General features: G+C 35.3%; 7 protein-coding genes, 1 pseudogene and 8 gene segments (V, D, J or C); 6 read left to right on the forward strand and 10 right to left on the reverse strand.

The window, feature by feature from the left end:
* Positions 1-12,882: 12,882 nt before the first annotated feature.
* On the reverse strand, positions 12,883-13,991 carry LOC122148803. The segment is given in 2 exon segments: positions 12,883-13,459; positions 13,578-13,991. Coding segments are annotated over 2 exon segments (357 nt in total).
* Positions 13,992-16,461: 2,470 nt separating this feature from the next.
* LOC122148802 lies at positions 16,462-18,283 on the reverse strand. The segment is given in 2 exon segments: positions 16,462-17,973; positions 18,078-18,283. Coding segments are annotated over 2 exon segments (462 nt in total).
* Positions 18,284-26,562: 8,279 nt separating this feature from the next.
* LOC122148804 lies at positions 26,563-27,144 on the reverse strand. The segment is given in 2 exon segments: positions 26,563-26,904; positions 27,105-27,144. Coding segments are annotated over 2 exon segments (351 nt in total).
* A 939-nt stretch (positions 27,145-28,083) lies between these two features.
* LOC109077369 lies at positions 28,084-29,338 on the reverse strand. The segment is given in 2 exon segments: positions 28,084-29,123; positions 29,211-29,338. Coding segments are annotated over 2 exon segments (393 nt in total).
* Positions 29,339-31,851: 2,513 nt separating this feature from the next.
* On the reverse strand, positions 31,852-32,468 carry LOC109100742. The segment is given in 2 exon segments: positions 31,852-32,252; positions 32,341-32,468. Coding segments are annotated over 2 exon segments (390 nt in total).
* An 8,379-nt stretch (positions 32,469-40,847) lies between these two features.
* On the reverse strand, positions 40,848-41,614 carry LOC122148807. The segment is given in 2 exon segments: positions 40,848-41,236; positions 41,320-41,614. Coding segments are annotated over 2 exon segments (357 nt in total).
* A 5,711-nt stretch (positions 41,615-47,325) lies between these two features.
* LOC122147046 lies at positions 47,326-48,048 on the reverse strand (annotated as a pseudogene).
* A 2,854-nt stretch (positions 48,049-50,902) lies between these two features.
* LOC109078893 lies at positions 50,903-51,467 on the reverse strand. The segment is given in 2 exon segments: positions 50,903-51,255; positions 51,354-51,467. Coding segments are annotated over 2 exon segments (444 nt in total).
* A 3,876-nt stretch (positions 51,468-55,343) lies between these two features.
* On the reverse strand, positions 55,344-56,057 carry LOC122147005. The segment is given in 2 exon segments: positions 55,344-55,691; positions 55,865-56,057. Coding segments are annotated over 2 exon segments (357 nt in total).
* A 3,747-nt stretch (positions 56,058-59,804) lies between these two features.
* On the forward strand, positions 59,805-61,938 carry LOC109105278 (inhibitor of growth protein 5-like). 2 transcript variants are annotated; one of them, XM_042776493.1, is made up of 8 exons: positions 59,805-60,017; positions 60,345-60,416; positions 60,493-60,683; positions 60,765-60,876; positions 60,973-61,066; positions 61,196-61,331; positions 61,586-61,647; positions 61,744-61,938. In XM_042776493.1, exons 1-8 carry the CDS (start codon positions 59,981-59,983, stop codon positions 61,781-61,783), a joined length of 744 nt encoding a protein of 247 aa, XP_042632427.1. In that variant the 5' UTR covers positions 59,805-59,980; the 3' UTR covers positions 61,784-61,938. The 2 variants fall into 2 exon arrangements, with proteins under 2 accessions (XP_042632427.1, XP_042632435.1); XM_042776501.1 differs by having other exon boundaries at positions 59,809-60,017; positions 60,517-60,683.
* A 284-nt stretch (positions 61,939-62,222) lies between these two features.
* LOC109105131 (serine/threonine-protein kinase PAK 2-like) lies at positions 62,223-75,291 on the forward strand. Of its 2 annotated transcripts, XM_019118478.2 has the most exons (15): positions 62,223-62,694; positions 63,180-63,198; positions 69,314-69,546; positions 70,039-70,142; positions 70,338-70,482; positions 70,566-70,690; positions 70,809-70,941; positions 71,063-71,126; positions 71,273-71,321; positions 72,435-72,547; positions 72,673-72,790; positions 72,877-72,976; positions 73,059-73,255; positions 73,400-73,537; positions 74,243-75,291. In XM_019118478.2, the coding sequence occupies exons 3-15, from the start codon at positions 69,360-69,362 to the stop codon at positions 74,327-74,329; spliced, it is 1,560 nt and encodes a 519-aa protein (XP_018974023.1). In that variant the 5' UTR covers positions 62,223-62,694; positions 63,180-63,198; positions 69,314-69,359; the 3' UTR covers positions 74,330-75,291. The 2 variants fall into 2 exon arrangements, with proteins under 2 accessions (XP_018974023.1, XP_018974054.1); XM_019118509.2 differs by lacking the exons at positions 62,223-62,694; positions 63,180-63,198 and adding an exon at positions 63,247-66,611.
* A 301-nt stretch (positions 75,292-75,592) lies between these two features.
* LOC109105120 (kelch-like protein 6) lies at positions 75,593-81,841 on the forward strand. Its single transcript, XM_019118467.2, has 7 exons — positions 75,593-76,127; positions 76,263-76,428; positions 77,471-77,920; positions 78,416-78,653; positions 79,283-79,485; positions 80,878-81,091; positions 81,197-81,841. Exons 1-7 carry the CDS (start codon positions 75,856-75,858, stop codon positions 81,496-81,498), a joined length of 1,845 nt encoding a protein of 614 aa, XP_018974012.1. The 5' UTR covers positions 75,593-75,855; the 3' UTR covers positions 81,499-81,841.
* A 572-nt stretch (positions 81,842-82,413) lies between these two features.
* On the reverse strand, positions 82,414-87,145 carry LOC109105267 (cyclin-L1-like). Of its 2 annotated transcripts, none has more exons than XM_042776484.1 (11): positions 86,810-87,145; positions 86,418-86,492; positions 86,218-86,327; positions 85,777-85,894; positions 85,616-85,680; positions 84,560-84,659; positions 84,373-84,477; positions 84,122-84,263; positions 83,933-84,032; positions 83,244-83,339; positions 82,414-83,129 (listed from the first exon to the last, which is right to left on the reverse strand). In XM_042776484.1, the coding sequence occupies exons 1-11, from the start codon at positions 87,047-87,049 to the stop codon at positions 82,796-82,798; spliced, it is 1,485 nt and encodes a 494-aa protein (XP_042632418.1). In that variant the 5' UTR covers positions 87,050-87,145; the 3' UTR covers positions 82,414-82,795. The 2 variants fall into 2 exon arrangements, with proteins under 2 accessions (XP_042632418.1, XP_042632411.1); XM_042776477.1 differs by having other exon boundaries at positions 83,244-83,342; positions 86,810-87,144.
* A 5,667-nt stretch (positions 87,146-92,812) lies between these two features.
* Positions 92,813-96,841, forward strand: LOC109105203 (pentraxin-related protein PTX3-like). Of its 2 annotated transcripts, none has more exons than XM_019118563.2 (3): positions 92,813-93,163; positions 94,186-94,698; positions 95,251-96,841. In XM_019118563.2, the coding sequence occupies exons 1-3, from the start codon at positions 92,989-92,991 to the stop codon at positions 95,865-95,867; spliced, it is 1,305 nt and encodes a 434-aa protein (XP_018974108.1). In that variant the 5' UTR covers positions 92,813-92,988; the 3' UTR covers positions 95,868-96,841. The 2 variants fall into 2 exon arrangements, with proteins under 2 accessions (XP_018974108.1, XP_018974103.1); XM_019118558.2 differs by having other exon boundaries at positions 92,815-93,163; positions 94,183-94,698.
* Positions 96,842-99,949: 3,108 nt separating this feature from the next.
* golim4b (golgi integral membrane protein 4b) lies at positions 99,950-107,720 on the forward strand. The gene is made up of 13 exons (XM_042776530.1): positions 99,950-100,426; positions 101,559-101,639; positions 101,814-101,863; positions 101,973-102,026; positions 102,146-102,296; positions 102,436-102,518; positions 102,700-102,783; positions 104,275-104,608; positions 104,864-104,934; positions 105,391-105,528; positions 106,569-106,637; positions 106,742-106,831; positions 107,033-107,720. Exons 1-13 carry the CDS (start codon positions 100,246-100,248, stop codon positions 107,042-107,044), a joined length of 1,398 nt encoding a protein of 465 aa, XP_042632464.1. The 5' UTR covers positions 99,950-100,245; the 3' UTR covers positions 107,045-107,720.
* Positions 107,721-108,496: 776 nt separating this feature from the next.
* On the forward strand, positions 108,497-114,254 carry LOC109105290 (programmed cell death protein 10-B). Its single transcript, XM_042776543.1, has 8 exons — positions 108,497-108,667; positions 109,489-109,650; positions 110,356-110,409; positions 110,608-110,725; positions 110,899-111,025; positions 111,516-111,594; positions 113,541-113,623; positions 113,778-114,254. Exons 2-8 carry the CDS (start codon positions 109,561-109,563, stop codon positions 113,857-113,859), a joined length of 633 nt encoding a protein of 210 aa, XP_042632477.1. The 5' UTR covers positions 108,497-108,667; positions 109,489-109,560; the 3' UTR covers positions 113,860-114,254.
* The last annotated feature ends 29,925 nt before the right edge of the window (positions 114,255-144,179 follow it).

Here is a 144,179-nt window from a genome sequence, read left to right on the forward strand (position 1 = left end):
AAAAATGTAAAAAAAAAGAATTAATTTTCACATATATTCTTATGTTAGGATAATATAAATTTGTTACATTTAACAGTTCAGTTACTTACCAAGAACTGCAGCCATTAGAATGAATTCCTCAACCAGATCAACATAGTTTGTGCACAGCAGGCAATATTACTCTGAGTTTTACAAACACACAATTGTTTGTAGATGTTACACACATACAGCAGGAAATTAAAGGGGTCATATGATGTTGCTAAAAAGAATATTATTTAGTGTATTTGGTGTAATTAAATGTGTTTATGTGGTTCAAAGGGATACTCCATCCCAAAATGAAAATTTTGTCATTAATCACTTAAGGCTGGTTCACACGGCAGGATAATTAGGCCGATTTTAGCCCCGATTCACCCCTTCCGACAATCTTAGGATGCTCCGATTATCGTAAAATAATCTGATCAAATATTCCTGCCATGTGTGGTGTGTGTTAAGACTGCTCTCCTCTGCTCGGAAGACGCCAGGACCGCTCCGATCTCAAATCGGGGATATCCAACATGTTGGATTTATTTGGCCCGATTTCTTCTCGTGTGTACTGTCCCCCAAGCCAATCAGAAAGCGAGGTGACGAGGCAGTGATAGTACCGGGAAACAAAATCAAAACAGCCGGCGTATATAATATAACAAATACAAATAAAGTCGATGGGCAGCATGGCACACCAGAAAGTCCGGGTAACGATACTTATTGTATGGTTGACGGACTGTTTATCAGTTTGGACCAGTGCAGCGCGAACCGATCGTGATCATGCGACGCTGTTACTACACAGCGCTAATGAGATCCAGTAAAGAAAGCATTTGAATTCGCCACAGAAGTAATAACATCACTGCGAGATCTAGAGAGAAACATTCACATTTCTCCATTATTCACGGATCAAACAGCGCGTGGAAACCAGGAATGAATGAACTAAACTTATCCAGTGTCTACAGATCAGCAACATTCGTCCGCCATGATTGTTTACTCTGAAGTCACGTTTGATCTCGAGGGATTTTGCGAGATTTCCCGTCTGACATGGGAATGCTCGGGAGTCAAATCGGTTTGTGTGTGATGTGTTGATTTTGCCGTGTGGCTGCACACCACACACTGTACGACCAAAACTGTTAGACCCGTGATTTTTTATCGCCGTGTGTGGGGTCTCTCAGGTTTGGAAAATCGGCCGACAATTTTAAAATCGTCCCGTGTGAACCAGGCCTATGTCGTTCCAAATCCGTAAAAGCTTCGTTCGTCTTCTAATTTGACTAGTACGCAAGCGGCTTACGCTCTTCTGTGTCAGCCGCACAACAAAGATAAATTTTTGTGTATTTATGCTTTGGTTTGAAAGCAAACAGCGCATCGGCGCAGCACGGCTGACACAGAAGCGCATAAGCCTCTTCCATACTGTTTAGAATTGCAAAAATGGTGCCACGCTTATTTGGAGAGACACAGAGAAGAGGAATTGATGAATAAAGTCATTATTTTTGTTTTCTTTGTGTACAAAAAGTATTCTCATCGCTTCATAATGCTATGGTTGAATCACTGATGGCAGATGGACTTTTCTGACTATGTTTTTCATACTTTTTTGGACCTTGACACTGTTATTTATTTGGCAGTCTATGGGACAGTCTCAAGCCTCCCGATTTTCATCCAAAATATCTTAAATTGTGTTCCGAGGATGAACAAAGCTTTTACGGGTTTGGAACAAATTGGGGGTAAGTGATTAAATGAGTAGGTTCCACCAACATCTTAGATTATGCCACACAGTGGCCAACTTTTGAAATTACATATAGTTTTAAATAATACTATATGTAAAAAAAAAAAAAAAAAAAAAAAGCTGAGATAATTTTAAAAGTCCCTGACTTTTATTTTGATATTTTTTATTTATTACTATCATGAACACAAATATGTTTTTAAATGTTGTCATTTTTTATGGACTTATCTTTGTGCAAAGGGTTGTTGTCATGCTGAATTAGTAAAGAACTTCCCAAACTGCTGCAGTGAGGCTAAAATTTTCACAGTTCCCTAGAATGTTATTGTATGACAGAAATTATAAAGATATTTTGTGTAAAAACATCTGCTAAATGAATAAATGTAAAATTACTGAAATAGCAAAGCCTGTGACTTTAAAGGGATTTTCACATGCTTTTCGCCATATATAATGTATGTGACTTTGATTTGCTGAGGACTAGATTTGAGCATGACAATAGTCTGTTTGTCAGTGGGAGAACAAGCTCTGAAGTCACTGCCAACGCCATGAAAATAAAAACCCACAAGACTGAGCAATAATATCAAATAGGCTGGATGCTGTTGGAGAGTCAACAGAGCCATGAACTCATATGGTGCTGGAAGACAGTCATTTGAAGAACTACAAAAAGTCTTAATATTAAATGAGAGTGAGATCTCAGCACCTGTTCAACAAATTATACTTAACTGACCTCACTCTACTGGCTCCCTGTCTTTACTGCAAGATAAGCAATTAAGAAATTATATTAAGAATGTATTTGTGCATAAAAGAACCACATTGCGATATCTAAACACATTGTCAATACTTCTTGGAATTTTTTTAGCATGCCTGATTCAACCTCAACGTTGATAAATTTATATTGCAAACACATTTCTAGCCATGTTTTACAAAATACGAATGACTAAAAAAAATACCAGTAGCCTTTGTAGTTTGAGATTTTAAAACATTATAAATATTTATGTATAGAATTAATCATTAATTAATTAATAATGTACCTGTTCCCACAATAAGAATCAGTATGAAGCATCTGTCCATGTTCAATCAGATCAGTTCAGTTCTCTGTTGAGGCTCTCAGTGCTCTGAGCTGTAAGTCACTGCAGATCAGTCACAAACACACACAGGAACTTCCTCCTCTCTGAACGTCCTGCTGAGGTCCCTTACCAAAATGTAGTATACTTCAGGTTTATTTTATTATGTATACTTAAGTAAAGTTCAAGTATATTTTTAAGTATACTTTATGTAGCAAGTATACAAATATCAGTGTTCTAGTAGTATACTTGTAAGTGTACCGTTTCAATACTTCTTGGGACTAAATTGGCCCACTTTCTAGTATATAAAAGTATACTTTTAAGTATACTTTAAGTATAACAGTAGCAAACTTTGAGTACAGAGCTAGTTTACCTCTATGTTTGTAGTTTGTACTGCAATTATACTAAAAGTGAACTTATAGGTATACTTATAAGTGCACATTTGCCTCTTGCACATTCCTGTTTATCTTAATATTTAAGACTACAGTATAATGCACATATGCACATTGCCTCTTGTACTTCCCTGGGTATCTTAATATTTAAGACTACAGTGTACTTTCATGCACATTATTTTCCATTCTATATTTAATTCTACAGTTTACATCTTTATATATATATATATTTTATTCTTATATTTTTACTGTTTACTTTTATTTCATTCTTTCACAGCTATATTTATGTATATTTTCATCTGAGTTGTATTCTTTAATAATTGCACTGTCCATGGAGCGGACCTGACTCACATTTCACTGCTGGTTATATATGCTCTTTATAATTGTGTATGTGACAAATAAAAATATTGAATCTTGAATCTTGAATCTACTGATAGTTTACTAAATAAATACTTTGTTCACTTTGAAGTATACTCTCAGTAAACTACTAGTTTAGTAGTTTTATACTGCAAGTATACTCATAAGTTTTCTTCAAATGAACTTTACATCATACTTCAAGTATACTACTATGTCCCTATTTAGGTTTGAATTTGTATATATTTTATTATATGAATATCTGAACATACACCCCAAAGCTTGACTGTAATTATTACCTCTTCATCGGTCGACATTTTATTCCATAACATTACAGTTTTGATGCTGTTTCATGTCAGATGATCGTGTAAGATTGCATGTGTTAGTATCTGTTGTTTCTTTTTCTTCTTCACTTGTGTTTTTTTGGAAATTCTGTCTTTTTGTAAGTATGCCAAGTATACTTAAATATCATTTTAGGTATATTTATGAGGAGTACATAAAAAGTAAACTAAAAGCATACTTTCCTATTTTTTTGTTTAAAAGAATCAAAATAATAACACAACTGAATAAAATAACACTACTTACTTTTAGATACGCTGTTATTTGTGAATGCTACTACTTCTGGTAGCTTTTAATATACAGTTTTATCCTGATTAAAGCTTTAATACAGTACGGCAACTGCATGTGCATCCATGTATAACACTTCTTATAGCTATGTGAAAATAAGTGTATAAATGGAACAGAGCTGAACTGATGATCTGAATGAGAGAGAGAGAGAGAGAGAGAGAGAGAGAGAGAGAGAGAGAGAGAGAGAGATGCAGAGCATGTGCAGAGCAGTGGACGCGAGGAACAGTATTAAGAACCCTGCTTTAGAACATTGATTTTGAAACTTGTGAATACATTAGAATCGTTAGAAGACAGAATCGTGATTCATATATGAATAGATTTTTACGTGCACCCTTAGTTTTCTCTTCCTCTTCTCTAAAGCAGCGCAGCATGGCCTCGCCCCCTTCGTTGCGTGTTCCTGGGGGGAGGGTTTATCAGGGTTTGTGACATCACAAACACGGGAGGTAACTCGTTGTAGTACCTACGAGTCGTTTTTGTAGGCATTAAACTGCCATAATTTTAAAAGACATCTCAATTTCCATTGAACTACACCTACACCTACTGTAAACCTACACTAAGCAAATGTGTTTTGACTTGAAATGTTTGATTTGATTTGAAAGAGGAAAGTGATGACACCATTCGGATTGATACCGGTAGGCTATTCCAGAGTTTGGGGCCTACTGTCACAAAAGCTCGGTCTCCACGATGTTTTAACCTTGATCTACACACAGAGAGCAATCCAAGGCTGCCTGATCTAAGTGACCTAGAAGAATTGTGATAATGTAAATGTCAGAAAGATACTTTGATTCAGAACAAATAACAAACAAACAAACAAAATTTGATCTGTCATCCTTATTTAAGAATGGGAATGGGATTATTATAATGATATGTTCCTGCATTTGAGGGGGTGTAACATCATTAATTGAAAAGATTTTGTCAAAACATGAATGTTGTTTTAAATAAGGTAGAGTATTTAGTGTTTTTCTTCCATCATATTTTGAATGTTATTTTGGGCTTTACTCACAACAGCATACTATCACTTGAAACTATTTATCTGCCTCAGTGTTAAGCATAAATGATATGTTATACAGTTGTCCATTTTGGAAGACAATTCTACTTCCCACAGCCTTAAATCAAGAAAACACTATTACAAAATTATATTGAAATCATTCATTTGCATGAAATCTTGAAAGCAATATAATAATGATTGCATGATCACTACTGTTCATTTTAGTTTATTGACTCTGTCATAGTTTTTAAATATCAAAAAGTATTTTAAATAAACAGTCACATACATGATATCTGGACATAATGTTAATCATTCTTTTTATGAAGATTCTCTTTTACATGTATGCCTTATAACAAAAGCCTAAATCAGTCTTACACAGGTGTGACCACATATTTTATTACATTGAGGGCTTGATAGATTTTGGTTTTGATCGTGGTTTTCACTAGATATTTTCAAAGTGAAAAGAGCTTCAGGTTTTTGTATGACATGTCTCATGTTTTATATCACTGGGCTCCTACTCTAAGAGCACAATAATAGAGAGCTGAACATAACAGACTAAAATCAGAAAAAGCAATTTCATTTAATAAATACTCAGCATCCCACTGAAACCGATTATCAGAGGTGTGTTTATCAGAGCTCCTTGATCGTGCACCTTTGAGCAATAAATATTGTGGTTCTCCATTGGGATATTGTCTGTACCAGTAAAGCCAAACATATTCACTACTTGTAGTATATGAGCAGCTCAGCTTGACAGTTTCTCTTTCTTGAAAGTTTTTTTCTCTCCCTTTATCTGGCTCAATGCTGTCTCCAGTCACCAAACCTGTTAACAATAAGAACAAATAATCTGATTTTTGATTTGTGAAAGCAATGTTGACAAAAATACTACTGCAAACACATTTTACAGCACTTTTACAAAAAAAAAAAAAAAAAAAAAAACGTTTTAAAACAAACTGAAATTATTTATTTACAGATTTTCATTAATTATTCAATAAATTATGTACCTGTTCCCACAATGAGAATCAGTATGAAGCATCTGTCCATGTTCAATCAGATCAGTTCTGTTCTCTGTTGAGGCTCTCAGTGCTCTGAGCTGTAAGTCACTGCAGATCAGTCACAAACACACACAGGAACTTCATCCTCTCTGAACTTCCTGCATCTGTTCACTTTCATCCATAGGTTGTGGTATACTGTATAATACATTTATTTGTATTTAATTGTTAATTTTTTATAATAGAATTTTGTGTATAAAATGAGTATTCAAAAGCAAAGGCAACATTTCATATTCTGAACAAGAGAAACGCATTCTAATTTCTTGACTGCGATTCAGTTCATGTGTTTTTGTATGTGGTTTGCCTTGAGTTTTCTCACTGTGGGCCTCAGAGCACAGTAGTACACAGCAGAGTCAGACACACGCAGATTCTTGATTGTCAGTGGAACTGAATTTGATGACACTTCAGAGTGAAATCTCTCATGAAACTCAGTGCCATTTTCTCCAATTCCAAACTTTTCTCTCCTCAGGATGTATCTAGGAAGGTCATTTGCTCTCTGGATGTACCAGAAGAGGTATGGTTGTGCTGAAGTTGTCGTATATATACAATTTAATGTCACTGATTTTCCTCCAGCTGTAGTCACATGTTTGTCTGGCTGATCAACTTTGTCTTCTGATCTGCACTCTATAAGGATTATTTGAATAAGAATATTTGATGTAGATATGATTTTTTGTGTATAAAATCCATATCAACAAACAATCTATACAAATATTTATCTAACTGCTTAAAATGTGTAGAAATACATACCAAGACTGAATAGTGCAAATAGAAATATAATCCTCAGCCACCTCATTATCTGTTTCAAATTGACAATGAAGTCAAAAGAAATTATTTATTAAGGCAGATTTGCTTTCATAATAGGAGGAGGAGCTTGTGAAAACTTAAAGGAAACCTCTCTGTTAGTGTGATACTGAGAGATATTGCCCTCTTTTGGATTCTTGCAAGCATTACACACCTGAAATAAAGTCACATAATGCTAAACGTGTTAGCCATAAGGCAAGTGAAAGTACATTTATTACTTTTTATTTTAGGTGTTGTACTGTTCTTTGAAATTGCACCTTACTGAAAAGCTTTGTTTTCTTTTTTATTCTTTTTATAAAACATTTCTTTCCTCAACCCCATGCAGGTGTTTGCAGTTATTATCTCACATTGAGGTTTTGATTTGGTTTTCATAATAACAGCTTCAAAGTGAAAATGGCTTGTAGTTTTTGTACGACTTGTTTCATGTTTTATGTCACTGGGCTTGAACTCTTAAAGCGCAGTAATAGAGAGCTGTATCTGACACAGTCACACTGGTAATAATGAGTTCAGTGAAAATGCGAGAAGTGCTTGACTGGAATCTAGGATCAGAGATGTGCCTTGTTATGCTTGATCGAGCACCTTGATTTAATAAATATTGAGGTTCTATGCTGTGATATTGTCTGTACCAGTACAGATGTACATTTTCACTGTCTGACTCATATGAGCAGCTCAGCATTACAAACTCTCCTTCTGTTTTGATCATATTGGTCCTTCTGTTTGGCTCAATTTTGTACGCTGCTGTCACATCTGCAAACATTAAGCACAATATTAACTCATTGTTTCTCATTTTAAACATTCTAACAATAAAGTTATTCTGCAATTGTTTTGAAAAAGGAAACCAGTAAAATACCATCCAGTGTTTTATATGGGATTTAAAGTTGTTGCTAAAAGATCTGAAGTAATCATAAATGCCACACCTGATGCCATAATGAAAAGCAGCAGCAGCAGGTATTTGTTCATGGTGAATATGATCAGATCAGTTGTGTGTTGATTCTCTCAGTGCTCTGACTGTGTGTTACTGAAGCTTTCTGCTGTTCAGTTATCAAGACATTCAGGAACTTCCTGATCTCTGTGTGAAACCAGTGGAGGACCATTGTTATTTGTTTAGAAAAATTACCAAAAAATAATGGTGTAATGTGTGATAAATGTTTCAGATTATAGCAAGATTTATATTTATATATTTTATTATTAGAAGGGTGACCCAAAAATAACTTTCATGTAAATTTTATCATGTGAAGCATTTATCACAATTAAAATTATAATAATTATTACTAAAACTACTACTACTATTATAAAAATAACTACCACTACTACTATTTTATAAATAAAAGTGTTCATCTCTGTCCTCATGAGCATGAAAATATAAAAATGTTGTAGAAGTATTAAAAATGTCATCCGTAACTTCAGTTCCTAATGAGGGTTTGAGAACATTGCCGCCTTGTGGCGCTTTGTGATTGAAACGTAAACCATTTATATGACTCTAATGTAATTAACTGTATTATGATGCTACTTTCACTTTTCAAGTTTTATTGATTTTTACTTTTTTTTTTTTTTACCTATTGATTCTCTTTACATATTAAGATTTCACAGCTTGAGTTTACTGTTTCTCTGTCAGTCTTTGTTTTTGTGTCTCTTTCCATTTTGTCTCTCACTGTGCAAGTGGAGAATGTTTTCTGTACAGTATCATTAGTAGTACAGAGCACAGTAGTACAGAGCAGAGTCTGATACAGCAGCAGAGGAGATCTTCAAAATCACATGGTTTTGTTCACTGACTGTTGGAGATTTCGATAGAGAGTTTTGAATCTACATTAGACTTCTGTGTCTCTTTTGTGCCATAATAGGTGAATACAAGAAGTTCAGGTTTTGATGTTCCATTCTGACTAAACTAGTAGACATAATATAATACCACAGTCTCTGTCAAACACATAAGATCATGTCAGATCCTTCATGTCACTCCCTCCATTTTATTCACACCTGTGTAAAAGAGCCAATTACACGTATTAATGTAACTAAAAAAAAAATCCCTGCTGTTAGATACATCTCATTTTTACATCTCATCTCATTACATCTTACATACATCTAATTTTTCTCATATTTTTTGCATTTGATAAATCATTTGTTATTTAAAAAAAATACACATTTGTTCTGAATAGCTTTAGTTGTATTAAATTAAATGTTAGTTTTCCAAACAGGTAATAAATTTTTTTGTCCCCATTATGATATCTAACCCATATCATAGTGTTATTTTTAAATAATAAATCATGGTACAGCCTTGATGAAGAATCAGAATTTAAAGAATGGCTCCATTTCATGAGTTTGAATTTTAACCACAGAATTTTGAATTTGAAATTGATTGAAAATCTATAAAATTCAAGGTAATTTATTATTTTTCTTAGAAATTGAAAATCTATTTTCATGTATGAGTGACAAAGAAAAAACAGTTTAACACACACCTTTGCTTACCTGAGAATGCTTTTTAAGTCACAAACACATTTGCAGCATTAAGACTTTTTGCAGAGTGCATGGAAAGAAAGTTAGGGACAAAGCTGATATTGACTGAGCTGGATGTGCATAATCAAACCAAAGCTCGAAATGTTAGTTTTGATCATTCTGTCATGTCAATCATCACACAAGTCTGTTTACCATTGAATGCCATTTACTGTGTATCATGAATGAATGACTAAAAGTGGGTAGTGATTCTAGCATTTTCATTTTAGGGGGGCTTAGCCCCCAGTGAGGGTATAATAATAACATAAATAAATATATTAAAAAAAATTAAAAATGTTTGACTAATATGGGTGGTATACTAAACTTATTGCAGTATTCTACAGTATTGAATAGATAGGTATAACATTTGAGTAGCGAATAAGCCAAAGTCTTCCTGATCTCTCACACACATACACATACCACATACCCCCATGTGGTTCCAAACCCGTAAAAGTTTCGTTCGTTTTCGGAACACAATTAAAAATATTTTGAATTTGAAACCGAGAGGCTTTTGACTGTCCCATTGACTGCAAAGTAAGTTACACTGTCAAGGTCCAGAAAAGTATGAAAGACATTTTCAGAATAGTCCATCTGCCATCAGTGTTTCAACTGTAACGTTATGAAGTGACGAGAATACTTTTTGTACGCAAAGAAAACAAAAATAACAACTTTATTCAACAATTCGTCTCCTCTATGTCTCTCCACATCAGCAGAGCGCCATTTTGGAGAATATATGCTTAACGCAATCTGTGTATGCTATTCTGTGTCAGCCGCGCTGCACGGATGTGCTGTTTTCGCTCAAATCAAAGAATAAATACACATAGAAAACGTATCCTTGTGGCACGGCTGAGGCAAAGTTGTTAGGAATGGTGAGGTCTATCCTACGATACAACTATTGTCTATCTGTGTGAAGAACCACGCAATATACAACGATTTACATCCTTGAAAAATGTGATTTTCATTCCGATCTACCTCCGATAAGCTAATTCCGTCTAATAGGTGCTCAAAATTCATTGGCCAATGGCAGCCATGTTTTTTTAGATATGCAAATGTCCATATAGATGCTTTTGGCACACTGGACCTAGTTATAGGTGTTATATGTTTTTTCCATCTTATAGCGCCACCAAGAGGCCAAGCTCCACAACTTTTTTTGACCAAAGATTGAGCTCTTACAAAAGTGTAGCGAGTGTGGTGAAGATATCTCATTCTGTTCAAGCGTTATAGCCATTTAAGTGAAACTGAACCTGTGCCTTTCAAACATTTTGGCATCCCTTTACGACGGTGAGATGAAATCTCACATTTTTTTGATAATTATTGATATTTACTCTCTACTGAATATTTCTGCACTGGTTTGGTTCCGATCGGGCGAAAAACCTATTAATATTATTCAAAATGTCCATGTGAACCAAGGATTCCAACGACATAAATCAGTGAATCATTGTGTACGAACCAAGGATTCCAACAACATAAGACACTTGAGCCTGCGACCAACAGTTTAGGAGTTATGTGTGAATTTGTACTTTTGATCGCTGTAGCGCCCCCATCAGGCCAATTGGGGCAAGCCTTAGTGACTTTGTAGATGGTTTGAGTACTACCATCCCTCCAAGTTTCAAGTCTCTATGGCTTAAAGAGTTAGTTCACCCAAAAATGAAAATTCGTCCATGTTTTACTAACCCTCGAAGAATCCTAGGTGTATGTAGTCTCAGACGTCACACCTAAGTACCGTTGGCTAAACGTCTGATGCATATGGGACACAAAAGTGGAAACACTTCAGGAGTGTTGAAGTCGTCATCGGATTGGTTGAATTCTACAGGATTTCTGGGAGACGTGCGTGTCACGTTCTTTAACATTCTGCCTGGAAACAAAGATGCAGTGACGCCAAACTTCCTCATTAAGAAGAAAGCCGTAGTGTTTACAACTGTGACGATGAGTGCTTACCTATATCAACTAAACATATTTAAAGTTCGCAGCATAGAATCATTCAAATACGTCCGAGAGGTTTACACACCGGTCTGTTATTGTGGTGACATTTCCATGCCCCAAAACAAACTAGGATGGGATGTTTGATGTCAGTCAAACGGCCTCATGGGCGGGCTTTGACCAATGAAAGCTATCATGAATTCCAGACCTTCAGCCGTCCGTCTGAAGGTCTGGCTACACGAGACTAAGGTGTATGTGACTTTCTTCTTTCATACGAATCCAGTCAGAGTTATATTACATTTATGCATTTAGCAGACGCTTTTATCCAAAGTGCAGTTACAGTGCATTCATACATTTTATTATTATTATTATGTGTGTTCCCTGGGAATTTAACCCACAACCTTTTGTGCTGTTAACGCAATGCTCTACCACTGAGCCACAGGAACACAATATTAAATAATAGTATTAAAAATTGTTCTTGCTCTTCCAAGCCTTTCAATGGGGTAAGTAGATGTTTGTTGTCAACAGTTCAGAAGACGTGAAATAAAGTGTGTGCATCTGTAATAAAACATCCCTCACACGGCTCCAGGGGGTGAATAAAGGCCCATTGTAGTGAATCCATGAATTTTGGAAGATAAATATCCAGATTTCAAATGTAATAAACACTTTTTTCTCACATCTGCTGATTGTGGGACACGGAAGACGTGCATACACCTAGGAGTAAAACATAGATGAATTTTCATTTTTGGGTGAACTAACCCTTTAAGGTTTGGTCTGCCTGATCAGTTTTATGTGGAGATTGCTTATCCTTGGCCATTCTAACATTTACAATAAAACCCCTTGAACCCCTAATAAAGTATTCTTCTCAGAGACAAAAATTATTTCAAAAGTCCCTGTCATTCTGTACTATCATGAAAACAAATGTTTTTAAATGTTGTCATTCCTTATGGACTCGCATGGGCTTTGTGCATAGGGTTGTTGTCATGCTGAATTAGTAAACAACTTCTCAAACTGCTGCAGCGAGGCTAAAAAGTACACAGTTCCTGAGAATGTTATTGTATGTCAGAATTTATAAAGACACTTTGGGTGAAAGCATCTGCTAAATGAATAAATGTTAAATTACTGAAATAACAAAGCCTGTGACTTTAAAGGGCACATTTTTCACATGCTTTTAGCCATATATAATGTATGTGACTTTAATTTTTGGAGGACTAGATTCGAGTATGACAGTATTCTGTGTGTCAGTGGGAGAACAAGCTCCAAAGTCACTGGCAAAGCCATAAAAATAAAAACCCACAAGACTGAGCGATAATATCAAATAGGCTGGATGCTGTTGGAGTGTCAACAGAGCCATGAACTCAACAGGTATGGTAATGAAAGACACAGTCATTTGAAAGAAGTACAAAGAAAGTCTTAATATTAAAACAGAGTGATATCTCAACAGCCATTAAACAAATCAGCCTCCATCTACTTGCTCCCTGTTTTTACTACATGACAAGCAATTAAGATGTTATATTAAGAATGTATTTGTGCATAAAAGGAACCACATAGGTTGTGATATCTTAACATATTGTCAATACTTGGAATTTTTTTAGCAGGCCTGATTCAACCTCTCACAGGTGTGACCACATATTTTATTACATTCAGAGCTGGATAGATTGTGGTTTTGATTGTGGATTTCACTAGATATTTTCAAAGTGAAAAGAGCTTCAGGTTTTTGTACGGCATGTTTAATATTTTGTTTCACTGGGCTCCTACTCTTAGAGCACAATAATAGAGAGCTGAATCTGACAGACGTACATCAGTAATAGTGAGTTCAGTGGATGTGTATAATGCAGTCAGCTGAAACCGATCATCAGAGGTGTGTTCATAAGCACTTGCTGATCGTGCATTTTTGAGTAATAAATACTCAGGTTCTCTGTTTGGATTTTGTCTGTACCAGTAAATCCGAACATATTGGCTATTTGTACTATATGAGCAGCTCAGCTTGACAGTTTCTCTTTCTTCAGTGTTTTTGTCTGTCCCTTTATCTGGCTCAATGTTGTCTCCAGCCACCAAACCTGTCAACAATAAGCACATACGAACAGATTTTTGATTTGTGAAAGTTGATAATATTGCTAACACATTTTACAGCATATTTTACAAAAATACAAATGACAAAAATAATACCAATAATACCTGTTCCCACAATGAGAATCAGTATGAAGCATCTGTCCATGTTCAGTCAGATCAGTTCAGTTCTCTGTTGAGGCTCTCAGTGCTCTGAGCTGTAAGTCACTGCAGAACAGTCACAAACACACACAGGAACTTCCTCCTCTCTGAACTTCCTGCAGCTGTTTATGATTATGTTTGAATAACTACACACTTTTATTAGAAAATTTTATAAAAATGTTTACATGAGGTTATACATCCAAAGTAATATGAGATGTTTGTTAATTAAACTGTTTTGTTGTTGAAGTTCAGCTTTATCACTGTGTGCAAACACTGATAGATATAATAGTGGGGCAAAAAGTGTATGCAATGGAGTATTTCTACAAAAAATAAATAAATAAATAAGTGCCAGTATAAAGCCAAGTATCGGTCAGTCAAATACTGTACTCTTTACATCAGTATTTACACCCAAGTTGTTTATTTATTAAAGCTTATAATGGTTTGAATATTTGATGCCTGTGTTTTTCACTTTGCCAGTTTCATATTTATCATGAGCATGGAAATATTAACTAATAAAACAAGAAGAATGTGTAATTTTTATGTATAGGTTTATGTGTCTATTATGCATACAGTATTTCCAATATAATTTGGGTTTGAATACTGCCTTCCTGTGGCATGGACCTGCACTATTTATTGCACATGAAAATGATTTAAAAAATTTTTTTGTTTCTTACAATTGACAGTTTCCTGAATTAGTGCAATTAAAGGGCAGATTCATTATGATTTAATGTAACTCTAATTTAATGTAATCTGAATCTTTCACATATTTACCATACCTTTTGACACATTGATTTCACACATAATTAAAAGAAAATAAATCTATAGCTATACCTTTTGAATTGTAGACATTGAGAACAGAAGATCTAATCACATGAACGACTGTAACAACTCAAAATTAAAAAAAAAAATATTTAAAATATTATCATGTCCTTTCATGAAACAATTCTAATAAATTTAGAGAAACAAACATAACATGAAATGCTTAAGCAAAAAAAAAAAGTTACAGAGAATATTTTGATGGATGGGTGGATCATGTAAAATTGATTTCTGAATGAGGTTTTCACAGATTTAATTCAAATTATTTTGTCAGTAATGATTATGCTATTTAGATAATTAAAAACAAAAACAAATGAAACACATACTTACGTTTCCATCATGCATAAATAGGATTGCAATTGTGGTTTTATTCAGATTTAATTAGATTCAGAAATGCTTATCTGATAATCATCGTTTTGGGGTTTGACTGGCTCACAACAGTAGTACACAGCATGACACACGCAGATTCTTGAAACACCGAATTCTGTCCTCTTGGAACTCAGTGTTAATTTGCTTCTCTCGTTACAAATAACATTCTAATTTAATAATACTTTAAAACAAAAAAATTAACGCAATTAACGGGGTTGCAAATGTGTGTTCAACGTGCAAAGAAATATACTTAAGTTTCAGTATAAAAAAACTCCATCATAAAACAAAGTAATCATCAAAGCCGAATAATTACCAAAGTTGTCTTTGGCATGTTTTGTAAATTGCAGGAGGTGCAAATGACAATTCTAAGTATGTACAGCTTTGGTTAGATAGCTAAGAAACACTATGACATAATCATAAAAGACGCCTTACATCGAAATCCATGCAATTGATTCACATTAAAAGCGACACACATCGCAGTATGACAGTTTATAGCGCATTTGACATTTCTTTGACCTTACAGAGGAAAATAAGCATTTAGAGGAACATGTAAAATTGATTTACCATGTAAAATTTAATTCCAGAACATTATACTATTTCACCTTAATTATGACTTTAAATAAACACACACACACACAATGCTTTTACAGGACAAGTTAAGCACTTGCAATGACAGTGCTCGTACTATGGTTGCTGTCCGCGAGACTACTTCCATTGAAACCTGCCTGCAGCATGTGCTTTTTGTTGGGCACTTTAACGCATAGTCCATCCAACGCTCACGAAATAAGGGAACACATAATTAAATTAAGCGGATTCAGCGAAACAAATCCCACTGACACATACCCCTGGCTCAGTTGAAATCATGCCCGCTGCCATGCTGCGTAAATAAAATTTATTATCAATAAGAATATTGGTGTTGACATTGCTGTGTGTGTGCTACAGAGGAGAGAGCAGCTTGTGAGAATGTAAGTGTACATAGACAAAATTAAATTTGATTGCATGATTGTTATTGTATGTTGACTGTTACATTCAGTATGACTTTACTTATAACTAGTAAATTTCAAAAATTTTACTTCAGCTTAAAAGGAAGGACAGCACTAATGTGAAGAAATAATCATGTCTTCCCAAAGTTGATGTGTGGGGCTTTACTGTTAATGGCACAGAGTTTAAAGAGACAACAGACCAAACAGCCACCAAAGAAGAGAAGGATCTCCGTATGTGGTTTGACTTGAGTTTTCTCACTGTGCAGGCCTCAGGAGCACAGTAAAAAGTACACAGCAGAGTCAGACACAACGCAGAGAATTTCTCTTGATTGTCAGTGGAACTGAATTTGATGAAAGCTTAGAGTGAAATAGGTTTCTCTCTTGGAACTCAGTGCCATTATCTCCTCCATATTTGCTTCTCAGTCTCAGGATGTATTTTAAGGAATGGATTGTAAATTTGGCACTCATGCCGGTGTTTTTATTTGCAAGCCTTCAAAAGCCACAGGTTAATTTGGAGGATCTGATGGTCTGGTATTTTGGTTTTTACATTGATAAACCAGAATAATGATCTTCTTGTGTATTTGAATCTTGTGTTTGTCTTTTTAATTGCGATTAATCGCGATTAATTTCAAAAGATTGTGCGATATTAGTACATTGACAGCTTTAATTTTACACTTTACTGATCTTCCTTCAACTTCAGTCACATGTTTGTCTGGCTGATCAACTGTGTCCTCTGATCTGCACTCTGTGAAGGTTTAAGAAAATGTAATGTACAATACAATACAAAATATAAACAACTTACTTGAATATGCAGCTGTATTAAATGAAAATCCATACCATGAATGAATAGTGCGAAGAGAAATATATTCATCAACCTGTGTGACATGACTGTGTCTATGCCGAAGTCCAGATAAATCACTGAATATGACAGTTGTGTTTTTGTTATTATAATGATAATGCAAGGAGGAGCTTGTGAAGACAAATGAAAGCTGCCATATCATCAAATGTAATATTGAGCACCTACTGCCCTCTTCTGGTTCACTGCAAGTATTTTGCATAAGTGGCATCTTAAGTATAAGTTGTCACCTTTTTGTAATAAATACTGGGGTTCTCTCTTCAGATAATGTCCATAACAGAAAAGCCATTGCTACTTGTGCTATATGAGCAGCTCAACTTGACAATTTCCCTTTCTTTAGTGATTATTTCTGTCAATGTTTCTGTCAATGTCTCAACGTTGTCTCCAGCCACCAAACCTGTTAACAATAAACACATTTGAACAATTTTGAAATGTGAAAGGTTGACAAAATAATATCTCAAAAACCTTTCACAACATTTTTAGAAAATAAGTAAATAAATAAAACATTTAGAGTTTGAAGTTTTAAAACATGTAAATATCACGTTAATACACTTTCATTTGTTTCCACTTCCACAAATAATGTACCTAATGTACCACAATGAGAATCAGTATGAAGCATCTGTCCATGTTCAATCAGATCAGTTCAGTTCTCTGTTGAGGCTCTCAGTGCTCTGAGCTGTAAGTCACTGCAGATCAGTCACAAACACACAGGAACTTTCTGCTTTATAAAGGCATGGCTTAAATGCTTGATGTCGTCGCATTTATCATTAAAATTTTTGACTGATGAAAATATAAAGAATAATAAGTATTTATAGTCTAGCTATTTTATTTGTTTAAAATGTAATCAGATTTTGGAACAAGCAGGAACTCCATGTGAATGTACAGTATGCACTATACAGTATACTACATTACACATGTGAATCATTTGAGATAATTTAACATTCATTTACGTTATTTCTTGCTGTCTTTTTTTCTCCTGTCTCTCATTGTAGCAGGTTTTTGTAGAGAGCTGATGTGTTTCCTGTCACTGTGGGCCTCAGAGCACAGTAGTACAGAGCAGAGTCTGATACAGCAGCAGAGGAGATCTTCAGATCCGCATGGATTTGTTCCTTTGTTTCAGGTTTAACAGAGAATCTTGGATCTACATCAGACACCGCAGGTTCTTTTGAACTACCGTAGGTGAGTACAAGAAATTCAGGTCTTGATCTTTCATACTGACGGTACCAGTAGATATTATCTGAAGCTACAGGTGACTGACTACAGGACAATACAATAACTGAACCCTCTTCATAAAAAACATCAGTTTTGTTTGTTTTGATGACATTTCCAAAGACAGCAGCTGAAAAAGAAAACATTTGAATAAGTAAATTTGTAACTTTTTTTTTTTAGATTTTTAAAGAAAACATTTTTTAAAAAATAACAATTAACCAAATAAATACACACCTGCTGAAGCACTGAACAGTATAATTGAATAAAGATCCATTGTACCCGTGTTCACTCTGAGAAGAGTCAAGACTGAATAGTTTCTACCACAGTCTCTGTCAGACATAATTAGATCATGTCTGATCTGTGAACACTGAGTCCCTCCTCTCTGAGCCACATTCTGTAAGTTCAATTCTGTTCTTCATTGCTGTAGTTCCTAGTGAATGTCTGAGAACACTGCCATCTTGTGGCACAAAGTAATATGAGATGTTTGTTTATTAAACTGTCTTGTTGTTGGAGTTCAGCTTTATCAATGTGTGCAAACCCTGATAGATATAATAGTGGGGCGAAAGTGTATTTTCTACAAAAAAATGAAATAAATAAATAAATCAGTAAGTGCCAGTATAAAGCCAAGTATCGGTCAGTCAAATACTGTACTCTTTACATCAGTATTTACACCCAAGTTCTTTATTTATTAAAGCTTATAATGGTTTGAATATTTGATGCCTGTGTTTTTCACTCTGCCAGTTTCCTATTTATCATGAACATGGAAATATTAACTAATAAAACAAGAAGAATATGTAATTTTTTATGTATTGGTTTATGTGTCTATTATGCATACAGTATTTTCAATATAATTTGGGTTTGAATACTGCCTTCCTGTGGCATGGACCTGCGCTATTTATTGCACATGAAAATGATTTAAGATGTTTATTGTTTCTTACAATTGACAGTTTCCTGAATTAGTGCAATTAAAGGGCAGATTCATTATGATTTAATGTAACTCTAATTTAATGTAATCTGAATCTTTCACATTACCACACAAATTTCGCACATAATTAAAAGAAAAAATCTATAGCTACCTTTTGAATTGTAGACATTGAGAACAGAAGATCTAATCACATGAACGACTGTAACAACTATATATTTCAAAATTAAAACATATATTTAAAATATTATTGTCCTTATGAGAATAAAATGAGAAACAAAATAACATGATGCTTAAGCAAAAAAAAAGTGTTATTATAGTGATTTATCACTATTTGATGAGGTTTTACAGATTTAATTCAAATTAATTTGTCAGTAATGAATGCTATTTTAAATAGGGAAGTGGTTTTATTCAGATTTAATTAGATTCAGAAACATCTATAATCTCGTTTTGGGCCTGGCTCACAACAGTGCAGCATGCATCATGTGAAACACATTCTGTCCATCAGTGTTAAGTTACAAATAAATTCTAATTTAATAATACTTTAAAACAAAAACAAATGAAACACATACTTAAGTTTCCATCATGCATCATAATCCAATTGTTCATGTTTTTGCAAAACAATTCTAATATGTACAGCCTTTAGATCAAGAAACACTATGACATAATTAAAATTACATCGAAATCATGCAATTGATTCAATTAAAATCAGTATAGTTATATTTAATTTCTTTGACCTTACAGAGAATAAGCATTTTGAGGAATGGATGGGTGGATCATGTAAAATTGATTTCCTGAATTTTATTGTAGTTCATTTGACTGTGTTACCTTCAGTATGACTTTAAATAAACACACACACACAAAATGCTTTTACATAATTAAAATTAAGTTGAAATAATGCAATTAAATAAAATTATTATCAATATAATATTACATTGCTGTGATGCTACAGAAGATAAGCAGCTTGTAGAATGGATAGACAATATTAATTTGATTGCATGATTGTTATTGTTGTTCATTTGACTTTTACATTCAGTATGACTTTATTATAACTAGTAAATTTCAAAAATGCTTATTGTGAAGAAATAATCATGTGTGTTTATGTCTCTGTGTTTTTGTATGTGGTTTGACTTGAGTTTTCTCACTGTGGGCCTCAGAGCACAGTAGTACACAGCAGAGTCAGACACACGCAGATTCTTGATTGTCAGTGGAACCGAATTTGATGAAAGCTTAGAGTGAAATCTCTCTTGGAACTCAGTGCCATTATCTCCTCCATATTTGCTTCTCCTCAGGATATATTTAGGAAAGTCATTTGCTCTCTGGATGTACCAGAATAAATCTTCTTGTATTGAATCTGTTTTATATTTACACTTTAATTCTGCTGATCTTCCTTCAACTTCAGTCACATGTTTGTCTGGCTGATCAACTGTGTCCTCTGATCTGCACTCTGTGAAGGTTTAAGAAAATGTAATGTACAATACAATACAAAATATAAAACAACTTACTTGAATATGCAGCTGTATTAAATGAAAATCCATACCATGAATGAATAGTGCGAAGAGAAATATATTCATCAACCTACATGTGACATGACTGTGTCTATGCCGAAGTCCAGATAAATCACTGAATATGACAGTTGTGTTTTTGTTATTATAATGATAATGCAAGGAGGAGCTTGTGAAGACAAATGAAAGCTGCCATATCATCAAATGTAATATTGAGCACCTACTGCCCTCTTCTGGTTCACTGCAAGTATTTTGCATAAGTAGCATCTTAAGTTTAAGTTGTCTCCTTTTTGTAATAAATACTGGGGTTCTCTCTTCATATAATGTCCATAACAGAAAAAAAACATTGCTACTTGTGCTATATGAGCAGCTCAACTTGACAATTTCCCTTTCTTTAGTGATTATTTCTGTTGTAAGGACACACCAAAAACCCAAAAACACCAAACCCATCAAACTTTTAAAATGTATAATGCCTATTCATTCTCCTGAATTTATCAGGATTTAGTTTGAATTTTAGTCTAGCTCCATGTTTAATCTGACTCCAATTTTACGTGATCATTAAATTTGGGCAATATTTCTATCAAAAGAAGCTGATCACAGATATCGATTGTTTATTAATTTAGATATTTGAGTATTCTGAAAATCCCATACTTTCAATTATTCATTCACTGCAGACCCGGTATTGCTTTAGAAGTAACATTTCGGCCGATTGAATGCTCTTCCCGGACACAAACTCGTCAGTCTGATCTTAAACATTGGATGCAGGGTAAATATCTACCTTTAAGTCGGTCGCGCCCTGCTTACTCATACAAAAAGCATAGTTTTTATATATTTACGAAAACTGCAACTTATTTAAGACAGTGATAGTCAGAAATCGAAATGGACTCAATTGATGTGCCCCATGCTCCATCTATTAAACCTTTCGTATGAACAATCCTTAACACAGATTTGAGGTAATACCTTCGCTTTAATCTACTAGTAATAATGAATTAAGAATAATGCAGAATAAATCAAATATAACAATTTATTATCAGTCAGGTAAAATTGTATCATGCCAATTACATAATGAAAATAATTAGAAGCCAATTTAGAAAGGATAATGTAATTGTAAATCACATTGTAGTTGTGTTGCAACTTTGCTTCTGCACAAAGACACTGTAGCCATATTGGGAACGGCCAAGTGATCCATGCAGGAGGCACACAAATTTAACATAGTCACACATGTAACAGTTATCCTAATTTAAGACACATGGTCTAAAATGCATAGCAAAGCACTCAGGTGTTTTAGAGAATAAACTTAAATAGCCAATGTGCACATGTAGTAGCACAAACAACTATACAGTGTGCTCTGTAGGCACAATGTGTTTAACACAATTACATAATAGTATACCTGACTTCAGGAAGATACATAGTATGGAGCATATGAAAAACACTCCACACTACGGGCTTTCTGGCTACAGAATCGCGCAGTAGTGTTTTGTCACTTCCCTTAAATACTCAGACCAGAGAACAAAGAAATCTTCAAATCAGTTGTAAAAACATAAAAGACCTTTTGGTTTTTTAGGTTCCCGTGATCACATCAGGGTCACACCTGGCTGGAGATAAACATTCTCAAAGACCCCTAAAGGGGAACACACCCACTTCACAGCAGAACACAATTCTACAAAAGTTTTCAATCTCTCTTATAATACAAGTGACTACTGTGAAATTGAGACCAATTTACCAATCGCACAAAGACCTTTAAAATGATACCAAACATGAAAAGTTTACAATCATGAATCCTGAAGATATAGTAAATGTTTTATGTGAGCGTAACAACTTTTAGTTGCTTGGACCATGTGCCCTGGGGGGAAGGATGGGTGAAGGTACCAAAGAGCAAATGGTCTTTCTTCAAGATCTTCCTATCTGTTTGTTTGGCTCCACGAGGAGATAAAAGCCCATTGTTTTGGTGCATCTGCATCTGCATTGCGAGAGTTCCATAAAAACAATCTTCAAAAATAAAACATTTCATAAGGAAATAATTTCACTCCTTACATTGTCAATGTTTCTGTCAATGTCTCAACGTTGTCTCCAGCCACCAAACCTGTTAACAATAAACACATTTGAACAATTTTGAAATGTGAAAGGTTGACAAAATAATATCTCAAAAACTTTTCACAGCATTTTTACAAAATAAGTAAATAAATAAAACATTTAGAGTTTGAAGCTTTAAAACATCATGTAAATATCACGTTAATACACTTTCATTTGTTTCCACTTCCACAAATAATGTACCTAATGTACCACAATGAGAATCAGTATGAAGCATCTGTCCATGTTCAATCAGATCAGTTCAGTTCTCTGTTGAGGCTCTCAGTGCTCTGAGCTGTAAGTCACTGCAGATCAGTCACAAACACACACAGGAACTTTCTGCTTTATAAAGGCATGGGTTAAATACTTGATGTCGTCGCATTTATCATTAAAATTTTTGACTGATGAAAATATAAAGAATATTAAGTATTTATAGTCTAGCTATTTTTTTTGTTTAAAATGTAATCAGATTTTGGAACAAACAGGAACTCCATGTGAATGTACAGTATGCACTATATACTACATTACACACGTGAATCATTTGAGATAATTTAACAGTCATTTACATTATTTCTTGCTGTCTTTTTTTCTCCTGTCTCTCATTGTAGCAGGTTTTTGTAGAGAGTTGATGTGTTTCCTGACACTGTGGGCTCCAGAGCACAGTAATACAGAGCAGAGTCTGATACAGCAGCAGAGGAGATCTTCAGATCCACATGGATTTGTTCCTTTTTTTCAGGTTTAACAGAGAATCTTGGATCTACATCAGACACCGCAGGTTCTTTTGAACTACCGTAGGTGAGTACAAGAAATTCAGGTTTTGATCTTTCATACTGACGGTACCAGTAGATATTATCTGAAGCTCCAGGTGACTGACTACAGGACAATACAATAACTGAACCCTCTTCATAAAAAAACATCAGTTTTGTTTGTTTTGATGACATTTCCAAAGACAGCAGCTGAAAAAGAAAACATTTGAATAAATAAATTTGTAACTTTTTTTTTTTTTTAGATTTTTAAAGAAAACATTTTTAAAAAAATAACAATTAACCAAATAAATACACACCTGCTGAGGCACTGAACAGTATAATTGAATAAAGATCCATTGTACCTGTGTTCACTCTGAGAAGAGTCAAGACTGAATAGATTCTACCAAAGTCTCTGTCAGACATAATTAGATCATGTCAGATCTGTGAACTCTGAGTCCCTCCTCTCTGAGCAGAGCCACATTATACTCAAGTTCAATTGAAAGTTCAATTCTGTTCTTCATCGCTGTAGTTCCTAGTGAATGTCTGAAAACACTGCCATATTGTGGCATAATATACCTGCATAACGTGTTACTCATGATAATGCATTAGAAATTAAAACTATAGAATTCTTTGTCAAGTCAAGTCATCTTTATTTATATAGCGCTTTAAACAAAAAAGATTGCGTCAAAGCAACTGAACAACAATAATTAGGAAAACAGTGTCAATAATGCAAAATGACAGTTAAAGGCAGTTCATCATTGAATTCAGTGATGTCATTATGCAGCTCAGTTCAGTTTAAATAGTATCTGTGCAATAATTTGCAATCAAGTCAACGATATCGCTGTAAATGAAGTGTCCCCAACTAAGCAAGCCAGAGGCAACAGCGGCAAGGAACCAAAACTCCATCAGTGACAGAATGGAGAAAAAAAACCTTGGGAGAAACCAGGCTCAGTTGGGGGGCCAGTTCTCCTTTGACCAGATGAAACCAGCAGTTCAATTCCAGGCTGCAGCAAAGTCAGATTGTGCAGAAGAATCATCTGATTCCTGTGGTCTTGTCCTGGTGGTCGTCTAAGACAAGGTCTTTACAGGGCATCTGTATCTGGGGCTCTAGTCCTGGTCTCCGCTGTCTTTCAGGGCTGTAGAGGTAATTTTTAGGTGCTGATCCACCATCTGGGCTGGATACATACTGGATCCGGGTGACTGCAGTGACCCTCTGACTTGGAAACAGACTGGATCTGGTGGCTACGGTGACCTCGGAATAAGAGAAAAACAGACTAATATGAGCGTAGATGCCATTCTTCTAACGATATAGCAAGTACATTGGGTGTTATGGGAAGTGGTTCCGGTTTACCTAATTAATGCAGCCTAAAAATCCTTTAACGGATTTGGATATTAGAAGTGTATTAGTATGTTATGTGTTAGCCAGGTTAAAGAGATGGGTCTTTAATCTAGATTTAAACTGCAAGAGTTTGTCTGCCTCCCGAACAATGTTAGGTAGGTTATTCCAGAGTTTGGGCGCTAAATAGGAGGAGGATCTGCCACACGCAGTTGACTTTGATATTCTAGGTATTATCAAATTGCCAGAGTTTTGAGAACGGAGCGGACGTGGAGGACTATAATGTAACAAGAGCTCGTTCAAATACTGAGATGCTAAACCATTCAGGGCTTTATAAGTAATAAGCAAGATTTTAAAATCTATACAATGTTTAATAGGGAGCCAATGCAGTGTTGACAGGACCGGGCTAATATGATCATACTTCCTGGTTCTAGTAAGAACTCTAGCTGCTGCATTTTGGACTAACTGGAGTTTGTTTACTAAGCGTGCAGAACAACCACCCAATAGAGCATTACAACAGTCTAACCTTGAGGTCATAAACGCATGGATTAACATTTCTGCATTTGACATTGAGAGCATAGGCCGTAATTTAGATATATTTTTGAGATGGAAAAATGCAGTTTTACAAATGCTAGAAACGTGGCTTTCTAAGGAAAGGTTGCTATCAAATAGCACACCTAGGTTCCTAACTGATGACGAAGAATTGACAGAGCAGCCATCAAGGCTTAGACAGCGTTCTAGGTCATTACATGCAGAGCTTTTAGGCCCTATAATTAACACCTTAGAATTTAGCAGTAAGAAATTACTTGTCATCAAGTTTTTTATATCGACTATGCATTCCGTTAGTTTTTCAAATTGGTATGTTTCGCCGGGCCACGAAGAAATATAGAGCTGAGTATCATCAGCATAACAGTGAAAGCTAACACAGTGTTTCCTGATGATATCTCCCAAGGGTAACATGTAAAGCGTGAAGAGTAACCGCCCCTAGTACTGAGCCTTGCGGTACTCCATACTGCACTTGTGATCGATATGATACCTCTTCATTCACTGCTACGAATTGATGGCGGTCATATAAGTACGATTTAAACCATGCTAATGCACTTCCATTAATGCCAACAAAGTGTTTCTAGTCTATGCAAAAGAATGGTGTGGTCAATAGTGTCGAACGCAGCACTAAGATCCAATAGCACTAATAGAGAGATACACAACCACGATCAGATGATAAGAGCAGGTCATTTGTCACTCTAAGGAGAGCAGTCTAGCAGTACTATGATACGGTCTAAGTCCTGACTGGAAATCCTCACAGATGCCATTTTTCTCTAAGAAGGAATATAATTGTGAGGATACTACCTTTTCTAGTATCTTGGAAAGAAAAGGGAGATTCGAGATCGGTCTATAATTAACTAGTTCTTTGGGGTCAAGTTGTGGTTTTTGGATGAGAGGCTTAATAACAGCCAGTTTGAAGGTTTTGGGGACATACCCTAATAACAATGATGAATTAATAATGGTCAGAAGAGGATCTATGACTTCTGGAAGCACCTCTTTTAGGAGCTTAGATGGAATAGGGTCTAACATACATGTTGTTGGTTTAGATGATTTAACAAGTTTATACAGTTCTTCCTCTCCTATAGTAGAGAATGAGTGGAACTGTTCCTCAGGGGATCTATAGTGCACTGTCTGATGTGATACTGTAGCTGATGGCTGCATGGTTACAATTTTATCTCTAATAGTATCGACTTTAGAAGTAAAGTAGTTCATAAAGTCATTACTGCTTTGTATGTATTTGATGTAATTAACAATATTGCATTTCTTAATACACTTTTGAATTTCATTTTATTTAAATTACTTTTAATTTGCAATTGTGCACATGTAGACTTGGATTCAGAAGCTTTTTATCAGATTATTTACCTATTACATCTACTATAAATATTAATCACAGCTACAGTTTACAGTTGCTGTCTTAGTCTTTGACTCTGTGTGTCATTTTTTTTTCAAGGACTTGATTTGAGATGTAAAAAGAAGCTCAAAAGAAGCTCTTGGAATTTTTTAAAAAGGCCTGATTCAACCTCACACAGGTGTGACCACATTTTATTATAGATTGTGGTTTTCACTAAGTAGGTTCAAAGTGAATAGAGCTTCAGGTTTTTGTACGGCATGTTTCTTATTTTGTTTCACTGGGCTCCTGCTCTTAGAGCACAATAATAGAGAGCTGAATCTGACAGACGTACATCAGTAATAGTGAGTTCAGTCGATGTACGTGTTGTAGCCGAATGAAATCGATCATCAGAGGTGTATTCATAATCTGTTCTTTCATTTTTGTATAATAAGAACTGCGGTTTTCTGTTGGGATACTGTCTGTACCAGTAAAGCCGAACATATTCACTACTTGTACTACATGAGCAGCTCAACTTGACAGTTTCTTTTTCTTGAGAGTTTTTTTCTGTCCCTTTATCTGGCTCAATGCTGTCTCCAGTCACCAAACCTGTCAACAATAAGAACATATGGACTGATTTTTAATTTGGTGGAAGCAAAGTTGATAAAATAATATTGCAAACACATTTCTGGCAATGTTTTACAAAAATTCAAATTACCAAAGCCATCTTTAATAGCCTTTGTGTTTTGAGATTTTAAAACATCATAAAAATTAATGTACAGAATTTCATTAATTAATAAATAATGTACCTGTTCCCACAATGAGAATCAGTATGAAGCATCTGTCCATGTACACACATAACATCACATCTCTCTTTAGACTCTCACAGCTCTCAGATCTACACTGTAATAAACCACATAACACACAAAAACACACACAAAAACCCCCCCCCCCAAAACTGCTCTGTAAAAACACAAACTACTATAATATAAAAATTAGCACAAATAAATACATCAAAAACAACACAAATAAAAAGCAACAAAACTTACCTCTATAACACAATTTCTGAGAAAAAAAAAAAAAAAGGAGCATTTGGAACATGATATCTGAACTTAATGTTTATTTGATGTTTTATGACAGGCTTCAATGCAGGTGTTACCATGTTTTTTTATTACATTGGGGGCATTATAGATTTTGGTTTTGATTGTGGTTTTTACTCGATAAGTTCAAAGAGAAAAGAGCTTCAGGTTTTTGTATGACATGTCTCATGTTTTGTATCACTGGGCTGCTACTAACAGAGCACAATAATAGAGAGCTGAATCTGACAGACGTACATCAGTAATAGTGAGTTCAGTGGATGTACGTGATGCAATCGACTGAAACCGAGGATCAGAGGTGTGTGCATCATTCTCTGACCGTACATTTTTGTTTAATAGATATTGGGGTTCTCCATTAGGATACTGTCTGAACCAGTAAAGATAAGTATAATCGCTACTTGTGCTACATGAGCAGCTCAGCTTTACAGTTTCTGTTTCTTGAGAGTTTTTTTCTGTCCCTTTATCTGGCTCAATGCTGTCTCCAGTCACCAAACCTGTCAACAATAAGCACAAATAAACTTATTTTTGAATTATGAAAGCAAGGTTGACAAAATACTATTGTAGTTATCTAAAAAAAATTGACCTGTTCCCACAATGAGAATCAGTATGAAGCATCTGTCCATGTTCAATCAGATCAGTTCAGTTCTCTGTTGAGGCTCTCAGTGCTCTGAGCTGTAAGTCACTGCAGATCAGTCACAAACACACACACAGGAACTTCATCCTCTCTGAACTTCCTGCTGCTGTTCACTTTCATTCATATGGTGTAATGTATTTTGTATATTATTTGATTGTGTGTGATCAATCTTTTCCAACCATTTTTATGATTGTTCAAAACAGGAAAAAAAAAAATCTCATATTGAATCTGTGTCATATATCATTGATCTTCTTTCAACTTCAGTCAGATGTTTGTCTGGTTGATCAACCATATCCTCTGATCTGCACTTTGAAAAGGTTTAAGAATATTAAATGGAAAACAATTAAAAGTGCAGTTATATAAAATGCATACCAAGAAATAGTGTGAAAAGAAGTATATTCCTCAACCTGTGTGACATGACTGTCTATGTTGAATACACTTTAAATATAAATCAGTGAATGCAAATGTTTTGCTTTTGATATGATGAGGATGATTCAAAAAAAAAAAAAAGCTGTATTCTCAAAGGTAATATTGAGTGCTTACTGCCATCCTATGGTTACCTGCAAGTATTGCATAATATTGGCATTTCACTTATTAACAAATTAAACATAATTTTTGACTCACTTTAGAATGTTGATTTTTGCTTTATGTTTTGGTCCCTTTTGCATTAGATTATTTAAATATTTGTATACTAGCTTCTTTGTCACAAATGTTCTGTTTGTCTCTGTGTTTCTTTCCTGTCTCTCATTGTAGCAGGTTTTTGTAGAGAGCTGATGTGTTTCCTGTCACTGTGGGCCTCAGAGCACAGTAGTACAGAGCAGAGTCTGATACAGCAGCAGAGGAGATCTCCAGATCCACATGATCTTTTTTTGTATTGTTAACAGTGAATCTTGGATCTACATCAGACACTTCAGCTTTTTTTGCACTGCTGTAGGTGAGTACAAGAAATTCAGGTTTTGATCTTCCATACTGACGGTACCAGTAGAGATAATCACTACCTCCAGATGCAGAATAACTACATGACAATGGAACACTTGAACCCTTCTCAGCAAAAACATCTGGTTGGTTTGGTTTAATGACATTCCCAAAGACAGCAGCTGAAAAAGAAGAGGTATTTGTTTACATTTTTATTTTATTTTATTTTTAATAATCAACCAAATAATCAAACAAATGAATACACATACCGGTTGAGGCACAGAACAGAATAACTAAATGAAGATCCATTGTACAAGTGTTCACTCTGAGAAGAGTCAGACTCCATAATTTCAACCACAGTCTCTGTCAGACATAACTAGTCCAAGTCAGATCTTAATCCCTCCTCCTTTGATACATCAGTACAATCTAGAAATTTTATTTTGAAGGTATAGTTTTTCTTGGTGGCCTGGCTCGTTACTGCTTCCTGTAACAGTTATGGACTTCTGGTGTTTTCTTATGTTTCTTGATCTCCTTCCTTGTTAATCTCTTGTCTCCCTAGGTTCTGATCTGGGGTGCGTTTCCAAAAGCATCATTAGCTAACTATGGTCAGTAGTTCCATTGAGCTCTATTGGTAACAATGGAACTTGCAACCATAGTAGCTTTTGGGAAACGCACCCCTGGTCATTAGTTTTCTTTTCAGGGTTTCTTATTAGTTCCTCACTGTATATATTCTCCCTGCCCTATTCTGTGCCCTGCCATTGATTTACTCATGTGTTTGTGCTACGTATTCTCCTGTGACTCTCCTTAGATAATTCTTTGAGGATTTTTAATAAAAGTGTGTTTGGGAGGATTCTCCTTCATTGTGGGCTTATTATAGCACATTCTGTAACACTACCATTATGTAAAACAAATTTTCTGTCCATTATTGTTAAAATATGAATAAATTCTACGTTGGTGCATAGTAAATTTTGTTACAAGTTGAAATTTACTTTAGTCGATAGCAGTAATCTTTGAAAAAACATGAAACACTTATTTATGTGTATGGGAAGCTTTTTTGCCCTTTTATAAAAAACAAATTCTTCCCTCAACCTCACACAGGTGTTTACAGTTATTATCTCACATTGAGGTTTGGATTTGGTTTTCATAAAAGCTTCAAAGTGAAAATGTCTTGTAATTTTTGTACAAATTGTTTCAATTTTGTATCACTGGACTCCAACTCTTAAAGTTAGAACTGTTTGATCATGTTCCATGATGTAATAAATATTGAGGATCTCCATTCGGATATTGTCTGTACCAGTACAGACGTACATATTCACTGTCTGAATCATATGAGCAGCTCAGCGTTACAGACTCTCCTTCTGTTTTGATGATATTAATCCTTCTGTTTTTATCCAGAGTGATTGTCTGAGAACACTGCCATCTTGTGGAACGTTATACCTACACAATCTGTTATACATGATAATGGATCAACTAAACAGTATGCCGTTTTTATAGGGGTATAATGTAATTAACAATATTTGGATGCTTAGTTCTATTTTTAATGCCACATTTCATGTGATTTTAAATGTCATCTTTTTATCTGCTATATGTGTAGACTCGGATTCATCAGCTTTTTATCAGTTTATTTCTTTTCATTCACGTATTACTTACATGTTTAGTCTACAGATTTTCTTTTAATCTTTGACTCGCTATATATTTTGTTCTAATTGGATTAAAGAAGGAAAGGTTTTTGTACAGTGTTCTTGTGTTTCCTGTGAATGTGGGCCGCAGAGCACAGTAGTACAGAGCAGAGTCTGATACAGCAGCAGAGAGGATCTCCAGAATCACATGGATTTGTTCCTTTTTTGTTACTTTAACAGAAAATCTTGAATCTACACCAGATACCTCACTCTCTTTTGTAGTACTGAATGTAGCTACAAGAAATTCAGGTTTTGATCTTCCATAATGACGATACCAGAAGAGACTTTCTGTAACCCCAGAGGAGGAATAACTGCAGGACAGAGTAGCTTTTTGACCTTCAACAGCACCAATGTCTGTTGTATCTGGACTGATGTTGTTTCCAAAGACAACAGCTGAAACAGAAGAGAAATGGATAAGATTTTTTGAGAGATTTCATCTAGTCAGTCAAATAAATAAATCAATCAGTCAGTCACAGAAATACACACCTGCTGAGACACAGAACAGAATAACTGAATGAAGATTCATTGTACAAGTGTTCACTCTGAGAAGAGTCAAACAATTGTTCCGACCAAAGTCTCTGTCAGACACACCAACCTCTGATCATGTCAGATTGGAGAACACCTCTCTGAACATCATGGCTACATTTTACACCTGGGTACCAAACGAAAGGGCTTATTAATATCTCCTTTTGTTTTCTCTGTGCTATTAATGTGTTTTATGTGTGATTTTAAAACATATTTTGCTTAGGAAATACTGTATATCCTGAAAAAGATATTTACCTTTTTGCCAGAAAAATATTTTTTGAAAATTGCCTTTCAGTTTCTGCTACATTTAATAAAATAAATACTACATTTGAAAAGTTAAAGAAATGTTAATTCCACACTGATTATTTAATACACATTGAAGATAAAGCAGTGAATGGGAACTTGCTGTATTCTCACAGGTAATCATGAGTACCTAGTGCCCTCTTATGGTTAACGGCAAATATTGCATAAACAAAACAGTGCCGCTTCACTGTTTGATAGATTAAAAAGAATTTGACTCACTTTAGAATGTTGCATTGTTTTGAAAGGTTTTTTTTTTTTTTTTTTTTTTTTTTGTACTTTAGATTAGGAAACATTTGTACAAAAACCTCAAAAAAACCCCAAAAATCAAAAAAAAAATCCTCCACCATCAAAAAAAAAAAACAAAAAAAAGTACTGAATCTCAAGTGTGAATCATAGCTGAATATACCAGCTTCGACCTAATAATTTTACACTCTGTCTCTGTGTTTCTTTTCTGTCATTGCAGGTTTTTGTAGAGAGCTGATGTGTTTCCTGTCAGTGTGGGCGCCAGAGCACAGTAGTACAGAGCAGAGTCTGATACAGCAGCAGAGGAGATCTTCAGATCCACATGATCTTTTTTTGTATTGTTAACAGTGAATCTTGGATCTACATCAGACACTTCAGCTTGTTTTGCACTGCTATAGATGAGTACAAGAAATTCAGGTTTTGATCTTCCATACTGACGGTACCAGTGGAGATAATCTGTACCTCCAGATGCAGAATAACTACAAGACAATGTAACACTTGAACCTTCCTCAGCAAAAACATCTGTTTTGTTTGGTTTAATGACATTCCCAAAGACAGCAGCTGAAAAAGAAGAGGCACATTTTTAGATTTGTAGTGCTTTTTATTTAGTTTTTAATAAATAACTGAATAATCAAGCAAATAAACATACCGGTTGAGACAAAGAACAGAATAACTGAATGAAGATCCATTGTACAAGTGTTCACTCTTAGAAGAGTCAGACTGAATCATTTCAACAACAGTCTCTGTCAGACATAATTAGATCATGTCAGATGTAAGTCCCTCCTCTTTTGACACTTCAAGACAAAAGAGAACCTTTATTTTGAGGGAATGGTATTTCTTGGAGCCTGGCTCATTATTGCTACCATTATGTAAAAATAATTTTCTGTCCATTATTGTTAAGATTAATTCTAAGTAGTAATAATTCTAAGTAGTGGATTTTGTTATAATAGGTTATAAAGCAAAACTACATGAAACATATATATTTATGTGTAATATGGGGAAGCTTTAGGTTTTCTTTTGTTGTTGTTAACACAATTGAAGTGTTACATACTTGTAGTACATTTTTGTAAAACACAGTTGCAACCCTAAACCCTTTTACGTTTTTGAAAAGCTTCTGGGGTCTTTTTTTGTTTTTTTTTGCCCTTTAATTCATATTATAAAACTTTTCTTTCCTCAACCCCATGCAGGTGTTTGTAGTTATTATCTCACATTGAGGTTTTCATTTGGTTTTCATAATAAGAGCTTCAAAGTGAAAATGGCTTGTAGTTTTTGTACAACTTGTTTCATGTTTTGTATCACTGGGGTTCAACTCTTAAAGCGCAGTAATAGAGAGCTGTATCTGACACAGACACACTACTAATAATGAGTTCGGTCAATATGCGAGAAGTGCTTGACTGGAATCGAGGATCAGAGCTGTGCTTAGCACTGTTTGATCGTGCTCCTTCACGCAATAAATATTGAGGATCTCCATTAGGATATTGTCTGTACCAGTACAGACGTACATTTTCACTCTTTGAATCATATGAGCAGCTCAGCGTTACAGACTCTCCTTCTGTTTTGTTGATGCTCGTCCCTTTATTTGGCTCAATTTTGTCCACAGCTGTAACATCTGCAAAAATTAAGCACAATATTAACTAATTTTGTCTTACTTTAAACACTTTATATCACTAAAGATATAAATTACAATTGTTTTGAAAGAAAATCAATAAAATACCATTCAGTGTTTTAGAGGTTTCTTAAAGTTGTTGCTAAAAGATCTTAAAGTAATCATAAATGCCACACCTGATGCCATAATGAAAAGCAGTAGCAGCATGTATTTGTTCATGATGAATTTGATCAGATCAGTTGTGTGTTGATTCTCTCAGTGCTCTGTGCTCTGACTGTGTGTTACCGAAGCTTTCTGCTGTTCAGTTATCAAGACATTCAGCAACTTCCTGATCTCTGTGTGCTTTGTACCTTTATTAATAGCGTTCACTGGTGTGCTATATGTATATATATATTTTTTTTTTATCGGTATGGGACCAGTACTGGAAAAAGTGGTATCGGTGCATCCCTAATCAGAACCTATTAAAAGGTTTTCATACTGCGCTTAACTCTCGGTTATCATCATTCAATACACCGCTTTTAACCCTGGGTAAAGGAATGTTTCACATATGTAATTTATAGAAGCAGGGTTAGCACTGCTTTTTACCCAAGGTTATGAAACCTGTTATGAAACGGAGCAGTGTTAGAATGTTACTGCTGGATGCTTAGCAACAGACAACAAATCGGAAATTGAACAGTATGGCTTATGTCACATCTGTAACAGGACAGAAAAAGTGTTAATGTCCATTTTCGTCTCAGGAGGCTTAAAACATTATTTAGCAGACAGGATCGCTAATGCGAGAAAAGCCATGTAAGCAGGTTCATGCAATCAGTGACACTGACAAGCAAATATGGAAATAAGGACTCAGGAATGTGCACTGTGAAAAGGCAGCTTATAAATACCCAGAATTTACCCTGAGTAAACTATAAGCAGTGTGAAACATAAATCAAGTTAACCCTGGTTTCTGTTTACCTGGGGTTTAGACCCAGGGTTCACTATTTCAAGTGTGAAAAGCCCAAAAGAGTATCTGGTCTCACATTAAACTCCAACTAACAGGGAGACTTTTTTCAGCTACTCATGTTTGAACCCATCCATATTGAGTTGAATAACAGTAATTCTTTTCCATGTGAAAACCTGTCTGCAAGTTTACCCACACATCTTAAACAATTGACAAGCTATCCTGTATTAAGTTTCTTTATCTACACTATTTGTGCAGTTCTTGCTAATTTCATGACCATGCAGTGATTTGTGGTTAAAATGGTAAAATGTGGTTTAAGCACATGTTAAACTGTATTGACTGCTATTCAGCTTATGTGTTTTTGTATGTGGTTTGACGTGGGTTTTCTCACTGTGGGCCTCAGAGCACAGTAGTACACAGCAGAGTCAGACACACGCAGGTTCTTGATTGTCAGTGGAACTGAATTTGATGACACTTCAGAGTGAAATCTCTCCTGGAACTGAACATCATTTTCTCCTCCATATTTGTTTCTCCTCAGGATGTATTTAGGAAAGTCATTTGCTTTCTGGATGTACCAGAATAGTTCTTCTTGTACTGAGACTGTTTTATATTTACACTTTAATTCTACTGATCTTCCTTCAACTTCACTCACATGTTTGTCTGGCTGATCAACTGTGTCCTCTGATCTGCACTCTGTAAATGTTTAAGGATATTTAATATACAATATAATACAACATCAATACACAGTTGTATTAAATTAAACCTCATACCTAAAAAAATGAATAGTGTGAAGAGAAAAATATTCCTCAACTTGTGTGACATTACTGCATCTATGCTGAATACACCTTGAAGTCTAGAAAAAAATCTGTGAATAGTTTTCTTTTGGTATTATAATAATGATCCAAGGAGGAGCTTGTGGAGACCTATTAAAGCTGCTGAATTATCAAATGTAATATTGAGCACCTACTGCCCTCTTCTGGTTAACTAGAAGTATATTACATAAGTGGCATCTCAAGTATAAGTCAAATTTATTGTCATTCTGCTATATGTTTTACAAAGGAACGAAATGTTGTGCCTCACAGGACCAAGGTGCTAGATATATAACCATATATAAACCAACACATAGTTAACTACTGAAAGAAGTAATCTAACTATACATACACTTAACATACTTTAAATGCATACAATATATACAGAACAACACTGTGCAATTGAATAAAAGGACAGTAAAAAAACATTTAGGGCAAACAGTGTAAATGGAAAATGTTCAAGACATAATAGACAGACTGTAGTGTATGCACGTAAACGTGTTTCAGGTGAGACTTAGTTGCAGCAGGTATGCTACTCATATCTTTTAATGTAATAAAAGATCTGCACTATTTAATTTTAGGTTCGTCTATTAGTTTATGTATGAGCCAAATTTGTCTATGAAGTGACTCATCATTCCTTAGTGCATTGATCTTTAAAAAGTTTTACCATAAGCATAAAAATATAATGCAAATGTGAAGAATATTTTGGGCCAGATATTAAAAAAACAGGGCAATCCCATAAAAGCACAGATTTGTGTGGAAAGTTCAGTGAGTGGTCTACTGACAGTGTGCAAATTGAAGAACACAGACACAGACAGTGCATTTCCACAATGACCAGTGCAACAAAGAGCAGCGCAAATTAGCAGCTATTGCAGCCATGTCAAGCGCAAAATGTGTTAAGGTGTGCATTTTGTCAATCGCAAACTTTAGTAAATCACACTGCAATCACTTTTATGCACATTCATAGTACACATTCACAAAGGATTTTAATAGCAGTAGCCATATTTATGCTGATTATATTATCTTAACTGCATGAACAATAGCAAATCATCTGAAACCTGTCACGATGATTAGCTGGAGTGCCCATAAACGCCAAAAAAGGGCACTCCACTCAGGACTCTAGCATTTTTGTTTCCATCCCCCTTTTTCGAAACTCCTTTTCCCATCCTGCCTCATTCCTGGGACTGATTGCACACACACACACACACACACACACACACACCTGCATCTAATTACACACACCTGCAGCTAATACACACACACGCATATAAGCAGCACAATCACTCTCAGTCTGGATGAAGTATTATTTAGTTCTGTCTAGTGTTTCCGATCGGTTTCCCGTGTTTGTTCCTTCCGTGTCTTATCTTGGATTGTTTATGCTGACTCTGATTCTCTGCTGCCTGCCCCGACCTCTGCTTGTTACTGTTACTGATTCTGGATATCCCTGACATACCTGACGCCGTTCCTGATTACTGCCTGTCTGACCATTCTCTTAATAAAGTTCTGCATATGGATCCGAACGTCTCTGACTCCTCGTTACAAAACCAACAGTAGGGGAATATTTATACAAAATGAAATGCAACTAAACTGTAAAATTTGATAATGTAAACAATGTAAACTTTTTAAGTGAAATAAACCTACTAAAATAGAGTACATTTATGGATGAAAGGGGTTTTATAAATGAAATCATAGACTAAGCAAAAAAAAAAATTGCATGTAATATATGCTGTTGCATTGTTGGAGTTCTTGTATAAGTGTTGAGTGTGTTTCAGTCACTGTGGGCTGCAGAGCACAGTAGTACACAGCAGAGTCAGACACACGCACATCCTGGATTGTCAGTGGAACTGAAGTTTTGCTAAGATTCGCATGGAATCTCTCTTTGAATTCCTCCTCACTGTTTCCAGATTTAGAAAATTTATTTAGCATGTATTTGGGGTTTCCACTGACTTTCTGCTGGTACCAGAAGAGAGTTGGGGTGTTATAAGCAGTATGATATGTACAGTTGATCGTTACACTATCACCTTCAAAAGCAGTTTGAATCCTTGTATGCTGATCAACTTTCTCTTGGGAATTACATCCTAAAATTGAATAAAAACATTATGAATGAAAAAGAAAGCAAAAAATATGCACATACACAGATAATTTTAAATATATTTGAAAATAATCATTATTTGAAAATGCTACTCACCCCAGATATACAAAACTAAGATCACAATGGCACTTTTCCACAGTGCCATTATATACAAATGAAATCACCAACTCTTGAAAAATGTGCAGAGATGTTGTGATCCTCTTCCTCCTTCTGCATCTGTTAAAGCAGCAGTAAATTCAAATCACTTGGTCTGACTGCTGGGAGGAGCCTGTGCTACAGTGAGTGTCAGTGAAGACTAATATTGTTTATATGTAAAACCATATCACTTAATTATGTCTATGGATACAGTTATTAATCTTATAATATACATGCAGTATGCATCCACTCATTTGATTAGCTTATATTACTTAATTCACTGAAGCACACTGTACAGTTTCTTGTTACACTTCTCTGAATTATTTAAATGATTGGTCAAACGTTGCATTCAGCACCAGTATTATATTTCCTAATATTTACTATCATCCATAGCAATGCTGTATAGTCCGATACAGACTCTCTTGTTCGAAACAAAGGCAACTGGCACTATCATGCGTCTCAGTTATCAATGGTCTTGAAAATTATCTTAGATGACTTCAGTATTAAGATTACTATTAAATTGTTGCAGTGTTCATCTTGTTCTGTATGTTGTCATGGATATTCATAGTTACTGGTAAAATTATAAAATAAACTCTACTCAAACTTTAACTTTAACAATACATATTTGTTACATTTAACAGTTATTTACCAAGGACTGCAGCCATTAAAAGTAAATTTCTTATTCGAATTAACATAATTTATGTACAGCAGGCAATGTTAGTCTAATATTTTTTCTAATAAACAGTTGTTTGCAGAAGTTACTTTGAAGTTGGCTATGAACACAATGCGCAAACAATTCTGTTGTTCATTGCTGCAGTTCCCAGTGAATCTCTGAGAACACTGCCATCTAATGGCAAATTATACCAGCACAGTGTATTACACATGATAATCCACTAAACATAAACTTTAGGCTACTTTTGTGTAGATTTCATGTTAAGAATATTAGCTTTGAATGTTGCATTTGAGTTACGTTTTTTGTTTATCTGCAGTTTTACATCCGTAGTTTTTATTTATTTATTTATTTTATTTACCTATTAATTATACTCTGCATATTAATAGAGTTGTTCTTAGTCTTTTTCTAAGTGTATCTTTCTTTTTTCACTAGACACTTTTTTTTTTTTTTTTTTTACAAAAATTATTGAGTTTCCTGTGACTGTGGGCTGCAGGGCACTGTAGTACAGAGCAGAATCTGATACAGCAGCCAAGAAGATGATTAGACCCACATGTTTGATTTCTTAGCTTCTGAATATAGACATATAGTTTGGGCTCAGATTTTCTGGAATATTCAGTGATAAGAAATAAAAACTCTGCTTGTGCTTGAGGATACTGGTGATACCACTGGATAATAACACTAGTGCCACTAGTGAGACTGTAAAGAAAGTTTTTTACAGAAAGTTTTTCTGGAAACCAAGGTTGTATTGTGTCACCAAACTAATTTCCTGTGAAAAAGAAAAGGACCCTAATTAATCAAACAATAAAACATATATGTATACACTTTATAAAGCTAAATTAATTTTTTCCATAATAACCAGATTTTTTCCATAATAACCATATTGACTGAATGAATATTTCTTACCCATAAAATTATTATACAGGTGAAGAGAACCATGATGTCCTTACAGAAATAGTGATGACAACAATAGTATCTGAATAACTGTAACTGTATCACTCTGTCTCACATGCTCAACCATAAGCTCCACCCACTGCTGCTGGAGTGTGTTTATTCTAGTGAAAACATAATGATGTCAAAAACTGCACATTTCAGAGCTCTTTCAGAGCTGTGTATTTCTTGTCAGGATGTTTATGTGTTTCAGTCACTGTGGGCTGCAGAGCACAGTAGTAAACAGCAGAGTCAGACACACGCAGATCCTGGATTGACAGAGAAACTGAGCTTGAGGATTTGTTGAGATCAGCATGAAATCTTTCTTCAAATTCTTTTTCACTGCTGCTTGATCCAGTCGTGAGTTTACGGAGCATGTAAACTGGGAATCCATTGGTTTTATGTTGGTACCAGTAAAGATAAGGGTATTGGTCACTGGTACTGTAAGTGCAGTGAAGTTTAACCATCTCATGTTCAGAAGCCGTTTGGACTCTTTTTGGCTGATTAACAGAATCTTGTGTATTGCACTCTGTCAGGAAATATAAAAATGTAACAAATTCATTTTCATATATATTCTTATGTTAGGATAATATAAATTTGTTACATTTAACAGTTAAATTACTTACCAAGAACTGCAGCCATTAGAAGTAAATTCCTCACCCAGATCAACATAGTTTGTGCACAGCAGGCAATATTACTCTGAACTTTACAAGCACACAGTTGTTTGTAGACGTTACACATACAGCAGGAACTTAAATGAGTAGGTTACACCAGCATCTTAGATTATGCCACACAGTGGCCAACTTTTGAAATGACATATAATTTGAAATAATACTATATGTAAAAAAAGTGGTGTTGCTTTTCGCCATATATAATGTATGTGACTTTGATTTGCTGAGGACTATATTTGAGACAATACTCTGCGTGTCAGAGGGAGAACAAGCTCTGAAGTCACTGCCAAAGCCATGAAAATAAAAACCCACAAGACTAAGCGATAATATAAAATAACCTGGATGCTGCTGGAGAGTCAACAGAGTATTTAGTGTATTTAGTGTTTTTCTTCAATCACAGTTTGAATGTTATTTTGAGCTTTACTCACAACAGCATACCATCACTTGAAACAATTTATCTGCCTCAGTGTTAACCATAAATGATATGTTATACAATTGTTCATTTTGGAAGACAGTTCTGCTTCACACAGCCTTAAATCAAGAAAACACTATTATTAAATTGTATTGAAATCATTCAATGGAATGAAATCATACAAGCAATATAATAATGATTGCATGAGCACTACTGTTCATTTTAGTTTGTTGACTCTGTCAATATGATTTTATTACAGGTTTTTAAATATCAAACAATATTTTAAATAAACAGTCACATAAATTATATCTGGACATAATGTTAAAGGGTTACTCCACTCCAAAATGAAAATTTTGTCATTAATCACTTACCCCCATGTCGTTCTAAACCTGTATAAGCTCCATTCGTCTTCGGACCACAATTTAAGATATTTTGGATGAAAACCTGGAGAATTGAGACTGTCCCATAGACTGCCAAATAAATAACAGTGTCAAGGTCCAGAAAAGTATGAAAGTTGTTGTCAGAATACTCCATCTGCCATCAGACGTGCAATCTGGGTTATATGAAGCGACGGGAACACTTTTGTAAGCAAAGAAAATAAAATAACAAATTTCCTTTACAAATAAAATATTAATATTAAAACAGAGTGATATCTCAGCACCCATTAAACAAATCAGCCTCCCTCTAATTGCTCCCTGTTTTTTTACTTACATGACAAGCAATTAAGATGTTATATTAAGAATGTATTTGTGCATTAATGGAACCACATAGGTTGTGATATCTTAACATACTGTCAATACTTCATGTACATTTTTTAACAGGCCTGATTCAACCTCTTACAGGTGTGACCACATATTTTATTACATTCAGAGCTGGATAGATTGTGGTTTTGATTGTGGTTTTTCAGTAGAATTTTCAAAGTGAAAAGAGCTTCAGGTTTTTGTACAACATTCTTCATATTTTGTATCACTGGGCTACTACTCTTAGAGCACAATAATAGAGAGCTGAATCTGACAGACGTACATCAGTAATACTAAGTTCAGTGGATGTACGTGTTGCAGTCAGTTGAAACCGATCATCAGAGGTGTCTTCGTAATCATCTGCTGACCTTGCGTTTTTGAGTAATAAATACTCAGGTTCTCTGTTGGGATACTGTCTGTACCAGTAAAGCCAAATATATTCACTACTTGTACTATAAGAGCAAGTTAGCTTGACAGTTTCTCTTTCTTCAGTGTTTTTGTCTGTTCCTTTATCTGGATCAATGTTGTCTCCAGCCACCAAACCTGTCAACAAAAAGCACAAATGAACTGATTTTTGATTTGTGAAAGTTGATTTATATTTTAATTATAATTTATATTGCTAATACCTGTTCCCACAATGAGAATCAGTATTAAGCATTTGTCCATGTTCAATCAGATCAGCTCAGTTCTCTGTTGAGGCTCTCAGTGCTCTGAGCTGTAAGTCACTGCAGATCAGTCACAAACACACACAGGAACTTCCTCCTCCTTAACTGTGCTAGGTAACTTGACTACTTTATTAGAGAATGTAGTACATAAAAATGAGTGTTTCCATCAAAAGCAACACGAGGAGCATGATATTTAAATCATTTTGATGAAGTTTTGATTCAACACTGTGCACAAAACATTACAGTGTAGTATTTCTAAAAAAAAAAAAAAAAGAAAGAAATCAACTCAATAAGCGCCAGTATACAGCCAACTATGGCCAATGAAATATACTGCACACCTTACACTGACCTTTACCCCCAAGGCTTTTAAGGCTATAATGGCTTTGCCAGTTTCCTCATATTTATTATGAGCATGGGAATATTAAGTAATGAAAACCTAAATAATATATAATTTTTATTTACAGGTTTATGTTTTCTGTTACATAATTTTGAATACTGTATATAAGTTTAAATTTTCAGTATAATTTGCACAATATAAATTTGTAACATAATGTTATAGTGTGATCTGTTCTCTTATTATATAGTATTTTGATGCATAGCCTTATCTCCATGTGAAAGTGTACACTGCCGTCCTGTGGCAGACATGAACCTGCACTATTTATTGCACATTTGAGATATTTTGTTGTTTGATGGTTTTCTGAATTACAGGTATTAAAAAGAAGCTTCATCTGGATTTAATGTAAGATGTGAGATCTGAGTCCCTTCTCTTTTTTTACTTCAAGAAAAAAAAGAATCTTTATTTTGAAGGAATAATTTTTCTTGGGGGGCTGGCTCATTAATGCTAACAATTATGTGAAACACATTTTCTGTCTGTAATATTGTTGATATGAATTCTAAATACACATATTTATATGTACTGTAAATGAGGAAGCTTTGGGTTTTTTGGAAGGGTTACACAATTAAAGAGCTTAACAATACTTTTTTGCAGAAAACACATTTACAACCCCAAACACTTTTGAGTGTTTTTTCCTTTCTGAAAATTTTTTTTGCTACTCTGTTCCTTTTATATATATGTCTCACTGGTTTTGATTTGGTTTTCATAATAAGAGCTTCAAAGTGAAAATGCCTTGTAGTTTTTGTACGACTTGTTTCTTGTTTCAAAACTACAGGATAATGTAGTATTGGAACCCTCCTCAGCAAAAACATCTGTTTTGTTTGGTTTAATGACATTCCCAAAGACAGCAGCTGAAAAAGAAGAGGTATATTCATATTTGTGTACATTTTTATTTTATTTTTAATAATCAAACAAATAAACAAACAAATGAATACACATACCGGTTGAGGCACACAACAGAATAATTGAATGAAGATCCATTATACAATTGTTCACTCTGAGAAGAGTCTGAATCATTTCAACAATAGTCTCTGTGTGAGACATAATTAAATCATGTCAGATCCATGAACACTGAGTTCCTCCTCTCTGAGCCATTTTATTCACACCTAGGTAAAAAAAAAAAAAGAGCCAGTTACACCCCTGCAATGCATTTGATGAATCTAAATGCTACATTAAAAAAAAAAAAACTTTGCTAGTATTTCAAACAGGTAATTCAGTTTTACATTCCCAATATGATATCTAACCCATACCACAGTGCTATTTTTAAATAATAAAACATGGTACAGCTGTGGTCAAAAAACACAATTTAAAGACTGGCTTCATTTCACGAGTTTGAATTTTAATCACAACATTATTAATTTGAATGAAAATCCATAAAATTCAAAGTAACTGAACAATTTTATTTTTTACATTTTGAAATCTATTTTCATGTGCCAGAGATAAAGAGAAATAGTTTAACACCCATCTATACTTACCCAAAAATGCATAACTAAGATAAAAACTAAGAATTTTAGAATGATCATTCTGAAAGAAAAGTAGAGACAAAGCTGATACTGACTGAGCCACATGTGTATAATGAAGTTCTAAATTAAGTTTGGGAGCCTGATCATTCTGTCATCACAAAAATCAAAAAAATCAATAAAATAACTCACTTATTACTACTGAATTCTGATGTGGTTTACGGTGAATCCTGTTCACATGGTTCATGAATGAATAACTTAAACAAGCTAGTCGGGACATGCATAAAATTATGTCTTTTAGTTCTTCAGTTTGGTTGCACTCAATCTGTGTTTTTTTTTTCATGATAAATATTAACACAATCAGAATATTTTGTTATGAGAGAGTAATTTAATTTAATAAGTCTGTGGAATGCTGAGTGATTTTAGAACCTCATATCAGCAAAATGATATTTATCTGAGTAGCATACTGATTATGCTACTGCATGATGACAATATATTTATATCTGTCTTAAAGCTTCTTCAATAGCACATCAGTCAGTTTTTAATCTTATGCTTAAACTAACACATTCTATTCTGTGGTAGATTAAATATTTCTGAGGAATAACCACATTTTAAAAGTTAGAGTTGGACATCTCCAGAACAAAGAAACAGATAAATAACAATAAAAAAAATATAAATAATATAAAAAATAAGAAATAGATGACTGAATAACCAGTTAAGATAATCCACTGATTTACATTTAGAAAAAGCTACAACCATCAGAACTGCCCTTACCAAAAAGTAGTATACTTCAAGTTTATTTTATTAAGTATACTTAAGTAAAGTTCAAGTATATTTTTAAGTATACTTTATGTAGCAAGTATACAAATATCAGTGTTCTAGTAGTATACTTGTAAGTGTACTGTTTCAATACTCCTTGGGACAAAATTGGCCCACTTTCTAGTATACTTTTAAGTATACTTTAAGTATAACAGTAGTAAGCTTTGAGTACACAACTAGTTTACCTCTGTTTGTAGTCTGTACTGCAATTATACTAAAAGTGAACTTATATGTATACTGATAGTTTACTAATTGAATACTTTGTACACTTTGAAGTATAGTCTCAGTAAACTACTAGTTTAGTAGTTTTATACTACAAGTATACTCAACAGTTTTCTTTAAGTGAACTTTACATTATACTTTAAGTATACTACTATGTCCCTATTTAGGTTTGAATTTGTATATATTTTATTATATAAATATCTGAACATACAAAACATCCAAAGAAAGAACAGGGTATCTGCTTGTAAACAAACAAACAAAAAATATTCTAACTTCATGCATTCTTTTTAAAACACTTTAATGTGGGTAAGTTTCATAAAAAATAAAGAAATAACATTTTGAACAAAAAGCTGAAAAAAGACTTATGAATTTGATTCAGAATGATAATTAAAATGTAGATGGAGTCGACCAACACCCCAAAGCTTGACTGTAATTATTACCTCTTCATCAGTCAACATTTTATTCCATAACGTTACAGTGATGTTTCATGTCAGATGATCGTGTTACATGTGTTAGTATCTGGTGTTTCTTTTTTTCTCCTTCACTCTTCTTCACTTTTTGTTTTTTTTTTATTTTAATTTTTTTGGAAATTCTGTACAGAAGATGTGTACTTGCGCCCTCTACCATAATAATGAAAACACGGATTCTAGGAGTATAGATCAAATATATTTAGAATTTCTGTAAGAATAAGTCAAGTATACTTAAATGTCATTTTAAGTATATTTCTGAGAAGTACATAAAAAGTAAACTAAAAGCACACTTTCCTATTTTTAGTTTAAAAGAAGTATACTAATAGCACACTTGAATAAACTTCTTTTTCGTAAGGGTGACTGAATGATGAAGGTTCTTGTGTGAGTGTTGAGTGTGTTTCAGTCACTGTGGGCCTCAGAACACAGTAGTACACAGCAGAGTCAGACACACTCAGACTCTTGATTGTCAGAGGAAATGATTTTGAAGATGTGTCGATAAATGCATTAAATCTGTCTTTGAACTCTTTGTCTTCATCTCCGGTCTTACCAACTCTGTTGAGCATATATTTAGGGACTTTGTTTACTTTTTGCTGATACCAAAAGAGAGTCGGGGTGTACGAAGTTTGATATGTACAGTTGATTATTACAGTTCCACCTTCATAAGCAGTCTGAACTCTTGTTTTCTGCTCAACGCTGTCCTGTGATTCTATTCCTGTAGAACCAAATCATGAACATCAGTAAATGATAAACATTCAAAATAACTTTGTAGCGTACTGAAAAGAATACTCACAAAAAAAATATTACTTACGCCAGACATAAATGAAAACAATAATAGTTTGTTTTATCCACTGTGTCATTTTTCCTGCTTTAAGTCTCAAATATCATTTAAATCCAGATCTTGTTCTCACCCTGATCTAGTCTGTGACAGAGTGACTGCAAATACTGTAACGTGCCAAGATCACTAGAGCTACTGAGTTTGCTTGATGTTTCTTTGACTCCTCCCTCTGACTTGGTTCATAGTTTATTTCTACTTTTGTTGTGGTGGACAAGGGTAGACAAACCTTTTGTGCAAATAAACTCAAAATAAATTTTCTACATGTCTTAGAACTGTTTTCCATATTAATTCCACATTATAATTAATTAAGTTGCTTTAAGACTATTTCTGCAAAAAAAAAAAAAAAGGAGCATTTGGAAAATGATATCTGAACTTACTGTTTATTTGAAGTTTTATAACAGGCTTCAATGCAGGTGTTTTCATGTTTTTTATTACACTGGGGCTTGGATGGATTTTGGTTTTGATTGTGGTTTTTACTATATAAGTTTAAAGTGAAAAGAGCTTCAGGTTTTTGTATGACATGTCTCATGTTTTGTATCACTGGGCTGCTACTCTTAGAGCACAATAATAGAGAGCTGAATCTGACAGACGTACATCAGTAATAGTGAGTTCAGTGGATGTACGTGATGCAGTCGACTGAAACCGAGAATCAGAGGTGTGTGCATCACTCGCTGACCATATGTTTTTGTTTAATAGATATTGTGGTTCTCCATTAGGATACTGTCTGAACCAGTAAAGATAAGTATAATCGCTACTTGTGCTACATGAGCAGCTCAGCTTGACAGTTTCTGTTTCTTGAGAGTTTTTTTCTGTCCCTTTATCTGGCTCAATGCTGTCGCCAGCCACCAAACCTGTCAACAATAAGCACAAATAAACTCATTTTTGTATTGTGAAAGCAAGGTTGACAAAATACTATTGTAGTTATTCAAAAAAAAAAAATGTACCTGTTCCCACAATGAGAATCAGTATGAAGCATCTGTCTATGTTCAATCAGATCAGTTCAGTTCTCTGTTGAGGCTCTCAGTGCTCTGAGCTGTAAGTCACTGCAGATCAGTCACAAACACACACAGGAACGTCATCCTCTCTGAACTTCCTGCTGCTGTTCACTTTCATTCATATGCTTTATTGTATATTGTATATCATTTAAATTTGTTTGATAACTTTTTTCCCCACCATATTTCATATAATTGTTCAAAAGTACCAGAAAAAGACTTTTAGTTCTGAATTGGTTTTATATATTACTGATCTTCCTTCAGTTTCAGTTGCATGTCTGGCTGATCAATCACATCCTATATGATCTGACATTCTGTAAAAATGTAAGAACATTAAATATAAAATTATGTTTACAATGGAAAATGTAGTTCTTTTAAATGCATACCAAGAATGAATATTTTGAAGAGAAATATATTCCCCAACCTGTGTGACTCGACTGTGTCAATGCTGAATACACCTTGAAGATAAAGCAGTGAACTTGCTGTATTCTCACAGGTAATCATGAGTACCTACTGCCCTCTTATGGTTAACAGCAAATACTGCATAAACAAAACAGTGACACTTCACAGTTTGGAAGATTAAAAAGAATTCGACTCACTTTAGAATGTTACATTATTTTTTTTTATCCTTTCTTCTTCTTCTTTGCTTTAGATTAGGAAACATTTGTATACCAACTATGTGCAAAATAAAATAACAAAAAGTACTGAATCTAAATCATAGCTGTATATACCAGCTTCGACCTCACAGTTTTTCTCTCTGTTTGTCTCTTGTCTCTCATTGTAGCAGGTTTTTGTAGAGAGCTGATGTGTTTCCTGACACTGTGGGCTGCAGAGCACAGTAGTACAGAGCAGAGTCTGATACAGCAGCAGAGGAGATCTTCAGATCCACATGATCTTTTTGTATTGTTAACAGTGAATCTTGGATCTACATCAGACTCTTTAGCTCCTTTTGCACTACTGTAGGTAAGTACTAGAAATTCAGGTTTTGATCTTCCATACTGACGGTACCAGTAGAGATAATCATTAACTCCAGATGCAGTATAATTACAAGACAATGTAACACTTGAACCTTCCTCAGCAAAAACATCTGTTTTGTTTGGTTTAATGACATTCCCAAAGACAGCAGCTGAAAAAGCAGAGGCACATTTGTAAATTTGTAGTGTTTTTTTATTTTGTTTTTAATAAATACCCGAATAACCAAGAAAATAAATAGGCCTATACATACCGGTTGAGACACAGAACAGAATAACTGAAAGAAGATTCATTGTACAAGTGTTCACTCTGAGAAGAGTCAGACTGAATCATTTCAACAACAGTCTCTGTCAGACATAATTAGATCATGTCAGATGTAAGTCCCTCCTCTTTTGACACTTCAAGACAAAAGGAAACTTTATTTGGAGGGAATGGTATTTCATGGAGCCTGCCTCGTTATTGCTACCATTATGTGAAAATAATTTTCTGTCCATTATTGTTAAGATTAATTCTAAGTAGTAATAATTCTAAGTGCATATATAGTGGATTTTTTTTTTTATATAATAGGTTAAAATTAACTTTAGTCACATTTTAGTGTCGTTTAATAAAAAATAAAGAAATAACATTTTGAACAAAAAGCTGAAAAAAGACTTATGAATTTGATTCAGAATGATAATCAAACGTAGATGGAGTCGACCAACACCCCAAAGCTTGACTGTAATTATTACCTCTTCATCAGTCAACATTTTATTCCATAACGTTACAGTTTTGATGATGTTTCATGTCAGATGATCGTGTTACATGTGTTAGTATCTGGTGTTTCTTTTTTTCTTCTTCACTTGTGGTTTTTTTTTGTTTGTTTTTTTTGGAAATTCTGTACAGAAGATGTGTACTTGCGCCCTCTACCATAATAATGAAAACACGGATTCTAGGAGTAAAGATCAAATATATTTAGAATTTTTGAAAGAATAAGTCAAGTATACTTAAATGTCATTTTAAGTATATTTCTGAGAAGTACATAAAGCCCATTTCTTAGAAGTACATAAAAAGTAAACTAAAAGCATACTTTCTTATTTTTAGTTTAAAAGAAGTATACTAATAGCACACTGGAATAAACTTCTTTTTCATAAGGGTGACTGAATGATGAAGGTTTTGTGTGAGTGTTGAGTGTGTTTCAGTCACTGTGGGCCTCAGAACACAGTAGTACACAGCAGAGTCAGACACACTCAGACTCTTGATTGTCAGAGGAAATGATTTTGAAGATGTGTCGATATATGCATTAAATCTGTCTTTGAACTCTTTGTCTTCATCTCCGGTCTTACCAACTCTGTTGAGCATATATTTAGGGACTTTGTTTACTTTTTGCTGATACCAAAAGAGAGTCGGGGTGTACGAAGTTTGATATGTACAGTTGATTATTACAGTTCCACCTTCATAAGCAGTCTGAACTCTTGTTTTCTGCTCAACGCTGTCCTGTGATTCTATTCCTGCAGAACCAAATCATGAACATCAGTAAATGATAAACATTCAAAATAACTTTGTAGCGTACTTAAAAGAATACTCACAAAAAAAAATATTACTTACGCCAGACATAAATGAAAACAATAATAGTTTGTTTTATCCAGTGTGTCATTTTTCCTGCTTAAAGTCTCAAATATCATCTAAATCCAGATCTTGTTCTCACCCTGATCTAGTCTGTGACAGAGTGACTGCAAATACTGTAACGTGCCAAGATCACTAGAGCTACTGAGTTTGCTTGATGATGTTTCTTTGACTCCTCCCTCTGACTTGGTTCATAGTTTATTTCTACTTTTGTTGTGGTGGACAAGGGTAGACAAACCTTTTGTGCCCATAAACTCAAAATAAATTTTCTGCCTGTCTTAGAACTGTTTTCCATATTAATTCCACATTATAATTAAGTTGCTTGAAGTTACTATTTCTGCAAAAAAAAAAAAAAGGAGCATTTGGAAAATGATATCTGAACTTACTGTTTATTTGAAGTTATATAACAGGCTTCAATGCAGGTCTTTTCAAGTTTTTTTATTACACTGTGGCTTGGATGGATTTTGGTTTTGATTGTGGTTTTTACTACATAAGTTCAAAGTGAAACGAGTTTCAGGTTTTTGTATAACATTTCTCATGTTTTGTATCACTGGGCTGCTACTAACAGAGCACAATAATAGAGAGCTGAATCTGACAGACGTACACCAGTAATAGTGAGTTCAGTGGATGTACGTGATGCAGTCGACTGAAACCGAGGATCAGAGGTGTGTGCATCACTAGCTGACCGTACGTTTTTGTTTAATAGATATTGTGGTTCTCCATTAGGATACTGTCTGAACCAGTAAAGATAAGTATAATCGCTATATGCTACATGAGCAGCTCAGCTTGACAGTTTCTGTTTCTTGAGAGTTTTTTTTCTGTCCCTTTATCTGGCTCAATGCTGTCGCCAGCCACCAAACCTGTCAACAATAAGCACAAATAAACTCATTTTTTGAATTGTGAAAGCAAGGTTGACAAAATACTATTGTAGTTATTCAAAAAAAAAAAATGTACCTGTTCCCACAATGAGAATCAGTATGAAGCATCTGTCCATGTTCAATCAGATCAGTTCAGTTCTCTGTTGAGGCTCTCAGTGCTCTGAGCTGTAAGTCACTGCAGATCAGTCACAAACACACACAGGAACGTCATCCTCTCTGAACTTCCTGCATCTGTTCACTTTCATTCATATGCTTTATTGTATATTGTATATCATTTAAATTTGTTTGATAACTTTTTTCCCCACCATATTTCATATAATTGTTCAAAAGTACCAGAAAAAGACTTTTAGTTCTGAATTGGTTTTATATATTACTGATCTTCCTTCAGTTTCAGTTGCATGTCTGGCTGATCAATCACATCCTATATGATCTGACATTCTGTAAAGATGCAGGAACAGAAATATAAAATGATGTTAACAACTGAAAATGTAGTTCTTTTAAATGCATACCAAAAATTAATATTTTGAGGAGAAATATATTCCCCAACCTGTGTGACTCGACTGTGTCAATGTTGAATACACCTTGAAGATAAAGCAGTGAACTTGCTGTATTCTCACAGTTAATAATGAGTACATACTGCCCTCTTATGGTTAACGGCAAATATTGCATAAACAAAACAGTGACGCTTCATTGTTTGGAAGATTAAAAAGAATTCGACTCACTTTAGAATGTTACATTATTTTTTTTATCCTTTTTTCTTCTTCTTCTTTGCTTTAGATTAGGAAACATTTGTATACCAACTATGTGCAAAATAAAATAACAAAAAGTACTGAATCTAAATCATAGCTGTATATACCAGCTTCGACCTCACAATTTTTCTCTCTGTTTGTCTCTTGTCTCTCATTGTAACAGGTTTTTGTAGAGAGCTGATGTGTTTCCTGACACTGTGGGCTGCAGAGCACAGTAGTACAGAGCAGAGTCTGATACAGCAGCAGAGGAGATCTTCAGATCCACATGATCTTTTTTTGTATTGTTAACAGTGAATCTTGGATCTACATCAGACTCTTTAGCTCCTTTTGCACTACTGTAGGTAAGTACAAGAAATTCAGGTTTTGATCTTCCATACTGACGGTACCAGTAGAGATAATCTGTAGCTCCAGATGCAGAATAATTACAAGACAATGTAACGCTTGAACCTTCCTCAGCAAAAACATCTGTTTTGTTTGGTTTAATGACATTCCCAAAGACAGCAGCTGAAAAAGAAGAGGCACATTTGTAAATTTGTAGTGTTTTTTATTTTGTTTTTAATAAATACCCGAATAACCAAGAAAATAAATAGGCCTATACATACCGGTTGAGACACAGAACAGAATAACTGAAAGAAGATTCATTGTACAAGTGTTCACTCTGAGAAGTGGAGCCTGCCTCGTTATTGCTACCATTATGTGAAAATAATTTTCTGTCCATTATTGTTAAGATTAATTCTAAGTAGTAATAATTCTAAGTGCATATATAGTGGATTTTTTTTTTTTTTATAATAGGTTAAAATTAACTTTAGTCACATTTTAGTGTCGTTTAATAAAAAATAAAGAAATAACATTTTGAACAAAAAGCTGAAAAAAGACTTATGAATTTGATTCAGAATGATAATCAAACGTAGATGGAGTCGACCAACACCCCAAAGCTTGACTGTAATTATTACCTCTTCATCAGTCAACATTTTATTCCATAACGTTACAGTTTTGATTATGTTTCATGTCAGATGATCGTGTTACATGTGTTAGTATCTGGTGTTTCTTTTTTTTCTTCTTCACGTGTGTTTTTTTTTTTATTTTATTTTTGGAAATTCTGTACAGAAGATGTGTACTTTCGCCCTCTACCATAATAATGAAAACACGGATTCTAGGAGTAAAGATCAAATATATTTAGAATTTTTGAAAGAATAAGTCAAGTATACTTAAATGTCATTTTAAGTATATTTCTGAGAAGTACATAAAGCCCATTTCTTAGAAGTACATAAAAAGTAAACTAAAAGCATACTTTCTTATTTTTAGTTTAAAAGAAGTATACTAATAGCACACTTGAATAAACTTCTTTTTCATAAGGGTGACTGAATGATGAAGGTTTTTGTGTGAGTGTTGAGTGTGTTTCAGTCACTGTGGGCCTCAGAACACAGTAGTACACAGCAGAGTCAGACACACTCAGACTCTTGATTGTCAGAGGAACTGATTTTGAAGATGTGTCGATATATGCATTAAATCTGTCTTTGAACTCTTCGTCTTCATCTCCGGTCTTACCAACTCTGTTGAGCATATATTTAGGGACTTTGTTTACTTTTTGCTGATACCAAAAGAGAGTCGGGGTGTACGAAGTTTGATATGTACAGTTGATTATTACAGTTCCACCTTCATAAGCAGTCTGAACTCTTGTTTTCTGCTCAACGCTGTCCTGTGATTCTATTCCTGCAGAACCAAATCATGAACATCAGTAAATGATAAACATTCAAAATAACTTTGTAGCGTACTTAAAAGAATACTCACAAAAAAAAAATATTACTTACGCCAGACATAAATGAAAACAATAATAGTTTGTTTTATCCAGTGTGTCATTTTTCCTGCTTAAAGTCTCAAATATCATCTAAATCCAGATCTTGTTCTCTCACCCTGATCTAGTCTGTGACAGAGTGACTGCAAATACTGTAACGTGCCAAGATCACTAGAGCTACTGAGTTTTGCTTGATGATGTTTCTTTGACTCCTCCCTCTGACTTGGTTCATAGTTTATTTCTACTTTTGTTGTGGTGGACAAGGGTAGACAAACCTTTTGTGCCCATAAACTCAAAATAAATTTTCTCCCTTTCTTAGAACTGTTTTCCATATTAATTCCACATTATAATTAATTAAGTTGCTTTAAGACTATTTCTGCAAAAAAAAAAAAAAAAAAAAAAAGGAGCATTTGGAAAATGATATCTGAACTTACTGTTTATTTGAAGTTATATAACAGGCTTCAATGCAGGTCTTTTCAAGTTTTTTATTACACTGTGGCTTGGATGGATTTTGGTTTTGATTGTGGTTTTTACTACATAAGTTCAAAGTGAAACGAGCTTCAGGTTTTTGTATAACATTTCTCATGTTTTGTATCACTGGGCTGCTACTAATAGAGCACAATAATAGAGAGCTGAATCTGACAGACGTACACCAGTAATAGTGAGTTCAGTGGATGTACGTGATGCAATCGACTGAAACCGAGGATCAGAGGTGTGTGCATCACTAGCTGACCGTACGTTTTTGTTTAATAGATATTGTGGTTCTCCATTAGGATACTGTCTGAACCAGTAAAGATAAGTATAATCGCTACTTGTGCTACATGAGCAGCTCAGCTTGACAGTTTCTTTTTCTTGAGAGTTTTTTTCTGTCCCTTTATCTGGCTCAATGCTGTCGCCAGCCACCAAACCTGTCAACAATAAGCACAAATAAACTCATTTTTGAATTGTGAAAGCAAGGTTGACAAAATACTATTGTAGTTATCTAAAAAAAAATTATGTACCTGTTCCCACAATGAGAATCAGTATGAAGCATCTGTCCATGTTCAATCAGATCAGTTCAGTTCTCTGTTGAGGCTCTCAGTGCTCTGAGCTGTAAGTCACTGCAGATCAGTCACAAACACACACAGGAACGTCATCCTCTCTGAACTTCCTGCGTCTGTTCACTTTCATTCATATGCTTTATATTGTATATCATTTAAATTTGTTTAACTTTTTTTTCCCCACCATATTTCATTGTTCAAAAGTACCAGAAAAAGACTTATAGTTCTGAATTGGTTTTATATATTACTGATCTTCCTTCAGTTTCAGTTGCATGTCTGGCTGATCATTCATATCCCGTATGATCTGACATTCTGTAAAGATGTAGGAACATTAAATATAAAAAATGATGTTAACAACTGAAAATGTAGTTCTTTTAAATGCATACAAAGAATTAATATTTTGAGGAGAAATATATTCCCCAACCTGTGTGACTCGACAGTGTCAATGTTGAATACACCTTGAAGATAAAGCAGTGAACTTGCTGTATTCTCACAGGTAATCATGAGTACCTACTGCCCTCTTATGGTTAACAGCAAATATTGCATAAACAAAACAGTGACGCTTCACTGTTTGATAGATTAAAAAGAATTCGACTCACTTTAGAATGTTACTTTTTTTTTATCCTTTTTTCTTCTTCTTTGCTTTAGATTAGGAAACATTTGTATACCAACTTCTGAAGAAGGTCAGAAGAGAGACAATTTTTGTTTTTCCTCCATGTGCAAAATAAAATAAAAGTATTGAATCTTAAGTGTAAATCATAGCTATATATACCAGCTTCGACCTCACAATTTTTCTCTCTCTTTCTCTGCTGTCTCTCATTGTAGCAGGTTTTTGTAGAGAGTTGATGTGTTTCCTGACACTGTGGGCTGCAGAGCACAGTAGTACAGAGCAGAGTCTGATACAGCAGCAGAGGAGATCTTCAGATCCACTTGTTGTTTTTTTGTATTGTTAACAGTGAATCTTGGATCTACATCAGACTCTTTAGCTCCTTTTGCACTACTGTAGGTAAGTACTAGAAATTCAGGTTTTGATCTTCCATACTGACGGTACCAGTGGAGATAATCATTACCTCCAGATGCAGAATAATTACAAGACAGTGTAACACTTGAACCTTCCTCAGCAAAAACATCTGTTTTGTTTGGTTTAATGACATTCCCAAAGACAGCAGCTGAAAAAGAAGAGGCAAATAAGTAGATTTGTAGTATTTTTATTTAGTTTTTAATAAATACCCGAATAACCAAGAAAATAAATAGGCCTATACATACCGTTTGAGACACAGAACAGAATAACTGAAAGAAGACTCATTGTACAAGTGTTCACTCTGAGAAGAGTCAGACTGAATCATTTCAACAACAGTCTCTGTCAGACATAATTAGATCATGTCAGATGTAAGTCCCTCCTCTTTTGACACTTCAAGACAAAAGGAAACTTTATTTGGAGGGAATGGTATTTCTTGGAGCCTGCCTCATTATTGCTACCATTATGTGAAAATAATTTTCTGTCCATTATTGTTAAGATTAATTCTAATCTAATCATATATATAGTGGAATTTTTATAATAGGTTAAAATTAACCTTAGTCATATTTTAGTGTCAGACAGACTGTCACCATAAGCTGTCACCCAACCAGCCCCCCCCCCCCCCCCTTCCTTTTATAAAACATTTCTTTCGTCAGCACATCCAGGTGTTTGCAGTTATTATCTCACTTTGAGGTTTTGATTTGGTTTTCATAATAAGAGCTTCAAAGTGAAGATGGCTTGTAGTTTTTGTACGACTTGTGTCATGTTTTGTATCACTGGGCTTCAACTCTTAAAGCGCAGTAATAAAGAGCTGAATCTGACACAGACACACTGCTAATAATGAGTTCAGTGGAAATACGAGAAGTGCTTGACTGGAATCGAGGATCAGAGCTGTGCTTAACAGAGTTTGATCGTGCTCCTTCACGTAATAAATATTGAGGATCTCCATTAGGATATTGTCTGTACCAGTACAGACGTACATATTCACTGTCTGAATCATATGAGCAGCTCAGCTTTACAGACTCTCCTTCTGTTTTGATGATGCTCGTCCCTTTATTTGGCTCAATTTTGTCCACAGCTGTAACATCTGCAAACATTAAGCACAATATTAACTTATTTTGTCTTTCTTTAAATGCTGTATATCACTAAAGATATAAATTACAAGTGCTTTGAAAGAAAAACAATAAAATACCATTTAGTGTTTTATAGGTTTCTTAAAGTTGTTGCTAAAAGATCTTAAAGTAATCATAAATGCCACACCTGATGCCATAATGAAAAGCAGCAGCAGCATGTATTTGTTCATGATGAATATGATCAGATCAGTTGTGTGTTGATTTTCTCAGTGCTCTGTGCTCTGACTGTGTGTTACCGAAGCTTTCTGCTGTTCAGTTATCAAGACATTCAGGAACTTCCTGATCTCTGTGAGCTTTGTACCTTCATTAATAGCATGTTTACTGGTGTGATATATGAAAAAAAGACAGACAAAAAAAATGTGCTTTTCAGTCTCTATTCTTATAATATTAAAATATAGTATAAAGTATGAAGTTTGTTAATTTCAATTCCTTATTGAATGTCTGAGAACACTGTTACACATAATAATGGATTGAAATTTAAACAATAGTCCATTATTATGTGGGTTTAATGTAATTAACAATACTAGGATGTTTCAATTTTTTTATGTCACATTGATTTTAAATACGTCATCTTTTTATCTGCTATTTTATGTATGTAGATTCGGATTCATTAGCTTTTTATTAGTTTATTTATTTTCATTCACTTGTCGTTTAACTTATTACATCTGCAGTTTCCAGGTTCTCCTTTAATCTTTGTCTCTGTATCTCTTGCTTGTTCTAATTGGATTAAATAAGGAAAGGTTTTTGAACAGTGTTCTTGTGTTTCCTGTCACTGTGGGCCGCAGAGCACAGTAGTACAGAGCAGAGTCTGATACAGCAGCAGAGGAGATCTCCAGAATCACATGGATTTGTTCCTTTTTTGTTACTTTAACAGAAAATTTTGAATCTACACCAGATACCTCACTTTCTTTTGCAGTGCTGTATGTGGCTACAAGAAATTCAGGTTTTGATCTTCCATATTGACGATACCAGAAGAGATTTTCTGTACCCCCAGAGGAGGAATAACTGCAGGACAGAGTAGCTTTTTGACCTTCAACAGCACCAACATCTGTTGTCTCTGGACTGATGTTATTTCCAAAGACAACAGCTGAAACAGAAGAGAAATGGGAAGCATTTTAGAGAGATTTCAGATAAAAATTCAAAAAAAATCAATCATTCTCTCAATAGAAATACACACCTGCTGAGACACAGAACAGAATAACTGAATGAAGATCCATTGTACAAGTGTTCACTCTGAGAAGAGTCAGACTGAATTCTTTCAACCAGTCTCTGTCAGACACATTAAATCATGTCAGATCTGTGAACACTGAGTCCCTCCTCTCTGAGTTGTATCATTCACACCTGGGTAACAAGAGCATGTGTTTTGTATTATACTGTAATTTAGTCTATATAATAAATAAGCATTTGTATGTTTTCAGTGTGCTCTAAATGCATCTACTATGTTATTCCATAATATACAGTTTGAGGTTGGAAATATATATATGTTCGCGAGATACTCATTAATTATTTCAAATGAGTCAGGCTTTTCAGAATCTAAATAAAAACTTAATAACTAAATGAAAAGTTATTTGAACATTTATTTCTTTCAAATCTTTTTAATTGTTCATATCAAAATAGTATTACTGTACACAATCTTTAACTTTATATCATTGCTTATATACGTTTATTGTTTATAACTAGAACAAGAATATCAGCAGCATAGACTTTATTTGACCATATTTCATAATTCACAGCATGTTTCTGCTCCTGTGTTTTTGTATGTGGTTTGACTTGAGTTTTCTCACAGTGGGCCTCAGAGCACAGTAGTACACAGCAGAGTCAGACACACGCACATCTTGGATTGTCAGTGGAACTGAATCTGATGAAAGTTTAGAGTGAAATCTCTCCTGAAACTCAGTGTCAGTTTCTCCAGTTTCAAACTTATCCCTTCTCAGGATGTATTTAGGAATATCATTTGCTCTCTGAATGTACCAGAAGAGATCTGGAGCTGTTGACGCACTGCTGTATTTACAGTTTAATGTGACTGAATTTCCCTCCAATTCAGTCTGATGTCTTTCTGGCTGGCTGACTGTTTCTTCCCCTCTACATTCTGGAAACATATTAAATTAATTCAAACAAATGACACATCAGACTTATATAAAATGCTCATGGATATGCAAAAATGTTATTGCCATACCTAAATGAAGTACAAAAATAAGAAACAAATTCCTTAGCCATTGCGACATGGTTTCCCTTAATAGTTTGAATAGCTTAGTAGAAATCACAATCCACAGACTGATGGGAGAAGAAACAATATCTTTTTTTCTCTCTCCCTTCTTGAATGTATTTGATAACACATGTAACTCCTCCCATTCTCAAGGTTGGCTGTGTGATATATTCTCTTTGTTACTGCAGTCTCTAGATGTTTTTTGCTCCATTTGACAACCTTACTGAAATTATCATAAAACATGTTAGTGTTGCATATAAATAATTTTCCAAAAGGAATTCATATCCTTAATTCAATTTCATCTCCTAGTTAATTTACTGTAATATACTACAATTGATTTCCATGTGACTTTCTCCAAATTGAATTTAAATGTAACTTTAAAATGTTGCAATATATATCCACCAAATAGGAAGTATTTTTATTGACTGACTTTAGAAATAGAGGTAATATAGGAGTTATTGTCTTAGTGTTGAGAGTGTTTCTGTCACTGTGGGCTGCAGAGCACAGTAATACACAGCAGAGTCTGACACACGCACATCCTTGATTGTCAGAGGAACTGATTTTAAAGATGTGTTGAGATTTGCATTAAATCTGTCCTTGAACTCCTCATCATTGCTGCTAGATCCAGAACTTCTGATCAGCATGTATTTTGGGGATCCATTTGTTTTCTGTTGGTACCAGAGGAGATTTGGATATTGAGTACTGGTTGCTTTGTAAGTGCAGTCAAGAGTGGCTGTTCCATCTTCATAAGCTGTCATAACTGGTTTGGACTGCATTACATTGTCCTGTGCTGTGCATCCTGTTCAATCAAACATAAATGATTTTACAAAGTAAACTTTATGATTTAAAAAAAGAAATTAAGTCAAAATACATACCTAAGATAAATGCAGTCATAAAAAATATACTATAGCACAGTTCCATCATTGCAATGTTAAATATATGCGAAATAAAAGAGATATCCACTACGTCTCGTTTCTGCTTTCATCACTTATGGGCTACAAATGCTAAATACAAAACCTGGGAGGAGTCATTTACATATAGACTATCCTTATTGGCTTGCAGGGTATACACTTATATTATTCTCATATTATTTTTAACAGTACTATAACTATTGGAGTTATTTCAAAGGCAAGCATAATTAGATTTAAAAGTAACCATATCCCATTGTATTCCATAAATGACAATGTAATAAAGGAGCTGTCTAGTCCAATATTTCTCCTCATTTTCTATTTTAACCCTAAACCTAACTCTAATTTAACTTTATTAATGGAATATTGGGGTGCAATGTCTGCATTTACATCTATGCTGTTGCAGTCCGACGTCTCTAGTGTTTTTGCATGAGGACTGAATGTGATTTGGTCACAGTGGGTCTCTGAGCACCTATGCTGAGGATGACTTATATATCTTCTTAAACTCTGTAGACATTCCATTAGACAGCTGTTTCACCAAGTCCATTTTCGATGTGCAGTATTCATACAGAGAAAATCCTAAATAAAATAAACAGCCTATCAGTTATGCCATTTGTTGTATTTCACATGATAATGTGGCTCAGCCTGTCACTTTAATACCAAAGACGACACTGCCACCTTGTGGTAAGTTCTGAACATACTATGTATCATCATGTTGTCTTGTCCCTCACTTATTAAACATTATCAAAAAAGCCATAGGGTTTCCGTTAATATTAAGAAACCTACAACAGAGTATACGGCATATTTAAAACTATATAATACCCGAAATTCCCTGTATTATCTTGTTCTTTCACAGAGAGCTAAGCCGTGAACTACAACTCCACTGCAGTAGATGGCGATGTAGAGCAACTTGTTACTTCATGTAACTACAGATGAAGATGTAAAGCTAGCTATATGATATATAAACTACGTGGACAGTCTTATGTGTACACCTAATAGTAGTTTGGTTGATCATTTTCATATAAAAATCGAATAACCTACACAGCGATTTCAGAAAGGTAATTTCAGCGCGCGCTAAATAAACCATCGTACACGCCTGCAGTACAAAGTACTAACGTTAATAACAAGAATGGCGAAAGGAATGTATTTAGAGCATTATTTAGACAGTAAGTATTTTAAACGGTATTCTTGAAAAACTTGTTGCCATATTTTAATTACTGTCAAGTTGTATGAAATGTGATGAATTCCTCTCGCAGCTCACTTAGGAGTTGTTTTGTTTCAGAATTTGTCTTATGTTTTACTTTAAGATAAAATACTGAACTGTAACGTTACATGACCGAGTGCCTGAATAATGTTTTGTATCTTATACCACCCTTGGTCAGTATGTGAAAGTAACTTCCTGTAGCATATGCATGCATGTTCTTTTTTCCTGCCATGTAACGTTAGGCCTAATTACAGTTTACGGGATCTTTAATTATAATCATTCACTCCAGGCATCGAGGGACTTCCCTGCGAGTTGCAGAGAAACTTCTCATTAATGGAGGATTTAGATAATAGAACTGAAGGTATGAATGTTTGGATCAGTATCACTTTGTATTAGAGTCCAGTACAGTTAACCTTTAAATTATGATTAATGAACAGTTACATTCTTACTGTTGTTCACAGAGAAAAAAACAGAGATAAGTGAACTAGCTTCTGAGTATGTTGCAAAGGTTAGAAATTTGGCATCCGAGGAGCGTGCCCAGCATTTAAAGAAGATTGAAAATGCCTACAACAAATGCAAAGAGTACAGCGATGACAAAGTTCAGCTTGCAATGCAGATTTATGAAATGGTGAGATGCAGAATCCTCGGTTTTATATTTGCATGTGCTATTTGATGCATCAAGCAAAAGCAAGTCTCTTGGCATTTCCAGGTGGACAAACACATTCGGCGGTTGGATGCTGATCTTGCACGCTTTGAGAATGATCTGCAGGAGAAACTGGACACGGGAAGCATGGGTAGCTCAGATGAGAAGCAGTCGCGAAGTTAGTCTTATTGTTCAGAACATATCTTCATGTACATATCATTACAGTTTATACAATGTTTAGGGAGAGACTAAATGGACTCATTTGTTGTTTCAGAGGATAAGAATATAAAAGACAAGAGGGGATCCCATGGAAGAGACAAGAAAGGATCAGATCAAGACTCACCCAAGCAGAAAAAGCAGAAAACTGGGTAACTGTCATATTAAAAGGACACATTTGATTGATGCCAGTATATATTATTTAAGGCTTTGTATTCAACTCTTTTTGTGTGTGTGTGTGTGTGTGTGTGTGTGTGTGTGTTTTGTCTCTCAAACACTAGTGCCAACATAAGTGAATCTCTGCTTGCCATGCACCCATCAGATGTCCTGGATATGCCAGTGGACCCTAATGAGCCCACATACTGTTTGTGTAGTCAAGTATCATATGGAGAAATGATTGGATGTGACAATTCTGATGTGAGTAATAGTTATATAATGTATATAATTTTACAATTATTTTTAAGCCATTGTTTGAGAAAACACAGTTGTCACACAGAAGCAAGTACTATTTTACATAATAAAATAAGGGGTAAAAAATGGGTTTAATTTATGGTTTATGATATCCAGAATACTGCCAGTCCAGTGAGAATAGGCATTTATTTGTGTAAATAATAAAGTCATCTTATTGTTGATATGTAAAAGAATGAAAAAGGTTTCTTCTCTTGTAACAGTGTCCAGTAGAATGGTTTCACTTTGCTTGTGTCGGCCTAACAACCAAACCAAAGGGAAAATGGTGAGCCAAATCCCTTTACTTCATATTTATTTGATTTGCATATTTCACTTCTCCATGTACTTAATATTGCATTTTTAACGTGTCCTCTGTTTACAGGTACTGCCCACGATGCACCCAAGATATGAGAAAAAAATAGTCTACTTCTACAATGCATCCTGAATCAAATGTCCAGTTGTTACAACCTATTCAAATGGAAATCAATTAACCTTTTATAAAAGTGCCTTTGCTATGTTGACCATCATGAATGTAACAGGGAAGAATATTAAATGCATTTTCCAGTTGGTGCCAGCAGAGGGCTTGGGTCTCTTTTCATTTTTCTTTATAATAAAGTTTATTTATGATGATGATTTTTTTTTTTTTTTTTTTTTTTTTAAATTTTATGTTAATCTAAACGCCTCGCTCTCATAGGACTTAACTGAAACACTTAGGTTGGCATACCGGTAAATCGTAGAATGAAATCATTTAACAAAGTTAGAATCCGGTCAGTATAGGGAGATGTAGTTCTTAGAGTACTCCACCTAACGCAGTGCAATAGAAATGGAGACTACATTTCCCGTCATGCAACAGCCGTCGGAACTCATGGAAGGAACCCATTTGCAAACAGTAGTTTGAGGCTGCAGAAAACTTTTGATCACAGTTAGTTTTTTTTCGCGCCTTTTAATAATATTTATTAAGATTTTTATAATATTAATAGGTTAATTAAAAACCTGATCAACCTAAACTAAGTTTAGTGAAGTCCAAACACTGGGCTGGGTCGACAGTTCCGCTTCCCCTCCGCCATAGCAGACAGATCCCGGGTCCAAGAAGAAGTTAACTCAAAAAAAAAAAAAACTTAGAAGTACGTCGGCACGGCAGCCCAAAACATAATCTCCAGGGAGATATTCTCATTATACTTGCACCAATATCTGTTTATGTGAGCGAGAAAGGAGGAGCTAAAACTCTGAAGAGGTTTGCGTGAGTTCTGGTGAGTTGAAAACGCAAAACTGGTCTAATCTTGACATCTGCTCGGCCAGCAGGGCACAGACCACTTGATATTCAAAAAGGATGGTGTGTATTTATGATTTATCATTAAGCTTTTGATTATATAATTCTTTTGTTTTAATAATGCAGAGCTGGTTTTTTTCTCTTTCGATTAGAAGTATTCTGGGTTTTTCCCCCCAAAAGAATATGAATGAACACAAGTAGATAGTCAACAAAAACCAGGCGAACTAAACCTTAGTTTCCATTAAGCTTTACATTTTTTACATCAACTGTTGTTTTATATTAGTGTTTGTTGAAGAGTACTTGTGAAGGGGAAAATTACTGTAAATCAAAGTCCCATCTTTCAGGCATTTCTTTCATGTTTTGCTGGTAAGCTATGTCGTGACAATTGCTTTCTTTTTTCTTCATGGAAAACAAAGTAGATGTTTGGCATAAATCGCAATTTAAATCACATTTCACCTTTATTGTATGAAAAAGATGCAGTAAATAAATGGTGACTGAGTCTGAGTTCTCGTAGAATTCTGTCTAACATCTCATTTTGTGTTCCACAGAAGAAATGAAGTCATGAGGGTGAGTAACAGACAATTTTCATTTCTCTAACAATGAGCAAGAATTTTGTGGTTAGATAGCTTTCTGTTGCTTCTCTGGGCCAGCACATGCCTTCATTCTTCAGTAGCATGGAAGGAGGACGACAGCTAGGTTTAGTTCAGGAAGTCTTGCTCAGTATTTCCTTATATAGAAGCTGCAAATACAAAAGGCCCCTGGTCTGTCTTCCTGTAAACAGTTCCTCTACACAACCACACATCTGTAAAAGAGGCGTGCTCTGAAATCTTTGTTTTGGTCCAGTTGGTCAGATGAAGTGTGAGTGTGAGACCTATAGTGGTCCTGGCTTGTAGGATCAGGAAATGCTTCCGTTATCCATCCACCAATCAGAAGTGGACGGGATATGAGTAATAGGAAGTGGTGGTACTCTGCTGATGAATTTTTTTTCTTCACTGTCTCTCTAGTGGTTACTTGAAGATTGTAATCAGCACTGTCAGAAGTAACATGGCTGGAAGTTTTTTGACCAAAAATGTTTGATAGATTTAGTTGATGGAGCTTGTATCCCTAGGGGGCAAGGCCAAAATAACAAACATAACGAAACTAACTTCTAGAACCCAACTAAATAAACTACATAGAAAAGAAAACAAAAGACAGCAGATTAAACTAACTCCCTGAAGCAGGAGAAAATAAGTAATGCAAAACAAAATGGCACTGACCTTCATACTAAACCCAAGACAAAAGACATGAATTAAAAATCAGTATTTATTATGGGCAACTGAAGTAAACACTCACTTCTCTTTATATAAGGCCTCAGTCATAGATGTAATCAATGAGACAAAGGACAGAAGCTCTGCTTCAACAGTCTCAACACAACTGAGAGAAAGATACACCAAATCGCCAAACTTAGGCTTCTGAGGATGAAACCTCAGCCGCCACCACCACCAACTGTTCTGAAGGTATCTGTAGTTTAAATGATCTCGCTCCTCTCCCATCACCCAATCACAGCAGAGCTCTTAATTAACCTCACATGGAGATACTGGTTCTGCGGGGAGAGCGAGAGAGAAAATAAGGAACAGAATTCACACAGCAATGGAACCTACAGCTCTGGACATAAAACAGTGTATCATGTCTGTTGGTTGAATGCTGATTAGTGAATAGTGATGTTCTTGCATTCATACTGAGGACCCACATTGCATTCATAGTCAATGGCACCTTATGTTTACTTTTGAGCCGCCAGTCTGTAAGTGTGAAAAACAAATATATTCTGGTTAGTTTAGTCCTGGCGAGGCTCATATTAAAGAGGCTCAGGGTAGCAGACAGGAATGTCCACAGTCCCGCTTCCCATGAGCTTTCTCTGGCATTTTCATCTCACTTCCCCTGTTTGTACACACAAACTGAGAGGACCGCTTTCAGCCTTTGGCTGAAGTCCCACTTACTTTTTATGCATGACATAAATGAAAAAAGAATATCTTTATGATGTTATTGGAGAAAATCCTGTAATTTGTAACAAGTGGGATTTTCTGTGATATTACAGTAAATTTATGCATTTGGCCAATGTTTTTATGTAATGAAACTTGTTGAATTCAAGGTTTGGATTTTTATCTTTTCACGTGCTCCCTGGAAATCAAATCCATGACTTTGGTCTTAGTAGCGACATGCTCTTCTTTTGCTTTTGAATTCATGTCTTAGATTAGTCTATCGCTGTTTGTTGATAATGCATAAATCAAAAGTAAAAACAGAAAGTAAAAAAAAAAACTGACTCACCTTTGGTGTTGGGCAAATTAAAAGCCAGTAGTTGTTGACAAGCATAGATCAAGGCATGCTTCACTTGATCTACAGTGCATCTATTTATGTGCACTTTTTCATTTAGCAAACACTTTTGTCCAAGGTGATTTATCTGTGTCATTGCATGCTGAAGATATTCTCTCAGGTCTGTATGACTATTTCATTACGACTTTTTTATATTGAATAGATATAATTTTCTTTTAAAGCATGGTTCTTCATAACTGGTCTTGGAGGGCTGCTGCCCTGCAGAGTTTAACTCAAACCTTAAAAATCAAACTCACCTACCTGTGAATTTCTAGTGATCCTGAAGACCTTGATTAAATTGCTCATGTGTCAGAGCTAAAATCTACAGGGCACTGGTTTGAGGAACTCTGTTTTAATTCCTCACATAACCAGCAAAGTTTAAGAACAATGGATGACTGACAGACAGATATGTGGTCCTCAGCAGGGCTCTAGAAATTACAACTGAAATGATCACAGATGTGATAAAAATAAAAGAAAAATTGTGACAATTTGAAATCTGGTCACCTTTGTCTTTGTGGAAAACTTTGTATGCATCCATTTTGTCTTGTGATTCATTGGTTAAGTACATCTTCAGAGTGCATGTCAGTATTTTTTGCATGCAACAGTGAATTCAGCACAGGCCTTGATGTCTGATTCACAGATAAACGGTTCTAACAAACCAGTTCTCAGTGAAAAAGCATTTTAAAACTATTCTCAGTCATTTCTGAACAACGCTCGCTCTTTATCAAATGATTCTGTAATTTATCAACAAATAAGTCATTTTGCTAATTTGATTCCTAAATGTTTTCTTTTTTCTTTTTTTTTCTTGGAGTCCTGAATCACATTATGCATGGCTTCACAGAAATAGTTGTGGAATCAGTAGCTTGGGGGTGTAAGATTCATGATAGAGCTAGACTTAACAGTATCTAAAGTGGAAACCTGAAACACTGGCTCTGAGTGGAAAAAACTGCAGAAGGGCCATGCAACCTGGACCATGCAGAAGTGTGTTTGAGCCTGTAAAGCACTGTGTGCTGGAGAGAGCCACACCTCTCCAAAAACTGTCATTACGGGACAGCAAGTTAAGACTTGAGGATCCCAAATAACATTCCTTAAAGAAAAATGGCAAATTTTGTGCTGAAATCGGCAATGATCTTGCAATCTGTGTAGTGTTTTTCAGTACTGAATGAAGCCTTGCTTCAAACAAGAGATTTTTCTTTTCACATCCTTTTTTATAGATTTGTGTGGGTGAACATGCTCTCATATCAAGCTCTTGAGACACCTCCCATAATCCTGATTCATTCCTATAGTAGTGTGATTGTTGTGTAATGGTGTTGGTTCCTCAGAGCGAGAGAATCAGTGATGTGTAAAGGTATGTCCAGTCTAATGTCTCCTCCGCTGTAGGGCTTCACATCAAGCCTGGTATATCACTATTGCAGTGCGAAGCACAAAGGCATGACTGCACTCGCAGCATTTCATCCTGCTGTGGAATGAAGCACGCCTGCTTCAACACGCCTCTATTTCAGCTCTCTTCAGTGAATGCACAGGGAGAAACAGGCTGTGGACACACCATAGCAAAGACCCTCAATGTCCCAGGAGTGTCCCAGATCTGGGCCAGGGACGTCAGTTGGACCTTTCCATCAGGGTTCTTCAGGGTGAGATTGCATTACTGGTGGTACTGGCATCTGATTGCATCCTTTTTACTTGATTTCTTAAGAGCTGACTATGTGCCTTTTTACAAGCTGTAGTGTGAAGTGGAAGTGGCTGGTAAAAGCTTCAAAAGATTGTGCTTCAAAATAAATCAATTTAATTCAATTAGATTTTATTCATTTGACTACTTGATAAAATATACAAGTGTTTTGAGCTCTGTTTTATTTTGTGTAGGATTTTTGCTGTTGTTGTTATTAGATTCCATGTGATAAGTATATAAGTTTTATTTCTGTTTCTAACCAGACTAAGTCTGAGAATGTTCTTTAAGTAACTGATCTTTATTCTGCCCATGTTTCTTCTCTATAGGGAAACAGGAACTGGCTCACGAGTGTTAGTCTAAGATCATGCAAGCCTTGTGCAATAGTTAGTCTTTTGTTGATCGTTTCTCAACTTTCAGAAATATCTTTGTTAAAGCTCAGGTAAAACATGATTTTTATGTCTTTTTAAGGATCTTTTTAAGCTTTCATGATGAAAGCTCTTCTTCAGGATTTATTTAGGTCTATGTTATGGAAGTTAAGTCATGTAGATAAATGTACCATCCAACTAAACTTTTAATAGTGCATCACGATTTGTCATTTCATTGAGTTTGCTCAGCTCGACTGTTGATTCTGAAAATTATTATGGATGCGTGAAGCAATTACGTGTTTTCAGATTCTTTTTCAGATTTATTAAACCTCAGAACTCTTGGATGGAACACACTCTCTTTTGTCTCTGCAGTTGTAATAAATCAGGTGTCTATGGCCTTTGTTTTTTGAATACAATGCACAGTTGAAGTGTGCTGTCAAACAGGAAGACATCGTGGTCATGTTGAGGTTGAATTGCATATGATTTGCTGAATTAACCTCACTAAGGTGAGACAGGATTTTACCTTATTTGGACATGTTAATGACAGGGGCGGAGAGGATGCACACAGCCGTGTGATGGCACTGATTTCTAACCAGACTTGACAGACTGTTGGCGAAAACCCATTTGTACCGTTTGAGGTCATGTGCACCTGATGGGGTTTTCTATTATGCTACTGAATAAATCTCTCTTCCTTACTAGTTGAAATTTAAAAGGAAATAGATTCAGGACACATTGTTAAATTCACCTCTATTCCCAAATAAATCAAATAGATAGACATTTTAGATAGAATGTTAAAGTATTATAAATGTGCTTACAGCAAACAATCAATAAGTAGGTTTTAGCCAAAAATGAAAAATAAAGTTTCAGGCACTGAACTAAATATGATGTCGAGGGCCTTGTGTTAACAGGTAACGAACCAAATTTCTTCAGCAGTTATTTTCTGCCTCTAAATATTTCAGCTTAACTATTTCAGCTAAACTTAGATGTTATTCTGTCATCATTTTTGCTCATGATGAAATGTGTCAAGCCTACACTGCTGACATGTTTACCTGTTCGCTCTGTGTGTTCATAATACATTGAAGAATCATTTGGCCCGTTAAAACTTTCTTGACCAAAGTCGACCAAAACTGCACATTTAGTTCCATCATAAGAGAATCAGTTGCAATTTTATTCAAATATACTTGTATAGCACTTTGTCAATTTAATAATGTTCCAGTGCAGTTTTACAATAAACTTTGACAGCCCTTAAAATACATAACAATAACAAAAACAATTCTCAAATTTAATCTTAAGAACCGTTCATGTGGCCCCACTGAAGATTCCCAGAAATCGAATCGCCATTGCAAGCTTCCTGTTACAAAGAAGGCAATCCCATAGTCCATTGTGACAGCAATCAGTGAAAATTCTTATTCAAGATGACAGCATCAGGCAAGAAAATGTACATAAAAATATATCATTCAGAACTGAAAAGTATACATTTTTCCATGTGCCGTGTATTTTTATGTCGATTTTCTTAAATGTTTCAGGAGATGTATTTATGCTGTCTATACAGAGTGCAACAAATCAGTTACTTAAGAGGTTCTATTTTTAAGATGCCATCATAGCCACTAGACAGTAAGGTAGCAAAGCTCACTAGGTTTAGGATTGCTTATGTCACCCAGCCATCCTTAGCAAGGCATCCTGTTGTGCAGACTTGCATTCTGACCTGAAAACCTCAACACTTTCAGTTGAATTGATGACCTGCTAGAACTATTACTCTGAGAGGATTGCAGTGCTAGGCTAACTGGCCGCTCTCTGTTACAGATGAATGGCAGTGCATACTCCAAAAAGTTCAGTTGCTTTCACATAGGGGTGGACATTGTTGGCATATCTCAAAAAAAGAGTTGGCAGCTAGCAGAACATGAGACAGAGTCTCTCTGTCCATGTTAACTTGTTGACTGGCTGCTTTTGTAGCACAGTAGCAGCTGTTGGCTAATGGTTAGTTAGCTTTGCACTGTCTTAACAGACTTTTAGTGTGGCTATTGTAGTGGTTGGAAAGCTCTCATAAAAGGTCTGTACGATAAAATTCTGAAAGTGTTCCTCTGAGAGTTTACTGAAATAGTTACATTGTTTTTATGGGCATTTAAAGCAATGCATTACTGGATGAACAACCTTGGCTGGTTTGTTTATTTGATGAATCTGATATGCCCTGATAAAGTCTTTGCCAAAATGCCCTGTTATCTGTCATTCTCTTCCTTAATTGTCTTTAGTACAACAATTCATTTATCAGCTAAGATGTGTGTTTCTCTGCTGCCCTCTGCAGGTTGATCTCTGAAACCCTTTTACCCCTCTGAGTGTGTTTCCCTGTCATGTCTGACAACGGAGAGCTGGAGGACAAACCCCCCGCCCCCCCAGTCAGAATGAGCAGCAACTTCAGCACCGGTATCAAGGACAGTATGGCAGCAAACCCCAGTTCTAAACCCCTCCCCTCCGTCCCAGAGGAGAAGAGGGACAAACCACGCAACAAGATCATATCCATATTCTCAGCAGAGAAAGGTAAGACCAGAAGATCCAGGTTGCACTAAAAGCAGTATTTTGGGTCAACACAAAAAGAAAAATACAAAAATACTTGTTGTTTCTTTAAGTCACAAAAATGTCTCTTAGATTGTCTTTCTTTATTATATTGTTGAGCTGCAAAGTTATGTGGTCCAATGTTTAATTCTAGTTGCTATATTTTCAAATCAGTGTGTTTTTCAACAATTATGGGATTGTTTACTTTCATTTTTATTGGCTTACTATAACCCAGCTTTTTGCTTTTTTGAGTATGTTCTATGGTAATCAATGCCACAAATGGTGACAATAAGGCTCAACTTGTATTAAACTCAACACATTGCTTTAATTGCTCTTATAGTACTCTGTAATTGATCGCATTTTGGACACAGAGGCTCATCTCAGACTTGGGATCATTGATTGTAAAATTATCCACTGGAATCTGTCATTTTGCCAGTGACCAGAAGCATGTAACCACAACCATTCTTTCTGTTGAAGGAAGAAAAAAAGACAAGGATAAGGAGCGTCCAGAGATTTCAAGCCCTTCAGACTTTGAGCACACCATACACGTGGGCTTCGATTCTGTCACGGGGGAGTTCACTGTGAGTGAGATGTAATTTCCTACTTTCTTTTGGGTACAGTTTACCCAAGCTGCCCCTGATCTGTCCTAATACATCAAATGCTGGAAAGAATTGCCAGTTCAATTGCCTTGGATTGAATACTGTGTCTACTTGTCTCCTGTATGTCATAGTGCACTGATTTAATTCTCTGAGATCTTTCTCATTTCTGTCTCTCAGGGCATGCCAGAGCAGTGGGCTCGGCTGTTGCAGACCTCCAACATCACGAAATCTGAGCAGAAGAAAAACCCTCAGGCTGTCCTGGATGTGCTCAAATTCTACGACTCCACAGGCAACAGCAGGCAGAAATACCTCAGCTTTACAGGTAAATGAGTACATATACATACCACCAGTCTAACTGTATTTGTATTTATCCTCTAATGTCTATGTTCATTCTCTTGATTTCAGATAAAGATGCACCACCAGCAAAAAAAGGCTCAGAGCAGTCAGCAGTCAAGGATCCTGATGATGATGATGATGATGATGAAGCCCCACCTCCTGTTGTAGCACCACGTCCTCAGCATACCATATCTGTGAGTGAACGTTTCTTGTCATATTTGTCATATCAAAAAGGCATTATTACTTTTTTAGTTTATACTTTATGGTTCTTGAGTGAATGCCAAATTGTTGGTGTCTTTGTTGTCTGGATAGGTATACACTCGTTCTGTCATCGATCCCATTCCGGCACCTGCTGCCATTTCGGAGACAGATGGTTGCAAAGCTGCAGATAAACAGAAGAAGGGCAAGGGCAAGATGACAGATGATGAGATTATGGAGAAACTTAGTATGTCTTTGGTGATTACTAAACATTAAAGATGCTCTCTATAACAATACTGTTATTATATGCACTGCAACATTATTTTATATGACAGAATTCTAACTGTTGTCGTTGTGATTGATCTCAGGAACTATTGTCAGTATTGGAGACCCCAAGAAAAAATACACCAGATACGAAAAAATTGGACAAGGGTAATTATATTTAATGATTTGTAGCTAGTTTGGAAATTTTACTTTCAATATAACAGTCTGTATCACAAAATTAGTTAGCCAGTAGCTGAAGTTATAAACTTAACTATAATCTAAGATTGCTTCAGTTGAATGTTGTCTCTTTACAGTGCGTCTGGTACGGTGTACACAGCCATCGACATTGCTACTGGCCAAGAGGTATTTTCTCTATTCAAATCTTAATCGAATTTTAATCTGTTTCCTGAGAAAAGTCCTTAAATAAAACATCATAATTGAATTTACATATGGGTTGAAGAAGGGCTCGCAAAATTTCAAAATCTCTGGTAGCCCTTCGGGCAGGCATTCTTCAGGTTTTGGTAGACCAAAATCATTAAAAATACCCAAAAAAAAAAAAACATTACATTAACTTTACTGTGGACAAATCAGCATGATCAGAAAAACTATTAAAAATGCTGCATATTTCTTTGTGGAATTGAAATGTTAAATAATAAAACTAACTTGAAATTTTAAAACAAATCCCAAATCAAATAAAAAAAATTGCACAACTAAAAGAAATCTCTTCATGTAAAAGAAGGCTTTGCCTGTGCTGTTTAAAATCAGAGGCAACCACTGCATTTGAATTTCTATCCAAAAAAGATGCTGAAAACATGTTATTTGGATTGTATAATTTCTAATTTTGAAACAAAAACAGAGTGGGCTGGTTTTAGCTTTGTGAATGAGACACAAATATCACTCTCTGACAGCAGGTGGCTCTAAAGGGACAGCAGGTATTTATAGGCTGCTGCCCCTTTAAGACCGAATGAACGGATCCAATATAATGATATGATATATACAATATAATGCACAGGAGATTTCTTTCTCCATGGTTTACGTTCACTTAAGACATAACCGACTGTGTTTACGATAATACTTGCAGAGACAATTATTTTGAGGTAATTTTGTGTGTATGTGTTCATTCAGAAGCAAGGATACGTGAAAGTGCAATCAATTCTGTGTACAGGCATTGTCTGACAATTAAAAATATATTAAACGTAATTTTAAATTGTAATATAATTTCATAATATTACTGTTTTTATTGTATTTTCGATCAAATCAATTCAGAATTACTGTTTCTATTATATTTTTGATCAAATGAATTCAGTCTCGGTGAGCATAAGAGACTTCTTTAAAGAAAATCTTATACAGACCCCAAACTTTTAAATGGTAGTGTTTTTAGTTAGTGAGTTGACACTTAGTTGTTTGAGTTTCTTTTTGGCCTTTCTCAGTTAGTTGACACAGGCCAAGCAAACTGACAGTGATGTGTTTCCATAGGTTGCCATCAAGCAGATTAACCTACAGAAGCAGCCAAAGAAGGAGCTGATCATCAATGAGATCCTGGTGATGAAGGAGATGAAGAACCCAAACATTGTCAACTTCTTAGACAGGTAGTTACATTCCTTAAAGCTATTTAAACATGGCTGAAGTCATGTTAATTTTGTGCATTATGTCCCATAATATGTTTCCAGCCATCTACTGTAACATCTACCTTCTGTTTTGTGTGTGTGTGCAGCTTCTTGGTTGGAGATGAGCTCTTTGTGGTGATGGAGTACCTTGCTGGAGGCTCTCTGACTGATGTGGTTACAGAAACCTGCATGGATGAAGCACAAATCGCTGCTGTCTGCAGAGAGGTACAGTATTTCTAGCTTAGTTGTGAGCTCCAAACCGTTTGTTTTTCCTATCACCACCTGAACATTGTGGTCTGTTTCCTCCACAGTGTTTACAAGCTCTAGAGTTCCTGCATTCAAACCAGGTCATTCATAGAGACATCAAAAGTGACAATGTTCTTTTAGGAATGGATGGATCTGTCAAACTAAGTGAGTCCACAATCTCAATGTCAAGACCTGGCTTCATTATGTCAGAACAGTTTGTTTGAATTGTTTGCTTTCCTCTTTTCAGCTGATTTTGGGTTCTGTGCTCAAATCACGCCTGAGCAAAGTAAGAGAAGCACCATGGTAGGAACACCCTACTGGATGGCCCCTGAGGTGGTCACACGTAAAGCATATGGGCCCAAAGTGGACATATGGTCCCTGGGTATCATGGCCATTGAGATGGTAGAGGGCGAACCTCCTTATCTCAATGAAAACCCTCTGAGGGTGAGCCTTTCTTGCCTGATACTTTTATTCCTTTGTCACTGATTCATTTATGAAGTCTTTTTGTAATTAATGACAGTGGTTCAAGTGATCTGTTTAACTTTGAAGAAAAGATTTATGGCATTAATGCTTAATGTTCATCTCCAGGCGCTGTACCTCATCGCTACTAATGGCACCCCAGAGCTGCAGAACCCAGAGAAGCTGTCACCCATTTTTAGAGACTTCTTAAACCGCTGCCTCGAGATGGATGTGGAGAAGAGAGGTGGAGGAAAAGAACTCTTGCAGGTAAGGAGCAAAACTGAATCCCAAAATGCCTCGACAAACGATTTTTGTGAGTTTATACCTCTGTTTGAATACACCAGGGTTTCCCAAACAGGGGTTTGGGAGGGAATTCGCAATAGGTTTGTCATGTGATGATAAGCTAATAATTAATAAAATTGAATGTAAAATTAAAATAGATAAATAGGGCTGCAAAATTAATCAAAATAAAAAGCTAATCACTATTTGGATGAGTGCACTAGGTACTCTTTATTTGAGTTCACAAAGTTTACAGCATTTTTGTGGACAGACGTTTACAGCATTTCAGCAGTATTCATTTGAAAGTGAAGAATTTCAGACACAGTGAGAGTAGTTGAAACTTGTGGTGTAAAATAAAATATTTTTATTTTATCTAATTTTTTTTTTTTACTTTGAAGTACAATAGTAATTTAAAACAGTAATATATTTCTGCCTTCATTTTTATAGTTAAAACTAATAGTCATTATTAAACTTCATTGAAATAAACCATCATCAGAGATCCATGAATATGTGGCTATGTTTTTAAATGATTGAAATATTAACTTAAATTCTCAGGGGTACTTCAAGTAAATTAAATAAATAAATAAATTTGGCTGACAAAAAGGGTTTGGGAACCCTTGGAATAGACTGTGGAGGTATTGATGACTGGGTGATTTTCTGGAAAATGTGCTAATGTCCTTCTGTCTCTTGCAGCATCCTTTTCTCAAGCTGGCGAAGCCTCTCTCCAGCCTCACTCCCCTTATACTTGCTGCCAAGGAGGCAATGAAGAGTAACCGCTAGCCGTTTGTCACTATGTGCCAATGCCCAAATTCCTTCTCACAAGCGATTCCTGTGATAATCTCTATCACTCCAGCAGAGTCTCCCTTCTAGTCCCGCAAAGGACTTTTGAAATTCAGCCCTGAGGATCCTAGTCATCTCCACCCGGGCGACTAACTTGCACAATCACCATGTCTTGCCTCCTCACATCAAACTCTCCTTTAATGTGCCTTAAGGGGCTACAAAACCAGAGGAGCCACTGACTGTAGACCTCTCTTGTTTTCTACTGATGTTTCTCATTGTATTTGTTTAATGTAAACGGTTCAGACACCATTGCATTGGTCAGTGTGTACCTGACCATTTCAAATTTCTCTTGTATTTTAATTAGTTTTGAGTATTGTTGAACTCTGGCCTAACAAAGTACTTTTTCCCTTTTTTACCTTCTAGAGAAGTATTATAATACTTGAACTGTCCCATCCTCTCTTAATGACCTGTCACTTGTGCCTGCTACCTATTTGCCTTCACTTGTCTCAACTAAATGGAACAATTTTGCTGTATAAAAAATTAAATGAACCATTTCTGTTTTTAAATTTTTATTGCAAAACCTAAAGTTTATTAAATCGTTTTGTATATTATGTATTTTGATTAGCATGCCGAAATGGGGGGGGGTGGCAGGAATCAGGACATTTTTACAAGTTTTGTATTTATGTGTATGTATACAGTATTTTATATTTTTTGTCAGACCTTAATGCATCTCCAGAGATTGTCATAGAATAATTGGAATAATTTGCTATATTCTTTGCATGTTAAATCTAACTGTTTTTTAACATAACATTTCAATGAGAAACATTTTCAGACGTTCCAACTGAGTAAATACACTTCCTGTCTTTTTTCTGCTCGTTTCCTATGAGATACAAAGTTTTTAATAATGAAACATCATAAAATCTATCCTTTGTAAATTATTATTAAAACAGACTTGGAGCAAAGCTGTGACATCGACTGGTTCATTTCTAGAGCTTGCATCATTCTGTCATGACTCTTAAAAGATATAGTTGTTACACTTGATTACAGTACTTGATGAAATCTAAATGAAATTCATGTTAATACTGCTGTGAATCCTATTTGGTCAGACTAGTGTTTGGTAATCTCTGTACAAGAAAATGATGTCCTTTCATTCTTTTCTTTTGAGATTTTTTCAGAAAGTATAATTAAGACATTTGTTTCCTTCTTTTTAATGAAGCTGTGATGTTTGATGCATTAGCCTGAGAATGTGAAATGTGCATTTAAAGCAACTAGAACAGTTGCTTTAAATGCACAAGTTTACAGATAGCACAGAGGAACAGGCATAATCCAAATGACTTGAGAAGTTGCAGAGCTGAATTTGAGAGGCGTCAGCACTTCCTCTTTGTAGTCCGTTATGAAAACAGGAAGCTTATATGTTAGGAAAGAACAGTTCAGCTTTTGGCTCTAGTGTTACGCCAATATCTAGACATCACATGGTGTTGAACCTCATTCAGTGGTGAAATCTGTAATTTTTTGGACTCCAGATCATGGCTGATACTTTAGAGAATAACTCTGAGTGCCCTTCATCTGCCAAGAGTGAAGCTTCAGCAGGTGGTCTGAGCATGCTGGAGAGCTCGATGCAGGAGAACCAACAAGATGGTCAGGTTGTGTTTGAAGACCCTGTGTTTGCTGGTTTTTTGCAGGATGGACTGCACAGTCTCCGGCTGGAGGACAGCTTGATCGACGTCAGTCTCCTCGTACAGGGTCAGAGCTTCCAGTGCCATCGAGTGGTCCTTGCTGCAGCCAGTCATTATTTCAGGTTAGCCAGCAGCACATCCAGATCATTTGTTTGCTTGTTTCATGTAAAGAATTGTAAGAGAGCAGTGTTTCTTCTTTAAATATACATTTTTAAGTCTTCAAACAAATTGAATTTTTATAAATGTATATTTTACAGAGCAATGTTTTGTAATGATTTGAGAGAAAAACATGAAGAAAACATAAATATTAAAGGCATTAATGCTGACACCATGAGAATCCTGTTAGAATACACTTACACCAGCAAAGTCATCATAACCAAGGACAATGTTCAGAGAATGCTTGAGGCAGCCAGCCTATTTCAGGTTTGTACTATGACAGCTTTTTATCAAATTATTTTTGTGGTGGATTAGCCTATATGTAACATGGTCTCTGTCAAGTACGACGATTTTAACGTCTACCAGTATGTTTTTGCTGGGTAAACAAGACTTTTTACTTCCCCAGTGCCACATCTTCTTTAGTTGGAGGCGAAGACATCCAAACCACCTCAAAAGTACCAAACATAACATGGAAGTGAAACTGTACATTATTTACAAAGGGGATATTTTCCATTACAGTCAGTTTTAATAGTCAAATCTGGGTTTAGGTACTGTAGCTGGGTGGAGTCATATGTTTGCTAAATATAGTTGATGTAGCTTACATATCAAATCATAAACTCTTATGTATAATAATGAATTTCTGCATTTCTATTTCAGATAATTAAGATTATTAAGTTAATATAATAAGTGATGTTTTATATATACAGCACCTTTCAAAACAATTTTTACAAAGTGCTTTACAGTAGATATATACTGTATAAGAACACTACTGCTTAAAAGTTTTCAAGAGGAAGTCTCTTATGCTCACCAAGGTTGATTTATTTCCTCAAAATACAGTAAAGGCTGTAATGTTGTAAAATGTTATTACTATTCAAAATGATTTTCTCTATTTTAATATATTTTAAAATGTAATTTATTCCTGTGATTGGAAGCTGAATTTTCAGCAGTCATTGTTCCAGTGTCGCATAATCCTTCAGAAACTATTAGAATATGCTGATTTGGTGCTCAAAAACATTTCTTATTATTATCAGTGTTAAAAACAGTTATGCAGCTTAATATTTTTGTTTAAACCATAATGCATTTTTTCAGGATTGCGAAATATTTACTCACTTTTGATCACTTTTACATCACTTTTGATCACTTTAATGCATTCTTGCTGAATAAAAATATTAATTTCTTTAAAAAAAAAAAAAAATCTTAATGACCCTAAATGTTTGTTGACTGTTGTATTGTAGTGTCCCTAAATGTCTAAATGCGAAACAATAATTTGATGCTCTGTAATGACCTCAAATCTAATCTATGTTTGCAGTTTCCACGTATTGTGGACGCCTGTGCCAGTTACTTAGCAGAAGCCCTTCACCCAGACAACTGTGTGGGAATCCTGCATCTAGCTGATGTGCACTCGTTGGAGTCTTTGAAAGCCCAAGTCTACACCTACATTATCCAAAACTTCTCTCAAGTAGCGGACCATGATGAGATCCTTGAGCTTCCAGCAGATGTGTTGGTCAGTCTGCTCCAGCATGATGATTTGGGGGTAACAGAAGAGGAGCAGGTGTTTGATGTGGTTACACGTTGGGTGAGGGCCCAACATGATGAAAGAATAGCTCAGCTGCCCCGTGTCCTCACACATGTAAGGCTGCCCTTGTTGGACCCATGGTACTTTGTAGAAAGGGTGGAAGGAGACCCTCTGATCCGCCAGTGTCCCGAGGTGTTCCCACTGCTGCAGGAGGCCCGGGTTTATCACCTCTCAGGAAAAGAGGTTAGTTTTACAAATGTGACCTTTCTAAATGCTTGATGTCATTTTGAAGTGGTCACAAGATTCAAATACATGAAGTGAAATCCAGATTTGGGAATTATGACTGTGCGGAGGTTCTTTTTGGAGGAAGTGTATTAATACATAATGTCCACTTTGCTTACTTTGCCACTAGCGAATTCTGTAAATTATGCAAGGAACCTTCTAACTTGAAATATTGCACATAAATGTAATAATTATATTATTATTAATAATATTATTAATAACAGGGCACAAACTATGCAGTTAAATTAATTAATTAAAAAAATACAAAATGAAAAGGTAATTGCGACTTTTCTCACAATCATGAGTTTATCTCACAATTCTGAGTTAATTTCTCGCAAATCTGAATTGCGAGATGTTAGTAACCAGACAGTTGATGGTAGCCACTGACTTCCATATAATTTTTTTTTTTCTCTCAATTTTGGGTGAACTATCCCTTTAAATCCTCTTGGTTTCTAGGTGATATCAGAGCGCACCAAACCAAGAGTGCAGGAGTTCCAGTCTGAGGTTTTTATGATTATTGGAGGATGCACAAAGGATGAGAAATTTGTATCTGAGGTGACCTGTCTGGACCCACTACGCAGGAGCCGCTTAGAGGTGGCAAAACTACCGAACACAGAGATGGAATCTGAGAATGAAAATAAGAAGTGGGTGGAGTTTGCGTGTGTCACCTTCAGAAACGAAGTCTACATATCGGGTGAGCATCAGTACATCACACTGAGATACATCACAGTACATCACACTGAGGAATGCACTTATTATAAATGAAAAGACGACTAAGGAAATTATTTTTGGTCTCTCAAAGTAGGTATTAAATGCAAGTGACCATACATAATATACAGATTGAACAAGTGTCTTCCTATAAATGTATCTATGTGGATGCTGCTTTATCATGGAGTGCACATATAGACTATATTTGTTGTATGGTACATGAACGCATCTATTTTCTTAGGAGAGTAAGGTTATTTGGAGCAAATAAGCAGATCTTGCTGTTGTTTTTTCAATCTTTATTACAGAGTGTTGTGCAATATGGAGTATGTGCATGGTTTGGTTGTCTCTCTGTTCATCTCAAAGCTTGACTGACTAGATTGCTATCCATTTGTTCTAAAATTGTGTGCCAGGTTTTCCAGCTCTGTATACGAAAAAAAAAATTTGACGTTGTCAGGAAAAAATTATTTTTGGAAGAGTTTCCAACGATAAAATGAAAAAAAAAGAATAAGATATAACGGTAAAGTGACAGTAACTGTGTAGTATGTTTATTTGCATGGACACTGATAAGCAAAATCAAAGAAGAAATTTGTAAAACTCGTTTTACATTTAAAACAGGTGGCAAGGAAACATTGCACGAGGTGTGGAAGTATAATGCATCACTAAACAAATGGATCCAGATAGAGTATCTCAACACAGGCCGCTGGAGACACAAGATGGCAGTAGCTGGAGGAAAAGTCTATGTTTTGGGTGGTTTTGATGGAACCCAGAGATTGAACAGTGTTGAAGCCTACGATCCATTTCACAACTGCTGGTCAGAGGTGAGTCCTGTAAATATCTGGGATGGGTAATTATATAACTTTAGGCCCTTTGCAGTCCCAACAGTAAAAATAAAAACAATAGTGAGAGAGAGAAATAACTTTTAATTTTCTGTTAACAGTTGTCTCATTAAAAGTGTGTCTATTAGTTTTTTTCCACAACACAATTTCATATTGTTGATGGGATTTTGGGGGCAGTGTTGGGAAGTAATAGGTTCCAGATTACAAGTTACCCCATTTAAAATGTAATAAGTAGTGTAAATATTTCAATGACTTTATTAGAGTAATGTGAATAATTTCATTTGATTACTTTTCTAAATTACTAACAAATGTTTTCAACTATCAATCATTTTAAAACATTTAAAGCAGGCAGGGTTAACCTTACAGTAGTACTCAACACTAATTACTGTCAGACTTTCAAAATACTTCTCCGCTTGAATTAAGATTATATTCATTTAATTTTATAGCACACCCACCACAAAATCAGACCTCTTCTTTAAGATCGTTCTGAGGTTAAATACAGACTTAAAATCATAAGATATAGTTTAATAGTTATGATACTGTTTTTGAAATCAAACATTTGCATAGCTACAACAGGAAACACTGGCAACAATCCCTTGGAAAAAAGATTTAACCTTAAAAAAAAATGCATATACCCAAAAAAAAAAAAAAAAAAATGTTCACATTTTCATGAGTAACTGTAATTTAATAACACTTTTTTTCTTAATAATTGTATAAGATTACAGTTAACATTTATTTTGTAATTAAATTATGTAATTCAGTTACATTTAACTAGTTACTCCCCAACACTGTTTGGAGACAAAAATGTCTAGTTTTTAAACATATTCCATTTATAAAAAATGCATGTAATGAAAATATGCTTTGAAATACATGTATATAACATATTTTACACTGCAGTTTATTCCTGTGATGACAAAGCCATAACTCCATTCTTCAGTGTCACATGATCCTTCAGAAATCATTCCAATGTGATGATTTGCTCAAGAAAAATGTTTTGTTATTAATAATGTTGACAACATGCTGCTTTTGCTGAGTACCATTCAAAAGTTTGGGGTAAGTTAAAAAAAAAAAAGGGAACTTTTATTCAGCAAAGCCATTAAATAGGTCAAAGGTGGCATTTATAATGTTACAAAAGATTTAAACATTAATAATAAGAAGAACCATTATTAATCATTAGGCTCCAAATCAGCATGAATGATTTCTGAAGGAATATGTGACACTGAAGATTGGAGTAATGGCTATATGTATGAATGATGATGAATGAAGGATAGATTCATATCTAAGACATCCGCATCTATCATAACTGTCAATCTGATCATATATACAGGAATTTTCATTACAATTCACAACTTAATATTTTAATCCACCTTCCAGGCAGGACCACTCATGATCAGCGTAAGCTCCTTCTCTGCTGCCAGCTATGACAAATACATCTTCGTGATAGGTGGAGGCCCCAATGGCAAGCTAGCCACAAATAACATGCAATGCTTTGATTCCCTATCAAATAAATGGAGCTTAAAATGCCCGATGCCAACCGAGGCCAAATGCACAAATGCGGTGACTTTTAAGGATGCCATTTTTGTTGTTGGTTTGTACCTTTTAAATTTTTTTGTTTAAATAAAATGCTAAACAACTGACCATAGATAACTGCCATGCTTTAATAATTAAATATGCAATTTCCTCTAAAATAAAGGTGGCGCGATGAAGGCCTTGTATTCCTACAGCCCTCTGGAAGACTCCTGGACACTTATAATCCAGCTGGGTTGTGAAAGAGCCAGCTGTGGCATTGCTGCCTGCAATAACAAGCTCTTCATTACCGGTGGCCGTGACGACAAGAACGAAGTGATTGCTACCGTTCTTTGCTGGAACCCAGAGACAAAAAAGTTGACTGAGGAGTGTGTGCTTCCACGTGGAGTGTCTCACCATGGTAGTGTGACTCTCAGGAAGTCCTACACACATATACGCAGGATAACGCCTGGAACAGTCACCGGATGACAAATTCAACAGCTTCAGAGACTACAATTTTACTACATGTTTTGTCCTTAGATATGACTCTTTTCAGGCCCATATGATCAAGCTTAAGCAGTGGAACTCCGTGTCCTCTATTACATTAATACTGAGAGTGTTCTCTTTTTTAATATTTAACTATGCAGTTTGTACACACCAAAGTGTAACCATTGTGCAAAGAAATGCTTGCACTTGAAATGTTTACACATTTACAGTACAATTTTTATACATGGAAACATTAATATTTATTCTGTAGCACTTCACAGTAACATTCCAATTGTTAATATTGACAATCGGTATCATGAACACAATAAAAAACAATAATCTAGGATCTTTTTTAATGTTGTTTATTAATGTCTTATTGTGAGCAATTCATTTAATCTCATATTTAATTTAAAATAATTTTTGATCTTATAATAAAATGAAATTCAATATTCAGGCAAAACTACATACTTTGATGTATGCCAGACTTGGCCAATCATTTAGGCTACTTAAACCACAGTTAATTTGATGCTCACATTTAGATCTGCCTCTATCCAAACAGCAACCAATGAATAGAATGATGAATAGAAGTTCCCACCCTACATTTGTTTCAACGTTTTACTTGGACCTACTTCTCAGTACAATAGAAACTGTCACTACTTTCCATGAAATCATGATTTCAGTGTTAATAAGATGTGTAAGATTAGTAAACTGCAAAACTTCACCTAACCTGAGTTAGCATTTATTCTTCATTGAAAACGTTATACTAGCAGTTATGTGAAAGGACCCAACGAGTGTTTTCTACAGTTTTATTTCATTAGTTTGAACTCAATATACACACCATATAAAGTAAAACAAATGTTCTCAGAATTTGAACATAGCATTGTTTTTATTTTATGAAGAGAGATGAATACAAAGTCATCATCATAAAAAATAAGCTTTATTTGTACAGGGCACAAACACAGCTGTGCATTTGGAAAATATTTTACAAGCACAGGTCTCATCTGCTCTTTCCTGTGCAAATGTGATCCCTGATATAGGCAGATTTTTACCAGTCTGTTGTTCACTTTCAAGTTAAAACACAATTGTCAAATACATAAAAGGCACCACTACCTTGCCTAGCTGAACTCTATACGAGCCAGTCAGGTGCAAGAACAATAACATTGAGAGAACATCCACTTCTTAACAAGGTTTACGCTGGGGAAACATTGTATTGAAGCAAGCATTTTTCCAATCTACAATTTAGTCCTGTTGTCCAATGCCATCGTAGTTCCCTCGGTTACATTCAGCAGTGCCATGTCTCTCATCTCCTGTGTCTGCGTCCAGAATGTGACCTGCTCTGGTGTTTGCTTCGTCCTTGATCATGTGGTCTGTCACGGTCACGTTCACGATGGTCCCAGTGGTGACTGCGATCGTGCTTGTGTTTCACATAGTCACGTTCACGGCCTCGTTCGCGGGAATTGCTGCGAGATCGGCTCCGTGATCGCCTCCTTTTGTTGCTATTCCGACTAGACTCACTCTGTCTGTCTCGTTCCGTCCTGAGCTGAGTAACCGGCGAAGCTCTGTGACCTTTGAGTTGCCGTGGTGAAGGGCTGCGGCTGCTCTGAGAGCTGTACGTTCCTGAGTGGCTCCTCCGACTAAAAATAATAGAACATCATGTCAGCAGCAGAAAGAATAAATCTATTTTAAACCTCAACCTGTTGCACAGGTATAAAATATCACTTGAACTGAAAGTGCATGTTGTAACTTACTGTCTGTGTGGAGAACGAGATGGCGAACAAGATCGTGAGCGAGACCGGCTGTGGTTCTTGCCATTCTGAAACACTTTGCCCTCCTCCTTTTTCATGCTGCTATACAAGAAAGATAAATAAATAAAATAAAATAAAAAAAACAGTTCAACAAAACAGGAATGGGCAGCAGTGTTGCTATTTACCAAAGCAATATTTAATAGTATTGGTTAACTGAAATTAAATTTTAGATGAAAAACTATAAATAAATAATATATATTAAAAAATAAAGTTATGGCAACTATCTGAATTAAAATAAGCTGAAGTACTAAAATAACTAATAATGAAATATAAATTACAGCTAAATTAAAATGTGGGGGAAAAATCAATTACTAAAGTAAAAAAAAAAAAAAACCTAAAAAACGCTTTAAAAGGCTTTTTTTTTTAAAAAATACTAATAAAAATGTTGTTCATTATGACAGAAATTGTATCACGATACAATCTTTTTTTTTTTTACAAATTTTCATAAATTATTAAGTTTGGCATCAGTACAGAATATTTAAAAATTTCAGATTTTTAAAAATTGTTGCAGATATACCAGTATAATTGGTATAACAGAATCTTCATCAAAAGACAAATATGTTGTTTTGTTTATACCCACATTTCACACAGTATATACAGTCATACTGCCTGGCAAAAAAAAAAAAACTTACCCATTTAAGGGGCTTTTTGGAAACAACTGTCTGTTCTCAGACTCCTTCACCAATTTAGAGTTTGGTGATTTCTCTTCTATCTTCACTTCTCGTGGAGAAGCTGGAAAAGGAAAACATTTTAGCTGCCTGTGATTTGATGAGTACAAAAAGCTTGTTTAGAAAATAAAAGCAAACAGAATAAAAACTTACAGGGTTTTGATGCTGGGGAAAATCCACCAATGGCAGCAAGAGCTGGCGTGCCACTGGGATTCTGTCCTTTGGCTTTTAGTCTTGCCTCCTCCAGGGCCACCTTCCTCTTTTCCACCTGTTTTTCAAGCTGTTCACTGTTAGGCTGAGAGATGGATGGAGTATTAACAAAAGCATGTAGTAACGACAATTAGTAGAAATAAAGATTATCAAAGTAATACAAATACGTGCCAAGTTCATAAAACTCAAGCTACCTTTTCTCTAGAATAAAGCTTCATCGTGCTGATACATATTTCTCTGATGTCCTCCTTAGTAGCACCGAAAACAAGATACCAGTGTGGCTTGGAAGGAAGAGGAATCTGAAGAAATACAAAAATACGTAATGAAATAAAAAGAAAGACTGAAATAGATAAAGATAGAGAGATATATCCAAAAATGTACCTGTAGTACTCGAGCAGCGAGGTGAATACAGGCACACGCAATGGTCTCGGGTTCAAACCGCACAAACACGTTGGTTCTGAGGGCATCATTCATATAATTCCTGCAACACATTAAGAAACACCTATGCAACACCTGCCATGCTCTCTCTCTCTCATATGGCTTCTGGAGACTCTTAACTTCATGTCCTTTCCCTCACTTTTTGAAATGTAGCCATGATGACGGCAACAGTATAATCTTAACAAATATGAATAACATGTGCACTTTGTTTGTGCTTCAGTTATGTGTTGCGAAATCGAAATCGAAAAATCGTGAGGAGAGGCAAGAATCACTTCATAGTGGATATCAGGGACAACTTACTGTAACAATTCACATGAAAATGATTCATATGAAAAAAAAAATAACATACCGTTTTCACTGCTAAAAAAATAATAATAATTTGGATTTAGAGAGCATAAAGGCCACAACTATGTACTAGCACTCAAGCTCTGTGGGAGGGAGAAAAAGAAAAAGAAAAAGAAAAAAAAAATCCTGGACCCCCCAGCAAAGCCAAGGCCTTCCAATGAGGTGGGAGGGGTTCCTGGGTCTTGTGCCTGAGGAGTTCGGGTGTTTTCTGTGACACTTACCACCATGGGCTACCCTTTAATCAAAGAGTAGAGAAAGGACAAAGTTAAGCAGAGCTCTCCATAAGCCTTAACCTCAAAGATGTGCAAGAAATCACCGAACACATAACCTACAGAATACCTCTGCATTTTTATTACGAAAAAAAAAAAAAAAAAAAAAGTGTGTGATGCCAGAATGATTTGAACCTATCTTACCTTTAGCTATACCAAGCTATAATGCAATTCATGCTTTATAATGCAGTGTTTCCACTAGGTCCTGTTGATACTTAAGTACCAAGCGCTTTCACACAAGCTCAAGTTCTTATCAGCCAATTTTACTAGTGGAAACACGGCATGAGTCCAACCATAAATCTGATGCAAAGTCTCCTCTATAAGGGGAAAAAAGTCATAATTTAAAGGGCATTTTTAAGTTCTCCGAAAACATAGACACACTTACCATGCTGTTTGAACCAGCATCTGATTCTTCTCACATTCAAGAACTTGTAGGTACATGACTATAATCTGAAAGAGTTGAAAATAAATTATGGAAACTTGCAGGATTTTCACACACAAAAATATATTACGGATAGCAGCAGAATTCTAGAAATCAGACCTTACCTTGTGTGGATGTTTGACATGAACACAGAACCCCAGCTCCTTAAGGACACGGCGCTCCGCTTTGATCACTTGGTTCTTGGTGTTAATGTAGTTTTGATCAAGGACAAGAGGGGTGATCCTGGTTCAACACAAAACGGCTGTTGTAATACATGTTACATATGATATATTATCAGAAAAACATTTCCTTTGCTTTATTTCACATTCTCTTTACAGATGATACTACAGATGAAATAATTGTCTAATTCAATAATTAGACTTTGACCAAATTTTCAAAACGGTTCCAAGTCATCTTTAGATGTGCAATCTAAAGTTTTAGCTAAGCACAGCAAGTAACTGATGGAGTTGAAATTATACAGGGTTCATCTACTACATTTCTTGGACTAATTCCTAAATGTCTAACACTAATAATAAAAACAAACAAACAAAAAAAAATCGACTTACTTTTTGCCCTTTCCTTGTTTCAAATGATGGAAAACGTTGATCACATCCCTCACTCTTCTTGGCGATTCCTCTATCTTTGATGCCAAGTTGACGCAGGCCATTGCAAAAATCTGTTTCAAAGTGACAACCACATAAATTATGTTCATAATCTGGGTTAAGTCAAAGGGTTTTTATGTATTTATTTAATATCTCTGACTCACCTCAAAACTGTGCTTGATGAAAGACTTCGAGTAGAAGAATCGTTGAAAAAGGACTTGTCCAGTCGCCATCGCCACCTATTCAAAATAATAATAATAATATATGAAAAACAACGTTCATGTCAGTCGCCTTACATAAAAGCAACACCTACTTGTTAGACAGCTAATAGTAGAGCGACAAATAATCTATTTTAATTACATCCCAAAATACATTTCACGGCAGGGCGGGCAGGCATTCTCTGAAGGAGCGGCTGCCGCTGGAAAACAAAAGGCCGCCGGTTTCAGTGTGCCGGTAACTGCTAGCTAGCCGTGCTAAGCGTATCGTCGTATACGTTAAGATCATCAGGAGTTATACTAACGGACCAAATCAAACATTAAAATATTTAGACAGTTACTTGTGGCAGGCGCAGAAGAATCCCGGCGGACTGGATGAGTTCGCAGCCCAGAATCCGCAGGTTTGTCTCGGTCTCATGGTCGAGGCCATCCAGCATGGACGGGGTCGAAGAGAGACTCTCCTCTGGTATAATCGAGCTATCGATGGCCAGAAACACCTCCGAATACACTTTATCCCCGATCAGTATGCCTTGGCTGTTCGCTGGAGTGTTCATATGAGGAGATAAAACACCTACAGACATCTTGATGGAGTAATTCGGTATCTCAAAACGTAGACCTTTCGTCTGCCAGGCGGAAATGGCGACGTTTCAATATTGACGCAATACAACAACGGACGTGACGTCAATGGTTCTGTTGCAATCAACAGTAGAATACCACCATATTGTGTGAATGCGCTCATAGACTGTATAAAAACAGGTCGTGCTGCACCAAATGTTCTCTCAACGATAGTAAATTTTATATATATATATATATATATATATATATATATATATATATTTTTTTTTTTTTTTTTTTTTTTTTTTAAAATATATAAAAACAATATAAGTCTACGACATATCCTCATTTAGATAGCTTAGTAAACGTTTGTTTAATAATTAAAAGAGATGGTATTAAACAACAACTTAATGTCACCATAGATAGATAGATAGATAGATAGATAGATAGATAGATAGATAGATAGATAGATAGATAGATAGATAGATAGATAGATAGATAGATAGATAGATAGATAGAGTACAAGGTCAGATTTCTTTATATGCCGTGCTGTGCACTAGGTCCCCTTAGGGATGTGCTATAATCCATGACTGTGTTGCCAAGTACCAAAGTAATCACATCATCATATTCGGGACCTACACCACAGTGAGGGGGCTCATCACTGAAACTGATGAGACAGCTAACAGAGGAGATGTGATATGCCTGGACACCTGGTCAACAAGACATATAAAGATTGTTGACTTCAGGAAATCTTGTGCTTCCTTCTTCATATCAATGACACTAGGATGGAATTAATTTCATACCAGGAGAAAAGAATATAAGATTTCTGGACTTATATAATATCTTTTTTTTTCCAACAGTGTAATAAAGTACAATGCTTCTCTTTATAATGCCTTTGCACATATAAATTTTCCTGCATAATTAATTTTCCTGTATTTCTCACAATCCAAAACCCATTCTCAACCTCTCACCTCTCTGATGTTCAGAAAGTGCCAGGCCTGAGGTCATTATTCTTTTGATTTAAAAATATAGAAACAGAATAATTTGGTAGACTGGTTTTTGTGAACAGAAAACTGATTAACTTATTTCCACTTTATGTCTTCATTAGCACTGTTCAGGTTATAGGCCTACTATTTGACTAGATTTGCTGAGAGGGTTAAGGATAGCTGTGCACCAGGCAGGAAGTAGTACAGATGCCAGTTGTCACTGATACTCATTTTGACCTCATTGCATTTACCCACTTGGCCCTCTCATCTCTCAACCAACATCCTCATGAGATGTGTCCAAAAGAATTAAAGTACACAAGACATTAAGTTGTGCCACATTTGCCCCCCAACCCCCACCAATTTCAATAAACAAATGTTTTGTAAAAGATGGATTAAATCCAATACAATCTCTTACTGCACTTTTCATAAATCTACTAGTAAATATTTAAGAGAAATTTACAGGAGGCAGAATCATTTTTTTATATAGAGAAGTTTTGCAAACGCTGTTTTCTCAGTCCAAGTGAAAACATTTTGACGTCACTGCCAGCAAACAGTAGATACTTTTTTTATGTGTTTTCACAGAAAGAAAGCCCCATCCCCTTTGCTTCTGAATGCAGTTTGTTAGACAATATGTTTGTGACTTCAATATAGGTTCAAAATACAGATCCATTAGCTCAGTTGGACAGCCATTTAAATTACATTACATGTCAGTCATGCAAGTGCAAAGTGTCATATTCTCTCATACTGGCAGCTGAGTAGCACTGCATAAACCGAATGTCCCAGAGGAAGAACATCTTGCAGCTTTTTCTTGTATAAATCACTCACCGAGACATTTTAATCAGGTAATTATTCATCCTTTCTGTCAGTGACTGGGGGATTCTTAACGTACTCCAGATCTGCTGGCTCCTTGAATGGCACTACTGGGATCTGGTTAGAGAGCTGTATGTCTCACCTCACAGGTTCAGAAAAGCACACACTGCATCTTTGCTAGGGGTGAAAATTTGATGTTTAAAACCAAAAATGATGTCTGCGTAGGCACAGAATTTTCTACGAGTGCTTCATTTTACAGTGCAGAAGCTTTATAGACCCGGAAGGTACCATAATTATGAACAAGATGTTCTTGAGTGAATTGAATATCTAAAAGCCTGAAGTCAAGGAAATGTCATCAGCAGTACTGCACGGTTAAAACTGAACAATACAGCGTTTTATGAGGCAGGTTTGAAGTAGCCCCCTGAGATTGGAAAAAAAAAGTTGTCGCCCATAGCAAGCTTGGCATAGACAGCCATGTGACGTAAATCAGCATGTTTCTGTGTCTGATTTCATGGAGAACATGTTCCTTTCACCTAAGGAATGTTTTTGTTCCTGTCTGCTGTTACCCCATGCAAATTTGATTGGCTGCTTGTATGCCAGTGAGTCTTACTGTGATTCTTTTAGAAAGCAAAGTCAGCTATATTTTCTTAACATGCTAATAATTTCCCAAAACCTGTGGATGTGACATAAAGCAGAGACCTGGCAACCGATGGTGAATATACAACCTGCTGTTATATGACACATTCTCAACCTCTCACCTCTCTGCTGTTCAGACAGTGCCAGCCCTGAGGTCATTTTCCATTCCTGAATGTGTGTCAGAGGAGGGAAGCAAAGGTGAGTTTTTTTATTCAAGTGTAAACATATTATATCCCCTCTGGTATATGGTATGCACTACAGGTGCCTTGTTGTACGGTTATTGACCTGGCCTGCAAACCAGCTGCATTGCTTTATTGAGATACAGCGTCATAGGACACCTGCAGAAAGTTCAGTTACTGTAGGTTATACCTCACAATCCAAAACCCATTTATAGAAACTGCCCAGATCTGGTGTTGCCTGATTCACGCTGGGTCTAATTCCCACCTCACCCCCAGAAGGCTCAGAAGTGTAAATTATATTTCCATCTCCACATGTTCTCAATTTTGTTCTGACTGAGAGTGCCCTGTTTTGTGAACTGAATGCTGAACTGAATCAAATGTGATTACTTTTTCTGTTTCTATGTGACCCATTATAGCATGTGGCATGTCTGTAAAACCTCCCAAAAACAAATAGTAAAAAGAGAACGGAATGAAACTCACTGCCAGCAGTGATAAATCACTGGAGCAGAGATTTCATAAATGTTCAGATTAATGATCGCTTCTCAGAATTTCTGTCTTTTGGAATTTTTTTGTTATCTGACTGACTTGGTGTAGATAGATCTGACTTTTTTAATGAGCAGTGTGTGTGTGTTTAAATATGGAAAAGCATTGCTGTCAAATATTTCCCAACAGAGCTAAAATAACTGAAAATTGTATAATTAGACAGTGCTTAAATAGTATATCATTTTAAAAAGGAAAACAAATAAAGCTGTCTTTGTTTGTAATGCCTTCTGAATTTTAACCTGTGAGTTTAAAAGGAATAGTTTACCCAAAAAGGAAAAAAAGCTCAGGCCATCCAAGATGTCGATGAGTTTGTTTCAAAGAGCTGATAAAAACATCACAGTAATCCACACGACTCCAGTCCATCAATTAAAGTCTTGTGAAAAGCTGCGTGTTTGTAAGAAACATCATTCACCATTAATGCATTTTTAATTTTTACAAATGTAAACCTCAATGTAACTTAAAGGGATACTCCACCCCAAAATAAAATTTTTGTCATTAATCACTTACCCCCATGTCGCTCCCAACCAGGTCAAAATACTCCATCTGCCATCAGACAATTTAAGATATTTTGGATGAAAACTGGTCCATAAAAGGTCAAAATACTCCATCTGCCATCAGACTTGCAATCTGGGTTATATGAAGCGACGGGAAAGTGTTCCCGTCTCAGATTGCACGTCTGATGGCAGATGGATTATTCTGACGACGACTTACATACCTTTTATGGACCTTGACACTGTTATTTATTTGGCAGTCTATGGGACATTCACAGGCCTCCCGGTTTTCAACCAAAATATCTTAAATTGTGTTCCGAAGACGAACAGAGCTTTTACGGGTTTGGAACGACATGGGGGTAAGTGATTAATGACAAAATTTTCATTTTGGGGCGTAGTATCCCTTTAAAGCCATTGCTTTCAGCTAAAATAAGAATCCTCTATTGATAAACTAACCTAACCTTAACCCTAAGCAAATGTTATATTGCTTTCTCCAGTGAAAAAGCAGTCTTGTCTGAATCAGAGGAGAAATATGCACAGATCAAGCATCGTTTACAAGCAAAAACAGTCCAAAACATCTCTATACAGATATGTCAAACAATTATAGTGTCAACGACTGTGTTTCAAAGGTGTGAAGGAAAAAAGTGTTCTCTACAACCAAACGTTGAAGATTAAATAATGCAGAATATTTTAATATTCTAATATATACATATATATATTAATGATGCCAAAATAATTAATTGCTATTCTCTGAAGTCAAAATAAACCATTAAACCAAACCGTTTTATAAAGGTAAATATACATAAATATCTCTGAGATATGTTCAAAGACACTATAATAAAACTCCAGAAATTATAATCATAATCGCAAACAGCTTTCAGATACCATCAGGACTGTAAAATGTAGAAAAGCAGTATACTTTGCAAGTTGGGTGCCCAAGAAATTAACTTATTAAGTACTTATGTTACTTATTTTTGAATATGTATACAACAATAACTTTCATTTTGGGAGAAAAACATGTTAGAACACAAAAGCAGACAAACACTGAATCAGTCAGTTAAACGCTATTAGATACTATTTTTGTCTCTCTCATAACAACCTTGGAAACTAAAAACACACCCCAGACAAGGAGCATTTAACAGATGTTTGTCCTCACCTCAATAAATTATTTGGCTGTGCTTCTAAAAATCTCTCTCCGCTCATAAGCAGTGGGTGGAGCATTCATTTAAATCTGCTCTGGTCTGATTTATGCTGACAAAAAAAAATAAAAAATCTGCTGGAAAAAGACAAAGAAAAAAAAAAAGCTTCAGGTGTTCCAGCCACAATTTTCAGCATTTTCTTTCAAAATGTAGTGAAGACACAAATGCTTCCTTCAATAGTATGAAAGCTGGAAACCAGATTTCGCGTCATTGTTTATATTGTATTTATTAACTTGTTTGTGTTGTTAACAGTTTGGCCTAAGGGTGTAAATAGACATGACATGCTCAATCACTCATCATTTATCTTGATTTATTAATATAGTTATAGACACAATTAATTAAATATTGTGTTGTGTAACTCAATTCCCAAGTTCTCATTTCCCTCTCTGCAATATGGCGAATGAGTTAAACTTCAAACAGAGTTGATGCTCCAATGCACCCACAATTAATATTTATAATCTCAAGATTATTAAAAGGATTGACCCCAAAATTAACATTCTGTCATGATTTACTCATCCTTATGTCATACCAAAACATAGCTATATGACTTTCTTTCTTCTGTGGAGCACAAAAATGTTTTTTGGATGACATGAGGTTTGGAATGACATAACAGTGAGTAACCGATGATAAACCTTTCATTTTTGGGTGATCTATCCCTTTAAGAATCAGATGTAAAAGAGGAACTGCCATATTCAAGTGCTGAACAGCGATAAGAAAGATATGGAGAGGTTAACTCCTGGACAACATGCAAAGGAAAGCTCCCTCTGGAGTTATTATAGCTACTCCCATAAGATCAAACATCTTTTTGCCCAGATCTCTCTTTCTATCCTTTCACCTTGACCTGAGGCAAAATTCTCCTGTGGGGAGACCCAACCTCTTTCCTACTTCTCCTTTCCACGCCCCCATGACAACTTCTTGCCCAACCAGCAGTAGAGGCTGTGACATTTGAGTACATCACATATGCTGCCCACCTCCAACAAAGCATTACTCACACTGTGACAGCCCTGCTCTGAGTGCTGTGTTTAAAAAGAGCTCACTTAGCCTTATGTACGCTCAGGAACAACCACAAGGCATCTTAGTGGCTGTGGAACATCTGATTTACTTCAAAATAATCTGATTACATGCAGGGGCAGACTAACATACACACCAGCATTAACATCAGAATGTATGGGCCCGGGGCCATGCTGGCCCTCTGCCTGCCCTGCTTTTTGAGTGGGAATGTGTTTGGTTATGAATATGGAGAGGATTACTCTGATTCCTACTATAATGAAATCTCCAACGGTGAACGCCTGCAAAGTAAGTATTTTTCAATTCCAGATATCTCTTCTTTTTTTATTTATACACGTTGCTATACTGCAATTTTGCTTCTCATTTGACTTTTTAAAGTAATCACGACTATGATTACAAATTATTTGAAAAACAGCGCTATTGAATAAATGGGTAGTTGAATTATTCGAAAAGATTTTTTTTAAGATTTCAGGTTAAAATGTATAAATGAAAAAAAAGGATAGTGTATTAGGTCTATAACTGGTTATCAGGTTTTATAATTTTTTCTCTATTTTTAAGCACATTTTTGTCTTCACCAGTCAGTTTTATATGGTTTTGGAAGTGTGACAAATTAATATCAAAAATACAAATATTTAATGCCGTTTTTAAAAAATCACGTTTATGCTTTTCACAAGATTTAAATGTTCTTTATGTGTGAATATTTTATTTTAAAAGAACAAATATTACATAAAATCTATTATGTCATAAAAGCCGCATGCATATAATTATAAAAAAATGGCTAAATATTGCTGTTAAAAGTTTTAAATGTAGCATATCACACCACAAAATATGGCAACTTTATAAAAATCTTTCATGTCAACTATTCAAATCTATTTAAATATCTGAATTTGTAATGCACAGTGCTAAGAAAGCATAATGTCGTGAGCCATGACCCATAGCTTTCAAAAATACAAAAGTGTTGGCAGGTTTCTTGACATTTGACATTTACATACCTTTTCACTGACACTCTCCTGCAAACCCAAGCCTGGAGCTTGAACATATTAACCAGAGGATGCATAGAAGCATCATAAAGGTTATTTATTTTCAGAGAACTCGTCTCTATAGTGGTTTAGCAAAGCGGCAGTTAGTAATCCTTGTGGCCACTACAAAACCTTTAGCAGCAGCCCTGGGAATAACAAAGGATGACAACAAATAATACACAGTAAGGTTATTCTTTAAAAGTACATTATTATATGACAGTTTTAACTTTTAAAATTGGTTATGTTTCACCAACACAGAGCAGTAAAAACCATACTCTTTGTTCACGGCAGGAGCTACACAAATTCCATGTCCGCCTCAAGACCTCTCACGCTGGGACAAACTTTTCATCATGCTGGAGGACTATCAAATGAAGCAAGACATGCTCTTGCAGCAGAATGAAGACATGGTTAAGGCGGAGATGGACTCCATACGGAGGGAGCTCCATAAGCATAACAACAACAACGTGTGTGTCCAGGCCTCAGAAAACACCTGTAAATGTATAAGTGAACATATGAACCGCAATCTGAACCAAGCCATGGACCAGCTCAGAGAGGCTGCGGATATGTATCAAGCCCACAACAATGAGACACTGCAGCAGCTCATTCAGTACAGCAGGAACCAGGCCACTCATCTCACCATGGCCATGAAGTCTTTCTCCACTTATCCAAAGGAACAAGAAGCAAGCAATGCAGATGGCGGTAAGCTGGAGAGAGCCTTAATGGCCACCGTTGCGGATCTCCAAAGGGTACATGCCCAGCTAGCCCTTTTCCAACGAGCAACGGCACACCGATTCCTGCCCTCAGGTAAATGTTTTAACTGTAAGGAAACCCAAATCCATTTTGATTTCACTGTTTAATTTAATTTAATTTAATTTAATTTAACAAAAATATAATCAAAAACAATAATACCCAAAAAAGATAAATATTAAATTTAAAAATAAACACCAAAAAAACTGAGCACCTGAAACAATGGTTGCTGAAACTTCATCTTTGGCATCACAATAATAAATTACATTTTAAAATACATTTTTAGCAGAAAACAATTATTTTTAATTGTAATAACATTTCACAATATTGATGTTTTTTACTGTATTTTTGATCAAATAAATGCAGCATATCAGACTTATGAGACTTCTTTCAAAAACATTTGAAAAAACATTAAAAAAAATCTCAGTGATTCCCAACTTTTGAATTTTTAAACAAAATTTGTATAATAAAATATCTGTGGCCCTGAGAAATAATTATAAATATATACTTTGCAAATACTTTGAAAACACTGTACTTTGTCAGTACTTGCATGATGATTCAGATCAATAATGAATCTTTAATTTCTTGCTTGCTCTTCCTCTTTTTTTGGCTGTGAAATGGCTTTATTATTCCCAATGCGCTCCAAGCACATCTTCGTCGAGGTAACACCCTCCATGTCCATGTCCCTACAATCATTCACCATCTGTCTGTGGGCCAAAGTGACTCAGTCACTGAATAAAACAGTCCTTTTCTCTTACGGAACCAAGAAAAACCCTCAAGAGCTCCAGCTTCTTTTGGCAAGAAACTCTTTGCTCCTCACAGTGGGTGGTGAGACCCATCTAGTGGAAGCTCACAGCGTAGTAACAGATGGGCAGTGGGGACACTTCTGTGCAGCTTGGAGCTCAGAGCAGGGGTTGGCCACTTTGTGGGTGAATGGAGAGAACGCTGCCAAAGTGCCTGGAGTAGCCGAAGGGCACGTACTGCCCGGTAATGGGTTCATTCTTCTCGGGCAAGAACGCAGCCGGTCGGGTATCTACAGAGATATGGATTCATCGGTTGCCTTCACTGGAAAAATGACAGGGGTGAATATGTGGAACCACATGCTGGATGCAGGGAGGATTAAAGAGTACGCCGATCAAGACGGATACTGTGATAGCCGTGGGAATGTGATTGGATGGGGTGTTTCAGAGATCATTCCACATGGTGGCGCTCAATATATCAACTGAGACTGCACCAACACACATCACCATACAATCTTGTACATTAAGTAATATTACACTGTATACCATTAATGATTTTTTATTTACCTTCTTTTTCATTTCAAATAAAAAACACTGCTTAAAAGGATTTGTTCTCCCAAAACTGAAAATTTGCTGTGTGTTTATTCACCATGAGGCCATCCAAGATATACAGTAGGTGACTGTCTTTCTTAAGTAGAACAGTAAAGAAGATTTTTAGCTAAACCCATGATCCCTGGTGATACAAACAATGCAAGTCAAGGGTACAGTCACTTTGAGAGAAAAATAGCAGATATATAAAAACACAAAATGAATCACTGTGGCTCCTGGCGATATATTAAGGTCAAATGAAGTAAAACAACTGGTCTGTGTGAAACTGAATGTTCCAAATGTTCTGAAACTGAACATTATTTACAACGTCATTACCTATAATCCATGCATTTTTTGTGTACTTACACAGAACAATCATTTCACTTCATACAACCTCAATATATCATCAGGAGACACAATTTGAAGAATTCATTTTGTATTTCTGTAACTGCTTTCTTTACTCTTAAAGTGCCGGTACCCATTGGCCTATATTTTATGAATCACCAAGCACCACGGTTTCAGCTAAAATCTTCTTGAATGGTCTGAGGGTGCTTAATTTTTGGGTGAACTACTCCTTTAAAGGGATAATCTACACAAAAATTACATTTCTGTCATCATTAACTCACCCTTGTGTCATGTATGATTTTTCCCCACTGTGGAACACAAAAGAAGATATTTGATAAGTTTCTCAGTGAGTTTGTACATACAATGAAATCTAATGGGGTGCAATGGAATTTTATTATATAGACAAAACAGCTGAAACATTCTTCAAAAAATCTTTTGTGTTCCAAAGAAGAAATAAAATCAAGCGTGTTTGGAACAACACAAGGGTGATTAAATGATGACAGATATTTCATTTTCATCTCAAAACACTGTACACAAAGCCATTTAATATAGTTTAATATTGTGTATATATATATATATATATATATATATATATATATATATATATATATATATATATATATATATATAATATATATATATATATATATATATATATATATATATATATATATATATATACATATATATATATATATATATATATATATATATTTTAGAAGAGAATTGCATTACCATGTAAATAAATTAGTTAAATGATTAAAAAGCTAATAAATTCTAGCGGTGTGGCTCAGTAAGCATAATTAATGGACTACAAATAGAACTCTGTTGTTTCAAATTTACATTTTAATGACTTAAGGTGGGGAAAGTCTGGATTTATTTACATCACCATGCTGGACATGACTGATTACATTGCTTACTATTAATTCAAAACAGATTTTCCCTATTCTATAGTTTAGTAATTTACAATGTTTGCCTGGTGCATTGCTGAATAGGTGTTGCTCCAGTATGACTATTGCCAGTTGGTCCAGTCTGACCACAAATAATATAAAATGACCCAAACAAGGCGTGTGCTTTAACCATAATGGCAGTAACTCTGAAGTGACACCCACATGTGTACATGTAATGATTATTACAATGAGCAGTACTTTCCAGTGGTGTGTAAGACATATGGTCAAAATAGCCCTCCCCATTTTAAATGTCCTGTCAACCTAAATATGGACTATATTTAACAATAATTAACTATAATCAACTATATTATTTGTCGTGAAGGCCTAACACATCTGTATCATTGACTGTATATTTAAAAGTTTATGCTTATTACTTGCTATTTCTGCTTTACAATGTGGTTTAAGCATCATAAAAATATTGCTATAGTGTTGTAACATAGTGAAGTTGTTGAATGAAACTGAGAATAGTATAACATATGCTGTTAATAAAGTAATTAAAATTATAGAGCTCATTTGGAAATCCAAACAGCTCAAATTATGAAAAATTTCATTAAAGATCAGACAAAGAGGTTATAATATATATGAATGCAAAAATTGTTGTATATTTGCATAACATGGACTAAGTATTCCCAAATAATACGTAGTCCCAGGCAGCAAAACACACTTTAGGTAGAAAATCTTGATTGGCAGTCTAGGCTGTCATTGAAAAAACATTAATGTAGTTTTGGAGTCTTTTTCTACACTTTTATGTCCCAGGGGTTGATTTTTTTATTAAAATGTAAATTGTATTATATGAAGGACACATTAACCTGTCTTGGAATCTTTTATGATCTACTCAACATTTATTTCTTTGCTACTTTTTATGAGAAAGACTATCAAAACACAAGTCAGATCCTTGAGTCACAGCAGGATTATTTTGATGAAAGAAGTGTTGAAAGTGTTGTGTCAGTGTGATAAAAGTGTGAAAAGTCATAAAACATACAAGGATATTGCGACTTACAGTACCTGCAACTTATCTGTGTTGAACAAATGTGTTATTATGTCAACTTATCTGTGTTGATATATGTTTGACACATTACCTACCTTAATGTCACTTTAAAAAGTTAAGACAAAGGTAGGAAGGTGACAAATGAAATATTTGGGATCCTTCTTTGCCTGCTGTTCACCAAAGTATACAAGGGGTCAGATGCTTTATGAGCCTGTGGTGTTACTCCACTTCCTTCTTTCTGTCCTTTGACTTTCCTTTGAGCGAACAGCATGTATGTCATTTGACTCATCCCAGTGTTCATAAGACAGTCTGGATGTTGACTGGAGTACATGGGTTGATGGCTGGAAGGAGGACATCAACTGTGAAAGCTGAAGAGCCAGTCTGATGTGATGGTCTTATGAACACTGGGATGAGTCGTATGTCATTTGACTCATCCCAGTGTTCATAAGACAATCACATCAGACTGGCTCTTCAGCTTTCACAGTTGATGTTCTCCTTCCAGCCATCAACCCATGTACTCCAGTGGACATCCTCATCCCAGAAAACAGCAGTAGACTGAGCAAATGTTTTGTCAGGCCTGGAATCCTGGAATCCCGGAATCTGCCTAAGAGAAAAGTTTCAACCATTTTTTCAATAGTTGGTACCAAAGTTCTCGTCCTTTAGCAGTGCATGTGGCATGATGACTGATCAGCCTTCTAAAGCTCTTCTGCTCCTGAATTATTCTCTCTGGAGCTGACTTCTCCTCCTGACCCTATAGTCAATTACTTCATCCCACTTGTTTCACAGCATAGTTGTCGCCAGCCCATGAGACGGAGGACTGCAAAGAACTCTCTTTGCATCACTAGCATCAAAATTTCACAGCTGCACAACTCTGACATATATTATAAAGAAATATGAATAATCTGACAAGAGCAATGATTGTGTTCAATTTAAAGTGCTTTGTAGAATGAAGACCACCCCTGTGACATCATAATCATTGCAAGAAAAGTTCGAAAGAGTCATTCTAATCATGTTGTAATCTTCCTCTGTGTAAAAAATGAAAGGATTTACACTATAAACACCTGGTTTATGATTTGCAGTCATGTTTATGAAAGTTAAATGACAAATCTGGAAGGTCTCAGCAGGTTGCCTTGTGTCAGATATAGGCTACCATCCAAGTCTTTCATTTGAATTCCATGTGCTTTAATTTGTAGCTAGTAGCCAGAAATGAGAATAAGACAATAATACAAATTTTATTGTTTGTAATTTGAAGTTGTATCTTTGTCACATTAACAACAAACAAAAAAATAACATAGGTGTGTGCCTAATTATATAATTATATGCCCATATAATTATATGTCACTTAAAAATTCTCCAAAACGCTTGCATTACATTTCAGAATTCTTCAAAACAAAACACTAATAAACAACTAAAAAACGCTAATAAACATAATAGCTATGTAATCTGAAATGTGGTGGAATTAATGTGGTATAAATGGTAGCCTATGACTTTCAGAAAAACATATAAATATTTGTGCCCCTAAGCGAGAAAACATACTTTTATAAGAATCTGTCTTCGCTCGGATGGATTTCCAGTGTTCATTAATCTCTTAATCTCTGAAATGCGTTGTGAAGTACAGTAGCCTAACTGTTGGAAGTCAGTGTTCTATGTCAGCGCATTGGCCCCTGGGTGGCACTGTACTCAAAAGGGAGGAGTTGGTTAAAACAAACTTACTGTAATGATAGTCCTTTGTGAATGACACGTATGAAAGTTTAAAAAAAGCCCATTCATAGCCATTAGTCGGACTTACTTTTTCCGTAAGGGATAAGTAGCCTATAATTAGACCTAACTCGAGAAGTCTACGAGAAATCAACTTGTGCGTCCTTTAAAGAGACAGCATCGCGAGGAGAAAAAAATAAACAGACGGATCCTTGTGGCTTTCCTAAACATTTACGTTACTGAAGAATCGGATGGGACATAGTGTTTACAGTCTACTCAATAAGAGGAGGAAAGGATGGGGAAGGGAATTTGTTCGAGACGACAGAGAAGAATATTTCAGTCTTTCCTGCTTCTCATCTTCGTCTGCGGGACGTTGTGCGCCTTCATGATCTCGTATGAGATGCAAAAAGAGCTGAAAAAGACTGAGGCGACGGCTTTGAAATACCAGCAGCATCAAGAAACACTCACTTCCCACCCATCTGCAAGGTAGAAAATGAATGAAAAGATCCTACAGCGAAGGCACTTTGTATTATATGTTATTGATATATGATGCATAGATTTCTATTGAAAATGTGTTGGCCTGTTTGTTAATTCCTCTTATTCAAGCACAATAGTTGGTGCATAATAATTAAGTAGAGGACACGCGTCAGAACAGCATCAAGATTTTCTTGTGAACAACATTCCTTGAGATTGAGAATACTTATTTGCTTTCACTTGATGGCACACCTCTCTGTGCCAGATTATAGTGTTCATAATATCTAGGTGAATATTGTGAAACCTGTCAACACTAAACACTCTCACCCATATTTACAATATTATATAATACATAAAACTTGTGAAAACCTTCAAAAAACTTCCAGATCACATTTCAGTCCAAAAGAACACACAAAAAATAAATAAATAAATAAATAAATCATATTTGGCTTAAAATAAATGTAATCTATACTATTGTCAAGTCATTTTAAAGACAATTAAGTAAATAATCACAGATAATCACTGTAAAGTGTTTGGTATTCTTTTTCTCAATATTTTTCAGTAATGTATTATTGTTTAAAAAAATTTTTATTTTTGTTATTTATTCAAAAAAAAAAATATTTTTTTAAAATTAAAACCAATTAACTGAAATTCATTAAAGACAATACACTTTATGCTACCATCATGTATAACTAAAATAAAATAATTTTTATATTAATATTTTTCATAATACTCTAATGAGAAGAAATTTGGATTACAGTAATGATTTGGGGATAACATTTGCTTAATTATGCGGAAAATAAAACCAATCAATATATACAAAAATCTGTTTATATATGTTTTTGTAATCATTTTTAAAACATGTTCATATTTTATATTTAATATCAATATGTACTGACTGGTTTTAGAATGGATTTATATGTACATGACATATATGTCCAAAATGTATATTATTTGGGGTTGATATATTTGCTAATATAAGACATTTTTCCAGTTTCATATATGTTTTACTTCATATGACATTATATTTAAGTTATGGAAATTTAATATACATTACATTTGCATATGAGTGCTTATATGCAATATTGCCAAAGCCTCGGAATACATGAAAAAAATATTTATTTTTATTTTTCTTTTCAGTGGTATATGAGCATCATTCTAAGCTAGAGAAATCCCTCCAGAAAGAAAGACTTGAGCATAAGAAGGCTGAAGAGGGTAATGTCCTGTTCATTTGCACAATAATTGATTTCCTGATACACACAACCCACTTAATCTGGATGCGATATGATAATGATGATAGATAATGAATGATAATGAGTACAGGTTGTGCTAAATGCAGTCTGCTTCACCTTTGTTTTTAAGCCTCTATTGATTGTCAATACATCATAGATTTGCTTGTGTTTAAGCGGGAATCACAGAAGGCCCTCAACAAAGAAAAGGTAATTTAAAACGTATGGTGTTTTGATTACTAATGATGTGTAAACAGGATAGAGCTGCTGTCAGCTGCTGTGGATGCATAATTACTTACAGTTTTGTTTGACCTAACAGCAAGAATCAACCTATCGACTAAATGCTCTGCAGACAGAGCATCAAATACTGAAGGTGAGATAGCATAATGGAAATTCTTAAAAAGTCCAAAAACTAGTTACAAAAATGATATTTTAATTGTGGTTGATGTTAAACATTATAATTCTGACAAATTTTGTATACCACTAAATCAGTCCCAGCATGAAGACTTGAAGATGCAATATTATGAACTGGAAGAGAAGAACCAGAATCAAGGGCAAGATCGTGAACATGTTCTGGATGAGCACAGGCTGGAAATAGACAACCTGCAGAGGGAGAAGGAGGTTGAAATATCCAGACTGAAAGGTAATTCTGCGTGAAACTCTCGTATGCATTCAGATTCATCAGATTTAAGGCTCAGACCAAATTCATTTCCAGCCGTATAAAATGCACCTGACCATGTACATTTGCTAGAGTCTTTCATCACCAGATTTCCTCTTTGTAGAGAATGTGTACAACCTTCGAGAGGAGAACAGACAGCTGCGGAAAGCCCATCAGAACATCTACACACAGTTACTTGATGTGCAGGTCAGAGAAACTACAAAGGATTCGGTGATGCATTATATGATTAGGGTTTAAAGGAAGTTTTAAAGAATTTGCATGAAGTATTTTATTTTATTGCTGTTCAGTTTGTAGTCCTAAAACCTGGACTTTTACTATTCTAGACATACTGAAATTACAGTTATTCTTTTTATCCTCACCATTTCAGGAACAGCACAAAAACCTGCAAGCTTCAAAAGATCATCTTTCACTCACATTACAAGACCACAAAAATGCACTTGTTGCAGCCCAGGTACTACACAGTCATGACTACTGCTTTAAGTTAGCCAGAGTCTGGATGTATTTGTGTTTATATCACACTTGAAGTATATCACATTCTGCCACTGCCACACCTTTAACAAATACAAAAACAAATAGGCAAATAAAGAACAACTGGCTGCATTAGTTAAATAAATACAGTAAAAGAGTAATATTGTTAAATATTATTACAGTATTTAATTTATTAATTTATTATAATAGTGTAATTTATTTTCAGGATTCCTTGATGAATAGAAAGAGTTTTTGCTAACAATGTAAAAGTCTTTACCGTCACTTTAGATCAATTTAATGTATCCCTGCTGAATAGAAGTATTTGTTCTTTCTCTCAAAAAATGTTACTGACTCGAAACTTTTTAACCTACTAATGATGTTCTCACCTCATTTTATGCCACCTCACCCTACAAAGATAGCTGAAATGTGCGAAGAGATTTGAAATGGAGTTAAGTTTGTAGGAAAGTCATGCAATTTTTACATCTTAAGCATGTCTAAAGTCTCATATTATGGTCAATCTTTTATGTGCCTCAAACCACAGGTTCAACCTGTAAATACAACAGATGTGTCATCGTGGCATCTGACCCTTTAAATACTTACATTATATCTGACCAGATATAATGTGCCACTGTGACACATTCTAACATGTAAACTACTTATTCTTCTTGACCTTACATTGCAGGAATAATTTCTTCAGTAGCGTCATGCTATATAAACCTTTGTTCTCAAGTAAGAATGGGGAATATATTTTATAACAATTATTTATGAAGGTTATAATATATAACATTATAAATTCAGTACATTTTCTCCTTGGCTGTTTATTTAATTTACATTTTACAGTCTCTGTGCTGAGTTAACATCTTTCTTTCATAGAGTCAGCTCTTACACTATTTGACTTTCATTACCCAATCCATGCATCAGGTATCACTTGAGAAATTTTTAATTCCATCCTAATTCAATGTTTGGATAAAGCTTCAGGTGGAAGAGCTGAGGCGATTAAAGGAGAATCGCAATAAAGTGCAACTGCATAACAATCATAAATTTGCTACAAAATCACAACCGAACGCACCTGCAGCTAAATGCTGGAGAAAGTAGAGCGTCTAAATGAGGAGCTGCATAATAAGCCAATTCAGGTACAGAAGGAAATGGAACATACAACGTTAAAAAACTAACTGAATTACTATTTGGTTTTTTACTTTGCCTTTATTAGTAAGGAAGCCTCTGGATTAGCCTTTTGTAGACTTGAATGTGTGCTGTTCACACTCTCACATCACAAATGGATTAAGTCTTAATCCTTTTTTTAAATTATTCTCACTTTCTAATGCAGTTGAAGTATATATACAAAGGCCATTTGGGCTAGTAGGGTAGATGACTCATGTAACCTAATAATGTAAATGTGTGACTGTGGCTAATGCAAGTGTCTTATCATCAGGCCACACCACACTTTGGTCATGCAAATGTTTCTCCTTTACAGGTGGAAGGATATGAGGAAAATGGAAAAGGGTTATCCCCTCAAGGTGTGTTGGAGATTGAAAATAACAATGTGACCAAAGTGGCAATGAAGCAGCCTCAGCAAATTGATATTTTTTCTGAGGGAAATGGCAAGAAAGAGGAGAGAAGCACATCAAAGGATAGAGGAGGAGAGGATAAGGGGAAAAAGGCAGTGCTGGAACATTCCTTATCAAACCCAGTAGAGCTGGGCATTAACCCTCGCAACACGCTAAGCCAAAGCCTGGAGAAACAGACACGGACAGAGCCACTTCACAGAACCAAAGTACACTTTGAGGCTTTGGATACAGTTATCGCTGGTAAGGAATTATATCTTTGTGGCAGATATTGGCTTTTTTTGATTCTGCTGTATTTTATGAAGCTAAGTGTTCTAGCACAAAAGTCCAAAGTGCTACCAAGCTATGATTTGGAAGAAAAAAACACCTTCAAGGATACATTTAAATGGCACACTTATGTTACTACGCTGAAAAAAACAAATTGGTAAAGAAAATATTTTACTCAGAAATTGCTGTTAAATTTCAAGTAACACGTTTAATTTAACATTTAATTAACAGGGAATGCTGTGCAATCACGCTATATTATGGCTGGACGAGATGATGTAAAGGAGACTCAAAAGCAAGACAAGGTGAGTCTGATAATGCAGTGTGTATGTTATTATATATATAATATGTCAGTGTCTTTTTTTGATCTGCATTTGCAAATTTTCCAGAATTTGCAGTAAGAACTGCATGATCAGACATGAAAGAGGCCTAAAACAGATTTGAAAAGATCAATGTTTGTTTACGCTATTCAGAAATCTGTCACATGTAGAGAGGAAAAACTGATTCGGACCACTTACACACTGTGTGAATGACAAATTGCATGCAGAGTCATAAATTAATTATTCAATAACATCAAGGCAGTGTGGCATAAACACTGTGGCTTTGCTTTCTCTGTATCATTTCTCGAAAAGCTCAATTATTTGACTTTGAAGTGCAAATTACAATTTCTTGAAAGTTTTATCACAGGAAATTACATCATTTGAAGTTTAAGATTTCTATTAATGACTTATTCTCTCTTCTTAAATGACTCCTTTGAGCAGGGCATAGGAGAAAAAAAACTGAACGCTGTGAATGAGGGCAATAACCAGAACGAAGATGAATTTGAAGAGGCAGAAGAAGAAACAGAGTACAAGACCAATGAGAAGAAGATCAGGCCTGAAGAGGATGAGCAGCTTGTAGTGAGTTAACAAGAAGGATACAGACAAGCTCGTCTTATACTGTATTATTCATGGAATAAAGTCTGTGTTGATACTGACCTCTGACATTTGCTAACACAAGTTTAATTTATTAATTTAAGGATTTTTTTTTTTAACAAATGTGTCATTATTGGGCAATGTTGAACATACACTGCCATTCAAAGGTTTGGGGTCAGTAAGATTTTTTTTTTTTTTTTTTTTTTTAAGAAATTAATTTTATTAAGCAAGGACACACTATGAAAAGTGACTGTAAAGCCTTTCACATTGTTATAAAAAGCAAACAAAAAAACAACATTTCAAATAAATTGTTGTTTTGAACTTTCTATTCATCAAATAATCCTGAAAATATCACAGTTTCGACAAAAGTATTATATATAAGTAATAATAAATGTTTCTTAAAAACTAAATCAGCATATTAGAATGATTTCTAAAGGATCATGTGACACTGAGTACTGGAGTAATGATGCTGAAAATTCAACTTTGCCATCACATGAATAAATTACATTTTAAAATATATTACATTATAAATGAGATTATAAAATATATTCAAATAAAAACAGTATTACAGTTTTTACTGTATTTTGATCAAATAAATACAGCCGTATAGTAAGCATAAGAGATTTCTTCAAAAACTTTAAAAAATCTGAACAACCCAAAATTTTTAAATAGTTTCTTGATAGTGTATAATATCATTAATATTTTTACCGATGTTTTATTAAATTTAAATTACCTTTGTCATCTTAAAGTAAATCTTGAAAAATACTTATCATGTAATAATTTAGCAAGTCTTAAAATAAATATCCATTTTCATATTGCACATTATAATGTTGTAGCAGTTAAAATGTTTGATTTTAATTTTTAGTGTTTTATTTTTAATTTAGACAAAATACTATAGAATTTTAATATTGTAAATAAATGTAAAAACCTATTGACAAAGTTGCTGTTAGTAGTTCCCAGCAGAAGAACTAAACCCACTGGAACGATGGAACGATAAGCAGATTACTGATGCACTATATCAATAGGTGGCAGGCAATCCAGAGCAGCAAGAGGACCAGCCAGATGAGCAATATGAGGATGATGTAGAGGATGAGGTGAGGGAATACAGGCATTGATGGACTGGTGTGCTGAGGAAGTGATACAAAATGCTACATGAAAAATGACTTGTTCCCATCATCCCCACTGCAACATCCATTAGACTCTTGATGACTCAGTGCATGACAGACAGAAGAGAGCAGAAGAGGAAGAGAGTGAAGAAGATCCCTACAGTGAGCGTAATGGAGAAGAGGTCAGCCAAATGCTTAAGAAGACCTTTTCTATCAGTCAAATAAAGTAATGAAAAACATGTGGAAAAGAATTTTAACTTTGCTCTTTAGCTGAAAATGCAGAACAGTGTATTTAGAATGTAAATGCACAAAAGGTTTGACAGGCTAAATAAGTGAATTCTGAGCACAGAAGATTTGAAATATCAAATAATGTTGTGTTTCAGATCCATGAATGAAAACATAGAAGCTGAAAAGGATGCCAATCAGATGGAGAGCTTCCAAGAAAAAATGATAAAAAGAGCATGAAGAAGATCTTCAATCAAAAGCCTGAGATGTGAAGGGGACTGATTCTAGTGTCTGCTGAGTGGCTTTACACATCTCTTCTAGCAGAAAACTAAAGTGCAACAACTGTGATCCCTTGTTTTTCCCCCCAAGAAGTGACTACTTATGCAAGTGCCTTGTACTTCCAAGTACAAGAATTTGTTTAGCATTTATATTTAATCAAAGCATTGTATCTTCTTGATCTTACTAAGGCGATATGAACTGGCACCCTGCTGAATGAAAATAAGTAAAGAAAACTTTTAATTCTTTATGTCAGGGAGATATATTCAAATTAATCTTCAGTTCTTTCTTTTCACTTATTGTAAGTAGTAATGTAGTAAAGGGGATTGAAGTTACAACAAAGAAGTTGAAGAAGAGAAGAAAATGTAAATGTTTTTCAGTTTCAATATTTGAGAACTTAATGCACACCTGGACTTTCCCTGAAAAATATAAAAATATTATATAGTAAAGCTGTACATGAGCTCTTTTATTGTATTGTGTTATTATCATATTAAACTTGTAGGAACCTTAAATAATTTTAACATACATATAAAATGTACTTATAAAATACATTATATTTTGAAATGTTTACATGAAGACAAATTTTTTTTTTTTTAGTTTTTCTAAAATTATGATTAATGTGGTTGTTTTGTTCATGTTCACCCCCTTATATTTTTTTCTTCTCTTAACTGTACATACTATTATTTATATATCTGTATTTGTTTTCGAAAAGTAAATGCTGTATGTTTACTGTTTTCCAAATAAAAATATTTTAAAATATTCATACAATATTTTATATTATATTCAATACAAAATATGAGACATCTTTAGGAAATATTAAAGTATACAGAAATGTATCAATGCACAGGGTGTGAATAGAAGGAATAGAAGGGAGGAGTCCGTTTTAACCAGGCTGAGGTTTGACCACACAGGGTTAAATAAAACATTGTTTTTGTTAGGTAAAAGTAAATCAGATGAATGTATGGAATGTAAAATACAGAAAATGCAGAACATGTACTGTTGCACTGTAGGAAGTATAGGGAAGAGAGGAATAGATTAAAGCAAAAGATAAGTCAGGAAGAAAATGGAACCTTGAGGGAGTTTTGGGAACAACAGGAGAAGGAGTAAAGATGCACAGGATGCTGTTGTGGAATATCTGAAGGATACAGGGGTATATTATAGGATTTAGATAGTAGTGTTATTATTATTATTATTATTTTCTAATAATGTAAAATAGATTCACTGAGATACAATTCATGCTGCATACTCCGATACAGTAGGTGGCGGTATGCACCTGATAAGTCATGGTTGCAATCCGCCATAAAACTGATAATAATAATAAAACGCCCATGGAAGGTGCTATCTGGTTGGTCAGGAGACGGAAGCCGCCAGCTTTCTCGCAGCTCATGCAGCAAACTTCCGACTTCCGAAATAAAAAAAAATAAAAAAAACACTGCTACATTTTACTAGCTAAGCATCAAGGAAACCTTTATTACTTACCCCTCAGCTGTGGGACGTGCAGGCAAAGACGAGAGCAGGTATTTCTGTTGAGACTGTGATCATATTAAGTGTACAGACATCGAGATGAACAGATCTTTCTGCTAACTTTGATAGCCAGCCTGCTTCTGTCTGGCTATGAATGAGTTAGCTAGGCTGCTAACTCTAAAATCACTTGAGAAATAAGCAAAGCTTGAATAACGTCAGAATGAGGTCTGTTTGTTTTGGCTTTGACCGAAAGGAGCCAGTAGGGTTGTGACAATAAAGAAACTAGAAAAACATTTGCTGCATGCCCATTGAAATGGACGGGTTAGCAGGTTAAACAATTAACCATAATTTCACTAGCATGGAGTTTCTAGACTATATTTTTGTGCCAAAAACAAGGTGTCTAAATTGTCATGTAGGTGAGGCTCAGTAGAGGAAACCATGGCAGTGAAATATATACATTCCTTCAAAAATATTATTTATTTAACTGTTATCTTCTGGAATAAATCATAATGCGGCGATAGTAATACCTTAAAAATATTTACATTGAGAAAGACTTGATTTCAACGCAATGAGAGTTAACGTTATTATTATTATTAATCGCATCTTTTTAATTGCACCTCAAAGTAACCGTCTTAATATTTTAATACTCTTAGTCATCACAAGTGTGTTTAAAGCTTAAGTTTGAGTAGTATGAATTGAAAAAAATATATATAAAATCATAAAAAAACACTCTAAAAATATTTTGTTCCTTTAAATGTAGAAAAATCTTCATCAAGTTTAAATATAAAAAAATAATAAATAATTGGTATGTTATTACTTGAGATTACATTTTTGGTACATATCCATTAATTCAGTGTATTCCTTCCAAACGTAGAGTGCTTGAGAGAACTGAGTGAACTGTGTGGCTCACCTGCCCGTTGTTTCCTGTGGTGGGCCTCCATTGAGGATGACAATGGAAGAGATGAAGAATGAAGCTGAGACAAATTCAATAGTCTCTATGACATTATATGCAGTCATGTACCCCGTCTTCAATGAGGTATTTACCTTTACACTTTAGTATAAGCAAATATGTAGTGTTTTTTTGACCATACAAAAAATTGTTAAGTTTGTGTATAATTGAGCATGCTGTCAATTTTCATTTAATTATTTAGTTATCAAACAATAAAAACATTTTACAGGCTGTTCACTGCAAATTGTTCAATTTAAACAGCATAAGGTACTGTTTTAAAGTTTAGGGCTGGTACAGTTTATGCTCACAAGGCTGAATTTATTTATTTAAAAAACACAGTTAAAACTTAAATTTATAGAAATTTTAAATAACAGTTTTCTATTTGAAAATGTAATTTATTCCTATGTGTGCAAAGCTGAATATACAGCAGTCATTCCAGTCTTCAGTGTCATATGATTCATCATAAATATGTTGATTTGGTGCTCAAGAAATCTTTCATATTATTATTAATGATTGAAACAATTGTGCTGCTTACATTTTTTGTTTTTTTTTTCTTTCTCCAGGGTTTTTTTTTTTACTATGATGAATACAAAGTTCAGCAGAACAGCATTTATTTGAAATAGAAATCCTTTATACATGTCTTCATTGTCACTTCTGATCCATTTAATGAATTCTTGATAAATATGTATGGGAAAAAAAATGTTTTGTATATTTTGTAACTTAAAACGGTTGATATTATATCATAAAGTATGTGAATATGAAACGTCTTTTTTGATTTTGTTTTGTTGACAGTTGGAGAGGATAAACCTGTCAGCGGCACAGACATTGCGGGCAGCATTTATCAAAGTGAGACTTCCTGAAAGTGTCCATTCATCAGCTTGCAAATGCCGATGATACAGTATTTAGTTTTCTGACATGTTATCTCTTTTCATATGGCCCTTGTGATGTATTTGTTTAAAAAAAAAAGATTAATTTCATACTCAACATAAAATGAGGTTTACTGATGTGAGTTTAATTCTCTTCAATCAATGCCATCCTCTAAAGGCAGAGAAAGAGAACCCAGGCCTCACTCAGGATATCATCATGAAGATTCTGGAGAAGAAGAACGTGGAGATCAACTTCACAGAGTCACTACTGCGCATGGCTTCAGATGATGTGGAAGGTAAAAAAAACATCATTTGCTTCTGGTACAGTCCGTATTTCTGGATCTTTCCTGCAATAACACTCAAAATGATAAAGCACCTTTGTTTTTTCAGTAAAGAACAGGGTGGATTTTGTGACCATGTGCACCTGTTTTAGTATCTGAAGCTAAGTTTTGTGATTCATATTTTACAGAGTACTTGATTGAAAGACGTGAGCAGGAATTCCAGGACCTAAACGAGAAAGCACGAGCCCTCAAACATATCCTGAGTAAAATCCCAGACGAGATCAATGACAGAGTGCGCTTCCTACAGACCATAAAGTGAGGATCCTGTCCCTTGTTTTCACCTTGATGGCATAGTGGTTAAAGATCTGGCCATTAATCAGCATGACACTTAACCTCCAGTCATTCCAGAGGGATTGTCCCAGTAATAAGTATACTGCATGTCACTTAGGATAAAATCATCTGCTAAATGATTACTTATGTTATACTTAATTAATACAAACTAGAGTAATGATCACAAAATTGTTTGGAGCCTATAATGTTTCTCCCCTTATAGTCTTGATTAAGGTCTACTGCTTTAGTTTTAATCAAGCAATCAGCCAACAATTAATCGACTAAGCAATCTCACATAGCTGACAATACCATGGATACATAGACCTCAGGAGATGTTCAAACGTGAAAGATTTGTAGACATTTTAATGGGCCTCTCTTCTATTATCTTGCCATTCTCCACTGCCTGAGTGCTGAGTCAGTGCTTCGCTTTTCATAAATGTGTTCATCTTTCCTGACCTCTCGCTGATTTCCACAGAGACATCGCCAGTGCTATAAAAGAGCTGCTGGACACAGTCAACAATGTTTTTAAGAAATATCAGTATCAGAATCGCAGGGTAAGTATTTCTTATTTCACAGAGAAAATTTTCACTGTTGCACGAGCAAGTTGGAATGTTTTTTAAAATAATATTGGGATAAATACAAATCAAAGTATCCCCGAAAATGGACATTTTGAAAAAATGCACACCCTCAGCTCATCCAAGATGTAGGTGAGTATATTTCTTCATAGAAACAGACTTGAGAATTGTAGAATTACATAATTTGCTCACCAATGGATCCTCTGCAGTGAATGGGTGCCGTCAGAATGAGAGACCAAACAGCTGATGAAAACATCACAGTAATCCATGGATTATAATAATCCACAAGTAATCCACACAACTCCAGTCCATCACTGTGAAGTGAAAAGATGTTTAATGTAATTGAATTTTTAATGTATAATGTTAGCTGTGTAATTAAACAAATCCATCAAGATATTGTATTGTTTGCATACAAAACCATCACTGGCTCTGCACCCCTTTATCTAAATTCATTACTTCAGACTTATGTGCCCTCTAGAAGCTTGCGTTCTGCAAGTGAACATCGCTTGATTGTGCCATCCCAAAGAAGCACAAAGTCACTTTTACGGACTTTTAAATTAAATGTTCCCTCCTGGTGGAATGACCTGCCCAACTCAATCCGAGCAGCTGAGTCCTTAGCCATCTTTAAGAATCGGCATAAAACACACATCACTTCCATCTTTATTTGACCCTCTAACTTTTTCACTCACTATTCTTATTCTATTTAAAAAAAAAAAAAAAATCTAACTACCTTTTTAATCTTTTTGTATTCTATCTATTTTTCTTTTCATTTATTATACAATTATAAAAAAAAGACCTCTACACTAGCTTGCTCTATTCTTTTTCTATTCTATCTGTTTTCTTTTTATTTATTATATTATTTAAAAGCCCGTGCTACGTATATTGTGGTTTAGTCTAACTGAGACTTGTTATAGCACTTATATATCATTGCTCTTTTGTTGTTTTTGATTGCTTCCATTGTCCTCATTTGTAAGTCGCTTTGGATAAAAGCGTCTGCTAAATGACTAAATGTAAATGTAAATGTGAGATATATTTAACTTCAAATAAGTCCTCCAATGATAACACTTCCTCCAAACTAGTAGTCTCATCTGAATCAGGCGAGAAATATTCTAAGATCAAGCATGGCTTACAAGCAAAAACAGTTCTAAACGATTATGTCGGTGGATTTTGATATGAGAAGACAGGGGATGGCCTTCACTGGTGGAAGCATTATTATGGTTTATGGACTCAACAGCTTAAAAGTTAGAACACCTTAAAGATGGATTTCTTACAAAAATACAGTTTTTCACTTTACAATATTTTGATGTCTTTATCGTCTGTTTGGACTCTCATTCTGATGGCACCCATTCACGGAACAGAAACTGATTGGAGAGTAAATGATGCGAAATTTCTCAAAATCTGTTTTGATCAAGAATCAAACTCATCTTTATCTTGAATGGCAAGAGGGTGAGTAAATATCCAGCAAAATTTTCATTTTGGGGTGAACTATTCCTTTATGCTCACTTGATAGTGCTTAATGTTGAGTACTACAAAATTTAATTTTGACTTGTCCCTCCTTTTCTTGAAAAAAAAAAAAATAAATAAATAAATCTAGCTTGCAGTAAAATATGTCCAATCCATAAATGCTAAAATACTCATTGTTGTAGTAATATAACCACAAGTCATAAACATTATGTATGTATGTTAACGTGATTTTAGTGTGAAGAAATTGCTTACTAACCTTTTCTTTGTAAAGTTGCATCTAATTATACAACTTTGTAGCCATGACAACCTAATGGCTAAAACCTTTAAATGACTTCACATCTTAAATAAAAGTTTTAACAAAAGTAAATGTAAGTTAGTGGTTCTCAAGTCCAGTCCTTGCAACCCCCTGCTCTGCACATTTTGTATGTATCAAATATTAGTTTACCTTTTTTTTCCCCCAGGCACTTGAACACCAAAAGAAGGAGTTTGTGAAGTACTCCAAAAGCTTCAGTGATACGCTGAAAACATACTTCAAAGATGCAAAGTAAGCAAGCAGACAGTAACGGATGTTTTTTCAAAGTGCCCTCATGCTTCTAGCAGACATCTATTTTACATCTTCTATGAAAGTGCATTTCTCAGTGAAAAATGATCAGCCAATTGATGTCCTGAGCACTGACTTTTCTCTTTCTCATCTCCAGGGCAATAAACGTCTTTATCAGTGCCAACAGGCTGATCCACCAAACTAACTTGATATTGCAGACCTTCAAAACTGTCGCCTAGGAGATGCAGCTGTGATGTGTGCGGGAGTGTGGAGCCAGTTATGTGTAACATACAAAGATTTTTTGTCTTTTCAAAGTATAATTTATAAACTTTGCCTCATTTGAAGACACTTGAAATGAGGAGTTCAAGGCATGTTAATTTACTCTTAGCTGAATAATCATGATTTTCACCCTTCCTGACAGCTTCATTACCTTTTTCTTTCACTGTTGTTCTGATCAAATGAAAGCCAAAAGACTTTGCGCCTTAAAGTGTCATGCAACATTCCATATACAAAGTGTAAATATTGGTATTCTTTCTTTGTCACTGAGACATAACGTATAAGAATAAATGATGTATTTAACATATATTTGGTTATAAATGTTCAATAAATAGTTTCCAAATGTTTAATATCCAAATGTCTCTGTCTCGGGAGGTTTTTAATTCATTCACTTAACATATCCACACAGATGCACTAAAGAAGTTTAAAAAACGCTTTTATGAAGTCTGCTCTGTAATGTATAGCACATCTAATGGAAGAGCATTTTGGTCCTTGGTAGTGCAGCTGAGGCAACCTATCCATTATGGGTGGTAAGGCACTGTAAAAAGATCTCCGGAATAATTTTGTGGACAGGCACAAGTAGGTCTGTCATAACACCTTTTTGTTGTGCGATTGCCCCAGAAATAATTGTGATAAAAAATATTATTGTAATTTTAAGACCATTTTATGCCATTGAATATATAATCATAATATAAAAGCATAATAAAGCAAGAAGGCCAACACGCTTTCAAATGACAACAAACTTTTAATTCTTAAGAATATTTAGATCATGGAAATTAAGTATCAAAATACCTTAAAAAACTTGAATAAATAGTAAATAAACAATTTCAAACAAAAAGTGCAAAGTAACAAGTAGAAAAAAGATAAATTCACAAATAACTTGTATGGACATTTTTACATCTACAGATTTTTTTCCCAGACATTCTTTTCTCTATAAATTAAAGGGATACTCCACCCCAAAATTTTGTCATTAATCACTTACCTCCATTTCGTTCCAATCCTGTAAAAGCTTTGTTCGTCTTTTGAACACAATTTAAGATATTTTGGATGAAAACAGGGAGGCTTGTGAATGTCCCATAGACTGCCAAGTAAAATACACTGTTAAGGTCCAGAAAAGTATGAAAAGCATAGTCAGAATAGTCCATCTGCCATCAGTGGTTCAACCGTAATGTTATGAAGCGACGACAATACTTTTTGTGTTCAGTCACTTAGCTTTTCTCTCAGGGATTTAACCACACACAAAACTGCAGCAGAAGGCCTATATTGGCTTGTATGACTGTAAGGTAAATATCAGGGTAAATAATAGCAATTGCTGTGGGAAAGAAAATGGTTAAAAAATGAAAATTCATCATTTACTCAAACTTTGATCCATACCAATATTTCCTCTGTGGAACACAATAGACGATTTAAAAAAAAAATCATCTACATAGGTTGAAATGGGGTCAATTGGGTCTAATCTTTTATTGTGTATGGACAGAAACAGTTAATCATTTTTTAAAATGTATTTTTTTTTTCTGCTGTAGAATGCAAGTCATACAGGTTTGGAACAACATGAGGATAAGTAAATAAGGAAATGATACTTTTATTTACGTTTGACCAAGTTAAAGGGTTACTCCACCCCAAAATAAAATTTTTGTCATTAATCACTTACCCCCATGTCGTTCCAAACCCGTAAAAGCTTCGTTCGTCTTCAGAACACAATTTAAGATAATTTGGATGAAAACCGGGAGGCTTGTGACTGTCCCATAGACTGCCAAGTAAAATATAATTGACCCCATTTCAACCTATGGAGAAGCTTTTTTTTTTTTTTTTTTTTTAAATCTTCTATTGTGTTCCACAGAGGAAATATTGGTATGGATCAATATGATGATTGGTATGGATCAAAGTTTGAGTAAATTATACATTTTCACTTTTCAACTATTTTCTTTCCCACAGCAATTGCTATTATTTACCCTGATATTTACCTTACAGTCATATAAGCCAATATAGGCCTTCTGCTGCAGTTCTGTGTGTAGTAAAATCCCTGAGAGAAAAGCTAAGTGACTGCCAAGGCAAGGCGACAGATGATACTGGTGAGCAAACCATTTATTACTGACTCTAAATAGAACGCCCAAGGTCAGCGCAGACAAGTTGCTGCTTCTACTTTAATATCTAATGATGCCCTTTTAGGCTCACCGATTTGTCTTGTGAAAACTATTTAGTCTGAAGCTATTTGTTGAAACAGTTAAGAAGTTTGCAGCTGCAGCAGATTGATCAATTATAGAGGCCTATTGATTGGAAATGTCAGCAGGCATGACTGTGCGAGTCGATTGTATTCATTTTTATTTTTTATTTTCCACCTGTCGATATGAGACAGAGGGCTGCTGCTTCTTGGTGAGGGGTTTGGCGGGACTCTGTCCATGAGACTGAAAAAGCAACAGCAATTATGTGCGTATTCTGACCTTTGGCATTGGCAGAACCTGCTGAAAAGCCTCTTTATGGACGTTTCACAGAGGCTTTTGACATTGCAGACGCTGCTGACACGGACTCCCCTACTGCTGGCTTTAATAGCTCTCATCATAATAAGTGCTTGTTATAAAAACAACACAGAGAGTTGATGGCTCTGAAGTACAAATTCCATTTCATTTTCCAAAGTGGGCTTTGTATTTGGAATTTTAAATTTAAATCAGATGCTCAAAGTCATTTCAGTCCAAATCTCTAATTTAATTTATACACAATGTTTGATATTCATGTGATGCTCTCCAGTCTTCTGGATTCAGAAAAAAAGTGCTGGCATTAATGCAGAATGCCCACGAGCCACTGCAGAATTAACATTTAAAATGGTCTGAGTTGAGTTTAATGAGCCTCTACCAGGTACAGCTTTGTTTTTGTCTGCATTCTTGCAATATCAGAGCAGGTTTACACATTTGGACACAAGTCTGTCCAGACACAAATAGGAGTTAGAACTGTCAATGCAGATTTCTTTATAGCTCAACCCTCCTGTTGTGTTTATAATATGGGTGTTGGGCAGTTCGCCAAAAATCAACAAAACCGAAAACACTACTGAGTCATGTAAAAACATGAAAACTCTATTGTAGCTGGTCAGAGACTAAAAAAATATAAAATATGTGAAATTATGAACTTTGTTTAAGGGGTCAATTCAGTCCACATATTTTTGTTCACAATGAGCTTTCTTTTGTTTTGTGTCATGGCTACATGAGCTGATTTCCCACCAAAAATGCAAATGACTACAATAAACTATTGAGCATTATTTTTTATTTAGTATAAAAAGTATTTATTGCTGTTTTTACTTAGTGTAAAAGGCCTCTGCATTTTTGTTATTTCTGGTTCCCCAAGTTTTTTAGAGGGTAAAATGGTTTTCTCACACTTCTATTCAGTGCTGCAAAAGAGTAAACAACTGTTCTTTTTTTTTCTTTTTTTTTAACTAACGGTTCATTTTCTTTGGATTATTTAGTAGATGAGTCTTCAATTCCAAGTAAATGTTGAGTCTTTAATTTCATACAATCTCATGTATTTCATATTTTAGTCTTTGAAAATTCATTTGAAAAACAGTGTTGATTTTTGGCAAATTGCATGGAAACCAGTGGGGGGGTAAATCTGACACCTAACACCACTGTAGTCACCAAAATTTGTACAGCCTTTCCAAAACACATCTGTGTCGAAAAGGCACATTCAAAGCCACAGCATTTGGAGAAGAAATAGCTGAGCAAGTGTTTCAAGCAGTTTGAATTCGAATGTCAGTCATATTGACCCGCACCACAATAGCAAAGTTATCAATTAGGCTAAGTTTCACAGTTTTACTTTTTCTGCTGACTTTCAGTTCCAGTTGAACATTTATAGCACCTGTCCGAAGTATAATGTGCACAAGCTCTGAGGCTTTCAGTAATTTTTTTAGAGGCACGCTTCATGTCAGTTATCTCTCTTCTGTCACACCTCAATTTTGGGAGGAATACGATCTCTCTTACCAGGATGTATAAAGAGCCATCAGAAAATCCCTGCTGGTGTTACTGATGAAGAGAGCGCTTCTGCAGAGACGTGGGGCCTCCTCACACCATTAGTTATAACAGCAACATGCTTGATTAATAGATTGCTGAGCATTTGTTTATTTTCGCCAGGCAGAACTAGCGCCGTGGCACAAAAAAGGTCTGCAGACGGTGCAGGCAGGTGTCCTACTGTAACCCAGGTCATTAAAATGCAGAAATCTTTCAATCCCCAGGTATTTGTGTACTCTTCCATGAAATTAAAATTGTTGTTGAACCATGGATTAACTTGGGGTGAGGTAATTGAATACACAAGCGTAAGCACATTCATTGTAGAGTAGTGCGTCTCCTGCTCCCTGTCTCAGCACATAGCATACATTTAATAGCATGTTGTTTAATTTTAATACGGACCCCCGTCTTTTTACAGTCTTTGTACGATTCTAAACTCAAGATGAGTTTTTAGAAAAAGTTATGTTTTGATGACATGGTCTCCTTTTCCACTTCACTCACAAAGAGAGCCAACAGAACTCTCTCGTGGAAATTCGTAACCATTTATAGGCGAATTGGTGGCTAATTCGTACGCTCTCATACATAGCCAACCTTTTTGTTCAGTTGGTTTACCTTCATGTTGTTCCAAACCCCTATGGGTTTCTTTCCGAAAGTTTTAAAGAACTTGGGTGACCAAATTTGTTGATGGTAGCCGTAGACTTACATAGTATTTTTTTCCTCAAATAGCCTACTATGGAAGTCGACATCTACCGTTAACCACTTCCCCACATTTCGGGCTCAACATAGAAAGAAATACAGACTTAATTTATGATTTTTTTTTCTTCTGTGGAACACACACAAAGATATTTTTTGTTCCCAGTACCATGAAAGTCAATAGGATCCAAAACAACCCCTTAAAAAGGGGCACCTTGACTTTCATTGTATAACCAAAAACATGGGAAGGACAAAATGGAATACAGATGACAAAATGTTCAGTTCTGGGTTAACGATCCTTTAACATAGACCGCAAAGGATTTGATTACTGAGCAAATTGCTGAATTCTTCATGCTTCATTCCACATGTGTGGACAAATGTGCGTGTAAATGGTCATATGTATCATAAGAGGGTCATTTGTTGGTGTAACTAGAGAAGTAGAATCGCTATAGGCATTCCCACAATCTTCCCATATCAGCCACTGGATGCCAGTATAGTACTGACTTGATATACTGACTGCACCCTAACAGTAGGGATTCCTTTCTTACATTTTCTTAAACAGTGTTTTTTATTACCATAATGTGACCAATTAAAAATCATTTAGCTTTTAGATGATGCATGTTGCTGGTGTTTGACATACAACACAGGTCAACCCTTCTCCAGTCATGTCACTATGTTTGTTGGCAGTTGAAGTATCAACTGCTGCTATCCCTCTATAGCAGCTTGTCATTTTTTCCAAGCACTTTGGAGGCAATCCTCAGCCCTGTTCCTACCTGTACGCTGTACCTCTCACAAGCCGAGGGGTGAAAATTCACTCACACAAGGTAATTGTAGCAAAGTACATGTTTGAGCAGCAACAGAACAGATGTATCATTTTCCTGCGTTGCCTTTCTTACACCTCCACAATTTGTCTCTGAACTTCACCTTCGTAACACCCACAATGTGTTGCCTCAGAATTTCAGTGTATGTGTACGAACCTGTGCAGAACCGGAACCGTAAAGGAGGAGAGAAGGAAATGAATGAATTTGCATTGAAAACATTATTTCAGTTCACTGAGGATCCTTTGTCAAATTTACCCAAAGAGGCTTTTTCCATTCCAGCCGACTTGCTCTGTGAGGAGACAGCTGTTTTTAATGCAGGGGGCAGCGTGGGTCACAACACTGATTTTTCAGTAGGTCAGCTGTCTGATAACACTTTCCAGAGAAGGCTTGCCCACTGGGGTTGTTTTTCTATTACTGTGTTTAAAGCACAATAGAGTAACTCCAGTCTTCTGACTTTTCTTTAAAAGGTTTATCTTAATAATGTGTTTTAGGAGTGGTCAAAGGTTAGCCTGGCTCCTGGCAATCTCAAACGCTTGCTTACAAATCACTGCAGAGTTTCGGCCTATACTTTATGGACACCAGCTGATAGGATCTGCTTTTAAACACATCTTGTTTATGCACCATCCCAAGATTTACTCATATATCATTTGAATTCTTAAAGTCATGCAGATTAAAAATACATGTGTGGCTTCATAAACATTTGGACACTTAAAGGGATAGTTAACCCCCCAAATATGAAAAATTCTGTCATCATGCACCCTCAAGTTGTCCAAAACCTGTATGATTTTTTTTTTCTTCTGTGGAACACACACAAAGATATTTTTTGTTCCCAGTACCATGAAAGTCAATAGGATCCAAACAACCCCTTAAAAAGGGGCACCTTGACTTTCATTGTATAACCAAAAACATGGGAAGGACAAAATGGAATACAGATGACAAAATGTTCAGTTCTGGGTTAACGATCCTTTAACATAGACCGCAAAGGATTTGATTACTGAGCAAATTGCTGAATTCTTCATGCTTCATTCCAAATGTGTGGACAAATGTGCGTGTAAATGGTCATATGTATCATAAGAGGGTCATTTGTTGGTGTAACTAGAGAAGTAGAATCGCTATAGGCATTCCCACAATCTTCCCCATATCAGCCACTGGATGCCAGTATAGTACTGACTTGATATACTGACTGCACCCTAACAGTAGGGATTCCTTTCTTACATTTTCTTAAACAGTGTTTTTTATTACCATAATGTGACCAATTAAAAATCATTTAGCTTTTAGATGATGCATGTTGCTGGTGTTTGACATATAAAACACAGGTCAACCCTTCTCCAGTCATGTCACTATGTTTGTTGGCAGTGAAGTATCAACTGCTGCTATCCCTCTATAGCAGCTTGTCATTTTTTCCAAGCACTTTGGAGGCAATCCTCAGCCCTGTTCCTACCTGTACGCTGTACCTCTCACAAGCCGAGGGGTGAAAATTCACTCACACAAGGTAATTGTAGCAAAGTACATGTTTGAGCAGCAACAGAACAGATGTATCATTTTCCTGCGTTGCCTTTCTTACACCTCCACAATTTGTCTCTGAACTTCACCTTCATAACACCCACAATGTGTTGCCTCAGAATTTCAGTGTATGTGTACGAACCTGTGCAGAACCGGAACCGTAAAGGAGGAGAGAAGGAAATGAATGAATTTGCATTGAAAACATTATTTCAGTTCACTGAGGATCCTTTGTCAAATTTACCAAAGAGGCTTTTTCCATTCCAGCCGACTTGCTCTGTGAGGAGACAGCTGTTTTTAATGCAGGGGCAGCGTGGGTCACAACACTGATTTTTCAGTAGGTCAGCTGTCTGATAACACTTTCCAGAGAAGGCTTACCCACTGGGGTTGTTTTTCTATTACTGTGTTTAAAGCACAATAGAGTAACTCCAGTCTTCTGACTTTTCTTTAAAAGGTTTATCTTAATAATGTGTTTTAGGAGTGGTCAAAGGTTAGCCTGGCTCCTGGCAATCTCAAACGCTTGCTTACAAATCACTTGCAGAGTTTCGGCCTATACTTTATGGACACCAGCTGATAGGATCTGCTTTTAAACACATCTTGTTTATGCACCATCCCAAGATTTACTCATATATCATTTGAATTCTTAAAGTCATGCAGATTAAAAATACATGTGTGCTTCATAAAACATTTGGACACTTAAAGGGATAGTTAACCCCAAATATGAAAATTCTGTCATCATGCACCCTCAAGTTGTCCCAAACCTGTATGACTGAGTTTCTATTGTTGAACACAAAAATGATATTTTGAAGAAGAGTTTCTGATCCCCAGTGACTTCCATAGTATTTTTTTTCTCTCCATACTGTGGAAGTCAGTGGGGACCATACATTTTTTTAAAAAATATTTTGTTGTTTGCCAGCATTCGTCAACATATCTTCTTTGTTCAACAGAAGAAAGGAACTCCTACAGGTTTGGAACAACCTGAAGGTGGGTCAAAAAATAACTAGTAACAACAAATTAACATGTTTTTGTGTCTTTTTAATGTATTAAATATGCTTGTCAGATGTTAGTGGAATATGTTATTGTGACGAACAGTTGTGTGAACCTGAGAAAAAATTACTCAACTAAAAATCACCTTTAGACCATTTATTTAAATTTAAAGTCATTGCAAAAATACAGTAGCTCACTAAAGTGAGGTTATCTCTGAAAAAAGCATCATTTGTTTGGACATGCCGCTTTTATATTTTATGTTTGGAATGAAATTCATACATTTTTAAGTGTCCAAAATTGTCCAAATACATTTTGGGTCCAATGTATCTCATAATATTAAAGTGCCCTGAAAGTGCCTTGTTTGCACATGACCACAATCCCACTGCTGTTCTTTATTCATTCACACACATTACACGGTTGCAGATCGTTCGAGAGTACACGTGTTTAATTAAAGTGAACTGCAGTAGATTACATGGGAACCACTTTAGGTTTGAATTAGTAATGTGTGTTAATTATGCATGGTGTGCTGGCTGTTGAAAAAGTGTAGATTAGGGCCCGGTCAGCCTAACAACACTGATGTGATAGTTCAGTAGTATGAGGCACCTCACTGCGTCTGCGCTCGAGCACTGTGGGCTCGTTTTAATTGCATCAGGCAGCGCCCACAGCTAGAGTACTGGGCAAGGAGCATCCTGTCTCTCTGCCTAATGTCTGAGATGCTTTAGAAAGTTGTTGGTCCCTGCGTGGTAGCTGAGTCATGCTGGGCAATGCTTCTCTGTGGCTTTGCACATTTTCTTTGCATTGATGTTCTTTCATCTCTCCTCCTCTCCCTCTAGCCCGCTATTTGCTTCTGTAATGGAGAAGTGTGATCAATTCTTGCTCTTCCTGCTCTGCAAAAATGCATTTTGATATTTTTTTATTGTGTATTACCTGGGACAGCAATTGGGCAGATGGATTCACATCTGTGAGGGAAATAAAAACCCTCTTTCACGATGGGCTGTAAAATTGAATAATATTCCAAAACCTTCAAATCTATTATTTTGCTTATAGTGGTTATAAATGACAGCTTTACTGTGAAGTCAAATGTATGCTGCATTCAGCATCTGGAAGAAAAAAGAGACTAATATCAAACAAAGCACCCTGATACACTAGATACATGTCACATTGAAAGTCTGGCTCAAAATCATATTTAAACTTGTAAATAAACAAAGTTCAAGTGTTTTAAAACAAAGAAATGTGACACAAACGAAGCACATGACTACATTCATCGAAGTACGTTCATTATTGCAAAATAAACAGCAACATGGAGCTATTCACAAAATGTATATAAAAAAAACATGAAACAATTAATTATGATATTTAATTTTATATTATCTTAAATCATTACAATGTACAAAACAGGCAACAAGAAGGCAACCAGACAACAAGAAAAACACTGTAACAATATTACATTAATTTTAATACTGCCTCCATTTAACTACAATCAATTACTGAAAAGGTCATTTTAACTACAACTGAGATGCAAAATAGTGCCAGTTGTGTTTGTATTAAAAATAGAGAAAGTCTGCAGGGTGATTTGAGAGACATGAAAGTAGCACTGGTTTCAGTAACCCAGATATACAGTACAGCACTGCCAAGGACAACAGCGAATATTAGAAAATATCCGACCACTGAATACCACAGTTAACCAATCCGATTCTAGTAATACATTGCGCTGTCTAATAATAAGAAATGGTTAGGATTTTGCAATTTCTAGGTCACTGATCAAATAATCAAATTAGTGACAACTCTTTTTGACATTTGTCTTGCTTCCATTGAAGCAAAAAAAGATGCTCTTGGGAACATTCTCAAATCATGCTGGAAAATATGAATAATCACTTGAGAGGTCCATGTCAGCTCAAGCCCTTTAAATCAAAAGTGGACATATCCCATACTAAGAAATTCAAGGGATTGTTATTGTGCTAACAATAACTAGGTAATAACTAGGTACTAACCCTGAAACTACCCCTAAACCTAACTTTAACTCATGTAGTTACCTTACGTTACCCACTACTTTCATCTTCTCATCAGTACACTGTAAGGGGCGCATAAATAAAGTGTAAATTAAATGGTTATGACAATATAGTTTTTAACAACCCTGTTGTATGTTTTCTTTAAGGTATTAAACACAAAATAACCATCTTTATGATTTAAAATCAATCTTATTAAAAAACCAAGTCACATATAACCTGCAAGAGCGACTCAGTGTTGCTCTACTTCGCTGAAGTACATTTCTCTAAAGCTAAATCTACAATGCATACTTGATATGAATATTTAAAGTTATAGACTGCGATCTTAACCAAAACCTTGAATCTATACGCATGAATGTATGTTGCTAAGAATGTTAACAATTATTTGCCTGCCAACTTTCTTTCCATCTTTAAAAGATTTGCAGAGAAAAAAACCCTTTTGCATTTGAAACGTTGCTCCTGAAGCACAAGGTAAAAGTGAAAATAGTTGTGTCTCCTGTGCATGAGAGCCGGAATAAATGAATTGGTAAGTAGTTTGTTTGTTGGGGTTTTGCTCTGTAGTATTGTGGAGCACCTCTTTCTGTAAATTAGGTCCCAGTGGAGCACTGCATCACAAACCCCTGCACTGATTGTGCGGCTAAAGCTCCTACAAACTAACTACACTTCATTTGCACCAAAGGATAAACTAGGGCTGTGGATTAGCTTATTATTTTATGTTGCCCTAACCTTTTTTCTTTTCATTTGCACAGTTTGTACATATCATTCTTACAGAATCAATTCTATTATCCATGAATGCTGCAAAGGTATACAAGATTCTCACCTGCTGATGAAAAAACCCTGAGACTATTCTGGTCTCCAGGGCCGATTTTGCTCCCAAGAGTTTCTCCCATTGTGAGGACTTTTCATTCTGGTTTTAATGGGAGCTCCAATCATGTCAGTTTGGCCTCAAGGGACAACCTATGCACCCTATCACATCGCCCACAATCCTTCAGCATGCAGAGAGAGAGAGAGAGAGAGAGAGAGAGAAATGAATATGCCAGCACTGCAGCTGGGGATGATGAATTATATTTGAGATATGCAGACAATTTACCTGAGTACAGTGCATATGGCTCCTACTCTTCTGTGTTCCACAACGTTTTATGCATGTTTGTGGCTCAACGCGTTTCGTAAGAAACGGTCAATCTCTTGTGGCTTATCAATTTCACAGACGACCGAGTCGGACGCGAATACATTCTCCAGTGTCTTGCTCTGTATATTCCTCAGCAAATAGGTTGGCGGATTAGTTGATGCAATCGGGTAATACAGTGCTCTCAGCGCTCAATGCCGCTGCAAAAATCCCTCAACAATGACCGTATGAAAGTTAACTCGCTCGAAAAATAGGAGCTGTTTTCGGCTCTGGCTCCGGCATTACTTCGGCTTCCAAATAAGACAGAAATACAGAGATCCGAATGCTGTGTGCGGAAATATAATCTTAGGGTGTGATTTCTTTTTAACTCAATGTTGTGGTATTGCCTTGAGATAAATACCCTTCTCCAGATGCAGTCCACCATCTCATCCTTGTGATTTACAACACCACGTTGTTCCATAAATTAAATTACTCCTCAGCTAAACACTCAAACCTTGAGTCCTTATTTAGTTTAGCCGTGACACTAATGTGCGGAGAGATGGCAGCCCACAATACTCATAACTCCCCAGCGCCACAAGCACAACCTCTCCTTACCCCTAGTGCAGATGGAGCTTGTGTCCCAAGGCGCCTGGAGGCCTGCAGGAAAAGCCCGGCCCTGCCTGGACGTCTGATTGAATTTTAGCCTAATTTTTGCCACCCGGGCCCGTGAGCAGGCTGTAAAGATCCCGTTGCAACCCGCAGATTAGAGCCCCACATGGTGCCTTACAAATCACTCCCACAGCGTGACTGCATGTGCGACTGTGTGCGTCTGCCGCAAGAACATTAGATTAATTAACGCTTCTGTGTTTGGCACAATTGGAGCTGCAAATGTTAGCATAGTGATTAGGTTTGTCTGGCATTTATGTGATAAATTGTAGGTTTAGGACACACACAACTGTGCCGGAATTAAATGCGGCACATAACAGTGAAATGTGCAAGTTGGTGCATCTCTTTATTCCTGTGAAAATAGCTTGGAGTTTTCACAGGTGGCGTGTGCTGATGAGTCAATGTTTGGATCAGGAGGTGGCTGTGTGCACGTCCTTGCTTTTATATCTGTATGGGGGAGAGGATTTCTTTTCAAATCTTGCATCTCATTTTCGCTGGCAGAACTTGTACTGCAGAATGCCGTTTTCTCCCTCGGAAGGCCAGACACAGATCATTTAGCTTAGGATTTGCTATGCAGCCTAATAAGAAGCCATGATAGGCCCTTTGACAATACAGTAAATTAGCTCATCACTGCATCTTTTCACAGCCGTGACTAGAGGTCTGTGCCTAAGATGAAATAATTATGTCAGATTAATCCATTATTATCCAAATGTTGTCTGTCGGAAAGAGATGAGATGCACTGTGCTCTGTATATAATGCACTGCTTTGCTAGTGCCTCATTCTTTAGGTCAATGAGAAATAAGACTGTCTGATAAAAAAAAAGTAATAATCTTCTTAAAATCTCCATTTTGTATTCATGTTGGTTTCAACAGTGTTATTTTAGTATTATATATACTATATACTAATGTCCTGTTTTTCCTTGTTTTGAATTTTATGATTATTTACATTTTAAATATATTATAACTAACATTTAAATGACTAATATAATATAATATAATATAATATAATATAATATAATATAATATAATATAATATAATATAATAATATGGAATAATCAACTATACAGAAACAGAAGGAAACAAAATAACATAAGAACTGTCAGAAATAAATATCCATGATATGTGAAATACTAAGGGTTATTCAAATCAAAAGATATTAATATTTTGAATTAGCTTTTGTTTTTAGATTTTCAGTTTTCAATTTAAATATAGTTTCAGTTTTAGTAACTTTGTGCTTTTGTCATTTTTATTAGTTTTTTTTTTACATTTCTGTTTACCTTTATTCTAATAAATGTATATTTCAGTTATAATTATAGTAATTTTATTAATTCAGCTTCAACTTATTTAATCTTAGTTATTAATTAAAAAATTTCTATAATTAATTTTTTTTAACATATTTTCTACTTAATTTCCATTAATGAAAATATGTTTTTAATGGTTAACAAAAACAACACTTTCATATGGTTATGCCATTATTGAAATGTCATGTGGGCTAACTTTCAAGTAAAATGTAAATACATGTACACTTAACACTTGTAATTATTACTTGTAATTACTTGTACTTAATGTATTGTAACTATTAATGAACACTTTAGTAGTTATTATTTTCAAAAAAAAGTATTGAGATATATTTTTAAAGGTAAAAATATTTATAAATATACCCACATTTTCCACATGTACTACAACATTTACACAAGTTTTACTAATATTAACAAATATTATTATTATTTTTTCTACAAAATAACAATAAAAGATTATGCAAGGACGTGTCAGTCATGGCAGTGACCCCAAGGCAAATGTAAGTATGGCAATCAATGTGTATATGATTTGTGCGTTGTTATAAGTAGCACGTTGTTTGTAATCATAGAGCCTAAGAACTGAATTACTGTGCTAGAACTGAACTTAAAGTGTGCTAGACGAGTTAGGGGTTATCTCAAGTCCTATTGAGACTGCGATGTTCTTCCGTTACGTGTGCCATGAATGTAGAATTGAAGTGCTAGCGTGTAGAACAGATTTCAGTGCTAACTGTATCAGTGCATCTGTGGATCAAGGCTTGCATTTAATGAGCGAATTATTCCTGCAAACATTACTAATAGCCGCATTTATACTTTCTCCTCCCGTTTTTTAAGCAATTAGGCCATTTTAAAGATAGTCTTATCGATCTGACAATTTTTGCTTTCTTTTATTTGATAAAAAGCAATTAGCTTATCGGTGAAAAGCATGCCACCATATGACAATCTGATAGATGGATACCCCACAAAACACAATGAGGCCATCACGTCTAACTGTCAGTGACAGCGCTTCTATTACAGCTACAAAAACATTCGCATCAATCATTGCCTCGGCACCTTTTAAAACAATGGGCCTGGGACTCACTGGAAATGGCAAATCAGTAATTGCACCCTCATTGTCAGGCGGGGACAAAACAGGGTCTCATTTGAAAACTCCCACCTCACTGTTTTTTCAAGCTGATAAAGTCAATCCAACCGTCTGCATAACTAATAATGCATAATCATGGCTATTAGAGACAAGCACAAAGTAAAAGACTGAGGATACAAGACGACTCCCGCTAGAATAGCTCTCTGTAAAGGTGAGATGTCTGGCTGTAGTCTTGATGAGGGTGCTTTATGATGGAGTTATTCACGTTCCGTTCCACATTCACAGAACGTCTGGGTAGCTTTGTGAATGTGTGATTTAAAGGAGTTAATTGATAAGGAAACTGAAGGAGGCTAATGAAAAGCACTTTGATGGCTCTCATTCGGAATGCTCCGTTACTCTGCTGTAACCTCAGGCCTCTCTGCAGTAGCAATTATCAAAAGTATGTAACCCGGTGAGAGCCATCTGCAGCCTTTAGGAGTATAATCTTAATGAAATAGATTCAATTTTCCCCAGAGCCACAATGTTGTCCAAAAAGTGTGAACTTTCAGGAGTTTTCATTGTTTTGTTTGGGGTTTTTTTCTACATACGGTCCTGGGGTGCATTTCCCAAAACCATAGTTGCTAACCTGTCAGCAACTTAGTTGGTTGGCAATGGGAAATTGCATTGCAACCAACAAAGTTGCTAACTTAGTTAGCAACTATGGTTTTGGGAAACGCACCCCTGGTAAAGAAGATGAGTTATCCAACTTATCCAGCATCACACTCCGGTGGGCTGGACTGATCACAGAAATAAGCTGCCTGGCTCTGCAAAACTATACATGTTATACTTTAAGATGCACAAGATACATCAACCCATCTGTAGTGCCTTCATAAGACATCAAGAACAACATACACTACCATTCAAAAGTTTGGGGTCATTAAGATTCTCTTTTAAAATAAATCAATACTCTTGTTCAGAGATTATTTTATTTATTAAATCAAGCAAAAGTAACAGAACAAAAGATATCTGTTTCAAACAAATGCAGTTCTTCTGAACTTTCTATCCATAAAAGAATCCTAAAAAAAAAAAAATAATTATCACCATTTCCACAAAATCATTAAGCAGCACAACTCTTTTCAACACTAATAATAAGAAATGTTTCTTGAGCCCCAAATCAGCATATTAGAATGATTTATGAAAGATCTTGTGACACTGGAGCAATGGCTGTTGAAAATTCAGCTTTGGCATCACATTAACCCTAAACCTAACCTAACATAAATTACATTTTAAAATATATTAAAACAAAAACGATTATTTCAAACTGTATTAATATTTCACTATTTTACTGTTTATATTTTTGATCAAATAAATACAGCCCTGGTAAGCATATGAGACTACTTTAAAAAAAAACAGTTTAAAACTCTTTTTAAAACCTGGCAAATGAATGCTAGTGTACACACAACATTTTAATAAAATCCTATTCAGATTGGTAAAGGAGTCACTCTGAATGAGAATCTACAATCTAGATGTACAGAGAGTTATATTGATGTGTAAAACTTAACAAAAGTCTTTTTTTTCTCCTTCTTTGTGTTTTCACACTTTATCATGATGATAAAAGATTTCAGACTGTTGTGAAACCTGGCTGAGAATTGATTTACAGAAGAGTCGATTCTCGTGAGGTCTCTCATCCCCTTCATCCTCTCTTACTTTCTCTCTCTCTCTCTCTCCTTTCTTTTCTCCTGCCACCTTTCTCTCTTGCTTTTATCTTTCTCATCGACTTTCTCACTCCTGTTCTTCCAGAACCGCATGACAGGTGCTGACGGGTTTTCTGGTCTAACTAAAACCTGCTTGAGGATACAATCAATAATCATACCTCTACTTCATTTCTCATGTTCAACTTTGTTATAGACGTACAATAAAAACAATAAATCAAAATGGAGACACTTAATCAGTTCTGTGCAATTGTGCCAAAACAAACAGCTTTAGAGCAAAATTTATAAAAATAAATCAAAAATTATATAAGTATAAATATATAAGATTTATAAATTAATAAATCCAAAAACAAAAGCTAAATAAATAATCAGATTATCTAAACAGAATGATATATGATATATACTAAATGAATACATTATAATATAAAATCATATAATAAATCACTCATAAAACATCTGCTAAATCACAACATATAAATGTAAATAAATCAACATACACTTAGCCATTAACAGATTTTATTAAACTAATGTTTAAACAATTTAGGTCAGTTCAAAGAGAATAAATATCTTTAAATTGTATTTTCATTTTCTCCAGAGAATGTCACAATTGCCACTTATTTACATTAATAAGAAACAGATTTACCAAGAGATAGTGAGCTGCCAGCTACTATGAAATGTGCCACTATTCATGTAAGCAGTTGGTTAATGTGAAATCAAATATTGCAGTGTATGGGCAACTGGCTGTCAGGAAGTCGCTGTGAAAGTAATTGATTGTTATTGTTTTTTGACGTTAATCAAATTGGCAGATTTGACAATTCATCCAGCCGTCTGTTTTCATGAGTTGACTTCAGAGTGCACAGGGAAGGCATCAGCGGGGTTTACATGATTTAGAGCACATAAGTTTGAACAATGCTAATTTGCCACCATAGCTCATCAAAGCTGGCAAATCTGTGCATATACTGATTTATGGGGCTCTTTTGTCATTTTTTTTGAGTGTCACAGTGGCCTTGCCGACATATGAGTCATGCTATTACTATAACTCTCTGTCCAACTAGTCTAATGTTTGTTTCAATTTCAGGAATCCATTTTTGCAACTGCAGTTTTAATTCGCTTGCTCTCCAAGTCAGGATGTTTAACAGGATGTTTATGTTTCTCTGAACAAGGTATGTTCAATCACGTTTGTCCTCGCTGGGGTCAGAACAAAAGTACTATAGTGAAGTAAAGTAAAGATGAAAGCTGCATGACGAAGCTCTTTGCCAACAGATGGATGAAAATCATGAAACAGTCATAACACAAAATGAAAAAAAAGTGTTTCTTTACAAACAGACAAAGAGAATTCAATTCAACCTTTGTTATCATAGTGTTCTTTTATATCTAGACTGTGAAGAAAAAAAATCATACACAGAGGTTCATTTGTTTGTCAAAAAGCTGAAGCAGAATTGTGGTTCTGTGCTCATAGGAGGGAAAAATGATTACAGTTTTGATTCCTCAGTCTATAATTGATCTGTGTATTCAATAAACAGAGAGGTTTATTACTATCCATAAAATGAGTTTTTCACCATCTTCAATAAACAAACCAATAAGACTTTGCTTGGAAATATGATACACTGTTCTTGTACAGCACAAATTCATGCCCTCATTTCTTTTTCTTTTTCTTTTTCTTTTTCTTTTTCTTTTTCTTTTTCTTTTTCTTTTTCTTTTTCTTTCTTTCTGTACTTTGGCTTTCTGTTCTCTTAGAGTGGCTGCTAGCTGCTGCTCTTCTCATTTCCTTGTAAATTTTTGATGAAGAATCTTGTGAGTTCCCTACAAATTGAATAAATATGAAAAAATGTAGAGTTAGCTTGTTATTAACACAAATACATTTATCCCGATCTGACTGTATATTATCTCACATAATATGACTACTTACCAAATAAAATACTGATTTCCACTGAAATTATTAAAAAAATTTATGTATTTGCCATAGGGATTTTAAAAAGTCTTCATTATGTCATTTTAAGCCCTCAACCAAGCCAACCAGCTACGAGGTGAATCACAACATTACAAACTTTGATTTGATCCGACGAAAAGACACAGGTACAAGACTGTGAACATAACAGCTTTATTGAGGGAAATAACTACAGTCCAACAAAGCACTGCAAATGACAATCAAATTAAAAAAAAATTTTGTAAAATTGTTCATTATATCTATAGAAACAATATATTACATTTTTTTGCACAATGTGTTTTGAGAGCATAGGTTAAATAACTCAAGTTTTCATTTATGGTGCTTCATGGGAGAAGGCTCTTTTGCCACGATTTTCTCGTGCAAACTGGTGGAATTTTCTGTGCGGCATCATGGGTAATGTAGTTCTCCACCATAAATTCTGCTGTTAAACGTAGTTGTTTTTTTAAGTTGAAATAATGCAAATAGATGACTTCATCTAAAGAATATACCATCAATTAACAACCTCTGAGCTCACAACAGGTCTGTCTTTAAACGTAAATGTTATCCTTAAAATACTTTTATCCCTATGCAGAAAACAAAAGAAGTTTTTACTTCAGAAAACCCGAATGTTGTGGCAACCTTCGGAGGGCACGATGACCGATCAGAACTGCCAGCATTACAAAGAACAATAAACTAATTTAACAAACAGTGAGACCATTGTAAATCTGTGAGAAGTTAAAAAGGCAACATTATGGCTCTTGTCTTCTGCCAGTCTAAAACAACATCATCATTTTTCATTACAGCACAAACTATTTCAAAGAACTTGGCCTCTTTCTTAACTTGAGCAGCATAATGCCTGCAGTGGTTTAATTACTTTCTTATTGCTGCAACACATAGAGCTAATGAATCCGAGCAGTTTAATTTTCATCATTTTACAATGTTCTACAAATATTAAATACTAGACTGGTGAGGGATACGTAATGAGGTCTACTCCATATTCCGTGATTGCCCTCTGCAGTACAATGTACTATCTGCATGTTTAATCTTCTTGATATTAAACATAATAAGGGAAACAACAGAATCCCAGAAAGATATTAAGAGAATATATGCATGTACTTATTTGTTGTTAATCTCCCATCCTCACCCTTGAGGTTTGATTTTTAGCATATTGCTAATTCTGTAATCAGACATCAAGAAAATGTATACCAGCCTTCACAAATACAGCCTCCAGGTAATTATACTTTCATGGGATTACAAAGTCAGCACAGTCAAACAAGAATATCTGTCATGTACGCAGTCTAGCATTGATATATTTTCTCGCCGCTATTCCTCACAATTATTGACTCTTCGGGGAATGTCAAACAGCTTGCACAATTAAAAGAAAACAAAGGGGAGCGAATCAAACACATCCAGGAATCGATGTCAATACCTACAGTAGAAAAAGAAAACTCAATTTCTTGGTATTACAAAAACTTTGCCCACATGAATGCATAGCTCCATACTCACAAAAACGCATGCATTTTTGCTGCTATTTTAAGCAAAAGCCTTCACTGATGCCCTTGCATCATGATAATGAATTGTGTTCATGCAACTAGAAGTCACACATTTTAGAAGCAATTGCAAAGCACACATAAGGTGTTGACTGATGGTTTTTGAAGCGTGCAAAATTCCCACTTATAGCTTCCCAACTTAGCCAATGTGTTTTACTTTCTCTGCAGAAACAGCAAAAAACTCTGTCTATAATGAGAACAGAGATTTAATTTGACAGAAACCATTGTATTCGCGCAGCTCCGTCAAAGCACTATTTCATCTGAATGCCAAAACAATGAAATGTTTAAGTGCAGTGACCAAGCATGTACTTCTATTGCGATCATGAACCAGCTTTTATCTCCTCTGTAAATCCCTGCCTACGGGCACTGAAGGATTTGGCTTCTGCCTCTTCTGTAATGAGCTCTGTGTCTGTACATACAAAACAGCCTTTTTGCTCAATACTGGAGCTGCGGCTCTCGCTCTTTTCACCCTCTCTCAGAACCTCATTTTGAGCTCACAGTTTGATCTGTTTAAAATGAATACTTATTTAAAAGTAGTATTTTGGAGAACACTTTGTCTAATACCTCATGAATGCTCTGACGTCCCGCGGTGCAATATAACATCAGCCATTGTCAAGCATTAATTAACAGTGATGACTCATAGCACACATTATCATGTTAAAAAGTAATACAATATACAGTAACTGTGTCATAAAATAGTTAATCCCCCGTTTCTCTAAGCTGTAGTCATGGTGTAAATCTCTTCCTATAAGCAACTGCCAGCTTTAAGTATAAATTTCCAGTACAGTCATGGGGATATTAATTTACATTATACATAATTAAAAATGTAACTGAATTCAGGTTATGTCTGGTTTTTACTTTACCACCTGTAAGATATTATGTACAACTGCAAATTAATTCACAATAGATTTGGCTTAACTCATTTTAAAGAACCAAGGTAATCAAGTGCTTTCATCTTCGATGGGATGCATACAGATGCTTTATTTGCGAAAATCTAATTAATTTTCTTTTTAAAGCCCATAGGCATCAGTAGATGTCTGGAGCATGGATTTAGAGCATGCCACAATCCTCAAAAACGACATAAGAAGACCTTTATTTATTAGTTATGCTATGATTCTGCAAAATGAGCTATTACAGCTTGCGATAAATGGGACATATAATTCACCATTGAAGTATTACAGCTGAATTAAAACTATTAAACTAATTAAACACTCCAAGACTGTTACTGCATGCTGAGCTTAATTAAAGTATTTTAATTATTTTAAATGCACAAAAGCTCATACAGTGAGGAGACAAATATGGAAGCTGCAAGAGTGCAGTGATGAGAGGAATGCTCTATTTTTGCCATAAACACAAGAAATGTTTCCTGTTTGTTCTCATTCCCTGGAGGAAGAGATACCAAGATTATGCTTTAAATACAGTGATCCTAATTACTTTGACACAGAATATCAGTGTCAATGCAAAATGCAGAGAAATAGTATTATTCTAGTTTTAATTAATTTAATTTAACAAATTCTTGTCTGGATACTTTAGATCGGTCATAGGCCCTGTGTCTCACCTGGTTGCCCAGCAACATTGCTTGAAAGGTTGCCGCATGTATCATCACCTTAACATTCCCATAATGTTTGCAAAATAATAAAATGCAATGTCCCCTTAATGTTTGTACAATCAAGAAAAAAAAAAAAGAAACTGGACGTTTGAACGTTTAGAGAACATTCAGAAATGACATTTTCATAACTTGCAAAATTAGCAAAACATTCTTAGAACATATTAGCTGGGCATCAGGAACTTAATGCTTCTATTAGGTTAAGCCTTGCACTTAACGCCACAATGATAATGACGATGGATAACATTAATGAGAACCTATTGATTGAACAGGCTAGGTGAGTGATATTTTTCACTTATGCGACCCTGTAACAAATGGCTAGTTAGCGTTATTTATAGTCACAATCGATTTTGAGTTTGAGACATTTCTTTGTTTTGGTATCGTACACTGTAGCTGTAAGTGTGTTTGAACGATCAGGGTTGGAGTAGGATTACTGTCAAGCAACGACCCCGGAGTGGAGTCTAAACAGAAGCTGCACAGCTGTACACACACAGAAATGCGCTCCGCCCCATAAAGCAAGAGATAGCTGGCTGGATGACAACAATATATAGCTATGCAAAGACTGATTATTTTTTAGCCCATCCTAAAACAGATTGTGTGCAGTTGAGCTGAATGAGGCAGCGAGTTGGTTTGTAAATTATATATATATATATATATATATATATATATATATATATATATATATATTGAGGCAGCGATATATATATATATATATAAAACAGATTGTGTGCAGTTGAGCTGAATGAGGCAGCGAGTTGGTTTGTAAATTTCTGGGTTTATCTATTTAATGCTCTGATACTAGGTTTTTATGGGAAATGTTTTATGTAATGCATACAGTTCCAAAGTGATTCATAAATGGTTTGTAGAATTTATGGCAGATTTGTTTGTTATCATTCCGCACATGCTGCAGTCATGAGGAGCTTAGAGCTCCACACATTTTGCTTGCAAAAAAAAAAAGAATAAATAAAAGTATACTTAAGAGAGAGCTGGTGATAGTGAATATGGAAAGGAAATGCTGATTTAGAAAGTGCATGAACGAGGCTTACTTTCAGCCTACCATTAGCATGCATTAACATATTTTAACAGGTTGTTTTCTACTTTTGCCTGATTTCTACTTTGGCCTCCCATATGTTGGCCTCGAACATGAACTGGCTATTTTTCCAACAACATCACTTATTTTTTAACATGAATAGGTTTGGGAACCGAGAACCAACTCATTAAAAAATAATACAAAACAAATAATTTTCATGTTGCTCGGTTCCTTTAATGGTTCTTGCACATGCATTGTTTCACAGATCCCAAACTATACTAAAATGTTCTGAAAGTGTTCAGTGAATTACTATTTAGCACAAAACATACAGCACAACCAGTCTGATTCTCGAGCAAATTACTTTTATGAGCTGATTACATCAAAAACATACAGCGTGACTATTGAAGTCTGATTCCCGAGCAAATTTGATTCTTTTGAACAGGTTATTAGTGAATGAAATACATGGAGTGCAACTAGTGCAGCCCAATTCAGTATGAATGACTCTTGTGAAACTTTTTAGCAAATCACAAACACTTACTGTATTAATTGAAGCAATTTCTCAATTAATGCAGCTCATTCACTAAATCAACTCACTTTCTGAACCTTGGTACATGTAAAATGTATCTAAAACTATTAAAACCATCTTTTAATATTGTTGTCTGTCATTTGAATAAAGATGAAATAAAAGAAAATATTAATATTAACTAGATGAAAAAGTTAAATTTAAATAAAAGTTTACATTTACGTTAAAGTACTAAAATGACTAATACAAGAACTGAAATAAAATTACATTAAAGCTTTATAGAAATATTACAATAATAATAATATATGAATAAAGCACAAACCAAAATGCTAAAACTTAAACTGACTGAAAAGAAAAAAGAAAAGCTACTTTAAAATATACCATAATATTTAATAAATAAAACTATTTGATACTGTGTTACAGTTGTGCTTACTGTCAGGCTAAAGACATAATTGAGTGGTATTTTATTTAAAAAATTAAGGAAATATAAAATATATGATAAATATATTTTGTTCTTTGTTGTATTATAAATATTTCTAAATTATGTATCTGTCCTTCCAAACATTTCTTACTCAATCAATCAATTAATGTTAATGGGACTATCAAGAAATCTGAATTTTGAAAGTAAAAAAAAAACACACAAACAAAACCAAATTAAACCCTGTGGCTCGTGATGATACATTGATGTTGATGAACACTCCTAATTGAGATTGTAGATAGACTGTCAAAGGTCCATTTGAGAGATAAGTGGTATAAGTCTTTGATCTGCCATAAAGCAAGAAGAAGAAGAAGATGTGTCACACGCCGGCTGAAGAAGAAGAAGACGTGAATGCGCTCAGGACAGTTCAGACATTGCTGTGAATCAGAGGTAATAATACTGTTCAGTTTCTTGCACAGACTGATCATTTCGTGTGTCTTTACACATCAATATATCATCATGAGCCACAGGGTTTTATTTGATTTTGTTTGCGTATGTTTTTTTTTACTCTCAAAGCTGTGATTCCCATTCACTTACATTATATGACTGACAGACTGCAACGTTTGAGTTAAAAATCTTCTTTTGTGTTCTACTAAAGTAACAAAGTCACTTACATCTTAGATGCCCTGGGGGTAAGCAGATAAACATCACATTTTCATTTTTGGGTGAACTATTCCTTTAAGTGAAATCTTCAAAACCAAAAATGTTAAACTCCTTAATTATTCCTATCCCTAAACATGAGAGACTAGTCATTCCATAGGCAAATAAGAAACTATATGCATGGAAGTCTCTTGGCTGTATGTAAGATGGAAAATAAGTGGAGGAGTCAGGAGGCACACAGCTTTGATGTTGCATTTGTTTTCTTTGCATCTAAAGGTTGCACTATTATTCCTGCACAAACACAGATTCTCACCGTAAATTTTAGTGAGGGCTTCTTCAATAACTACTCCTTGGAGCAATTCCATAGCATCAAAGAGCACATCATCTGTTATTGTAATGAGTCTTGACTCTAACTCAGCTCTGAATCATTAGTGAATGGATCAACCGCTCTCATCAATGTGTTTGTGCCCCAGTGGGAATGTGAGCGTGATGAGGCCCCATCCAATGCACTGTGATTGATCATTATATTAATCACTGCAGGCAGACGGTCACGGAGACGACGTCAACCCACCACATCATTACGGAAGAGAAAAGAAATAAATGAAATGCAGGTAGGAGGCATTATTTTGAATTAGCGTCTTTGTGGATTCTCTGCCACAGTTAAGAGCTTCCCGCACCTTCCTGTAAGCACCACACTTGACGCTCTGGTCCTTCAACCTTAAATACATTCACAGCCAGTGACCACACACAAAGATGAGTCTGCTCTCTGCTTGCTCTGTGCCAAGGTCGTCTGGGTAGTGTCTCAGTTTGCTTACAGACACATTTTGAAGGATTCCTTCCTAGAAATTCAGGTGGGAAAAATAAACTAGAACATTTTTAACATGAAAGCTACTCATTTTTCTTTCAAATCATTTTAATAATTATTTTTTTCTGCAATTATAATGAGCTTTTCAGCTCTGTCATTGACCTGTGTTTCTGCCACATGAATAGCAGCTCTCAAACTGCTATTTTCCGTGTTTCTCTGTCTTTTATGATGCCTGCAAGCACAAACAACACAGCTTGAGTAATCAAGTCAAAGGCTTTGAGATGAACTCTTCAAAAACATACTCCCACTTCTGTGTAGGAAAAAAGGTCACATTCGATCGCGTTTCCGAATGTATGTAGCTGAGTAAAAGAGAATGTGCTGGAAGTCTAAAAACATTAAAAGCCGGCTCACTTTCTCTGTCTCTGTGGTTGAAGTGGCATAATGCAATATACACCCCACATTCAGAGGTATTTTTTACAGATTAGCACCTAGAGGGCCTTTGTTTTTTTCCCAAGCCAGTGGACAGGATCTAAAGATAGTCCACTAGCAGACAGCACAGGGGCAATCTAAAAAAAAAATCAAGAGGACACTTTAGAGAGATTGTATCTAGAGAAAGCTATTGTTTCTCTCTTATCTGATATCGGAACAGTCTGGATTGCTCGCAGGTTCACTGGTGTCTATGAGGTTCCCATACAGAAAACCTATTTTATTGATTTGATAATAATTGATAATCTATCTATCTGTTTTTATCAAAATTAATTTTGGAAAAATGTATCATGGTTTCTACAAAAATATTAAGCAATACAACTCTTTTCAAACATTGATAATTACAAGAAATGTTTTTTTAGCACCAAATCATAATGAATTAATAGAGTATATTCAAATTTATTTCTCAGTATTACTGTTTTTTCATCAGTTCAGTGCAGATAGATAGATAGATAGATAGATAGATAGATAGATAGATAGATAGATAGATTTACTTACTAGATACTTTGCTTTTCTGTATAATGGATTTATTACTTGTGCTGGTGGATCCGAAGGCTTTGGGTTGCCAAGCAACAGCAGTCATGTGATAAATAAATGGTGCTTGCCTCTGTAAAGGATCAGATTATTCTCCCTCAGTGTATTGTATAAGGGGAAGAATAACTAGGGATGAGCTACAGGGCAGAAGTTAGAAAGATAATGCATTTTCAAAAGACTTTTAACGTCATGTAAATTGACACAATGTGCAGCTGGGTTCTGGTGGCAATTTAACAGCCTTGCATTACGGTCAATGACCAAATTTAAGATGCAGTAATTAATAACTCAAGTGTCATAACTGAACCCACAGCACTAAGGACTTTATCACCATACCAAGCCAAATGGATTGGCTCAATTATCTGAATAGGGAACAGGGACCATAAAGCAAACGGCTTGAAATGTTAAATAAAAGCCTTGACTCTGTTTCTGAATAATTAGGAATTTTTCTTGAATTATCAATAATTGCACATGACCGATACGCCTTTGAGAGGTCATTGCAAAGTGCTGAGCGAAACTTCGGTTTACTATACTAGCTTTATACATGTCTTTTGTTTTTCCTCTAATACTCCATGTCTTGTGCAGCAATATTTTGTAAAATTAAGAAGAGTAATTATTTTTCACCAACACACAGAGGACTGAATCATTTTCAGTAGAATATTATTAATCATAATTCCAGTCCTGACCCAGCCTCTGAGCTGTGAAATTGTATTTCTACTTTAGCAAACAACAATAATGGATAGGAGAAAAAAGAGGGGAGAAAGAGTGAATTGTACAGCATGGTCCAAATCAACGGTTAATAATTACAGCACCGCACAGACATTGTGTCTCCGAAGGCTGTACTCAGCCGAAGTCATTTTCAATTAAGCCATTGTGTGAAACAACTCATGGAATTCTCTGAACTTCACAATGCTTAATAGCACACTCTTTCTGACACTCGGCTGTGATGAAACTTTGGAATAGAATTGCATTTATTAACCCAAACGCTATGAGATGTTCACACACATTCTCTCTCTTTCTCACTAATCTGTCTGAGTGTTGAAATGAAATCGAAAAATATAAATACTGAAATAAGGACTGCAGTCAAACTCAAACAGAATACCAAAAGGGGAATTCTGGTGGATTCTGGGGGTTCAAATGTTTCAGTGAAAGAGATGATGCAATCATTGGGGTGGTGGCCATGATGATGAAATGGGCATAAACAATATACCAAACAGACATATCAAGTACAGTCTTGATGGATCTTTCTCTGCACTGCAACAGTGAAAAAAAAGTTTCTTTCCTAACACCAATATCTTCCTTTTGACGCTGGTGGCGTCTTTGTTGTTCTAAGTCTGTTGTTCACATATTAATGTCATATTTCAGATGCCAAAGAAATTATTAAAGAAATGTTCCATCCACTCTTGCATCAGTCTAAAAACTTGGTATGCATGATTTATTTTATTTTATTTTATTTTATTTTATTTTATTTTATTTTATTTTATTTTATTTTATTTTATTTTATTTTATTTTATTTTATTTTAAATCAATCTTACCAAACACTAATAATTAAATAACACTATTAAATGTCATCTTCTGCAAATATCAAAATGAACATCCATTTTAATATGTGATTTTGTCATTTCAAAATAGTACAGAATTGTGAAATCTTCAGATACCAGCCATAACATGAAAAAAAAACATTGACTTATCAGTACAAGAATGAATTTTAATATCAATGCATTCCCTGTTTAGAAAGGTATAATTTTATAAAGATGAAAACATTTTAAATGATCTAAAAATGCGACATCATTAATGGTCTATTAAAAAAACTATGAAAATTAATTCTAATCTATTTCTATTTATTTTTTAATTTTTTTTAGCTAATGTTATAATCTGGTAGAGGGGTAAAACGTCCCTTAAAAACAACGGTACTTAGGATTTAACTGGACTCTCAATTTTTCAAGGCTGGATTGAGGAGAATAACCCAGAGTGCTTAGACCAAACCCAATAAGAGAATAAAATCCGGCCTTTGGCAGGAACATATTGTAGCTGTTCGTTTAACAATGGGACACAGAGGTCCACAGTGACAGCCCATCTAAGCTCAGGATGAGGTATAGCTGTTAATTTAAGGCTGCAAACAACTCAGCTGTTACTCTAGTGAATGAGGCATGCTTAAAGTTAGAATAGAGGGAGCTCAAAATGACTGCGTGCTAAAGGTCCAACCAAACCTCATTTACTTTTCTATCTCTTTGTGATCAAATAAATCCTATTAATTAATTTGGTTTATTGGTTGCAAACTAAGGAGGTCTATAATACCTGAAAAGAGCTATGTGTTAACATTCTCCCATTCTTCTCACTAGCAGTTACCTGGCTGGTGATATGTGTTAATGCATAAAATAAATGTATTAAAAATTATTAAAAAAAAAAATATTTCAAATGCATTCAAAAAACATCCAAAAATAAATAAGGCACTATTAAAATATCTGCTATAATTTCATTAAATATTTGAGATTTACATGTTTATATTTGATTTAAAACATAGACTGTAAAGGGATAGTTCGCCCCTCCCCCCCAAAAAAGCAATCCTAGGTGTATATGACTTTCTTCTTTCAGACGAATACAATCAGAGTTATATGCCTCTTCCAAGCTTTATAATGGCTTTATAAAATGGTTGTTGATATTCAATAGTCCAATAGAAGTCCAATAATAGAAGTCCATCCATCATAAAACAAAAGTGTTCCGCATGCCTCCATGGGGTTTATATTCGTTTGAAAGAAGAAAGTCATATATGCCTAGGATGGCTTAAGGGTGAGTAAATCATGGGGTTATTTTCATTTTTAGGTGAACTATCCCTTTAAATGGCCATCAATGGAAAATTTTGTTGAAAAAGTTGTGAAATGGGTCAAGAGGGCCATAGTAACAAGACACACACTGACAGTGATTCTCAGTGACAAAGCAACCAGACATCATCTATTTTAAACGAACAGAGTTCAACTTATGCAAATGAGCAGCAAAAGGACACAAGAACAACCTATGGGAACGTAGGCAGTGGGAACGCCTACTAAAAACTTAGTGACCTCCAATATTTTAATAGCTGTCATTGTGAACGCCCCCTTGAGTTCCTGAAAAAATATAGCATTAGCATACTACAAAGACACATCTAAACATGCTCTTTTTCTTCCTGCCTCCATTGCTGCATTGTCTGCACAACTGCCTTACTGTAGTTGTTGGGTTTGCTGAGTTTTTGGCTGCATTTTCAGCGTTTCAGTGGTTGCAAGGTAATCTGCGTTGACGACACAGTGATTTAAAGCTTATTTGCAGAAGATTTTGACAGAATTCCTGGCACTGTAAAGCATCCATAATTCAGTGAACTCTTTCCTCTTGGTCTAATGGGATACAAAACCTGGCTAGTGGCCTTGTGGAGAGAGAGGAAGCGAGTGAGAGACTGAGAGAACAGTTTACTTTGTGGCAAATGATGCTAGCTGATAGCATGCAGTGGAGAGTTCAGATATGGCTGCTGAAATGTGCTTTGGAAATGTGCCTCATTAACATCAAAGGTTAATTCCCTTAAAACAACATGCTCTTCCTCTGTTGTTTTCAGGGAAATGCAAATTCACACTTCCTCTATCTCTGCCATCGAAGCCATGAAATCCATTAACCAGGTACGGTGCTTTGAAACGCAACCGAACTACAACTATAATCTCTTTTAATCTGTATGGAACAGATTATGTATCTAGCACATGAACAAATACCACTTAATGATTCATCTCATCATTTTCATCTACGATGTGCTTGAACACAGGACTCCCTTTCATGTTTCCTCATCCTCCGAACTGGATTTCTGTAGGGCTGTCCCACACCAAATCAGTCGATAACTATGAAACCTTCCAAATTCCATCCCTCAAACTTATTTAAGTTGCAATTAATTTAGGACTTGCATAAAGGTTACGTAAAGTGATGAATAATGAATGGTGCATAACACCACACTGTCATTAAAAACTTCATATTTTATTAAGGACGGGAGAGAAGCTCTGCAGATACAATTCATGTACCTCTCTAATTATCCTTGCAAATGACTTCGGGGACTAGGCCTAAATAAGAGACTGCAGAAGACAGTGCCACTGCATATCATACAGCTGCCACTGTCATTTTCCCTTTCATGTGCGCTAGCCAAGGTCAGTCCCGCTCACACGTTTGATGGTGTGTACGTTTCATAACCAGACTGAAACTGGCAGTAAAAAAAAGTGCTGATCACTTTGAGGCTCCTTTCATAATTGATCTGAATGCAATTTCGATCACACGAGAAAGAAACCGTCACATATCATTCATCCGGATTCCCACAATCCTCCAAGCTGAAATCAAAGAGACTGTGCTTAGTCACAGCAGGCCATTTTCTCTCCCACTCACTCACGAGTGAGCGAATGAATGTCTTGCTGGGTAAAGAGCTTTCTCTGTGAGTGAAGCACTTCAATAAGAATTTGAATATCACTGTTATGACATGCGTGCACCTTACTGAAGTGAAATCGATTTGGCCATCTGAACCCTCCTCCTCCTCCGTTTTAAAGAGTCTTGACAAAGTGGAAGCCCGCCGTATTATGACGGGGGCCTGCATTGCTGAAGATGGGCTATAGAACATGTGGGTCGCAAAAGATGAGCCATCATTTTAATGTGACATCTGTGCATCCATTCTGTGTCAGGGATGAGCAGGCTCAAATTCCCAGGTAGACAAATGCTTCCGCCTTGGCTCTATTTCAATGACAGCAATGATATCTGAGAGGATAATGGTGAGTGTCAGACTGGGAAATAGACTGGAATAATTGATACTGTGAGGGTGTTATTCCAGCAGTCGGAGTTAAGAGGCGATTGGCAGTGAGCCTAAGAGCGAAGAAGACTCCCTGATGCCACTGGGCTCTCTGAAACCAACCGTT

The sequence above is a fragment of the Cyprinus carpio genome, chromosome A2 (genome assembly GCF_018340385.1).
Source record: "Cyprinus carpio isolate SPL01 chromosome A2, ASM1834038v1, whole genome shotgun sequence".
Lineage (NCBI taxonomy): Eukaryota > Metazoa > Chordata > Actinopteri > Cypriniformes > Cyprinidae > Cyprinus > Cyprinus carpio.

What these genes read in the sequence shown, in the direction of transcription:
- LOC109105120 (XM_019118467.2), top strand. Translation starts at nt 75,856, where the DNA reads ATGGCTGATACTTTAGAGAATAACTCTGAGTGCCCTTCATCTGCCAAG. An exon ending in TTCACAACTGCTGGTCAGAG is followed by an intron (nt 79,486 to 80,877) that starts GTGAGTCCTGTA and finishes TCCACCTTCCAG; the next exon opens with GCAGGACCACTCATGATCAG. An exon ending in GGATGCCATTTTTGTTGTTG is followed by an intron (nt 81,092 to 81,196) that starts GTTTGTACCTTT and finishes TCTAAAATAAAG; the next exon opens with GTGGCGCGATGAAGGCCTTG.
- LOC109105203 (XM_019118558.2), top strand. Translation starts at nt 92,989, where the DNA reads ATGCAGGGGCAGACTAACATACACACCAGCATTAACATCAGAATGTAT. An exon ending in CAACGGTGAACGCCTGCAAA is followed by an intron (nt 93,164 to 94,182) that starts GTAAGTATTTTT and finishes CTTTGTTCACGG; the next exon opens with CAGGAGCTACACAAATTCCA. An exon ending in ACACCGATTCCTGCCCTCAG is followed by an intron (nt 94,699 to 95,250) that starts GTAAATGTTTTA and finishes CCTCTTTTTTTG; the next exon opens with GCTGTGAAATGGCTTTATTA.
- golim4b (XM_042776530.1), top strand. Translation starts at nt 100,246, where the DNA reads ATGGGGAAGGGAATTTGTTCGAGACGACAGAGAAGAATATTTCAGTCT. An exon ending in CAGAGCATCAAATACTGAAG is followed by an intron (nt 102,027 to 102,145) that starts GTGAGATAGCAT and finishes CCACTAAATCAG; the next exon opens with TCCCAGCATGAAGACTTGAA. An exon ending in TGAAATATCCAGACTGAAAG is followed by an intron (nt 102,297 to 102,435) that starts GTAATTCTGCGT and finishes TCCTCTTTGTAG; the next exon opens with AGAATGTGTACAACCTTCGA.
- LOC109105131 (XM_019118478.2), top strand. Translation starts at nt 69,360, where the DNA reads ATGTCTGACAACGGAGAGCTGGAGGACAAACCCCCCGCCCCCCCAGTC. An exon ending in TCGCTGCTGTCTGCAGAGAG is followed by an intron (nt 72,791 to 72,876) that starts GTACAGTATTTC and finishes TTTCCTCCACAG; the next exon opens with TGTTTACAAGCTCTAGAGTT. An exon ending in TCAATGAAAACCCTCTGAGG is followed by an intron (nt 73,256 to 73,399) that starts GTGAGCCTTTCT and finishes GTTCATCTCCAG; the next exon opens with GCGCTGTACCTCATCGCTAC.
- LOC109105290 (XM_042776543.1), top strand. Translation starts at nt 109,561, where the DNA reads ATGACAATGGAAGAGATGAAGAATGAAGCTGAGACAAATTCAATAGTC. An exon ending in TGCGGGCAGCATTTATCAAA is followed by an intron (nt 110,410 to 110,607) that starts GTGAGACTTCCT and finishes CATCCTCTAAAG; the next exon opens with GCAGAGAAAGAGAACCCAGG. An exon ending in CGCTTCCTACAGACCATAAA is followed by an intron (nt 111,026 to 111,515) that starts GTGAGGATCCTG and finishes TGATTTCCACAG; the next exon opens with AGACATCGCCAGTGCTATAA.
- LOC109105278 (XM_042776493.1), top strand. Translation starts at nt 59,981, where the DNA reads ATGGCGAAAGGAATGTATTTAGAGCATTATTTAGACA. An exon ending in AGATGAGAAGCAGTCGCGAA is followed by an intron (nt 60,877 to 60,972) that starts GTTAGTCTTATT and finishes TTGTTGTTTCAG; the next exon opens with AGGATAAGAATATAAAAGAC. An exon ending in CAGAAAAAGCAGAAAACTGG is followed by an intron (nt 61,067 to 61,195) that starts GTAACTGTCATA and finishes CTCAAACACTAG; the next exon opens with TGCCAACATAAGTGAATCTC.
- LOC109105267 (XM_042776477.1), bottom strand. Translation starts at nt 87,049, where the DNA reads ATGTCTGTAGGTGTTTTATCTCCTCATATGAACACTCCAGCGAACAGC. An exon ending in TTCTTCTGCGCCTGCCACAA is followed by an intron (nt 86,493 to 86,809) that starts GTAACTGTCTAA and finishes TATTTTGAATAG; the next exon opens with GTGGCGATGGCGACTGGACA. An exon ending in AAACAAGGAAAGGGCAAAAA is followed by an intron (nt 85,895 to 86,217) that starts GTAAGTCGATTT and finishes GTGTTGAACCAG; the next exon opens with GATCACCCCTCTTGTCCTTG.